The 144,179-nt window shown below is 38.8% G+C and overlaps 2 protein-coding genes across 15 annotated transcripts; both read right to left on the minus strand.

Moving 5' to 3' along the window:
* Positions 1 to 2,879: 2,879 nt before the first annotated feature.
* ARHGAP12 (Rho GTPase activating protein 12) lies at positions 2,880 to 79,958 on the minus strand. Of its 14 annotated transcripts, none has more exons than XM_064636875.1 (20): positions 79,844 to 79,925; positions 78,765 to 78,849; positions 73,163 to 73,911; positions 46,038 to 46,301; positions 40,590 to 40,730; positions 38,946 to 39,026; positions 30,404 to 30,529; positions 26,782 to 26,856; positions 24,175 to 24,236; positions 22,471 to 22,552; positions 20,342 to 20,464; positions 16,417 to 16,521; positions 15,960 to 16,058; positions 13,347 to 13,455; positions 12,238 to 12,354; positions 9,295 to 9,393; positions 7,170 to 7,247; positions 6,190 to 6,324; positions 5,817 to 5,919; positions 2,880 to 5,392 (listed from the first exon to the last, which is right to left on the minus strand). In XM_064636875.1, exons 3-20 carry the CDS (start codon positions 73,826 to 73,828, stop codon positions 5,218 to 5,220), a joined length of 2,640 nt encoding a protein of 879 aa, XP_064492945.1. In that variant the 5' UTR covers positions 73,829 to 73,911; positions 78,765 to 78,849; positions 79,844 to 79,925; the 3' UTR covers positions 2,880 to 5,217. The 14 variants fall into 14 exon arrangements, with proteins under 14 accessions (XP_064492945.1, XP_064492927.1, XP_064492937.1 ...); XM_064636857.1 differs by having other exon boundaries at positions 12,238 to 12,357; positions 79,844 to 79,924; XM_064636867.1 differs by having other exon boundaries at positions 12,238 to 12,357; positions 78,765 to 78,880; positions 79,844 to 79,907.
* Positions 79,959 to 107,287: 27,329 nt separating this feature from the next.
* On the minus strand, positions 107,288 to 142,049 carry KIF5B (kinesin family member 5B). Its single transcript, XM_064636966.1, has 26 exons — positions 141,711 to 142,049; positions 133,248 to 133,335; positions 131,631 to 131,704; positions 131,058 to 131,162; positions 130,599 to 130,647; positions 130,221 to 130,276; positions 130,012 to 130,099; positions 128,414 to 128,538; positions 126,806 to 126,910; positions 126,239 to 126,384; positions 124,303 to 124,451; positions 122,767 to 122,960; positions 122,077 to 122,145; positions 120,782 to 120,988; positions 119,304 to 119,447; positions 118,471 to 118,659; positions 117,486 to 117,603; positions 117,086 to 117,147; positions 116,865 to 116,974; positions 116,582 to 116,683; positions 115,217 to 115,277; positions 115,035 to 115,106; positions 114,761 to 114,865; positions 114,026 to 114,242; positions 112,187 to 112,316; positions 107,288 to 109,851 (listed from the first exon to the last, which is right to left on the minus strand). Exons 1-26 carry the CDS (start codon positions 141,834 to 141,836, stop codon positions 109,845 to 109,847), a joined length of 2,898 nt encoding a protein of 965 aa, XP_064493036.1. The 5' UTR covers positions 141,837 to 142,049; the 3' UTR covers positions 107,288 to 109,844.
* Between the last annotated feature and the right edge of the window lie 2,130 nt (positions 142,050 to 144,179).

Raw genomic sequence — 144,179 nt, forward strand, 5'->3', positions numbered from 1 at the left:
AGCAAAAGGAGAGATTAATAGGAAAAAAAGTCATCATTAAAACTTCAAAGAGAAAAACTAGAGCAGGACTAGTACATCAGCAAGAACAGCACTTCAGCTCTGAAACAGCTTTTTCATAACGGGAAATATGGTGGCATCCTTTATCCTACATAACACTTTAAAGGAGTGCAGAGGAGAGGCACTACCTTGTCTCAGTTTTTCTTCACAGAAGAAAGCTGTGAAGTTGAGCAGGTCACAGGTGTGCTTGTCAAGGCCAGCACCCACAAGAAGATGTACCCACTCAGTGCTGAGGGACAGAGTGTCCCTGCAGCAGGCAGGGACAGGTCAAGTGCTTGCAGACACAGCACTGCCCAGCCCGGGCTGATAGGAAAGATTTTCTTGGAGAAAGGTGATTTTCAGTTCTGTTTCTAGGTTAGGTACTCCTTTACTGGAACAAGTAACCAGTCAGGACACTCACATGCAGGAAGTGAACAAGCCACCACCAGCTCAGAAACACCCTCTTTGTAAAGGCAGTGAGCACTGGCACATCTGAGGCCATTAAACACATCGACAGTAGTTTGATTACAGCTGTTTGGCCACAGCACTTGATGAACCAGACAAGCTGACCGATGTTTAACAAGTATCTTCCAATGCATGACATAAGAAATGACAGCTTTTAATTATGGTATTTATTTCTTCAGAGGACAGCAGTTTCTTTCACATTATGAATTAACAAACTATTCTGAACAGATTTGCACTATATATGCAAATCTAAACTAGTTGTGAAGATAGTTTAGCTTGGAGCCTTATTTTTTTGCCCGTACTCTCACTTTTCAGCTTCATACATTTCTTTCTTCTGGTGTGCTGAGGCTGTAACAGTGCTTCTCATGATCTGGTGCCACAAGGGTTGGATCTCAGATAGGGCATTCAGTGTCACCAGAGTAACAGTCCCAAACTGAGAACAAGTTTATTTTTGTATTGTGAAGATGCTGGTTGAAGGAACATAGTTCTTGACTTCAGCACTCAGGTGCTTGTATCCAGTGAAGCTGGACACAAGCACACCCCTAAGGAGCTCACACATAGAAGCTACTCTGGAAAAGCCAGAGAAAGCTGCCATTTTGTAATGTTACTTAACTCCGTCTGTTTACAGAGCAAATTATCCTTAAAAAAATAAAGCCAGGCCTTCATCTGTATTGTAAGAAGTGCAAAAGAAGAAAAAGAAAAAAGAAAAAACAACCCTAACCCACACTCTTGGCAGCCTGGCTCTCTCCCAGGTCTCTGGTCAGGATTCCTGCAGTTCTGAGTGCCTGTTTCTTTGCTATCTTGCTTGTCTGTCACACCTGCTTTGTCTGGTTGCCTTCAGCATTTTGCATTTACTTATTCCCACACTAAGGATCTCTCTCCCCTTCCCCAGCCAACTTTATTTTAGTGCAATAAGCTGCAAGATGAGGTACCAAGAGAAATAAAACTGACACTATTCCTGCTTGTTCCACTTCGCAGTTCTGAGTTAGATGTATTCAACACATATATCTTTTATTTTTTCAAAGTAGCAGCCAAGTACCTTACCAAACTGAATCCATTTGGGGAAGTTGTAGGAAACTAATATTAGAGCTGCCATTTAATTCTCAAGGCAATAAAAAGGACTGAGAGGCCAAGTTGCCTCTGAATGTCTTTCATGTTGGTTTGTTACACAGTGTGAGCTTGTTTTACAAGTGCTCTGTTTACAAGAATGCTGGGGGAGCTGGAGGGGGGGTGTGGGGATGTTCATTTAAGTCCCACATTCACATAGGGCTACTTTTGTAAAGGCCTGATCCAGTCCTACCAGCTGCTTGCCCACAAAACTTCGCAATTGTGGAAGCTAATTAAGATTCTTCAGAGGAGCTCTCCTCTCCCAGCGGCTGCAGTGGCCTCATCAGACATGCTGTCCCTCCCCCTGGGCCCGGCAGAATGCCCTACTGTGCTTGTTCTACGTTATGGCTTATGAATTAACCAATTGATTCTGAAAATATCATTACTTTAGGGCTAAATAAAGTTCTTCCCTTAAAGGGGAAAAAGCCTGGGCTCTCCATAGGAATAAACTGATACTGTATTACCTACAAACTCCCTTCCCTCTGAGGCTGCCAGTTGAGGATTCACTTGCCAGGATACAATGGGTTCAGTACAAAGGGAATTTATCATGGATTTCTGTGAGGATGGGGAGGAAAGCCAGGGCCCAGGCAGTAAGCGTGACCTATCCAGTTGCATGTAAATAAAGCTTCCTGCAAGCAACTCCGATTCAAAAAAAATTAGTTTACATGAATTGACTCTGTATATTTGCCTTGTCTTTTTTGTGTCCACTTCTCTCTCCAGCTTCAAAGTAAAGAGACCCATAACTGGTATAGATCAAGCATATCTGCAAGTTGCTGGGTACTAATGCTGTGTAGCTGAACTACAGAGCTGAACACAGCTCCAGTGCTGGAGCAAACTCAGCTGGTAGCTATATACGATGTTGGCCCTCCACTATCTTTGAGTGCTTATGGCCTCAAAAATGTATATTCAAGCCTTAAAGTGGTTTTAAGCCAAAACCAATTCTGATTTAGAGCCTAAACTGAGGAATATATAAAATTAACTATGTTTCATCTAATACAAATAGCTGTGTCTGTGCAAACCCCTGGTTTTGAATATTTAAAAGAATGCTAACTGCAGGAACAAGACAAGAACTTTCAAGAAGTAAAAAACTCCAATGCGGTGACATACACAGTTTTAAATTGGTCACAACAAATGTACCATCAGATTGGACTTCATCCTCCTCCTCCCGAATGTTTCAAGTGTTTACCTACACCTCTTTCAATTAAAAAGAATACCCTCCCATCCCCAAACTAAAAATTAGAATATTAAGAACACTGCATAAAACCATACTATATATTCGTAATAACAAAATGCTTTATTTGGGGGGAAAACAAGGAAAAGTGTGACATCCTCATTATCAAATTGCTTTAAAAAGGCATTCTTCCTTTGAAAAAGGTAACACTCGTACAGAAAACGTGACCGGTGAACAAGCCCTCTCATTTAGCAGTGGGAATTCTTCCTTATTTTACAGCCAAAGTAAGGATCTGAACAACATACAGCCACAGATTTCAACTTTGCTGGTATTTTCCAGTAGCTTGGGACATGGCAGCCACTCAGCACTGCTCCGGTGTGACGACACACCGTGGAGATGGGGCTTTCACAGCTCTCACACAGGTCGCTTTGCAACAAACCACAAGACTTCACCATTACCACAAGAAGACACTGAGAAAGCCACAGGGTAACTAATCTTCTCGTTTATCTCCAAAAACTTTTCATGCAAGCCCTATGCTCATGAAATTCTCGTACCATTCATCTGATTACGCCTCAGTGCGTCACCACACATCCCCTCTGCTGTAAGCCAGGACTGTGTGTGGAAGGTACACAGCAGATCAAAGGCTACTGACATACAACCACTTCCTCAACGCAACTGCTTTCTGTACAGTAGGTTCCACGTTAGGATGTGTTTTAAAGACTGTAAATTTATATCCATAAATTACTTCTGCCCTCTCTGAACCTTATGTTAGCATTTCAGTTGTTAAAGAAAGGGACTGGGAAGTTCCTAAAATTGTCAGGTTATAGAGCAGGCATTCATCTTTTAGTTCAGTGTGACACTGAACTAAATACATGACACCCACGGTATCCACCCATGCTAAGGGGTAAGATACATTGGTCTTGTTTAAAGGGGGTTCATGTTGTCTGAAGTGTGAATGGCAAACTCTAAAAGAACTATTGGTTTTCTTTATTCAGGTTAGACATAACAAATATGTCAGATACAGCAGTTAGTCTAGAAAAATACATTTAAAAAAATCTTCAGCAGACCATGCTCCCTGTAACAAAATCTTTCAAAACCAATTTTACAAATTATTCTACATTAATGTAAAAAGAAAATCTTAAATTTAGCATCATGGATTCCACCAAATATCTATCTATCTATCAAAACATGACTTTCACTATTTGTAGGTGTTAGAATTCATAATACATTTTTCTAATGTATCCTGTACATATTAAATAACCTAAAAGGCTCCTCTTGTAGTGCATTAACCATTTAGCAAGCACACTCAGTATTTCTCCAGTACCATTTGCATTACAGTTATTTGCCTGCAAATGTAATTAACATCTAAAAGTGCACACAGTTAGATCCCCTCCCTCCCCATAACCTGTTTCCCTGCTGAAACCCAGACATCCACTGGAAACATTATGCTACTGTAGCTAATCTACCCATGATTAGAAATGTGTGACTAAAGTATTCTTAAACTATACAGGGACTGAATTATATACAAGAATCAAAAGGACAGCTCATATTTACATCAAGAATGAACTTCCACTACCACAGCATTATACCATGAACTCAATACAGTGTTACAGTCGGTGTTTACTTAGGACTTCAGATTTAGATCAGTATAACACAAAACTTAGCTCAAGAAATACCCTGAAAAAAAGAACATGTTTATTAAATATTACTTCTGTTTTGCCATAAGCTATATCCATTGCTGGATATTCTTACAAGTTCAGTGTTTGAAATAGTGTAATAGTGTGCTGCTCTATGAAGCAGCTAAGAACTTGTAGAAAGGTTGCTGGGAAAAAAAGGAAACAAAGAGAAGCGGAAAAAAACCAACAGAAAAAGGGGGGAAAAGGAAAAAAAAAAAAGAAGGAAACGGGGCAGCAGATACCAAGTGAAGCACTAGATTTGAATAACTAAACCAAACTGTTAACACAAGTCCAAGACAGGCACCACATGCAGAAACCCCTTGGAAAAGTGTCATAGAGATATGAGTAGGTTGTAATACACAAGCTTAAGGTGTTTCTTCACTGAATTTTTCCATACTATTTGGCAGGACTTTTCCCTACCAAGTGGAAGAATTTTGAGATTAAATTCCAGATTATCCAGTTTGAGATTAATGGCTTTACTCTCCAAGAACTCCAGTGTATGAACCTATATTACATTTTTCCAATGCTACTTGAAAAAGGCAAACTATAAACTTTTCAATTCACTTTTTACATTGAACTTCTCAAAGAAATCCAAAGTGTTGTCTTTAATTTGCATTAAAGTGGTCAAACATTTCTCCTGTTTCTTCCCCCCCCAAAAGTGCAAAAAATGAGTTGCTGCTTGGTCCACAAACATAAAATAATTCCTTCTGATGGAGTACTGCTGCCAACTCATCACTTCCAGCTTCTACTTCAAGAAAAACGTCAGCGTCCAAAGATGGAATTCAATTCCAGTAGAATTAACTCTACAATCTGATTCTGGTATACTGTGTGGACTGCTATGTTACCAGTCTCTTTCTCTGGTTTTAATAAGGTTGGACCAAAAACTATTGCTATACTTTGATAGGTCATTCGGTTCTTTTCTCCATTTTCTACAACTCTGAAAGAGAAAAAAATACACAAAAAGAGACTTATCAGTGTTAATAGGATGACAGAAAAAGACACAATCCAAAGCCAAAGACTAGTCATAGTATTTTGTAACAAGTAGTCTTGTTACTAGGACATGCAGCTGCTGTAATTTCCCTCTCTACAAAAGTTTTGTTTTGAAATGTTATTCCTGGTCCTCTCACAATCCCTCAAACATAAGGGCTTGGCAGTAAACATCACAACTATGAAGCACACTGTCTAAGGTCTATTTGGTGCTCTGGAAGCTCACATAAAAACAGACTGACATATTGCTCATAACAAGTCCAATACAGGAAATAAAAATGCAGTGGAAACAGCCATCTAGTACTTTCAATCAGATTATTTAGCTTTAAGAGAGGGTCAGCAATAAGAAGTCTTTCCTTCTATCTCTTACTTACCTCTTCAGGTGTCTAAAGAGTACCTGCATAGTGTCCTGATTTGGTTTTGGCAACTGTTTGATTAAATCTTTAACAGCAGGGACACGCTGCCTTGGCTCTTGCTCTGCAAAAGGATGAGGTATACAAACAAAAATTCAGTATTTTTGTTTAAAACTTTGGCATAAAATTTAACAGGCTGGGAATAAAAGCCATGGTTTGCAGTGGCAATGTGAGATAGGACACTGCCACCTCCCGACCGGCCCCTGCATTGCAGACAGGCAATTCCACGGTAGTTACCGCCGTTTATAATCAAAACATTTATTTTATGTCCAAAATAATTAAAACAATTGAGCAGAACTCGTATAAACACCACATCCACATTTTTCAGACTTACTAATTGCATTGACAAAGTCATTGAAGTGATTGTAAGTGAACAGCGGCTCTGGCAATTCTCTGAAAAACATCTTTAAAGCTCCTGTGATGACATGAATATCTTCCCATTTACTGTCATTCAAGTCCAGTTTCTCATCTGAGAGAGAAAAATGAATAATTAGTGCTAATAATTTAACTATAAAAGCTTTTTTTTTTGTTTTAAATAAACTTAACTATTCTTTTGTACCTATTGCTTTTAAAGCAGTGAAGACTTGCTCCACTTCAGCCCCTTTTGTAACCCATTCTGGGATATAGAGCTGTGGCAGCATAAAAAGGGATACAAAACCTCAATCGCTACAGGCAGAGATGGCTAAACTCTGCCTACTGCACTACATGCAGCTCCCCTACACTGAGGGCATTTTCCAGAAGGGAACAGGAGTTGCTGACATAACACAAATTTTTTTCTTGTCAATTAGGAAATGAGAGGTCAGACTGTGGATGGGCTACTGTCCCCTTCCTAGTTGCATCGAACAAAACACTATGATTTTGCCAGATGAAAGGGTTTTCTACACAGAGCATGGTGAAGAGGAGTTAAGCCCCTCCACACTAAAAGGCAGTAGCAAATCTCACTAAAAACACCCCCATTAACTTACGATTTTAATGCTAGTGGAAGGTTAACATGCTTGCTGTTTTTCCATAAGGTATGGAGTTATTTTGTCTGAAATAATCCCCTCTCCTCAAATTCTATTACCACCTTTCTTTAGAATTCTGTTCTAGTTATGCCTCTATGCTCCACATGAGACGAAGCCTCCAGGCTATTGGGTTTTTCAAGTGGTGTATATTACATACTCAGTTCTACAATTTTGAAGTAACTTTACTTTGAAGATGGCAGTAATTTCTCATGATATACTAAAGTTACAGAGAAAATTTTTTCCTGAGCTTTCTATGAATTTCAACCATCTGAAAATATATGCAATTGTAATGTAGTTGGAAGAAGCTTACCATGGTTGACTGCAAATCTTAGCTTCTGTATCACTGCAAGATTGCCACTAACTCTGTATAAGCCATCAATATCTAATCCTGAAACAAAGAGATAAATCCATTTTAATACCTCACACATATTTGAATTCTGAAATCATTAGGCTGCTTCTTTATAGGTCTACTCAGTAAAATTAAAAACAAAAGAAACCCACCTTGTAACAAAGGGGGGGGAAAAGTTAAACTAGTTTTTTTTGATGGGCAGGGTTTATAAGAAGAGGTTTAATTTGCTGACAGAGGTTTGGTAGGGCCAAGTTCAAAGTGGTCTCTAGAACTTCCTATGCACGCAGAAATGAGGCAACAGCTCCAAGTTTCCCCAGTGAGACTCATTATGTCTTGTTTAAGATGCTCTTGGTGGGTGGGCAGGGAATACACGGGAGTCCAACATGCAAGAACCAAGTATTTTGTGGAAACAATGTTCAATTTTTTTACGTATGGTTAAGAAATCCAATCAAATCATGCATAGAGAGCATCTCAAAGTTGTCAAGTGACCAGGTTTGCATAGAGAAGGAATGCTGTGCATGCACAGAGCTACCCAACAGCCTACAACACTAAAATGGGTAGCCCTTGCCTTAAAGGATTGCACACTCAACCGGAAAAGAAGAAAACTGTGTCTCTGTGGTTGTTACTGCAGTTACTCAGCAGTGATTAGGAGGTAAGGAATTTATTTAAAGAGTCACTTGAATGCAGCATGTGAGTCAGTGCCACTGAGCAGGTGAGTGTTGCCAGAATACCTGCAAGTCCCTGTAGCTCCTCACGGAGTTGTCTGATGCAACAGAGTACAGTTACCAGCACCATCTGACATATCCCTTTTCCCCATAATCCACTAGTCATTCCTTTACAGAAAGAACTGATTTGAAGTGTATTGGCAGTAGGAAGAAGAGTTGGAGAAGTGGGGGGAAAAAGCTGTTCATTTCTGTCAGCTTCCCCTCAGGTATTTAAAAAAGGAAAACTTCACTATCTTCACTGCAGTCCTGTCTTTAAAATAAAAAAGAAATAAAAAAAAAGGAACAAAGCAGAATAACCTCCTTCTTACAACCTGCAGATCACAGGTGGAATAAAACCTGCTGTCACAGGCAAGGTGGCAGTTTGTCAAACTGCAGTAAGGCAATGGAAGCAGTTATTTTTCCCCTCCCAGGCCATAAGATAACAGCATTGAGAAAGAGGTCTACAGGCTGCAACAAAATCCTAAATGAAGTTTCCATGAAGATGCCTTAGAATTCACATGTATTCCCCCTGTAACACTTACCCTGATTCTCAAGAGAACGTTCTCAGATTAACGGACTGGAATATATCTGAATGATGATTATGGAGATGCCATAATCCCCTCTCAGTCATCTTTTCCAAGAGATAGGGCAATGACAACAGCAAGAAACAAGCAAGAAAACCAGCAGAGACTACAGCCATGTCAGGAGTCACAACCAACATATTTTCAACAAAGACTGAAGGTGTCCTTTACAGCAGACAACCCAGAATGTCACATGTAGCTTTCAAAGTTTTCTCAGTTATTAGGTAGGAGACACTTATTTGCAATGAAAGCAAAGAAAAATTGAGTCAATGTGTGGGCACTGATAATCTCCAGAATTGCATAAAATTTAGCAGTCGGTGTAACTGTCTGAAGGGCATCAAACTGATAGACTCATCTTCTGGCAGTCAATGTGTATACAGAGCAGGAACACGACCTCTTCCGAGAAGTTTGTTTCAAGGAAGTTTTAACAGAAGTGATTGTTAGCATGCTTAAACCTTCAAAAAATGAATGGTTGCATTTTGTTTCTCTCTTTTAATCTGAGAAGATTACTGTTTCTTGTAATCCCTCTTTCCTTAGAGCCTTGCTGCCAGGAGGCTGCTCTGCCTTCTCATCAGCTTGAAATACCGAAGCAGACCAGCTGCTCAGATATAAGATTTCTTCCCCTCTTCCCATTTTGGATTCCACCTATGTCCCCATTCTTGAAAACGCAATGCTAACTACAGATACAAGTTTCAGATTATTTTCCCCAAATAACTCTACAGCATTTTTAGATTAAAACATTCCAAATTAGGTAAGAGTGGTGAGCAAGAGAGATTTGAAAACAAAAAACTTCAACCATACCATGTTCCTCAACATGCTCAATGCACAGCTTCACGAACTTTGGCACCGTGCCGTTTTCTCTTTGACACAAGCTGGTGAGATTTGAACCAAAAACTTGATCTGGAACCAAGTAAAGAGACTGATTTACGGTGGAACAGGGATCAAGTGACAGAACTAGTTCAGGTTAAAACAAACCTCTACAAAGGGCAAAGACTACTGGATACAATTGTCACGGTATTGGAGTGGAAATAGGAAAGTTTTGAAAAGAGTTTGCAGCAGTTCCCAGCGAGAAAAAGCTCCCAGTAAGAAAGAGTGTCAGCAGTTACACAAATGTGAACCCCTGAATAAGGAACTTTTGCTACTGAAATCATTTTAACCCATCAGGTGGTACTTGTAAGAGTCATACAGTTAATAATATAATGAGAAATGCAATGGATTCAAACGTGTCCTGTTACACTCCATTCCTGTTCTGACTTCGAAATATATTTAGTGTAATCTTTGTTAAAAATGTGAACAGAGATAATAAGCTTTAACTAGAGTGAAAGCTTTAGGTATTCCTTGGGGAAAAACCCTGTAAAATTTCTTTCACTGAACCTACTATTTAACACAGCAATATGTATCAATTTAATGTACAGTCTTCTAACACTTTTAAGTTCTGATATAGATTTGTAAAAAAACCTTAACAGAGCTCTGAATGGATACAAATGTGACCATGCATAGGCAACCTCTCTGCAAGGTCAGAATCTAAATATAGATATTTATGGTCAAAGATAAATTTGAGTCTTGTTTTCAAAACTACAGAATCCAGGGGGAGTGTTTTCTATCATAAACTGGAGCAAAATGAAAATCAGCTTGGGCAGAGAAGAGAATCTTGAAACGTCTCTCTGAATTTCAGCAATGTTGATTCCTCTTATTTCAATTATGTTATCACCAAACCCTTTAACAGACCCATTTCTATGGCTTTCATCAAAGATGACCAAATAATAGACGGCCTCCTCTGTTCAGATGCATGAGACAGAGAAGCAAAGCTCACACTCTTAAAGGGAAGAAGGTTTTTGTTTGGTTGGTTTTTTAACCTGTTAAATAAGGTATGTAAGTGGTCATCTTCCAGAATGAAGCATATCTTACTTCAGAGCTTCTGCAGAGACTGCTCTTGCATTTACATCATGCATAGTATCTACTTCATTTCCATTTTTCATGTTTAGTAATTTAAGTAGATTCATTAACAACTCTTGCATCTTGACAACTGCTTTGGGAAATCCAAACAGCACACCAAACCAACTATACAGTATGAAAATGGGCATTTAATGATATTATTAGCATACACATATAAGGCTAAACCACCTGGAGCCCTGCTGTAGCTACTCATGCAGCCAGCTGTATAAGCAGAATCAGTAGCAAAGGACTGAAAAAGTGCACACAGTAGAAAGCCAGGTTAGCATGCAGCTGTGGCAGGTAAAGCAGCGCAGATTAGGTAGCAGAAGAAAATAGTAGCATGTAACAACGTAATTTGCTACAATTGCCTTTGCCTTTATTAATTTCAACATACACAGGAATAATATTTTTCTTCTTATCTCAAAAGTAACTTCTGTACTTTGGCTTTTCCATGTGACAAAAAACTTTAGCACAGTTACTTCTCCACTTAGTGCATGCTGTTTCAAGTGGATTTTTCTTTCTAGAACTTTTCACTATTTTTTCTGCTCATACTGGGTTTGCCAAGCTTTCCATTTACTAAGCTTGTTCTGTAGCAGCCACAAAAGTACATTGGTCTTTTAAATAAAGACTTCTGTATTCTTCATTCATACAGCAAATGTAAAACTGTACAGTGCAGATACAACTTTTAAAATTTACACCATGCTTTTAAATAAAAACAAACTCTTAATTCCTTAATGTCTTTATTAAAAATCCAATCATTAGCATGCACATGTACAAATTAAACTTGGCTTAGTGTTTACTGTTGCTAATGTCAAAAGTTATGTCACTGAGCCATGACAAGAATACTAAGCTGTAAAGCAGAGTAAAATGTCGAAGTCTGGGAATAATGCCTCCTTATCCCAAACAAAATTTCCATCATTTACAGTTATATTATATTTGCAGATACACAAATATATCAAACACCACATGCAACAGAAGCACACCTGTTAAAGTATGTAGTTAGGCAAATTACAGTAGGATTTGGTCTGGTATTTGCCTACCCATATGCTATTTTGACCCTAGTAGAGCACCATCTACAAGTCCTGCTAAAGCATACAAATAAATAAATAAATGAAGTTTTACAGTGAGTACCAAGTCAATAATTTACACAAACAAATCAACTTAAACCTGTGCAAATACTGTTCTCTGAAAGTTTCTACAAGCGTGACAAAAGGAAATCAATTCTTTCATAACTTTCACTCAAGAGTATCTGTAAGATCCATTGTTTGTGAAACAAAACAATGTATACATTCAAAAAAAGTTATGGGAAAAATGTTTTAAGTTAGGATTCCTTTAACCTTGTCCTGGTTTGCCTAAATATCTCATTTCTTATGAGATGGCACAATTGTCTGGTTCCACACAGACTAAAACAATCTTGTGAAACAGGTGAGCACATGCACCAGCTTTGTACCCAGAGGGCTTTTCTTTCCCTTATATGCACAGCTCAGAAGAGTGAAATGCAGTGCTTCTTAGCTAGAGAGTCCAAGTCCAAATGGGCTCCTAGGCCCTCAGTTTTCACTGCAGTTTTGCCAGCAGTGAGCTGAAGGAGAGCTCATTGCTCATAAACCCCTGTGCAGTTTAATGGCTCGTAGCAGCGCTCAAGAAGTACAACAGTCAATCACCAGTTCCACTATACATCCAAGACTTTTGTTAAACAAACTATACACATGTATTTTACTCTGGAACTAGACCATTTTAACCCCCATTTTACACATGAACTACAAAACTCAGCTTTCCAAATTATTTCCTCTGTTAAAAAGGTTCATTTACCCTTAATGTAGCCTTTTTCACGGACGGCTTGTAACGTAGGGCGCCGTGTCAGAAACTTCTTGAGCTTCGTTTTGGTCTTTTTCTGATCTGTGGAATCTATATTGCTAGGTGCTTTCACTGCTGAAAAGAGAAACACATTTAGCATTACTAGCCACAGAACCAACACTGCATTTATCAGCCAAGAAACCAACATTACAAAAAAAAAAAAAAAAAAAGAATTAAGCTCCAAGATACGTAAAAAAGCTATTCAAATTTGCAATGCATCCACAATTTTTACCTTAACTTTTTGGAACTCCTTGTAAATAGCATCCAGTTTTCAAACCACTAAGACAACCCTGTCACAAAAAACCTGCAAAGCCAACTAAATGGTAGCTTACATAAGGAATCGATGTGGAATTTTAAAAATACAGCTATGTTTGCAAACCTGTCTTGTGTCTCACTAGGATTAGCTATTTTTGAAAGAAATAAATATTTTCTTGAAAATTACATATAAGACCCGGAAAAAAAAACAGTCTGCCTGATTAATTTTTCTGTGCACAGGAAATTAATTTCTGCATTTTAAAGAAATTTAGCTCCAAAATTCTGAAGTTGTAATTAAAAATGTTTAGTTTCTCTAAATCAGCCAATACATCATTACTAACTTAGTGAAACTGCAGTTTAAGCTAACAGTGCAAATATTTATAGATGCTGTGCCCCAGATAAAAATCAAGTAAAACTATTATAATCAGTAGATCAACAAAAGAATTCTTATTCAAAACTATTTATAAAAGTCAGATAAAACAAACACCTAATTACTTCTGTGCATTTGACACCACCTCAAAAATAATTCATTTCACCGCTACTTATTTTACCATTTTTAATGTGTTATACAGTAGAAGATAAAGACATTTCACACTTTTTAAAAAAAATTTGATCAATAAAACATGGAAGAAAATTTACCAAATGGCATTAGGATGCAGAATGAACTACATAAAAATCTGTTTCCAAACTTGAGTAGTTTCATTTTTATCTGCCCTTTTGAATTCTTCCCTATTTACATGTAATAATGAAGATGCAGAAAATGAAAACTGGCATTGCTAGAAAAAATGAATGGAAAAATTTCAACTCACAACGAAGTTTCTTAGAGTCTTTATTCTCCTTCTCTTTCTCTTTGTCTTGTTTTTCCACCCCAGGAGAATCTGGTACCTCATCTTCTAATGGTTCATCAGGCTCTATTACCTATTAGATTTAAGATACACAGTGATCAGTTTGCCAGTTCACAGAATATACATTAACACACAGGTTTCCTGTAGACAATTTCCTCCCATAATGATATTCAGTTGGTTCTTTCCTGAACTCTAGGTGTTAAATGTCTCTTCAGAGATGATACCATTTCTGGCAGAGTGAATTACTTCGAGAAACACTGTTTCATCATAAGACTCAATAAAGAAAGTTTTGCTGGACACTGAACAAAGTACAACCAGCCCTTCACGATAACACTTCATTACATCAACCAATAAACAATAGAAATTATTTTTGGTTAGGTTTATTTTCCAAATCCAATAGACAAACATCAGCTATTTAATGGTTTGCTATAAAAATGCCTGACTGATAAGAGTTGAACACTTCTAGAGCACTTACCTAATTTCTTATCTCTGTAACTAAAATTTTCTTTATAGAAATTAGGGCTACCAATTGGAAAATTTCACTACCATCAAAACATACACTGAATTCACTCTGAAAAACTAAATGTACCCCTGCCTAAAATTCTTGTCCTGTGTTACTGCTATCTCAGCATATTGTCATTCAACACTGTCAAGTGAAATATAGATCACATTGAAGTGTGGAGGTGGGTAATCTGTACATCTGCAGCCTCATACCTATGCTATGTGCATGACTGCACATCAGGAGATGGGAAAAGAAACTTCCTCGGGTTTTAGGACAACATATTCCCTTTCAAAACCACATTTTTTCTTACTTCACTTCTACTGAAGTGAACTAGACTGCCTACACAGTTACCAAAATCTGACCATAGAGTGCCTTCTGTTACAAGGAAGGACCTTTTAAAAATAAGACAGTTGTATACTCCAGAGCATTCAGTGAGTAGCAGCATGACTTCACTAAGTTGCATTTTAACTCAAAGGGTAGGTGTTGGCTTTAAACACCTTCATTTCTTGTTCCTTTTTGAAAACTTTGGATAGCCTTATTACACAAAGACCAATTTATTCAACTGCCCAATTCATGTCCCCAAGGATCCTCCGCCATTCCTCATGAGGCCTCAAAGCTCTTTAGGATTCGCACATTTTAAACCTAGTAACTGCTCTGGGGAAAAAAAAAATCACCTGGAATCTAATTTGTATTATGTAACAAATCTAATCTAATAACTTGGAAATTTCTGTATTCAAAAAAGAACTGTCACATCCTTTGTAGGCAGCTATTCCTCTTGCACAGCATATTGCCACAACAGCAAAGGAGCAAAGAGAACAATCTCATCTGCCCCTTCTTTTGAGGAAGATCTCATCACACTAGGAACTAGTGCTTTGATCATGGGAAAAATATTCACAGCTACTATTACCATAAGCTTTCCAAAATTAAAAGCTGGCTTTAGATCTGATGGATATTTGTACCCAAAGCTTCAGTGCCCCAAGTTATCAGGTAGTCTGATGTACTTTAACTCATGCCTTGTTATCTTGGGTCTCTTGGCTACCAGCTCCCAGCAGTAATAATACATCACCATTTCTTCCAGAGTGCTGATAAACTCTTCTTATTTCACTATCACTTCCTCAACCTAACATGCAGTATCTCACTCACATCTCAGCATATCTCAGCCTTTTCATCTGCATTCGCATTTAAGCAGGAAAGAAGTGGCCTCAGTGGTGTTACACAGGCCAGAAGGAAGGTTGTCGCTGAGTCACTGCCTTGCCTGGCTATTAAGGGGTCATGACATTTTCATACCACGAGAAAGCAGATTAGAAGTCTAAACCATGAGCTCTCGGAAAGAAACTGAACTACTCATATTAGCCTGCTGTGTTTTGGTGGAAAACAGCAATATGTGAAAAACATCAGAGTCAAGAGAAATGAAGGCCACTGAGTGGCATTGAAAGGAACATAAAATGGAGATAATGGGTAGCAGCCAATCTGTAACTATTAAAAAATGAGAATACATATGAAGTAAAACTTGGTATGAGAGGAATTTTTTCCCAAAATCTCCTCCAACTCCTTCTGAATTAAAAAAATGTTCTTCTTGTTTGGCAATATCTAGATCAAATGCTCAAGCATTTTCTGATATTTAAGTAGTTAGCACTATGCTGTCAGACAGGAAGAGATAATACAGTATTTTGCCAGGGCTTTTAATTTGCACTTTAGTGCAGCCTTACTAAGTGAACAGCACTATCAAATGAGGACAAATGTGTCACGAAGCATTCCCTCAGCCATCCTCCTCCCTGCTTCATTCCCTCTCTGTCAGAACCTTTCAGGTCACTGAGACAGACAAGTATTTGGCCACAAAAGCAAGTTCATTTCTGAGATGGAGGTCAGCCCACGCTTTCTCTTTCTTAATCCAGTGGACCATCGTTCCTCCTCTGCCACTATTAATTATATTTCACTTGTCACCATATCCTCAAACTCCTGCTCACTCTCAAGAAGATCAGTAAATGAAGATGTACATGGAGAAGTTGTTACATCAATCAGTTTACTAAATAATATTACCTTGAAAATAGAGCCTTCATGACTCAAATACATACCTGATTATTGATGGTATAGTTAAGAACCTTATACCATTCATTAATAAAGCTGTCATTATCAGATTGAATTAAGAGCTCAGTTCCTTGGCGGGTTTTTAGCTTTAAAGAAATAAAAACAGATACCATTAGACTTAATAAACACACTACAATTCAAAAGTGAAATTATCCAAATCAAATTAAACTTCTCACTGGCATAACTTAGATAATACATAGCCACTCAAGAACACTTACCAGTCAAAAAAGTAAATAACAATCTGTTTAAAATTGAAAAGCATATCCCATATAGAAATATTTAAAATGGACGTTTCTTGCAGGTACTAAAGTTACCATATACATTTAAGTTGGTAGAAATGGATAAAAAAACATCTTTTTTGAGGTTTTGATTTTAATTTAGGAAAAACCTCTTACATCAATAATTGAAGTGCATAGATTTCTTCATTTAAATGAAATAATTCACCTCAATAACATTCTTTTTGCTGGATTTGTCCTTTGAGGCCCAGTCAATCAACGCCCCTTTGAGATCCACTGTAAATTCTGGTTTAGACTGATTGACACCAAACTTCTGGAAAAAAACAGGAACAATGATGTCAAACTTAAAAACAAAGAAATTCCTTACAGGTACACAATCTGGCAATCCCCTAAATACAACATTGTTATTTACAGTCTATACAACTTAACCCAAATACAGTACTTTGCCACAAATCCACAGGCATAATACCAGGAAAACAAAAAACCTTACACTGAACACCCTGTAAGCATATCTATTACAAGCTGCTCAAATTAAAGCCTTCAAAATTCCATAACTAAGTGTTGATCAGATTCCAGCAGAGTTTTTTTGCCTATCAGAAATGGTAGAAGTCCAAACAGCGTTTGATTGTAGCTTGATTTTAATCAAGATAGTCACAAGCTTTAAACAAAACTAGCTAATAAGTAACTGAACAAAAAAACCCCAAACATTGTCACTTAATCAGCGGTTGTATATCAAACCAAAAATCAAACCAGACAGTGGGTTTGCTAGACAGAAATCACATCCCTCCACACTGAAAGAGCACTATCAGTTTTTACATTTATCTATACATTTTTATTTATTATTTTTTAAAAACATTTACGCCCCAGTGCTTTTATATTTTTCTGTAGTGCTTCCATTGCAATACTGGGGCATATCTTACCAAGTAAACAGAACTCACTGTCTAGCTACTAAACTAGCAAATAACCAAATAAACAGCAAATAACCAAAGCAATGAACAAAAAAAACCCTGAAACATTTAACCCACAAGTAACCCTTCAAAGAATTTGGAAGCAAACATCAGGGAGCTATTTTTACCTACTACTTTTACATCTATGTTAGCTATCTAAATTTTTTAAAATAAAGTACTTTCACTAGGATTTCAACATACACCACATAGCTTTGAAATCCAATTCCTGAAGGAAATCAATTCAGTGGCCCATATGAACAAAAAGCTTTAATTGTGAGTAAAATAAGGAACAGGAAAAGCTGTAAGTCACTGAGTTATAGCACAGAAATTTAATGTTGTAGTTCCAGGGAAAGCTTGTAGCATCTGCTCCATCAGAAAGGCTCTTTTCTATTCCTTTAAGAAGTCTTTGATGTGTGAATGCTGCTCCTGTGACAGCTCTGGGGGACCTAAGCCCCAGGACAAGCTCCTTGTTGCAAACACAAGCTTCCAGCCTGTACAAGAACAGCCATATCCAAGGGGAGAAAAAAATGGTTCAGAAAACAGGACTAATCTGCTGCTTCTGATTAAATTCCCAGCATGGATGTTAATTAATGCTAATTGTGTTTTAGAAAGGCTGTTTACCACTGAAAAATCTCCCTGCCTTGAGTCCTAAGGGCAATGAAGTGTTGAATGGTAAGTAGCATCTTAACTTCTTTATTTTACCCCTGAAATATCAGAGAAGGGGAGTATTTCTAATTTACCCAATGCCAATTAGCACTTGGGAAAAAAAACTCCACCACTTTTCCCTTTCTAACTTAAATCTCAGATACCTCATCTAAGAACATTTCTTGTTAATTATAGTAGAGCTTTTGAGAGAGGCCCAGCTCAGCAGCGGAGTCCACAGGAACAATCTCTGGGCCACTATGGCTCTTGCAGCAGCTGCCTGTTCAAGAGAATGTCACATAACTGCTGCACACACAACAAAAGCGTCCCAGACGCACTTCCTGGCAGCCTAGATCAATATTGCTGCGTGTTGGAAAAAAATTCAAATCAATTTATAGAGTTTGGCACTGGAGAGAGCAGGAAGCTGGTGCCAAAGTCCACTGTGGGACTGTGGGTGGGGAGGGTTTGCGTGTGATTAGTTAAAAACACGACCCAGATGACGCTGAGCAGCACAGGAGAGGAGGAGAGGACCTGCTGCAGGTGAAGTGAACAAACAACAACAACAAAAATACGAGTCACTGCTACTCTGACCAAAAGGAAAGCCCTCCAATACTTAGCTTGCTGAACTCCACAACTGAGAGATCACAGCACTACCTCCAACACCTTTACACTCCACCCATCATTTTGGCCTGGCTCCAGCATTTCAGAGAAGCACAGAAGAAAGCAAAAACTAGAAGCTAAAAAGGAGGAAAAAAGAAGAAGTCTCCCCCCACTTCTTCACTCAAATGGTGGCCAAATTGCTGGGTGAGATCCAAGGATAGGTAAACCCATGCAAATAATTCAGCCTCACTGCAAAGCTCTTCTGATATACCAATATATTACATAATTATTCACAAACTTAACTTTTCTATTCCAGGACATTTTAAATTTACCATGCAGGCTCTCCTATGAGCTTTACTGTCAAGGCTCTTTTCTGTTTGTGAGTCTATGAAGATGAGATGCCAGCAGCTATTTCCCTCCTTGAAAGCTTCAAGGAGCAAGTCCTGAACAGGGCTGCTCAGACACTCTGCTTACAAAGGTCAGCTACAGGCAATTGAACCCTCCTGAAGCAAGTAGATTCTGCTGACAGAAGTAAAAAAAAAAAGCCTTTCCCTTTGCAACTGCTGCCACACAGACATTAAGTCTGCTTTCTCAAAACAGAGTGTACTACCCAGTCAGCACCAGTCAGGATAAATTCAGTTCTTACTGAGCAGACACCTTATCCTTACCGGATTTCTCTTCTGAGCTGTCTAGAAAGTTTGGAAAGGGCAGCAGTGTGCAGCAGAAAGAGGGAGAAGTCTACACGTGGTGCTGCCAGCTGTCTTAGATATGAAGCTGTCCCTACAGTCACTTCTGACAGCTTTTTTTAAAAAGAAAAAAACAGTCACAGGATGTGCTTATGCTGAGATATCTTTTATTTTTCAGAAAGAATAGGGTGTTTTCTTTGCTTTGCATATAGTAGATGCTGTGCAGCTTAAGGACAGATGCATACTGACATCAATAAATAGGATAATTTCTCTATCCTCATTCAGGATTTTCTCTAAGTCCTGAATGCCTGCACGGGACAAGCCACACAGTCTGTACTGTGACATACTGCAGCATTCTTTGGAAACAGAACTGGATGTTATTTATGCAAAGACCTTGGATGTGCAAATGACACCTGGCTTTCTTGTAATTCTGTTTCTAATTAGAGCTGGGTGGAATGTTTTAATTCCAAGTCCTGCTCACCCAAGGATGCACTGCAGAAAGAAAGCTGAGGAGACAGACACTCCTTTGTGGCTGGTAAGGGAGCTTCAGAACTTACTTTTCACACTAGTATTAATATATAAATTCCTCCCCATTCACCTTGAGCAACAAGCTACCATATTAGCTACCAACATTTTATGAGTTTCTGATAAGCAGCGCTTCTGTGCTTGGCATCTAGACTTCAAAACATAACTACAGATGCTTAAATTATATATAAAAACAGCCCTACAAAATTTACATCAGCTTTCTATATGTGGAATATAGCAAAAATGTCTCTGTGTTCTTTTTCTTTCATCTCTTTATGCATAACATTTACATTTTTGGATATTCCAATTATAGCTAAAATTATCAAACAACAGTTACATCATTGTATCAAAGTTATCATAGGTACCATACAAAGATTCTAAATTAGTTGTGTTAGAAAGAATCAGACATAAAATATCTGTTAAAAAACTAACCATATCATGCTACTTATTAGTCAAGGCACTAGTGGTTCAAATAGTAGGCAAATTTGGGATTATAATTCTGGCACCAATGAACCAGATACACTTTCTGCTTTGTTCCAGCAGAACAATTACAGGATTATTGCAATACACTTGTGTTAATTTTCACCTTGGATGACTTTCAAAAACAGCAAACAAGATATGTGAGGTGTTATATGAAGTGTCAAAACTAAATCTTGGAAAAATTCAAGTTTACTTTCAGGATTAGTGGCAAATAGCCTTACAGCGACACGAGGCATGCAACAAGAACACATACAGTGATAGCTGAAACTTGGGCAGAGTTTACATAGGTGACAGCAGGTCGACGACTGAGAGCATTTTTCCAAGAAGAAAGCAGCGAGAGCAAGAGCTCAGGAATTGAGCCCACTTGGCAAAATGACTTGATGAGAAAAAGGAAGAAAAGTGATGAAGTCACAAAACAATGCACAAAAAAAGAAGATATGGTTATATCAATCACTAGACGAATGCTAAATAAATGTTCTGCTTGTAAGATGAATAAGAAATGTAATTCTTTATGTCAAACTGTTAGACTTGACGTCACCTTATTAAAATATGCACACAGAACCAAGTTTGAGAGGGGAGGTGGAATTTTTAATACCCTAAAAAAATTTCCTACAGAGAGCAAAAAGAGTGTGTGCTGAATACTTAATTATTTACAAAGCCAACTGTGAGTATGCAGATACACAACACTCAGTCCTTGAAAGAGTTCCTCGCTTAATATTTCCAGCTTCACTTTATTGTTTATACTGTTGATACTCATTTTGCTGACCCTACTCTAATACTTCATAGTACACATAACTGACAGAGTCTCACAAAAATATTGTGTCTATGGTATTTTTGCACCACTCAAATCATCAAAAGAATTTATGCCTTTTTATTTTTCCCACCAAATGACTACACTTGGATGGTGTAATACAACTTACACTGGTGCCCCTAAGCCATGCAACTCTGCTTATTGGTTATCTTTTATGGATAATTCATTTGGGCACACATCACCCATAACATTGCCATACCTTCATGAACACTTTGGCATTGTGTGTTTAATGACAATAACACATAGCTGAAAAAAAGGTTTTTTGATCTACAGCTACATTTGGATGAAGACTATTAGTAGCTGTAATCAAGACTCTGGAACTTGACTAGTTATTCAGGCAAAATGTTTTACTTTCTAAACAAGCATATTTACACCTCTAAAACTAAAATACTTTTTGGATCCTTAGCTATAAAAGTAAATTGCAGAAGTCACCAAAATCCACTTCCTACCATAAAGCATAATTTACCTTCTCACATGATTTTCATCTTTACGTTTTTTCCTTCCTTTCTTTTCCCTCTGCTTGACCATCTTGGCCAACTTTACCCTTTCTATTCTCTTCTACTCCAAATTTCATTTATCCATCCTCACTCAATTTTTTCAACCACCCTTTCTGCAGAAGGGGAAAAAGAATATGTTTACAGCTCTGAAATGGACTCAATGCTATAGAAAAGAATTGTCAATTCCAATTCACTACCCAAAATGAAGAGCAGAAGAAAGTGAGCCAAGTAGAAAAATCAGTAAAGAACAGCAAGACAGCATTATCTGTAACAGGCAATTTTGCTGGAATTCATATGATAATACACCAAAATAACCAACACTGAATCTGGCCTGTCTTTAGTTACTGCAGGAGATCCACAAGACCTTCAAAATTAGGTAAGTAAGGCATAGATAAAAAGCCATTTCTATACCTATTATTGTAGGAAAGTAGCTGGATAAATATAGCCAATTTAATTATTGTGCTATTACCCTAGAGGTGACATAAAAAACTGAATAATCATCATCTTCAATGTGATGTTTCTCTTTAGGTCTTCATCAGACAACAAAATAGAAACAAGTATTTGCCATGCTCTAAGCAGATCTAAACCAAGATATGGAATTCAGCAAGACAAGGACTAAATTATAAGACAACAATATGACATTGCTCACATAGGCCAACACAAGAAGCCAAGTGTCAGACTATTTTATTACATGTGTCACATTCAAAATTACTTGGAGTTTATGAAAGATATCCAAGAAGGGTAAAAAAACCAAACTGTTCAGACAAACACATCAATAAGGAACACAAAAATATCTGTTCTGGAGCAAAAACTTCAAGCCTACAGGGCACCTGAAGACCTCTTTATCAGTTTCTTACTTGTCAAATATAGACACAGAAGTACAACTGTTTTCCTTCTTACGGTACATCATAATTGTTACATTAAACTATTTTCTTGCCAACTTACACGCCCTTATTTTTTCTAAATTAGGTGTATATATATTGGTATCTAGGCCATACAAATAAGAGAGCTTTAATTTATTGTGCTTTACATGACTAACACTTCAGTGAGGGTGGGGGTTGTTCCTGAGCTTACCCAGCCAGTTCCACTTCCTTGGGTTTTAGTGAACAGCAGTGACGACCCTTGTAACACTGCCCATGATGACATCCAATTCTTTCTGTAAATAATTGTAAACAAACAAAATAAATTGACTTTGAAAGTAGATATTTAAACTGCCCATCATTGTTGCCCAGTTGACCTGTATGTTAATATACTTAAGCGCATATACAGTCATTAGTGGCATCAGTTAAGTCTTAATTACTATCATATTTGTAGAAGGGAATGTATGTTAACAGTCCCAGCCTGACCATCAAAGTCTAAATCAAACAAAGCTAATTAGTAGTGGAAGCAGTTCACCAGGAGAAACACCATGCAATTATAATTTCAAAGGGGCTAATCTGGACCGCTCAGCCTAATGTGTACTTAACAGATCATGCTAAAGTACTGCACAATTCTGAAATTCATTGATCACATCTCAAATGCAAGTGTCCCATATTTATGTAATAAGCTCATTTACACTGGTAACAAAATACTTGCTGAAAATCTAAAAAAAATTAAGGAAATGAAGAACAAATGAGTTGTTTCAGTTGTCTATTTGATTTTATGCCTGAGGATCTGTCCTCCTAAGGTCATTTAAAAAAAAAAAAAAAAGAAAGTCTTGACAAGCCCTGAATATCTATCCCCATTACCCAAACATAAATTATGACTCAGCAGCTCTCAAAGTGACAGGGTGGACATGTTGCATTTTTCTGTACAGCAGCAGTAATCCAGACCAGTGACTCCAACAGATGCAACAGAAATGGTGACAGTATATTGCACCAGTAGCAGCTTACATAAGCCACTGTCCACTCAGTCCTGCTGAGCTCTTAGGAGGATCTCTGCACAACCAAACTGGAGGTCAGATGTGCTGTTCAACTCCACTGGACTAGGTCAGGGTGGCTCTAGAATATCAGCTGGGTGTTGATTATTTAATCCTCAGGAAAAGCATCCTTCATGTACCAGAAGTCTCAGAAACACTGAACTAGAGGTAACACAATATTAGATCTAAAAGGTTAAATTAAAAAAAAAAAGGCAAAAAAGGCAAAAAGTAAACCTAAATTAAATCTGAGGATGTGCCACACTTATGCAGTATTTTTCATTGACTCTGCAAAACACCAGAAATGTATGTTAGCCAGCACTATCTGATTACACATTATGATTTCTAGTGCAAATGCCTGCCTGGGAGGCAGAGAAAGGAAGTTGGAAATGAGGTCACTCATCACCTACAGGGAGACTGATGTCAGGTGTTACACTGCTTCAAACCCTTCACGTGCAGAGTGAAGGAAGAATTAAGGAGCACATAGCATGTACACTTCTTGGAAATTACAGGACATGGAGTGAAACTCTGAAAGCTCCTCTTACACCAATTCTATCCAAGGAACAAGACAGTCTGTAGCCTATACAGATTTTCTCTTAAATCAGTCGATCAATCTCATTTTAAAAAGCTCCTCAATACACCTTCATGAATTCCCTGCCTTGTGTGAAGTCCTGGCATACATGAGCCTCTGGCTCTCTGAAGACCATTTTCTTTAGCTCACTGGGAGAAACACATGGGATAAGATTAACACTGTGTCCTCCAGGAAAGCCTCTAAGGCAAATTCAGATAAAAAGTAAAAAGCTGCAAATCCCAGCATGCTGTTTTAACATAAAAGACTTTACACAAACCTTAAGCACCTGCACTTCTAGAAGTCCAAGACTTACCGAACTTTCTTCCCATTTTCTGTAATTTTTGTCACATTTAATAAACCATACTTTTCTTGGCCCTGTAAGATAAGAGTAAGATATAAGAAATATAAAAGAAAATCTGATTCTATTAACATCACATCACCAAATTCAATCCCCCAAATAATCAATTGCTGGCAAGGAGCCATCTTTACCCATGCAATAACTTCAAGAAACTGTCTTTAAGCATATTTAAATATGCAGAGATGAGCAAAATCAAAATTCCTCTGGGGAAGTACTCATTACCATTCAGAGGGTAAAAAGCTTTCCTTCATCAAGACCTAGGTTATTTGGACAAGCCAAACTAAATAATTTGTAATAGAAAACAGTAGAAATTATGAACGTAAATTTATAATTATTTGTGTAATAGCACATTAGTGTTTTTGTCCTTTACTAAAAAAGGCTGACAAACAGCCTAAATTCTTCAAGTAATATTAACACAATTTCATATTTTAAATAAAACATGGTTGAAGTGCATGAAAATACTAACATATTCATGTTAAAAATAGATGAGAGAAACATTTCTTTGATTTTTTTTTCCTATCCCCAAGGAAAATATTAGAATTTTAAACAACTTAGTTATGTCTTGTTGATGAAAACCATCTATATTAGTATGCCTACTAAAAAATTTGGAGATCAGTCAGTGACGGGTGGAAAAAGAACACTGCTGAACAAGAAGGGTGTTTGCAGGTTTCAAATAGATGGAGTGAGTATTTCTAGTTTCTGTGCAAAAATAATAATATAATGGAACATTTGAAAAAGCATTCTAGGATAAAAAGTAAACCCATTAATTTATACCATCATCTCAAGATGAGTTATCACTATCATTTTCTCCTGTTATCCCAGTCAATGGTGCTAAAAGAATATTACATTATTTTTTTAATCAATTCCTTTTCAGTAACAGCTTCTAACTTCGTTTATGAACTAAGCTATTAGTTGAAAAAATCAACTACTGAAAGTATCCAAATTAGTTTTATCCTTAAAAAAATTACTTCAATTCTAGATAAAATGAACACAAGATAAATCTTCTTCAGCATTCTCCTCTACATCTCAAATTTAAGTGGACCCTGACTGCAGAATACTATATTGAAGAACCTTTTTTTGCTGGAATACCATGACAACACTCTTACCAGAGACACGGATCTGTTTTTCATGAACTTTAAAAATTTTACCTACATGTTTCAGACCCAGCACATTAAATACAGAAAGGACATGTTAAAGGACAAAGGTGTTTAGCTGGTGGATCAGATGTTATTTCAGTCCAATGGTAACTATTACTCTTACTCAATTAATATCTTCATTGGCCTTTGGCTTTAATAAGCAGAACAGCCTTTCACCATCTTTTGCAGTGACTGAGCAACCTGTACTTTCCGAAATAAATTATGGTTTTAATAAATTACTCATGATGGGACCAGTGGGGACGCTCCACAGAAGAGCTATTCAGAAAAACTATCATAATGCCCTACTTAGCAGCAACACTAGGGGGTACTAACGGGAAAATTAATGTAATCAGGAAAAAGAAGTGGAAAGCAAGTTAAGGATGAAAATACTCAAAAAATTACCAGCTTTCTTTGGAATATTTAAATCCCAGGTGATAGTTAAAGAAAATATGGGGGTTTTTTTTCTATTATCTAGAGTAGTAGTGAGCCTTTCTGAAAAACACAAGTTTAGAAATGCAAGGTCTGAGCCATATTTAAAGAAATTGGATGACATGCAGCAATAGTTCCTTTTGTGTAAGGCTATCAACTATGCTTGCTCAATAAACAATGTTTATTTTATTGTGAAAAACTGTTTGAAGAGTTCTAAGAATGGATTATCATGAATAAGCCAGAGAACCATTCCCCTGCATGCACAGTAAGAATGAAACTAGAGAAGTTGTGCCTTTAATGCCCTGAGGTTCCTACTAAAGGGCTGGTAAAATTAATCAAGTTACTTATTTCAATACTGCTGTAGTACAGTTCCAAAATAAAAAGGATAAAACCTTCATTTTTTTTAATTATTGCCTGCTGTTAAAAAAGGAATCACATTTAAAATATAAACTGATATTAAAAAATCCGTTAAACATTCATAACGGGTTTGACAGGCTCAGGTTTTTCACCCACTAATTATTTTACTAAATGAAAAGGACAGAGTTTATTTATGCCAGGTCCTCTGTCTCTTTAAGGAGACTGAATCAAGTCAAAATTAGAGATATCAAATACTACAAACTATTACTGACTACTGACAGTGAGGGATACTGTGAAGAGGGGGAATCTGTTTCTGTTTTTACCTCTCAAGATGTTAGATGAGAAGAGGTGACTGTTGGAGAAAGTAAACCAAGTTCTACATAATTAGACATAACCTTATTCCATGGTGAATTTCTAATTCAATCTCGTATTACTATATTGCACTTAAACCAAAGAAATTCACATTTTTTCCTGAAAGTAGAGTTGGATGTAAAGCATTCCTTTTAAAATGTAAAGCCTTCAAATTGTTTTATCCCATTATTTTTCCCAACAACAAGAAGGCTTACCCTCAAATCTCTAGTCATGAATAGCCCAGTTTCTACAACATCTACTTATCTATTTAAACACTTTGCATACTGACTGTGGCTTGATGCTTTGGTGAAGAAGGAGAGGACTCATTTTCAGGAAGGCTGGTCTTAGAAGCAGTTGATGATTCCTATAAAATTCAAATAGTCAATATAAGTTATTATTTTTCTTACAATTATTTTCTTTTTTTTTAACCCTAAAGATACTTTCTCCCTCTCTTTTTACATATTCATACATTAGGAAAAAAAGTACTTCTTTTCATCACTCATGACATTCTGAGATAGCAATATTCTAAACTTGCTAACTAAACAATGTCCTTACAAGATTTACAGACAACACTCAAATTGGGTTAATTAATACATAACCATTTGAAAGAAAATGTTAATACATGCTGTATCAGCTTAAAGCAAAGCCTTCATCCTTATTAAGGGGCAGATCTTTTGTATGACACTGCTCTCAAATTATGAAGCATATTTACTTATTACAGGGTATCACATACTAAATACTAATATTTTAAAGAACAAAGTATGTCTGTGTGATTAGTAAATATAAGATTAGTATAATAAATCATTATATGTGTAGAAAAACATATACCAATTCTATTAATTTTTGTGAGTCATGATCATTAATTTCCTTATAATCAAACACTAAAAATCTCTAGAGGTCTGGGTTTTTGTTTTAAACTAAATGTTAACTACTTATAAAAATAAAGTATTAAATCTCTGAAAACTAGAAAAATTGTCCATCTGGAGCAAAAAAAACAAAGGCATGTGCACTTCCTCTGAAGTAATGATTGCTTTGAACAAATATGCTGCTTGAAAATCTGTTAAAGAATTTCAAATGGAAGAAAAACATCACTTTCTCTGCCACTATTAACACATTTTCCCCACTCCCTCTTTTTAACTCCCTTGATAACTCTCCCGAATTCAGTTTGCTTTTGCAGCACTACATAACACTCTGCAAACCTGTGCTTTAAAATTCACTTGTAAATCTACCTACAGAAGTGGCCCACTAGTTTTCAGTAGCATAATAACAGAGAGCTTTAGCACAGCCTAAAAGGTTCCATATTTTCAGATGTCTGCAAAGACAAAAAAATTGTTCAGTTTAAGAAAAGCAACACTGTCCCTCCCAGGAAGATATTTTTTCCTCTGCTTATGAAATTTTCTAGCTGATGGGTATACACAGATATGTGCCACAGCCAATAAACTGTTAATAAGTATGTTTGGTATCATCAAATTCTCATGAGCCATAGCAACCCATACTTTCACTCTGACACATTTCAAGTACTCTTTTGAATGGCCTATTTTCATACGACTGAGTTGTGTTGTTTTTCCAGGAAAACAAAATAAGTAAAAAGAAGATAGCTTCCCTAGGAGTCAGCTAAAAAGCAAACTTGCAGTTCATGTGCCTACCCAGACAAATACCAGTTGTTTTCCTTCCTATTTCATTCTGGATGTGGGATAGCTTTCACACAGTAAGCAACTCTGGAACAAGAAACCCAGTATTTATGGTAACAAACCACATACTAATTTAAAGCAAATATACTAACAGTGTGCCCGCTAGTGGTAATAAAACAGGTACATTAATGCACTAAAAATTATTTGTCTTTCCACAAAACAGTTTCATGTTCCACGACGTATGTTTAACTTTCTCAAAGCATTAATGTTGTGCTTTATATGAACTATAAGTCTCCTTACCATTAAAAAATACATTCTGCCTACATGCTTTGAAGCTGTTAAAGGAATGTAAGCCTACTGCCTTAGGCTTTACAAGTAAGGCTGACGTATACAATTTCTTTTGGTTATTAAACTTAGGATTTATACACATTCATCTTTGCTTCACTGTGTTCAAGTTCTTTATACCTGAACACTGCAACTTGAAGAAATGTAAACAGCTCCACTTATTCAATGTGTTACAAAAGCTTCTTCATTCAGTGCACCACTACATGAAGGTCTTTTCAAAACAGAAGTAAATCTTATGCCAAGAATTAAAAAGTTTTACTTTAAAAGCAAAGCCAAAACTTTAAGCTACCTCCAAAAAATTGTTCATACCTGTGAGGCATAAACTGCACATGAAGCTAGAAGTGTCTACTCAGTTTTGATTTATCAGGGCTCCATCTAGGCTGTCTCTCATGCAATGCCACAACACACACTGAGTACAGAAGGATGTGTAAGGCAGAGGAAGAGGAGGAGGAGGGGAAAGGAGCAGTAGCGGGATCTCAGAATCGCTCAACCTAAACTAATGTGTACAGGTGCAAACTCCCCAGCCAACCATGGTCCACTGCCTCCTAAACACCACATAGGATATATTCTAAACTGACAACTCAAAAGCTCAAGATCAAATCAAATAAATCCTATTCTGAAGACCTAAGTTAACTCCTGAAAAGGAAGTCCATGAAAATGTACTGGAAACAACAAGCCAAGCAAGTAAAGTTCTGAGTAGCAGATCCCTTTTCATTACAACTACTGTGTTTTGTCCATTTAAATTTGCTTTTGACATCTGCGATTACACAAGCCCACTCACAGGCTTTTCCTTACACTCCCAAATCTACATTCATTTCATTTTTTCTTGTATCTTTAGGAAAATGGAGTTTACAATGCCATTTCCTGGTATCTCATTCTGAGTAGTCTGTACTAATATTTCAGCATCACAAAGTATTTAATTTTCCATGAATCTTGGGACAGACTGCAGTGAAGTAAGGAAACCAGCAACTCACCACCCTACACCACCCATTTCAGTTCCTCTCTCCTCAGCTCACATCAACTCTGCCTGTGGGTGAGGAGAATGTCCCAGCACAAGCAGAAATGGCTGGGACAAAAGTCAAAGTGAAGAGAGACAGGCAGAGGGAGAAACAAGGGAGAGAGAGGCCCCATCTCCTTGTTGGCCTAAGCAGAATCTGTTACTGTGCAGCCCAAAACAGACTATCTAAAAGGGGCAGAAAACAGCTTTTGTTTTTACTGACCCACAGCTCTTTTCAGACTAAACACCAGCTCAGCTCTGGACAGGATCAAAGCCAAGCATTTCAGCACTTTCAGTACCATCGTCTGCCCTTCAATAACAACGTTAAAACTCTGCAATAACCACACATAGCTTTTCCTCTTTCCTCGAGATATTACAGTGGCACTCAATGGAACCATCATTAAAAAGATAAATACACTATATAACACTGCTATTTAAATCTTTATGTCATAGTTTTTACTTTAGCAAATGCAACTTTTATTTCAATTCTATGTATGTTTCAATTATTCATCTGCAATCTTTCAAGTGTATTTCTACTTGGTGTTTCCTACAATTAAAACATTCAGGCTTGAAATATCACTATACCTTACAGAAGAACCTTGCCCACTTCCATAATTCTCAAATACAAACCCTAATTACAATTCATAGCTTAAACTGAATTGGGAAATTCCCAGTCATAAGTAAAATCGCTGTACGTGCCAACCCCTGAACTAACACTAGTTAAAATACTTCAAGGACAACAAGAAAAGAGCTACTATTCACAAAGTAACAGCAGTAAAGTTATTGAACAGCCCTTGGTTTTGCTGAACGTTGTACACGATACAAGAAAACATACAAATGACATTTCAGGAATTCATGCTTATTCATTTCTGTTACATTAAATACTTCACACATCAGAAACAGCTGGTATTTCAGCATGCTGTTGAGCTTGCTCCTACCTTGTCGTTGGTGTCCAGCACAATTGTGCTGTGCCTCCATTTTGTTAAAACTATTGGTTCCTGTAGCCTCCTGTCCAGACTCCTACTCTTTATTATATCTCTCTGCTGCTGTGGCGAAGCATTATACTAAAGAAGAGAAAAATAAAAGTGTAAGTAGAATCTGATTCATGCAAACAAGACTTGGACATACCACTCGTGCCTAAACAGTGCAAACTTTCAGATTCCTACTGTCACCAAGGATGTGAAAACAGCCTTGGTTTTATATTTTGCATTTGGTCTTCAGAACTCTCCGTTCTCCTTTAGTCCTCTTTGAAGCAGTAACTAAGACTGGCCTGTTGGGATAGCTCTCCATTGGCAGAGAGATATTCGATTTCTTGTGCAAGAGCTTACTGCTGATTTTGCAACCCAACAGGATACTGAGAACTACCAAGAAATCACATTAAATACAAGATTTAATCATTCATTCAGTGCAATATCATTCATATTGCAGTGACAGTACTATAGCACCTGTCCAGTTCATGCGTAAGAAAAAGAAAACCCTATTATCCTGCAGTATGGTACTTAAATTCTTAAAATTGCCTGGGTATAACCCTCTTTAACCCAAAGATTTGGGATCTCTAGGAGAGAAAACTTAAGGGTGAGGACTTGCTTTTTCAGAATAAACACACCAAAGTACTTATAAAAGAATTTTCTGGTGTGGAACATACACACAACGTACAAATCTACACATTCCATAAGCATAGAAAATAAATATTTAGCAGGAAATAATGTTAAGACTTATTAGACCTGTAACAGCCAAGGACAGACTGTATTCACCATAACATAGGTTTTCTAGTAACTCATGCAAAGATATAGAGACTGAGAAAATGTGAAGGTCATCAGAAGAGCACAGCGTTTAATTAGATCTCAGAACTGTAGCATACTTATCATTACTAGTGTTGACATTTTACATCATAACAATCAATACATTATAAAAAGTTCTAAAAATATTTTAAACAAAGTTTAATACTGAAAATGCAAACAAGAAAAGACAACATCAGCATATGGGGTTTTTAAGTCATTAAAAAAATCTCATTCTTTCTAGTCATTATCAAACTAAAATCTACACACAGAAAGAAATTTAAGGCAGCATTTTTGGAGTCCTGTAAAGCACTAGAATCCACGAGGTAAGAAGTAACACGGAAAAGTCAAATGTCCCTTTTATCTGAGAAGGCTAAAGCAATAATCTTTGCAAGCACACCGAGTTCTATGATTTTGCTACTGATTCCTACTGTAAGCTCAGAGCCTCAGGTCTTCAGACAGAATAACCTATACCTCCATATAACAACAAAGCATGTCAAGGTTTAACCTAAACAGCATAAATGCTAAATCTAAGCTAAATTGCATAATAGTTATATTTATTGCCCAAATAAAGAACCAGCATTACTACTGCCATGGTAGTCACGATGCTTGAGTTAGCTTTGTATTTCACTATGAAGAGAGCTAATGCTCCAATAAGTCAACACATGCTTAAAAGCTAAATAACTCTAATGTTTCATTAAATTATTTCAATAGGCATAAGAGAGAAAAATACTCCCTGGTGAATGGATCTTGCAGTACTGAGAATAAAAGTTGGTAGCTCATGTACAACAAATGTATCGCCTGTCACTGCAGAAATTCACTTCCGAGCCTGCACTGCCTTTGTACTGGGTTCAGCACATTTACACTCACATGGCAACATGCTTCCTTACAATAGTGAGGTTTCAAGCAACTCTCTATTAGTCTCCTTGTTAAATCAAAAGCTGAACCATCATTCATGCTGCAAGGGCCCTAATACTGGCTTACTTTCTTGTTATGGAAATACCCACTCTGCAGATGCTCCCACACCCCAAACTGCAGCAGCAAGCTGAGCAATCTACAACAAAATTGCCCATCAGTACTACAACTAAAATCTAAACAATTTTCAGTGAAACTATGTCTAAGTCACAAATGACTGCAACAAACATTATTCCCTGCAGCAGCTCTAACCTATTTAAGTAGGCAATTCAAACACATTTCTTGCTGTGAAACAGAACTTCTTATTTCAGAAATAGATTTACACTTTAGTGACACTGGTGTACATTATTTATGGAAAGTCTCAGTGCACTTTCCATTTGAGTAACCTGAGGAACTGAAGTTTAAACAAAGATGTATTTTAAAGTAATGTATCTTGAATTTAAGTCTATGGTAAGATATGGGCACATACCCTAACATATGTTCAGATATGTGCCCATATCTCAACATAGACTTAAATTATGTTAGGATATGGGCACAAGCCTAATTACAGGTCTTTTATATTTAAAAGGTGCCTTTGATACTATCACAAGACATCAGGAGTTAACTTATCTAACAGACAACACCATCTTGAAGGAGAAAGGACTTGTAATACGAAATTCAAGTTCTATTAAACATATTTAACAAGAAAGCAAAGCAACAGTATATGGAGCTCATCAACAAAGCTCTGCTAAAAACTCTGGAACACTGAGCTATATGCATCTTAGCAGCTTAAATAATTTGCATTGGTGATACAAACAGTGTTAGTAAACTGACAAGTCTTTAAAGTGAACATTTGACATTTTTGCCCCATTTTCTCACAATAGGGACTTCAAGTAAACATTTTTTGCTCAGATCTTTATGCAGGGTTTGTTTTTCATTTGTTTGTTTTATTCATTATAAATAGTAAAACTGGCAAGGTTGTGGGGGGAAGTGATGTGGAAATAAAAACCTTATATATTTCTGGGTCAAGACAAGCCTCCACTTTTAAATTACATGAACTGATCTGTGATCTCCAAGGAGAATCAGAGTGAGATTCAGACACTGCTCCAGACTCCACATTGTCCAACAGAACTCTCCATCCTCTAGACCAGGCAGAGTCCACTGGCTAGAGGGAAGCAGCCAGAGCCAGTAGCCTCACCAGGTTGGATGACACCACCCTTCTACTCTTTGGTCTGCTCTGACTCAATCTTAGTTCAAAAAGCTCTTGCAGAACAGTTTCAGCTCTGATTCACTTACTGACCCTCTACAGGACACCCACCTGCAGAGGAACTGCTGTCTCTCCCACATGCATTCTACAAAATTTACCACTGTTTACCAGCAAAAATAAGCAACTAGGTTGGGCTTGCCTCCCCTCGCACGAAATCTTGTTTTTGCATAACCCTAAGAAGGCTTTCTAGGCCTAAGTCTTGGGGTAATCTTTAGACCAGGCAAGGGCTCTACACTGCAATAAAACTGACCCATCCAAGACTACACATTGACTGGCAGGATAATCTCTGCTACAGCCATGTGCCTTAATAGCATCTTCTTAGGGTGCAATGTTATTCTCCAAATTCTAAAGCATTTTTTTAATGTGGCACACAACTCCAAATATACACACTTATGCTCCTTGAAAATCCTCCACAAACTCAAATTTGTCACATCACACGAACCCATCATAACCTCAGTTTGTTCCCCATTTCATTGGGAGCATCTCCTATCATGAAGTGAGCACATGAGCAATTTATTCATTCTCTGAATGTACACACCAAGTAAAACAGACATCTTCTTGTAACAGCTCTTGGTGTAGGTTAAGGACATCAGTGGTACAAATTTAGGTCACACAGTATTCTTTTCATTGCAGAATTTGTTCAATACCTTCACTGTCTATGTAAAGGCTTTCTTTGCCCTGGTATAAAATTTACTAACCCTCTCAACTGGCTGAGTGATTTATATTTAATTTTAACCTGATACATGGCATGGCTCAAGGCTCTGTCCCAGCCTAATTGTGGCTGAAATAAACGTAACACCTCCAAGTTATTTGTAGCAGTTGTCCCCATTCTTACAGAGATGACACAGATATGTCAGCTTTAAGAAAGAAAAATTATTCTTCTTGGTTTGTGTTGACGAATTCTCAGTCAGATGAAAGGAACTGGGTGAGTGAAGGGAGAAAAGACTGGGAAGCAATGGGTACTGAAAGTCAGTAAAGACCTGAAGTCAAGTATTTTACCTTCATGCAGTGATCAAAACAGCAGCATTTAAAAAATTATTGTGCTACCCTAGTACCCTTTAGCACCTCATATGTTATTGGCAGTTGTCCCAATACACTGTCTGAAATAGAATATTCTTTTTTTCAAAAAAATTAAATGTTGCCTCAGAACAAAACTTTCTAGTGCTACTACTGTCATTGGCTTTGAACAAACTTTTTTTGTGTTGTTATAAACACCTACATTACAGCTTATGCTTTTCTTATCAACTAAATCAGTAACTTTTTTTTTTACCTACATAAGTAAATAAATACTTCTATCTTTTTAAGGACTTCATTCCCTTTCCTTCTCTAGGGAAAGTGATTCCTCATTCTACGCCATAGGATGCCTGAGTGGTAGCACTTGGAGGCATCAGCTGCACTTGAAGGAACAGAACCCACACAGAATGAAGAGACCCCTGGGACAAGCAGCTCTAGCTCTAACATACAAGTGACTGCAAGACACCTCTGGATAACCTGCTTTGTTTGCTTTGCTCTCTTGGATGCCCATTGCTTCACCTTTTAATCCTCAGGATCACCAAGACTGCTCATCTTTGATGAGCAGCTCTAAGTCAGCACTGATTGCCACATGTCCTGCTGCTTGCCTAAGCAAAAGCTGGGGGCACTTTCCCCTCCTCCCTCATCTTATCTGGGAAGAGGGAAGGCAGGTGGGAACCACCAAACACCAGGACAAATGAGGAAGACCAGACCAGGCTTTGTGAGTACAAATATACATATTAAAGAGAAAGGAAAAAGGTGGGGAAAAAAAATCTGTCTTCTCATCGCAGGTTTGTTGTGCCACTTGTGTCATCAAAAACAATTTAGATCCTTGGACCAGCTAGATTGTCTCAACTTCCACCAAGCAGTCCAAAATTTTAGGACAAGAATGTGAAGCTGATTCAGTATTGCCAATGATACTGTCTAGTACACCGACTTGCAGTAGATACAACTGCCAACACACACAGTTTGTAACCTCAAAAGAAGCAGCACAGCTCAGAAGACAAATTTACCAGAAGACAACCAAGCCCTCTTTACACGTTCACATCTTTATTTCCTTTCACCATATGATTTCGTGATATCTTCCTGACATGACCTGCATCATGTTTTACTGTCATTTTTTCAGCTAGCATGCTCTGTCTGACAGCATTCGGGTCTCCAACAGGAAAATCATTCCCTGAGTACCAGAACTGAGACCCCTGAGCTCATACCCCATGTTGACAGTGCACAGAGTGAATTAACAGAGTGTTGGTCCATTAAGACTGCTAAAAATTAAGCTCTTCCACCTATTGCTTCCTCTGTGGATACAGCAAGGGGAGCTAATGCTGCAGGCACTTGTGAGAAGAAAACATGCAATTGCAATGTCACAGTCTGTAAATATCAACACCAAAACTATGAGTTCACTCCAGAGGATTATAGTATACATTTATTTTCTTTCAAAGGCTACTTTTGGATCAGAAAGCTCACTTGGAGGAGGGCAGGTATCGGCTTAGGAACGCATTTTAAAAATCAGAGAGATCTTTGATCTCTACTTTTTATTAGGTTGTCCTCTCTAACTCCCCTTTGAGTTATTTTTCATTATTTATTACATAGCTTTCCTCACTTTTTTTGTCATTTTGATAGATTAACTTTTTTAAAAACTTTAGAAATTAGAGTGTTCTCACTCCTGAGATCAATTTAATTACCCCCACCCTTAATACAGATTTCTCATTTGCTAAAGTCATAAAACTCATATTAGAAAACTAGGTTTCTGGAATAGGGCTGTAGCCCTTCTCAGCATGATTTAGGTATTGTTCATTCACTACACAGGAAATAAAAATATTTTATCATAGTGATCTGCACAGGAATGAACTTTTATTAGTTGGTTTGTTGTTTTTTTTTGCTGTTTGGCTGTTTTGGGTTTTTCTAATAGCTGGCAAAAACCAACAGAATGCTGCATAGCAGAAAACTCAAAGTCTTTTGCAAGACGTAGTAGAGACTATGGTTAAAATATTATTACCCATTTTAAAGATTAATTCACTATGTTCTTCTCTTCCACTACAGAAAGCTGGGTCACACTCATCATGAGCCTTAATAGACTTTGCAGCAGTTGTCAAAGCTACTCCATCTGAAACATCGTTTTCAGCCAGAGGCATTCAGCTATTCCTAGATGTTATTTAAATTCACATGACTGGAGGGCTTTCTGTGAGACTGTCTAAAGTAATTTGTTTTGTAACTGCCCTCCCTTCCCAACATATACCCTCATAATTTTTAACACACGTACAAGAATACTGTGTTATTCCCGAGCATGTGCACATTTACAGTTAATGCTATTACCACGAAGATTTTTAATGTCACAGTATTAGCTCAGCTAGTGTGCTATTTCCAGAAACCTCTGAACCATTTTTAGTTCTAAAGAAGTTCAGATTATTAAGAACCATCTAACAAAAGGATTATCTTCTTTTTCTGGTTTAACAGCACTACATGACCTGCTATTCCATCACTTTATTTCACAAGTTTTGGAAGGCAATATTTGAGCTAAATACACTGGGATCTAAAACGGACCAAGAGTAGGGTTTTTTTCCTAGTAACTTACTTTTCATTTAAGCAAGTGTTATAACACCAAAGTGTTTCTATGGTTTTCTTTCATTACTCATGAGAGTTTTCAGTATAGATTATTTTTCTTCAAAGCAGTTTTGTGGTCTGCATTGTCTTTCCAATTCATTTGTTCTAAGTACGTTTAGAGCCAGCTTCAGCAAGATCTTTGAGACTAATCTTCAATCACACTTACTTACAGGAATAACATCTCCAAATATATAACTATATAAACTAGCCAAAATCTTTTGTTGAAATATTTAATCTATTCCACAGCATTTAAAGTTAAAATCTAAGGATTTCTGGAAATACATAAGCTCTTGGACCATGAATCCAAGAGTCAACTGCTCATTTTCTTCTGTTAACCTTACATTTGCTGCCAGCCAAGATTTACTAGTTTCAAGAAGGAATTAAAAAGTACATTCTGCCCACATGAATAATAAGAAATAATTTTCAAGGAAAATTTGTAACAGTAATATGTGATGACTTTCATACAAACAAGAATTAAAGCATATCAGATCACTAATTCCAAAACAAAGGCTATGTTTCATTCTGGAGGTGGCTGTTAATACAACAGAACTCAGATTTTTTTAGAATCACTAAAATAGCATGCACTAATAAATACTAGAATAAATCCTAATAAGACAGGTAACAGTACTAGATTATCTTTGTGACTTATTCTAGTTGGATTAAAGGCAATTTGCTATTCAGCTCAAATCCAAACTCAATCCATTTTAATGAAAACCAGTTTCTTCCAAGTCAAAACATTCTGCATTACAGAAGTCATAGAAAGAAGTACCCAAGACATTTTTCCCCAAAATTAACTTCATTTATATATACTGAACCAATAATTGCTTCTGGTGATGAAACCCAGTCTATCAGATTTTCAGACATCTAATAAATCTGATAATAAAGCAATAGCTACATAGCTTTTAAAACCAATAGGTACAAATTATATTGTTACATTTATGCATGTTACAAAATTTAAGTTATCTAACGTCAGACTAACATAGGAGAATTCCCAAACCCAACTCAACTCTTCAGTGACTCAGATACAAATTCTTCCACTAACATAACAAAACAGCTTAGTATTTAACGTCACTCATAAACTTTAATGTAAATATTTTCTCACAAATATTATGAAAGCACTATCTATTAAGGTTGCTCCTTTAAAAGTGAAAGTGACTTAGGACACTGATTTTTGTACTGATGAAACAATAATGGAGAAACATGCTCTTTCATACACTTATGCACACAAGTCCGTGTGAAACACAATTTTTTTACTGGCCACACCTTACTATGTAGGATTGAACAAGCATCCTAATAGGAGAAAAGATGTATACAACAATATCATTATGACAAATGCCTTATAGTTTTTCAAAGTGAAAGTGAGAATAAAATAGTATTAGGTACACCTTCAGACTACCAAGTGTCCCTAGATCTGTCACTTCCCTACAAATTTCTATTTTCATTACAAAATTAATAAATACCAGAACACAATCTTGGGAAACTGTGTCATCCTCAAAGATACCACAGAACTCTGCTGAAACTTTTGTTTTTCAACAGTTGTCTTACAAGAATTTAGAAGGCTACTAAAAATAGACCAGTTTTTCAGGGACAGTTTTCAGCAAAAAAAATTTCTTTTTTCCTATAAAGGTTTCCTTATCACAGCAAAATCACAGATATTATTCTGCAGCCTTGCATGAAAAGCTCAGTTCAGCAGAGATACAAGATCTCCTTTGACATCTGAATAATTACATACATCCATTTTTCATGTTCTCGAGTATATTTTTTTCCTCTTCACCATCAAAAATTACACAAAAATGCAATAAACAACAAAGTGCAATATTTAAGTCCTCCTGTGGCAAATAAGTCCCATTAAAGGCCCCATAGAACATGTATTCAGGAGGAGGGGAAAGCCCCAAGTTGTTAAAGTTTCTTTTTTAGGTCACTCACCTTAGGTAACTCCCATTCCGATCGAGAACCATCAGCACTGTAGTAGTATGGTCTACCTTGTTCATCTGCATGTTTTATCCACTGCAGAAAGAAATGTGATGATACAAAATGTAATCAGAGTGACAGTTGAAACAAAATCTCTGAGACCTGAGATTTAAAGTTAATTTTTAATAAAGTGCCATCCACTTCAGCAGTGTCTAATGCACAATCTACATTAATTAACCAAGGTTAGACTGCAATGAGAACAACATCCTGAATTGGGTTCATTAACATCTTTTCTTTCTGTAACTCCTCAGAAAACAGTCCTGCAATATCATACAAGAGGCTGTGATAAATAGATATTCTTTTAAGATGGCATATATCATTCTCATCACCATTACGTTCTCAATTTAAGGAGGCACAATCTTTCCATCACATCCATGTCAGAATCTTATACATAAAATTACAAGAAGCTCAGCCAGCAACTGCTGATAATTTAAGAGATATATGCATTTGTTGAACAACTTTTAAAAAACATTAATGGGAACATGAGATGCAGTTCCTTGATAAAACACGAAGACAATATCATTCCTGTAACCTCTACAAGCAACTCCTACAATCAAAGAGGTAAACCCATGACAACTGGGACTGGTCATGCAGAAAGGAAAGAATTGTGATGAGCAAAAATCTACAAGAATATTGCAGAAAAATACGCACAGAAACACTCACAGCAAGGCTCTTGGCTCAAGCAAGTTTCACAAAATCATCTTCCAATAAAATGTGATAAGAAACACTGTTCTCTATCAATCCCAGTGCAATTTAAAAAAATGTCAGCATATTTGCTAAAACAGAGGTATGCTCTCTACAGATGTTTATCAGAAACAGATTAAACAGGATAAAATTCCAAAACTGAGATAAAACTCAATTATTTAAAAACTTCTTGCAAATAAAACTTGCATACTTCAACTGGAGAAGAGGTGGTGCTATAATACGATTAAAAAGGACAGTTTCAGTGAATACTTTTGAAGTTTAAAAAAACAAAATGCAACTTTAGTCAACAATTAGAAAAATGGACTGCTTTGCAAATATAGGCAACTACTGTTCGTTATCCTATGTGGGAGAACTTCTTATGACATGCCCAGAATAACAGTAAGTTGTCTGTAGTAATTAGACAATAAGAATAGAGCACAAATCTGCTGACAAGGCTGTAGTTTAATTACAAAGTTTGTCTAAATCTGAAAGCAGTATCGAAAATATCTGATAAAGGAAATCATGAAACTGATAAAGTTGTATTATATTATATTCAGTTCAAAACCATCCTGACTGGAAGGTCTATGTAGACAAGAGCAGCTCTGAAAGGACAGCAAGAAGTTCATTCCTGAAGTACAACCAGGAGGATGGGGGAGGGTGGAAATTACAACTATACATAATATGTTCATTTAATAACATCTAATATGCAACTGGAAATAAGAAAACTTTTTAGATAACAAAGAACATACATACAAAAAAAAGTCAGTTCAGTTGCTAAAGTTTCATGCATATTTAAGAAAACAAAAGGAGATACTCCTGAGGAATGCTTTTCACTTTTGGAAATGCAGATTTCATTTCTAGAAGTGAATTAGTGGAAAAGATTTAGAACACGTGATGAGAAGAAAGAAAAAGTACCTTTTCATTAGTATAGTCATTGGTATATAGGGTTTGACCATGTTCATCCAACTCTTCTGACCAACCCTTTGGAGGAGAACCATACTGACTATCTGACTGGCTGTAACAAGAACTGTGGTCGTTTTCTTCTGATGAAAGATGCTACAAGTAGTCAGAAACATATAAGGCAGTTTTGAGAATGAAAGTGCTTTAAAATCTGAAAGATCAAAGATTATTTGACTAGAAAGAGAATAGTAATGAATTCAGGGAGTTCACATTTTATATCTTACATCAGAGAATGAGATGCATTTTCACAGTACAGACAATTCAAAGTATATTCAGAACAACTGGTTTATACTGATCCATCTTTTTTTTTATTACCAAGTTTCATCTACTCAAATTTAAACTCCAGGGTTTTTTGCTTATCTAAATCTTATTCCTACAAATTAACGTTACTGAATGATGAAGAGAGTTAGCTTTAGTAACCTGCATTGCCTCAAAAAACCTGGGATACCTGCTAACTTGGTTTTCTGGCAACATCTCAACTTTCATACCTAAATCCTTTCTTGTTTCTCAAATACATTTGGAAACACAATTATCATTAAGGACAACTTGAAACTCCAGTTGCACCTTTTTATGCCCCCACACTTCACAGTACTTGAGCCATTCATCCTAAAATACCAGGAATTTCCACTGTCCTTTTTTCAACTCTTACACACGTGACAAAGAGCAATGCAAAAGCAAGGCTTTCTACCAGACATAGCTAGTTGAGATGCAAAATTATTCTCTGAAGATAGAAGTGAATTATAATGTGTGGAACAAGTTTGACGTGCGTAATACAGAAAAAAGATTTTGCACAGACGTCAAATAATTTCTGTTCCCTGTAAACCTTGTTCGTCTCCTTGCTAATGTATCGTAGTCTTAGTTTAAGCATCCATTCCGTGCATCAAAAAAAAAATCTCCTTGTTTTCATCTCCCATAATATCTCTATGCCATGGTCTCCTGAGGAATTCAATGTAGATTGCCTTTCACAGTGTCTTGGATCCTCAGCTAGCAGGAGGCATTAACACTTCAGAGGGAACATCCTGCTACTCAGAAACTACAGCAGTAAAATACTGACTACTGTTCAGTAACACTAGCATAAGAGTTTTGAGAAAAACTGTAAGGAGAGGACTGCAGGAGAACAACAGGATTTCAGTTTTAAATAGGAAAAAACCTCTCCTAAAAACTTAAATCTTACAAAAAAATATTCAGTTATCAGAAACGGTTTTTAAAAGTCAGTGGGTTTAGAGACTACATGTTTAGTGACATTTCCAAATGATTACTACACAGGTTTTTGGTGTTACTTTTCTGAGTACCTTACCACTTGTGTGACAAACTCCCTCCACTGACACCAGCCAGCTTAACAAGCACAGCAAAACCCACAGGACATTTTCAGATCATTAATAAAGGAACATGAAAAAAATTTAAGTGTCCTCCACAGTTTACAGAATGTGAGCATGTAAACTATGGATTTACCAACGCTACCTCTCTTGCACGGGGGATAATGAGAAATTCTGATGCGCCAACTTCTAACCACTATGGGGAGTCTTCAGTCCCATTTTTATACTTGCAGAATTAAGACTGAGGAGTTGCTGATATTGGCCCCACTTGAACTACTGTTTTATAAGATAACTATATTGCATACATGGGCAGGATGAGCTCGCTAGCCTTCTGGCAGTCATCCTAGGAGAAGGACGACTCTAATTCCAAACCCAGGCAGATGGAGCTCACTTAGCCCTGTAAGGCCATCCATCTAAGAGAAGGTCACTCTAATTAAACCTATGTCCTAAGGATCTCGCTACCACCATCCAAGCTCGCTTGGCCCTGGCAGATGAACCTTAGGGTTAAAGGGTGGGTCCAGTTCCGCGCATGCTGCGTCTCACCTAAAAAATCCACTGCGCAGGCTCAAAGGTGAATGAATGATATTGTATACATGTATTTTGTTTACCTTGTTTTAATGGTTAAATATTAATTGCATTGCCATATGGTCAAACTAGTAGACTTTGGACATTTTTATTATTACTATCATTGTAATGATATATTGCATTTGTATTTGCCCCTTCCAAGCAACTCCTGATACTGAAGAAACACCCTACACATGTAAAACTAAACAGAAGACCTAAAAATGAAAATTCTCCTAGAAAAATAACTGCTGTTCAGTAAGAATGACTGTTAATGTGTCTATCTGTAAGGCATCCATATATCGATATTTAGATGCTTCAAGGTTTAACTCATGTCCTGTACCTTTGCAGATCTAAAGTTCAACAGAATTCCTGAGCTGTTACAAAGCTTGCCAAGCCAAGGCATTCCTTGTCACTCAGCTAGCAGGAACAACTGCTAGAGCTGCATGGACAGGGGTTAGAGAATGCTGGCCAAACCACATTCAACAGCTTTCAATTTCACTTTCAACACTTTTTCTGTATTAACTGCCTGTATGCTTTTTAAGTATGATCCATGCTTTTTTCCCCAGTCCCATCCCCAATTATACTACATCACACTTAAATAAAGCCATCTTAAGCAGACAATTGCCCAACCTTTCACCTTGTAAGAAACTTGCTGTGACACTAAAGGGAATTACTGAAATGGTCCCTTACATTATCACTTTTTTGCTTTTTTTCCATTTACTTGGAAAATTCTTGGAGGCGGAGACCAGTTCATCACCATGCATTTAATAGGAACAATTACTGTCTCTCTTCTATCACTTAACTAGTCTAATTTTTAAAGTCACTACTACTTCTAAAAGTGAAAATAATAGAGAACACTAACTAAAGAAGCTAGCATCCCTATATTACCATTTGTTTGTTTTGGAAAAAAAAAACAGGGAATGAAATTGCACCTTGGTCATATGTTTTAAATGTAGTTTTGAATTTAAATGAAATTCCTTTGCTTTTCTACAGCTTGTTGGGTAATTTATTGACGTCTGCTTCATGCTATGGCCTCCTAGCTGGGTATTAGAGGTTTGCCCTTCTCTGATATGGTGACATTCTCATTCCTTTTACAGTCCAACTTAATTAAATCACTTCACTTGACAAATTTCTCCTAGTTACTGTTAAGCACTCCTTCCTCAAATACCTTAGGAAATCACTACCTCTAATACATTTTATCTGCAATTCCAAAATCTATACACTTTCCTAGAGGCCCTGTCGATAGGACTTCATTGCTTTCCCACACCCCTGCCATATAACATATAACAACCATACAACTGTCATAAGCTACAACTGTTTGTGCCATGTCTGTTACCAACTTCTTTGACAAATTAGGTGCAATTCTGTCCCTTCTTAATTAGCCAATAAAATTCAATTTCCTAACCATAAAGTTCTAAGACTGACTATAAACTATTTCATGTTCTAACATATTACACATATATTAGAATATGTGATCATTCAAAGTTCTCATTTTTACATCACCTTGACATTTTGCTACCTAATGTGATACAAGCTCCTCTGAGGACAAACCAGTAAAGATACAACTAGGATTTTACCTTCCTGCATGTGCTCTTTTATCACTAAATGAGCATAACTCAGACTAGTGCAAAAAAACAACTTAACTTTATTATAATAAATTAAATCTAGTTTTACTGATTATTAGGACATATTTACTCTAATTCTTCACAATCAGACAAAATTTGGGATGCCCTATATTTTACTGTAGCTTAGGCTTGGATCTCAACCTTTACTCTATTTTTTAAGCACTTTTGACTAAATCTTAAGTTTTGGTCAAAAACAAAAAGGAATACAAACAGGGGAGTGTGATGTACAATCTCAAATGCAGAACAGAAAAGGCAAGCGGGGGGAAGGGAGATCAAAACAAAACAAAACAAAACAAAACAAAAACCAAAACAGCTTCAAAATCAACACATGACTGCTGGTAAGTGGATTGAGATGACTTTGTAACATGTATCTCCCTAGACTCAAACTTTGATAATCCATTCAAGACACAAATTACTTAAGGAGCTTATGCTACTGGAAATACAAATTAGTGTCTAGTTAAAAATCAAAACATGTATTATCATCCACTGGTCTCACAAAGACTGAAAACTTGATAGATATAACGGTCTGAAGGCCAATCTGTGATACCTCAAGCATCACAAATAAACAGAAGAATTGAGCTGAAAGATGTTATGGGCAATAAAAAAAAATAAACAAAATCAAGCATTCTGAAGATGCAACCATGTGATGAAGTCATGGTACAGAGGTATGAGGAAGAATCAAAGGAATCACTTGCAGATGGGAAGCGAGAAAGAATTCTTACAAGACCTTCCATGAAAAGAAGGAAGAATGACGGCAATGAGAAAACCAGTTACATTTACTACAAGGAGAATTACTACTCAAAAAAGTAATCATCTTATCCAGACTAAAATCAGAATCTTATCCAGCAAAAGGACAGTCAGTGATAAATTAATAGACCATCACCAGAGATATCAAAGGGAAAGGCACCAACATTTCACCTGTTTACCTGTTGCTGCAATTAGCCTGTGGCAAGAGAATTTGGCTATTTAAATGCTTGAGGATGTCGTGGCTACTATGAAGACCATCGCCAAAGGCAATGAAAGGTTTCCTTTTTCTCTTTCTCTCCTGTTTCTGTTACTACTGTTCCAGGGGTAGACTTCTACGACAGGCTTCCAGCAATCAAAAACTTTTGATCAGTTCACAATTGGGAGATACATATATATATAAACTATATATGCTATATATAGTTTATATAAATATATTTTTCCAGGAAAAAATCCACCTAAACTATATATATTTGAAAAGGGTATATAAAAATGAAGTGTGTAGAAGATTTCTTGAGAAGTATTTGCTTTTCCTTTCAATCAGGAAACTGGTTAACCTAAGTACTGTTTGAACACAAGACCACTATTTTAAGCATATTTAAATAGTAATATACATCTCACAACTATTCCTTTGCTTAATCTGAACCACTGCAGTTCAGATAAACAGACATCACTGTCTGGCTTTCCCTACCAAGTGGCTGCACAGAATAAATTGACACCTCAAATATTATCCCAAATTATCTTTTAACACAAATAACTTCACAGTAAGCTTCAACTCTCTTTTAAGCAAGGTTGGCAGCAAAGCTTTCCCAAAAGCAAAATGTTTATGTAAGGAAAAGAAATCCATTGATATATCTAAAAAAGATGTTTATGGCCTGAAGATAATCTAGTCAAAACCTGCAATACCTGCTGAGGAGCTGTTTTTACAGGCATTTTTACAACTTAGTAGTCTTGTACACAGTTCATGTACACATTCTTGTACACAAAAGTAACTGAAGAGTGAAACTGTTGACTACTTCATACCAAGACACATAACAAAAAAGAGAAACTAAGACACTCCTTGACACCTTGAAACTCAGAGATACCAAATTCCACAACAAAAGAGCATTCATATGCATTACAATCTCAATGCTTGTGATCTCAGAAGGAACTACCTCATGATCTGCATGGCTCTGGGAATCCCCTTTATTAATGCTTGCATCTCGGGCCCACCGCGGAGGTTTCCAGGTTCGCTCCTGTGATCCTCTGTTGTAGTAATAACAGCGTCCTGTCGTATCTTTATGGGTTTCCCATTCCCCATTTATTTGGACCGGAGCACTTGTAGGAAGTGGTGGAAGTGCAGACTGAGATATTTTCAGTTCTTGTAAATTAGCATAAACTGGTGAATCAGGCCTCCCTTGGCTTGGTGGAGTAGTTGGCTATTGAGAGAAGAAATGTACTGTTAAAGAGCAAATGAATTTTTGAATGCTCCCTTACAAATCAGAATACAGCAGCAAAACAAACCAACAAACTCCTCTTTTTGTTGTTAAGTACAAAAGCACAAAGAACAGCCACAAGATGCTGGGGTGGGAGAACATTAGATTGTTAATTCTAAGGTAGATATCACAAGCTCTCTTTACTTAATGCTGAACCAATTTCTCAGCATTTTTCCAGATGACAGCTGATAATTATGTCTTAAAGTGGATTTGAAATACACTGGAGTCATCATCAAAAAATTGTATGCTTGCCTTGCTGGAAAACTTCAGCTTTACAGTTCAAGTATTGCTTAGAAACTGTAAGTAACGTGATCTTGTTCAAAAAAACCAAAAACGTAGCATTTCTCAGTTGCCACTTGCTAGGCAAAGATTGTTCCTCAACCTTTCCTCCTCACTGCTAATAAAATGATGATGAATGTAAAGCAGCACTTTTATTTTCTCAGCACGATCTAAACAGGAAGCTCAGCTGGAAAGATGAGCACAATGTTGTGACTAAGAAACTCTGAAAAACACCTGGACAGTTTACCTGTATGCCTTTCCAAACAGATGCTTATTTAAAAATATTTTAGGCAACACTACCAAATGTTTTGATTACTGCTCTCTTCTTGTAGAAATTAAGTGGATGTTCTTACCTACCTGATATACATGCACAAAAGAAGAACAACAAATACCTACATTGACAATTTCTCATTAATAAATAATTTTATAACATAACAGCCAGCAGAAATCATGGTTAGAAGTCCACAGCACTTTCTGAAACCATGAGTACTTTTAAATAAGCCACTAAGGTGCTTAGGAGAGAAATAAAGTTTCAGATGTTCAAATTTTAAAGTATAATACAAACATGCAATTCAGAATTCAAGAGCATGTGTTTTCACAAGAGCTGTGACTATAAAATCATGAAAGCAGATAATTATTAAACCAAATTGAAGAGTTTCTTGGTAATGCAATAGCGTCTCCGTACTTTGGGGCACATTATTTAGGCACTCTAAAGGAAGAAACTATATAATTCATACCATCCCCTTGGTTTGAATTGAGAAGCTTTGCTGTAGGCAAGTCCTTGTGCCTCTTGTTGCTATTGCATTATAAAAGATCTTTTATAAAGTACTTTTAAACATTAAAATCATAAGATGCTAATCTAGGCCACATCTAATCATAAATTATCAGGGTTTGCTCAGGCAAGACAGCTTATCATACCACACAATCAGATATAAACTGATTGCACCACAGCTAGAACCAAATATGGGCAATATCCACAATCAAAGGGGGAAACAGCTAGAGAGGAACTTAATGAGATTATAACGGGCATGGACTTGTTTTGCATGCCTTTAAAAGAGAAAACACAGCTTACTAGATATAGCAAGTACAGTACATTTAAGGCAAACCACAAGTGCTAAAAAAAAAAAAAAAATGCAGCACTGGCAAAATCAGAGACCCAAAACTAATTAGTACCCTCCTCTACCTAATTCAAAGGAAAAATCTGTTAAAAAACTTGATGAACAGTAAAAGACTATTTTACTATCCAGGTCACACATGCCTGCCTTTTTTTTTTTTTTTTTTTTTTTTTTATGTGAGGCGGGTAGAATGGCTGCCTTTGGTAGAGTTGATCTTGAGAGCACTGACAGCATAAAGAGCACTACTATGAACAAAGCATCATCCTTCAGGGACGATCCTCGATTTCCCAGGATGCTGGGGCAGAAACCTAGATGTCTCCTCATGCAAGACTGCAGTTCCTGCTTTGGTTTCCCAATAGCCTGCAGAGCTGCATTTCCCGTGTAAATCATCCTGCCACACAACCACAGGGCTTGTCATTGAAATGACACCACACACCTGCACCACAGAGCACATAAACCTTCCGCTGCTTCCCCTGTTTCAAGGAAGTGGCACCTCTAAGCACCCTGGCTGCTGCAGTGGGAGGCTGGTGGCTTGCACAACTCTCACCTCCTCCTGAAATTCCTCTTCCACACAAGACAATAAGAAGGCTTTCTGTCTGGACCGCACTTGCCAGTTGCTTTTTTTGTTTTAATTAGATGCCATCGTTAAAAGAACAGTTCTGTGTATTAATAAAAGTGTTTTCTATATAGGCTGTGACACAGAATGCTTGGTATAGTTTTAGGAACGTTTTCTCAAGTAGCACATAGGAACACAAGCAGCACAACTCCAGATGAAACTGCAGGACGTGGATGTGCTAAGCCAATACTGGGAGCTCACAGCCAGTGTACTGCCACACGACTCCAGCAGCATACTAGTGATGTTTAAAACAGTAACATGATACGAAAGTGTAATGAGGGATTTTCTTCTGAATGCTTAGTGCTTCCAAACTCAATGTACCAACTTCTGATTTTCAAGGAAAAGCCATAATTTTTGTCCTAAGCAACAAGACAATCCAGCCAATCCTCCAGCTACTTTCATTCCCTATTGTTCTCTCTTCTGACAGACTTTTAAGGGAGAATTGCAAGATTTTTGAAAGGCCCTTGGAAGTCATTGCTTTCAGCAAAGAATTTAAAAAAAAAAAAAAAAAGCAAAAGCACCAATCTGAAAACAACACATAGCTTAAGTACATTTTGAGAGATACAACTTTATCAGGAACTATTTTAAATAACCACGTAGCACACAACAATACTTCCTCATACGTCAAGCCATGTGATGAGATTTGTTGTTGTGTCTACAATTACGCTCAGTTCAACAGCACCCAACCTTATCAAGGCCAATTTTGTCAAGAATTTCCTATTTATTGATAAGAAAAATAGCTTTTAGAAAGTTCAAAGTTTTCTGAAATTAACTTTAGTGTACTTCCTACGCCAGTGTTGGCAGGAAGGTCAATCTCCCCCTCGCCCCCACCTCCCCACATTGGGAAGGGAGTCCTGGAGGGGCAGGACCCAGTAGATGTCCCTGTAGAGCTCCAGGGCCCTGCATCACCTCCCCCTTTCCTTTTGGATGACCATTTTTTGAGTTCAAGACTGTGTTCTGCAAAAACATTTAATAGTTCCAAGCCAAAAAGTGGATTAATTTAACTGTATTCCTTTCATTTACCTAAACCATTACTCACTGCCAATATATAAATCCAAACAGACAAAGCATTACCTAGATCAAAATAGTTTCTGACCACTTCCATGGCTGTTTTCCCAAAACCAGACATACGCAGTTAAGGGAAACTTAAATATATGCTAAACACTAAGCAAGACTTCCAGCTAGAACTTCACCCCCCCGAGGTTCTTTTTTGCACTAACAAACTCTGAATGCTCATAAACATGGAATTAAATCTGCCAAAAGAGATTCTTTGTCTTCTCACTATCAGAATCTCAAGAACACGTCCTTCAACGTGCCCATGCACGCACACACAAAATGACTTATACTCCAAACATTTCAACATTCATTTGCTATTTGGTATGGATTTCAGACTTTTTCATGTTGCTTTCTTCTGCTAAGAACAGTGAAGCACTCTTGCTAGAAAAGCGATAAAGAAAAATTAGAAAACAGAAATACTTCATGACACTACAACATGAATGAAAATTGTACACCCCATTAAGCAATCTGGCAACTTCAAGAACATAAGGACCTCTCCCAGAGCTCAGCAATGCTCTGTATTATTATACTATAGAAATCTGCCACATTTAACTTCAGTCTCTCAGAAAAGTCTGCTAGCACTAAATCCTTGCAAATGGATAAGTAAAAGAGTTTCATGCAAGCAGGACAAAGTTTCTGGGATCAACACACAGCATTCTTCAAACAGAGACTGCACACAGAGCATTTTCAGAACACAGATTTTCTACTGGCACAGTAGGAAGCAGATATGTGCCTTTAAATAAAACAACCTGTTAATCATTCATGAATGAACAGTCAACATTTTCAACAAAGGCCACAGATATGCTATCAGGCCTCTGAAAACCTGAGCTCAGTGCAATGAAAAGCAAACCTTCTTCAAAACATACTTTTTGTTACCAAAATGCTTATCAGCTTCACAGAGGTTACCTTAAATTTTAATGTTACCTTATACAAATGGCTTTTTTCAGATGGCAGTATTCATTTAAGCATTCAAAATTAAAGTAAACTAAAAAAAAAAAAAAAAAAAAAAGTTCAGTGTACTTAAGCAGGGTAAGTCTTCAGTTCTGAGAGAAAAAGAGAAGTATAGATGCCTTCCCTAACCAGCACCTGAAAATGCTTTTGGCTTATTTAAAGGCAAATCTCAATACTCTTTATGAAGTTACAAGTAACAGATTGTCCATACTCATTCGAAAGAAGAGCATTATACTGAAGGAGAGCAAGGGAATACTGTCTCTTCGCAGCAGCAAGCTGAAGAAAGGAGAACAGGCACATCCCTCAGCATCCCGAGCCAGGGAATGAAGCATCCGAGTTCCCTCAACAACTGAGCTTCTTGCCAAGGAATTGCCGCTGTCCTTTTACGAAGCCCTGGGACTTCAATACCAGCTTTATTCAACAGAAGTGATACAAAAGAAATCTCAAAAACTCTACAATTTCATTTTCACAAAGTGACATCTTCAACTGGAATAATTAGCTCATCTTCTCCTTCCTTTTCTGCCCTTGGCTTATGTTTTTACAAACATGTTCTGGACTCTATTTTCTTTCTAACAGATACAGGCATATTTAACATTTATTGTAATAGCCAAAAAACCATGAGGAAGATTTTTCAGCAAGTCCTCTACTGCCTCAGAAGTGACAGCAGCAAGCTAATTTAACAAGTCAAATTGAAATGGGAACCCAAACAATTTTTTATGCACTAACCTTCTCCAACTTTAGCTGGATAACTCACTCTGTAAGTCTAAGGAACACATAAAACAATGACAGTAAATATAAGCCCGTTAATAGTTGATTATAAATTTCAAATAAGCTCTAGTAATGCAAATGTTATTTAACAGCATTGAAATTCTTGTGGTGCACAGTTGATTTGCCATTATAAAGTGGTAAGCAAAAATATGACATTATAAAACAATACAGAACTAAAATCATCCCATACAAGTAATTCAAATATAACTGCCTAATAACGGCCATTCAACAGTTAAATTTTCTAAGTGTTCCATTTAAAAGTCTATCTAAGCAGATAGACTCCAAGTAATTTTTTTTAATGGTTAGCCAGTAAATTTCCGTCAGCCTGGAAACAATTAAGCATCTGATTCACCTTCGCTAATTTTATCTTTCAGTAAATTTTGCATTTTGCTTGCACTGAATTATAGACTGAGATATTACTCCCTTCTATTACTGGAAATAGCTGCATACAATTAATTTTATATATACCTCTATTAATATTTTGGTTTATGAAACCAGATTATGAAACAAAAAGTCTTAGTACATAGGGCATGAGAGTCTGCCAGAATGTGCTTGTGTTATTTCAGCCATTTCAGTTCCCTTCTGTTTTAGCTCTCTCATAAGACACACACACCAAAAAAAAAAAAAAAAAAAACAAAACCAACAAATCTTTTTCTAGTGCTACTGTAAGGCTTTATCAATATCTAAATGCATAGCAAAAAGTCTCTCAAACTAAATACATTCCCTTCCCTCAGTAGCCCAAAAGAAGTGGGTTATTTTCATACTAGTCAAGACAATGATTTATTTAATTGTACTATAAAATCCTGCAGCACAAAAAGCCAAGAGGTGGCTGCTTCTGGCACATTTACAAGCACTTGGGAACAGAAATGGAAACTGGCTGCAGCAGCAGGAGGGCTCTCTGGTACCACACAGCCTGCCACAGGAGGAAGCACTTGGCTGAGCCTCAGAGTACCAGGGACCACTCCCAGGTCATTCATTGTAAGTGACCGATCAAACAAAGTTGATGGAAAACCTTTTTTCCTGCATGCTGTGCAGATTTCCCATTCACATTTCTGCAGTTGTTCACTGCATGAGCAAACTATTACATAGGAACTTAGGAAATTTATAGCAATAAAAGAAAGTATATTGAAGGATTGCAACAGTGATGTCAAATATTTTAAAAAACGGAAATAAGACCTCACAATGGGATCCTTTGTAAAACATGCACAAAGATGACAGTGTTTACCCTACTTGTACTTTGCCACTTGCACAATCTAGCTTCTCCCTTCCATGAAAAAGCTTTTGTCCAAGGATATAGACAAAGCTGCTTTTCCTATAGTAGAAAATTTCAATACCATATGAAACACTTTACGTCATACATGCTTACACAGCAAGCTTACCCTGATTTGGAAAGAGTGGCCAAATTTAACAATGTTGAAAAGTCAGACAGCAAACTTCCTTCCCTCCTTTTTCACCCTGTCCACTTCACCAGACAAAACACTGATACTTTCAACACACATAATGTAGTATCTGAAATCTAATTCAGAAATTTAGTCAGCATCTTGAATCTGGATGTGCCATGCAGAAGGAGATTTACACATTTAGTTTTCCTCCACTTTCATGGAAGTTCATTTCAAGTTGGTTCTCTAATAAGGATGTTTCAACAACACCAGCAGAAACAACAAGTTTATTCTGCATTTTAGTTCAACTGCTGACAATTCATCAGCTCTGTGAAACCTGTAGTACATGTTTGAGTGCAGATTTGTGAAGAATAAAGCTGTTGGGAATCATTTGTGATGTCTCTCAAGGATAATTTGCTATAAAAACTAAGACAGCACACTAAGAAAACATAAGAAAAGCCTAGCTTGCTTTCTCCATTGGGAAGTTGTCCTGTAATATGCCAATAGATACTGCTTTTCAGACAGGAAGTATCACAAGAGCACAGCATGCTCTTCAGTTGTTCTAGAACTGTTACAGCAGAATAATCTCTTAAAGTTTCAGAAGTAGTGGGGAGCCCTCGCTTATCAAGCCATTTACAGTTTTAACTGCTTTAATGTACATCTCATTTGCCTCAGAGATGTCAAAGTATTTTTAAAGACAGATTACTAACATCTTCATGGAATACTTCTATGTTGTCTCCATGTAGGACCACAGCATATCTAAAACGTTAGCTCCTACAAAATATTACTGTGGGAAGGGAGTGTAGAATGCTGTTATTTGAACTCATAATAGCTTAAAGGTTGTGGAAAAGTTTCCATTATAGTCACTTCAAACTGAATAGCAATTTTTTCTACACTTTACATTTTCAAAAGTACAGATCTCATAGCCTTTAAGTGTACTTTTGAGGGTCCAGTGCTTACACAAAGCAGTGTAAAGCCAGGAGCCCATGAAAAGTACAGATGGGAAAGTAAACATCACCTCTGATAAAATTCCCAGGTTACTCAAAAGTTACTTAAGTTGTACTACTGAGCAAGCTCAAAACCCTAAAAAGACAGCTTGAGAACCACTTGAGAAACAGAATGAAGCCTAACTACTACCATGTAGGTTGTTCAGTAGAAGAAAAATTGTAATATTCTACTATTTGAAAGAGAAGGAAAAAGCCAGAGTCATAAAGAATTTTAAAACTATATATGTGTATATTAATGGCTCACTTTCACAATATATAGTTGAAGGTTTTTTTCAAAAATAGAGAAAATAACAATTTTCAATAGACCGTTCTAAAACAGAGCAGTCATCAAATCTGTGCTCCGTTAGAAAGGGTATTTAATTCCAAATACTTGACAAGAAAATGCAGAACTCCCACACAATTTACAGCTGCTGTCCTTTTACTCTGCTGTAAAAGCAAATTTCACTTGTGTAAAACTCTGCTTCACTAAATGTTGCTTGTGGCAGCAAATTCTGCAAGCATTTGTTATGTTAGTATTCTTTTGTTAGGTGTTAGAATAATTTCAAAATATCTCCTTGAGCTTATGAACTGCAGTGCTTAGAAGTTTTTAATAACATATGCAGCTGCAGAACACCACCGGTATTCAAACAGTGCAAGCAATGCTAAAGTATGAGCAAACTTACTGGGATACTGGAAATACATAATGGAATTAAGGTGGCAAATCCCAGGGAAGAACAGTTAACTGGTGTGGGAAGCAACTGTGGTACAGTATCAAACCAGATACTGGAATGGTATCTGTTGGTTTGCCTTACTAATATATCAAAAGTAATATATTCTGTCGTGTAACTGGTAGACTCCATCCTTTCTTAAACACCCAGTCACTTTCTACCTCGCTGCCCCCTCTACATCTGCCTCTCCGAGCATTCCCTGAGTTATTACTTGCAACTACCATTCACAAGGTACCACACTACTCATGCACCCCAAATCTCCATCGGGTAATTTCCTTGATTAGAATGTCCCCCTCGGGAATAAACTCCAGAAAATAGCCAGTGTAGCTGTAACTATTCATGTTAACTTCTGTAAATATTACATTAAAAATCTGAGAAACAAGTTTCGACACTGCCCAATTTAGAAACAGAGAAAAACACCTGAAGAGTATGTTCTAGGGATCCTGACTGGCTATACAACTTCAAAATATATGATTTGAAGAATTACATTTTATATGCTGTCATGCTAACTCCAGACCTTTACAAACCAAAAATCAAATTACACACCCAAAGTCAAAAAAAAATATGATAAAACCTGTTCATCAAGTAATGTATTCATACTCTAATATAAAACAAACTTGAGTTAAGGAAATAAGAATCTCAGGATGTTCTTAAGTCTGTACAAACAAAGTCCATGTTTTTAATTTCAGGTAAATTTATCACAGCTATCCTTTTTAACACATCAGAATACCTACTATTAAAAAAACAAAATAAAAAACTTTTTTTCTCCTTTTCCTTTTGGAAAAACTGGTTTGCTCATCTTAGTAGAAAGGGAAGCCAAGAGAACAGTAACTTGCCATTTTAAATGAGTTAGTTACCCCAACTACCCATGCACACAAGCAAAGAATTTCTTTTGTGCAGAAAGGCAGAAGCCACACTGACACACCAGACCAGAAGCTCAGCAAATGCTTTTGCTAATTCAGTTCATGTCACCAGATTAATAAAGCACATAGTTCAATGGACTCAGGCAACAACTCCAGGTTTAGTAAACAAGAGAAACCACAAATTTTATCTATTTCAGAAAATAAAAGGTTATTGACATGTTTTTAATGTCTAGCTAAGCTGGTCTACTGGCCACCGGCCATCAGAAGGAGCAGCCCCATCTCTCTTGCCCTCTGCCCCTGTGATGCCAATGTGACCCTACAGCAAACTGTCGGAAGAAAGGGAAGAAAGGGAAATGGCAATATATTAACCCCACTGAGACTTTAAAAACAAAACAAACAAAACCCCCACAAACAACCGAAAAACCCCATATTTAGACTCCTTAGGTATTTGTAGGTCACTGCAAGGTCAGTCAGTGACACCTTTTAAGTGTCTGACTGACTAAGGTGACAGGAGAACACGGGACCTTCTCTTTCAGAACGTCTTTGTCAGCTCTTAAGGAGATTTAGGTGCATAAATAAATTCCAAAGGTGGCTGAGAGAAGGAATTATCTTCAAGTATCTAAAACAGAATCAGTTATAGAAACAATAATAAGTAAATAATTGTCTATTTCTCCCAGGGACAGTGCAAAAAAGGCTAAATTGAAAAAAAAAATACTAAGATACAGAGCAAACAAGGAATTAAACTTTGCAACAGCCTGATCAGGAAAACAGGGAACTTTCCTTGAAAGTTTAAGTGCAGTTTAGTCCACACCTTTCAACAGCACTTTTGGCATTCTTGCTCCTGTCTCTATGCAGTAAGAAAGAACCACAATGGGTTGTTCTCTATTTTTCTTACTCTCACAATGTCACACATTTGTCTCCTTAATCCTGAAAGGCAGCACATTCACATTTGAATTTAGAAACAAATGGAGAAGCTATTAAAAGTGTATAGTAAGAAGCTGATTTGTTGTACAAGTATGCACAACAGAAAGGTTGGGTTTAAATCCTTGGTTTTTCTCATGAAAAATTAACAGTCTGTAAGAACGAGCAATATGGTACCATAGCGACTGGAGCATTAAAGAACATACCTGAAGCAAAAGAGGCCTCATGCAACCCAAGTAACTCATGCAGAGAATAACAAAGATTCTTAAGATGAACAAGGACAGCTCTTCCTGTCACCTCAGAGTACTGAACACAGCAGTAGGATGAAAGAAGAGAGAAAGATAATTTTGCTTACTAGCTTAAGTCCCCCACTTGGAATGAAAATTTTGAACTCTGTTAGCATTTTGAGAAAAACTATTTCAACACAAAATTTAACACATGCAACACTTTACATATGCACTAAAAAATAAAACGTTTTCCTCACAGCCACACAAACCCTTTCTTCCAACCACAAGAAAAAGGGTACCATACATGGCTGACACACCACCAATGGCTGATTAAACCTGATGATAAGCATTATTCATTATTACTATTTCAGGAAACACACAAACCAAGGTAACTGCAAAATAAGCCCATCTAGGGAATTCAGCTGTGGCACAGACTAGAGTGAGAGTGCTTACCAGTGAGGCACTCACCAATTCTGGCAATGCTGAAGAGCTTCCACCAGTCTGCATGGACAAGCAAAGAAAACTGCCCATCAGTCTGCATCTAGTATATAACCTTACAGAACTAGAAGGAAAAGGGATACTTTTGCCATAGTGTCATCAAATGAGATAGAATGGAAAACATATGGAGGCAAAGGACTACATGCTGCACTGCTACGTCTGTTAATTTTTATTTTCAAGAAAAATAGGAACAGTGCATTACTCAAGAGTGCTTATTGTCACTTCTTGAAAAAATTAAAAAAATATTACTGACATTAATTTTAGTAGAAAAATCTGGGTTAGGAATGGTGGGAATATCTTAACTCAATTTAAGCAAGAAAAGATGCTATATTCTCCTCTCCTCTGCAAACCACCAGGGTATATCAACACTCAAAATAAGTTACAACCCAGAAGTGTTATAAAAACATACCAGTAAGGGAAGGGGCGATTTTTTCTCCCCTCCCCTCACGCACCTTTCCCAAAAAGAAAAAATCTGAGGACAATTTTCTTTAACCTGTAGCAAAACTGACATGGATAAAGCAAGAAATTTCCACCAGGTCCACTCATTCTTCCAATTTCAGACATCCCCACAAATCTGAGGGATGAAATTTGGAAAATCAAGCTTCTCAGATTTCAGAAAAAATAAGGACATGCCACCATTCTCAATCACATTGACCCTCTAGTGGCTCCTGTCCTGTTCATTGAGGTGGTTAACCCCCAAAAAATCAGTAATATGCAAAACAAAGAAAATATACACAATGCTATACTTTGTGGGATTAATACATATGTTTTTTATAATAATACATACATTTTTTTCAGAGCAAGAAAGTTCAACAGTGGACAAATCCACTTCTGTCTTCAGAGATGATCACAAAGGCAGTAAAATCACCTCTATACTAAGAAGCTTTCCAGCACAGAAATTAAGTCACCCAAAGCAATATCCTGAAATGTGTCAGACAAGTAGAAATGCTTGTGCTTTGACTGTGAATTATCACTTCACAGCCCTCAGAATCAGAGCTAGTAACTTAATTTCCAGGTACAATTTGCAAAAATAACCCCAAACTGTTATGAGCTGGCAAACCACACATTTAATGAAGAGCAGTTTTACTGGCACCTGTGGCCATTTCTCCCTGGTTCACTTATACAGCTGCAGCACCGACAGGAAATTTTCAAGTCACTTGTCTTCCTTGAGAAGTTGCAAATAAGCAAATGATGAAACAAGTTGCATTTTGTAATACAAAATAGGGGTCTTGCAAACTAAGTGAACTGGGCTTTGGGGCTTTTGCATAACTTCTTTGCACTTCTGAGTAACTGCAGTGCAATCTAAAATTCAATATTTACCTATTCAGAAGCAGTTAGTTGTAACTTTTGGAGTTCAAATATAATTTCTATGTGGCCATTAGGATAAAAAAAATTCTGTGGATTGTATGCTACAGTAACTGAGAAAGAACCACAAAATAGCATCAATGCATACTACATACAGCATGTCTATTATATCTTCAATAAAAGAATTTGGGAAGGGACTAAGGCAGGGTGTCACATGGTCTAGAAACTTAGGTAAAAAAAAGGAGGGGGGGGAAGGAGAAGTGGTGTGTGCCACAGATTCAAAGAATAATAATAGATGGGCTCCTCAACAATTCCCCCAAAAGCTCAGCACAGCCATCCACCCTCAAAAGCCAAAACTAGATCTGAGTATCTGTTCCTTCAACAGTCTTTCTTAAACATAACAGTTACAGGTTTCACACAGAAAATTACTGCATTATGTCCACTGGTATGTGTTACAAAACAGGTGTCAGAACACGTTCCAATGGCCCCTTATGTCCTGCATGGACGACTAAACAATTCAAAGGCTTGGAACTATCTATTCAACATATAACGCTGTGTTTGATGTAGAAGCCAACTGTGCAAGTAACAGGGGACACAGACACACAAAAAAAGCCTTACTCCAGCTTTCTGTGTGGATTTCATTCCTTCAGACAAGTATCAACAACTACTGTAATTAAATGTTTAACAGAAATCCCCCTGCTTGTTTGCAGGTCCTGAGGATAAAAGACCTCTTATGAAGAGCTCAAACAAAGAGGTACAGCCTGCCAGAAAAGAGGAGGTGGTGTGTGTGGGGAGGGAGTCAAGTATTTTGATATTTGAAATAGACTCTGTCTCCAAAGGTCTGCTGTCACAGTTAGATCAATCCAGACAAGGTCTGCTAAAGATGCACTGATCATAAAGATCATATCTTTATGTCTTCCCAGAGATGGCACCGTAGTCAAGCTAGAGCCATTCTGACTATGAGCAGCAGTGCTGGATTAAGACAGTAAAAACTCCTCTTGAATTCTGGCTCCAGGAACGAGATAAGACTCTCAGATGTAAGAGAGAAATGAGTGAGAGCAGCTGTAAGCAAACCAGACCCTGCAATAAAAATAGGAAACTGAGATCTCTGTCACATCCCTGCTCACCATGCAGACTGTCTGTGCAGACTGCCCAGTACTAAGCTGGGAAACAGGAAAACAGTGACCCTTCCCACTTTTCCCATGATTATAAAGACAAATTCACAACTTACTAAAAGCAAAATAAACTGACGAATTGTCTTTCTGCCACACAACACCATTTTTCACTGCTGACAACTAAAACTGAAAATCATCCCAAGCCCCAGATATCAAAGATCCATTCTGATTTATCAGTAAATGAAGAAGTTATTAAACTGCCATTAAAAAAAAAATACTGCCCCTAAAACAAAAGGCAGAGAGGCAAAAGAAAAAGTCAGGTTTGGATACCTGACACCAGTCCTCTCTGAAACTTACTCCTGATGATCCCAGCAAAAGAGGCCACAGTAGCATACACACCACACACATCCCCTGCGCACTGTGTACTCCAGATTACAAAGCACATTCTAAAATATCAGGGGTGAAAGGTAATCTAAATTTAAAAACCTCAAACAAATAAGTTCTGTGACATTTTTTCAACTGAAGCAAGCCTTATAGAGTCTTCTGACAAATGTAAAACTTTTGACAAAATTTAGAGAGTACATTTAAATGAACTAATTATACAGATGCTTTTGTTGTCAGGAATCTAATTTATATAAAACGTTAGAATTTAAAATTATGTCAAAAGTTTTCATGTAAGAAGACCTGCATTAGGAAAGACACAAGTTATCAGCACTTAGTACACAGGAATGCATTTATGGTACTCGTTATACAGCATGAGGGAGTTCAGAAAATGCTGTCAAACTTCATTAAGAGGAATGTTATGCTACTCAAAATTACTAAAACATTCCAGGCTTTTTTGACTGTCCCATGCAATAAAGCAGACCTATTAGCAGTACATTATAGCTGAGATAGCAAGAATTTGCTAATAGTTTCATGCTGATTAAGCAACAGGCAGTCAGCGGTGCCCTGTGCTCGCCACTGCAAGTGCGGCCCTCCCCCACGCTGCTGAATTATAATTCTGTGCTCAGCATTCAGCGGATCAGCTGGAGCCACCAGCCTTTAGAGAACATTCTCATTGAAACTACAAGTATAATAAAGTTTGGCAGCACTATCTGCCAAGCTATTGGAAAAAAAAATGCTTTTAAGGACATGTATGTTTTAAAAATCTCTACCCTAGAGCATACAGTAAAGTTGAGCACATGAAGCTGTTCTTGAAAGCTGACAGAAAGCAGCTGTTCATCTGCAGAAAACACAGGTTGAATGGAAGCTGAAATTTCTGGGGATCTCCAAGAGAAACACACACTAGGGCAAAGGGCATGTTATTTTTCTACAATGGTCATCAGTAAATGACACACCTTTAGATATCTGTTGTATTGTTTGATGATTTAGCTAAAACAGAGTATCACAAACAAGTGACATTTAAAGCATTTCTATTTCAGGAAAAACAATTAATTTGCCATGAATAGAACAACCAGAAAAACAAATGTATTTAAAATTACTGTATACAAGAATATTTTGTCATTGACTTCTACGCTGTTTTCTAGCAACATTTCCTTTGAGCTCCTCTCAAAAGGTGTATTATAGCAACTGCAGACATTGTAGGAGCTCCAGGTTCCAGGTCCCATGAGGGCCTGTAGAGTAACAGTGCTGAAAGCTGATCAGTGCACTGCCCAGAGAGCTTTCTACAGCACAGCTGTCAATTCATAGAGCTTATTCTTCCTGTTGACTGTTAAGATTTTGCTGTTCACTCACATCTAGTACAACAGTTATATTAAAAACATAAAGCTTATTGGGAAAATTTCAATACCTGAATAGGCTTTAGGCTAAGATTACTCCAAATGCTTTTGTCTTCACAAGAGCAGCAATTGAGTAGAGAGGGTGATTAGCTGTATCTTCTAAATAACACTTATTGGAAGTGTTATAGCCGTGCTTTTTAGATTGCCATTGAAATAGGGGATTAGAGGACAGGCAAGCAATCTGGCACAGCAACAGTGCAGCAGTGGTAACAAACCTACAATGAAGCCTCAAGCTTCAAGATGAGCCTTGCAGCCATCAATCCCCCCAGAGGAACACAGCGAGATGTTAAACAGCTAAGCTCCACTAAGAACACCTACTTCACATTTTAAAATATGGATTCATCCCTTCTGAGCAGAAGCTGAAGTTTTATGCCACCTTTTGCCATGGCAGCACAGAGCTTTTGGCCGTACTAGCTGGCATACCATGACAAAATGCATCTAGTAGCAGCAAGAAGTTACAAATATCAATTAAAAAAAAAGTCACTTGTCACAAAGTATGCCCTTAATGAGATTCTTAGCATAATATGCTCTTATGAGAAGATTCCCCCAACAAATTATTTGGACCAAGAAGCTGATTGATGGTTTTGGCAGCTTGCTTTCATAACCTTCTTTCTCCACATAAATCTTTGCTCAAGAAACAGTGAAGATTACAGATGATAAAAAAAGACATTTTCACACACAATTCATCATTTTTAACATACATAAACATAATTTCAGTTAACAAGTAATCTTTTTAATTGTTAAATTAAAATTAGATGTCATGTCCCACTTATTCATTTAGCTCATTATTAAAATAGATATCTAAAATTTCATTATTTTAAAATCAAAACTCATTTTCACCTGGCAGCTTTCAAACAACAGTCAACACATTAAACCTTCCTGTCTTTACAAACCACCAGTCCCTGTACTAGATTATCCTTTATTAAATCTGCATTCAGATCCAGTATCCTCTCACATGTTTACTGTGTAACACTGAATATAATTAGTGGGTTCCGTGACAGACAGCAAGATTTTGTACAAGGTGCAAGACAGTCACTGTATAACAACTTAGAGAAGAGATTACAATTTCATTTTCAAAGGAGTCTTTGGTATTTTAGGACACTGCATTTCTTTTGACATCCTCACTGTCTCCCAGTACATTGGAATGGGACATTCACCGGCCTCCCTGAAGCAATCAAACCTTAAGGCAAAAAGCAATAGATGGAAAACATGCCTGACATTAAAATGAATGTACTTGTTGTTTTTCCAATACTTCACATGTGTTTTGTGTTGAAAACTCCTCTGACCAGGAAAAAAAATTACTTCTGATTTTGGCACTTATGGAAATGCAGTTCACAGCTCCACTGGACAAATATTTAAAAATTAAATTCCCTTTACAAGTTGGGCTTTTAACAGGCTCTTTACGTATTGTCACCTCCAGTACACATACCTACATCAGCTGTTTAGTTTGCATGTTGAAGTTTCTAAATAAACCATAAAAATTCCACATATATTAGCATCTATCACTTATACTGGAGGGAAGAGAGATATAAAGAATTAAGACAAAATGTCACAAGTAATTCTAAATTCACAAGACATTGTCTCCACAATATATATGCTCCAGCACACAAGCAAAACTTTCAAGTTTTGTTAGGGCTGCTTGAACCACCTCAAGCTCATGTATTTTAATGACTTAGGACAAAGAAGATCTACTATTACATCATGCATAACATTTTTGTCTGTTAATGAAGGATAAAGTAGAAAGCCAAGTCTCATGCCAGAGAAGACATACAGAGAACACTAAATCAAGACTTCAGTTTAAAATTATACCTTAAAAAACATAATACAGTGAACAAAGTAAGTGTCAGCAGTTGGCATATTTATATACATCATATTTATATATTTATATAAGAGGTGCTTCAAATTTTGAGCAAAGCAGGAATATTTTCCTTAGTAGCTGTTTAAGACCACGCAAAGAAAAGCCTGTACATAATTATGCCATGGTGCTTCTAAGATATTTTTTAATTTTCAGCTTTTAACTGAGCTAAAATAGGCTACAATAACTCTACTTCTAACACTAGGATCCTGTTTTACAAAAGTATATCAAATAGTAGGATGAATATTTTTAGAAATACATCCAACCTACTGTGCATAACTTCAAGAATTTAGAGATATCTGAAGATCACTTCTGAGGGTTTTTTTTAAATGTTGAAGGCAAGTAAGTACACAGTTGTACATTTGAAGACATCTCATAACCCCAGAAATACTCAGCCATAGGCTATTCGTACTGCTTGCAGCAGAACTAAGCAAGCAATAAAATTGTTATGGGAATCTCAACCAGGTTTCATCTCTTTTTCCCCCCCTACAACTAAAAAAAGTATTTGTTCTTTGACTGTATTTCTCAGTCTGTTTCTCTCTACTTGCAGACAGTTTGTTGGCACTCAGTTTCAGGGCAGAAAGCATGAAACACTCAGCCATGCATTTCTCCACTTTTTCTTCCCCTTTATTTTCCTTACACTAGTAAGAATGTCTTTCATTTTTAAGAACAGCTATTTCTGCAATTCAGTATCCAAAGCAAATAAGTATCCCTCTGTCACTTTATTTCATGTTTCAACATTAAAAAAGATGTTAAAACAAAGTAAGACTGCAACTACCACTTTACCTCAATGAAATTAGACATTAAACCAGCAATTTTTGTTTCAGATGACAGTTAAGAAGACACAAAAAGACTTAGTATTTGTGAAATTTTATTTACTTTACAGTTTGAGGCTGTACTCAAGCCCAGATCCAGCCATACCAAGGACAACACAGAGGCCTGGCTTGGCACTCAAATCGCTGTTTAAGTTAAATACTTTGAGAAGCAAAGCAGCAGTTTCTGGACAGAGAGTAAGAAGCCACGGTGAGAAGATGATGTGAGAGCAGGATAAGCATATAGAATTCCTGAGACCACCTCTACGCACAGAATTTAAATGCAGCTCTTCACACTAAAAACTTTCCTCAGAAAATCAACTGCAAAGAAAGAATTTGTCAGTGTAGTATCATCTTACCCCACAGCGTTCTCTTCAGTTTTAATAAAGAGCATACCAAAGACCTGCAGCAGCTAGAAAGCACTGTCTTACAGCCCCCACAAATGCTGTACAGGGTATCATCACACCTTAAGTTTGGACACAATCTGCTGAGGCTTTACATAAGAAGAAAATAATAAAAGAGTTTAGAGCTAGATCTTTACCTCAGCACTTGGGATTTGGGGTTTTCTGTTTTTCCATAAGAGAACCAAAGGAAAAAAAAAAAAACAAACCAAAACCCCAAGCCCAAGCACATGTAGTTTTTATATATATAATTAACTGAAAAGTAAACAAAAATTAAAACTTACACCTTGGTGCATCACAACCCACAACCTGCTATAGGAACAAGTGCTCTCAACCTTGGGAAACAGAGACAGGTGTCTCTGAGATTGAAGTACGAAAAAATAACAGGAAAAAGTATCTGAAGTTTTACTTCCCTCATCCTGTATGTTGTGTCTTCTTAGGCAGTCACATGACCTTCAGGTTGGCAAAGGCAAGAGGAAGGAAAGCAAGTGGAGCTGAAGGCTGTAGCTTGTTACTGAGAAGGCTGCACTGGGCGATGGTTTAGGAGCTGCCACGGGCACAAGCGCGAGCAGATGAGCTCAGCGAGTGAATGAGAGATGAGCAAAGGGTCGGGAGGACAATGCTGTGTGACCACTGGGCCATGGGCAGGGCCACACTGCCTCTTCTGAAGCGCTCAGTATTCAGCTCCCTGCCTAAAGCAAGGCAGCCACAGAGCCTGGCTGTGAAAAGCTCGCCTGGGAGGAGGCGATGCCGTCCTCTGGCAAAGCCCCGGGGCGTGAGCAGGAAGGAGTAACACACTACATGCAGTATGGAAAGTACAGAGCCTCAGGGTAGCGCGAAAATGCCACTGAAAGTTAGAGTGCAGCACCTGGGAGGGATGATAAGAACAAAGTCACAGCCAGGACAAATGGACTTACTTGGAGAACAGAAAAGAGTACTGATGAGTACATCTCATGGGGTTTTCATGAAGGAGCTTAAAGTTGGTAGCCACACTGTATGATGTGCATCTCAAGATCAAAGTGCTATCAAGAAACAGAACAACAACCCCTGATTTTTTTTGTATCTCATATATATAATTGTATGTAGAGAATATATGTATATACATATATACACATGCACATATATAGTTCCCTATGTCTAAAGCACAATGCAGCTATGCATGACATATTATGACGTGACATGTTAACATCTATTAGCTTTTTCAATTGGATGTAGATAACCAAGAATTGATATGGATAGTGCCAAGCATGTTGATAGATCATCAGTGGCAAGGGGAAAGCACCTTTATTCAATTTCAACAGGAAAAGCAGTCAAATCAAAGTTGCTCAAGAACCTCATATTTAGTGTTACAACACTTTAAGGCAGGATAAAACTTCTTCTAAATACTTAAAAGATAAACAATGGCTAAGTGCAATACTATAGAGTTTCTGTTGTAGCATGAATAATTTCCAGACAATATCCTGGCAATCTTTCAAGGCCTCTGGAAAAGAAAAGCGTATACAATACTCCTGGATATGTTGAACAAGCAGTTGAGTGTGTAGAAAGTTTGTTAACTGTATTTTTGGTTTTATCAGACACAACATTTTATTACAGTATGTCTTTACAGAAGCATATTTGTTGCATGTGTGTCCCATCACATCAACGACACTAAAAAGTCAGTCCATCAGATTTGCTGACTTTGCACCAGACTATGACTGCTCAAGTTGCAATAAAGGGCAATGGACATGCTCATCACAACATCACATAGGCCAGCACCACCATCTCACTGCTGTACTGAAGTAAATATTTGTATTTACTTCAGGTGGTGACTAGAGCAGCAAAGTGACTCAACTGAACAATAATCCACAAAAAGCAAAAGATGGCAACTGTGTACACTAGACATGTCCAGAAATCATAAACAAAACTCTGCTCTTCAGCACTGTGCTTAAACAAAACACAGGGAAGTTGCTTAATTTAACTAGATAATCTGAAGATCATCCAGAAGCCCTAGGTAAACCATTAAAAAAGGGAACAATTAGAACTATGTTAATTAAATTCAAAATGTAATATATAATTTCAGATTCAAAACAGGAGTCAGTAAGTTTCTAATCATGATTTTGATTACAAACAGAAGTTGAAGACAGATAATGTAACATCAAAACCCAACATAAGCAATAACCTTAACTCAGACAGCTCTTCAACTTCTAGCTTTCATTTACAAAACTTTTATCAGACAGAGAACTAGAATGAATTAAAATATAGACTCTGAACACCTATGCCAGTCTTCACAGCATCATTGTACACAAGCTCCAAATCTCTGTCAAAAGAATTTACAAAGACAAGACAAGCAGATAAAAAAGTTGAAAGGAAAAAATACCAAAATTAAGGTTGCTTTAGTTCTCAACAATCTCTCAGCCATGTCAGCAACAATAAGCACATTAACAACTTAAAAATCAGGAGTCCTCTGTATGCAGCACTAAATGTGTACTGACTATCACAGAAGGTTTTTATGAAGCCTTCACAGAACTATTCCATGTCTCTGCTCCTACTTTTCACCCCTTCTACACTATTTTCAGCACTATTATCTCCTTTTCAAGATGAGAGAAGCTGGCAACTGCATGCTATTTAGAATTCAGAAATACCATTGAATTAGCATGCTGCATTTCTGGTTTGCTCCATTTCCTACTACAGACATTCTCCATGCTTATTTGATTGCTTCTCTGCACTAACCTAGCACTTTCATAAAAGAATCTACTACAATAGAACTAAAATCCACTAGAAATCTACTGTCTTTCCCAAGAACTAGCTCAGAAGTCACATTAAGATAGGCTAAATTCAAAATTGATACATGTAAACTAACAGTATGTTGTCATCTAACTGTCATCACTAACAGTTACTCACCATCGCAAAAGTGATCTGAAAATCTTCAGTTCATACTATCCTAAAAGACTGCTTTGGCCAAAAGTACTTTTCTTATCATTAGAACAAACTCCACATAAAGACAAAACCCATTTCTCTCAATCATTTTTAAATCAAACATACCTGGCAGGGCACGTCAGAGAAATATCAGCTGTTTGGATACTAGATATGCATAGATTTTACTTTCTTTTTTTTTAAGCACTAATGTCTATTATTCCAGAGAACTGTCTAAAAAAAAGGAAAAAAGAGTTCTGTATTTTGTTCTACCGAGTCATACGTTCCCCACCGTTTTGTCACGCTGCTGTGAAACAAACGACACTTTCTTTAGGATTCTACAGAATAACAGCACATTTGTTCCATAGGCAAGCACTGCAATATTAAACAACTGCCTAGATCACAACTAGGTAAAGACATACCAAATGCAGTTGTTCATATCCAGAGTTATGTGCGAGAGCAAGATATGATCAAATATTCTCAAACAGCCTCAAACAGAGTTTTATCTACTACAAAGTCTTTTCTATGTCTGGAGGTTCCCAACTTAAAATGACAGAAGCACTGCCAAGGGAGAACAAGCAAGTCCCCAGTATCTCCAGCTGCTTTCAATTTAGAAAGCAGCAAGACAAAACACCCATTCCTTTTCCTAGGGCCACTTTTCTGTTTAAGCGTTTACTCCACCACCTGTAAAGATTCTGTCCTCACCCTGCTGAGGCTGGCACTTTGCACTAATTCAAAAGAAAAGGCAGGTGGGACAGCAGGCACCAAGACTCATATTGCACACTCAAAATTACACTTTCCTAGATAAAAAGAGAAAAATCAATTTTATTCCTTAGGCAGTGCAGCTTGAGCTTCATTTGAGCTGGTAAGTAATTCTAGCAGGATGAAAGGGAGAAGTTTATTCATGTAAGTTGAAGTCTTGGAAGTTCCACTTTATCGTTTTCTGCATGAAATTAAGGTAAATAGGGGTGAAAAGTCAAAAGACTGCATTGGCACTTGCAGAATTTTAATCGTGCTCTAGATGTTTGTTTCAATTCTAAAAGCTCAACACGAAACTGCATGTAACAAGTAGATCTGTACCTTACTCAGCTGAGCATTCAAACACCAGCATTAGAACAACTAAAACCAACCTGTCTCACAGTTCACAATTTTTTGACAACTGCCTGACACAGGTAATACTTGTGTTTGTTGGGCTTTTTTAAAAGAAGGTCAATCTGATTTGCAGCAGGGATGTTCAGAGGGGTATATGGGATACGGGCTGTAGGCAGTGTTCGTGGGACACAGTGGCTTCTCATTTTAGGGCATCTAAATTCAGAATTACTCACTCAGACTGAGAGGGACAACTATCTGCTATCTGACTTACATATTAAAAATACTGAGACCAAGCTGATCACAAACAGCACCACTGTAAAGTGAAACTATCCAGACCTGTTGACAGTAGGTAGGAAAAAAAAAAAACCAAACAACAACAAAGACACACAAAGCCAGCCAGGAAAAGTATTCCTTAATGTCATCTGCATAGAACCTTTGAGTTACTGATGTAACTTAGCAAACATTTCAAGCTGTTTACAAAGTTCTGGCTGAAGTTACTGTAATTACAAAAAAAAAATTAAATTAATGTTTTATAAAACTCAAACTATAAAGCTTTTAGTTCCTCGTCATTGAAAGTTATTCTTCACCTCATTATAATAGTCTTATTTCAGCATTTAGCACCATTAGAATAACAAATACTGATTTTAGGGAGTTAAGAGATTAAAGGATGGTACTTAAAGCATAATTCAAAATATTACATTATACATGACACCATGAATCTGCAAATATGCTCAGTTTTATTAAGAAAAAAGTTCTTGTATGCTTCCTTGATGCTGTCAAATTATTTATCCCTTGAACAAGTGAATGAAGAAAAAAAAAGCATGAAATTTCCTATCATTGAAGCAAACTAATTCTGGGCCTCACAAAACAGTGATAGCCATTTATTTTAGAGGTTTAATATTTGACCAGCAAGGCAGTCTAACACTAATCATTTGCCACCAGTCCTTAAACTAAGTGACAAAGCCAAGAATGCCAATATCTCCAGAAGATCTGCTCTGACACTACAGAAACACAAAATATTTTGTTTTCTTGACTAAAAAGTTATAGCAATCCCACAGAAACTGCAAAGGTAAGACAGGAAGAGCCCTTTAAGATCTTTACTATTCAGAATTAATCAAAGCAAAACAGTCATCCTAGTGATAATCCCCTTTAGTGCTTCACAGTTTATGCAATAGTCAATTACTAAAGAGGATGAAAGACAGAACAATCTTTGCAAATAGGTCACTGTCTATATTTATAATGATTAAAACCAGCCTGCTACTAAAAGTAACTTTTAATAAGCATAAAAAGTACCATTAAGACCAGGCATGTATTTACTCTTAAATATATACTATGTCTCCTGTGACAGAAGAGGAGGTAGCACTGATCAGACAGAAAGTTATTTCCCATAGGTCATGCATTAGCATTGCTGAAAGTAGACTTTAATTTCTTTCTGTAACAACTTTATTACAAAGTATTATCCTCAAAGATAACACCTAAATATCCTGGACATGATCTCTGAACTTACCCAGCTCTCTCCCTGTCTGCACACCTTCTCTCTCAAAACTTATTATTAGATTTTACCTGCAAACTCTGCCCAAGGCTGATTTCAAGACCACTTTAAATGTCTTCTACTTTTGCTTCATCTTTTCCTGCCTGTTTAGGCATGCATGAATATGTAATTTTTTTTTCTTCAGAACAATTACTGAGGTCTCTCCTTCTACTGCATATTGCTGAGACTTCCCATCTGCTTCTTTCAAGTACTATCCATATCTGCTAAAGAATTCCTCTTTCAAAATTTTCTTTTCCCTCACATTCCCAGCATCTCTGAGTATTTTTGACCTTCCTAGGGGATCAGCACATCACACCTGACAACAGTTTCCTAAAATTTTATTCAATTGCATGGATTCTCACACCTTCAAGTGGCACCATCATGTCAGTGATTCTTACACCCAGCTGTGCATTCGCTCCTGAACCATTTCATTCAGTTCCAATTCTACCAGCAGTTACTGTCTCCACCAGAGATTTAAATCTGGTTAAATTGAAACTTGTTTCCTGTCAAGCCCTACTTCCTCTAATTACCTGCAGCCTTCCTAGTCCATAAACTAACATGACTCTTACAATGCCTTATGCACCACAGTTGCACCCAATAGTGGGAATTTCTTTGCATAAAACGTGAAGAATGTTCATTTCCCAGTCCTGAGGTTTCTCTTAACCAGAACCTGTGCCACATCTCCATTAGCAAATACTTCTGCTCACACTGCCACCTCTCTATCCTTTATTTCATATATCTCATCTGCTAAAAAAAAAAAAAAAAAAAAAAAAACTTTCTTTTATGCAGTACTTTGGAGGCTCTGGATTTTCCAGGATTTCCACAGCCAGCATGCCCATGAGCTCAAGACTGTACAGTTGCAGAACCTGCACTTCATTACTGCAAAGGAGAAGGAGGATCATCTTCTGGGAATAATGTAATCACCTCTTAGAAGAATCTCATAACAGAAGCATTCCTCTGAAAACACACCGAAGGTTGGGCTAAAGCTGAATACTATCACCTCAATACCCCCCAAAACATTACCCACACAAAGGTATTATTAGTAAGGTCATTCTAGCTTCTAATCTTACAAATTTAAGAGAAAACACCTGTAGCTTAAGAGTTTATTATAATGCAGACTGCATAAAACTGAACTCTACAGCAGGCAGGGGAGGGAGAAGCACAGTCAAGTCTTGTGAAGTGAAATCCTGTTTATGCGTGAAAGCCGGGAACTTGATGTTCTCACTACAGACTAAGAGCAATAAAAACAGCTTTCTGAGCCATTAATTTCTGCACAGCTGATTTCTACTAAACAATGCTCATTATTGAAAGAATTCTAAAAAACCGCCAGGCTGTTCCAGTGAGAAGCCTGGCACTCCGAATATTTAGACTGAGCTAACGGTGACATCAGTGCTACCACTGCTTTAATCCCCACGGCTACTAAATGTCAAACATTTTCATTGTATTTAAAGAGCTTGTGATTACGCACAATGAGATTAAGTTACAAAATAAGACGAACTGCAAGGCACAGCGAGCACCCACGCTCTCCTTGCCCTAGACTGCGATAATGGCAAGTTCTTCAGCAACATCAGTCAGAAACTGCCACAAGTTTTCCACAGCCCAAATCCGGCATTTCTAGCATTTATTTTTAAGCACTGTGAAAACTCCCCTCTTCAGACCTTCCATAACCCAGTGAAGTCTACAGTATGTGCATTGCTGCCCTGTTTAAATCCAAACTTATAAATTGGTTGTAGCGTTGAGTACAGTGGGGCAGGGTGGGAGAGGGGAGAAAGGTGAAAAGATTAAGTGTCACTGCACCAACAGGCACAAAGTCCAGTGAAAACTGAGCAGCAGGCCATATATTTATTATTCACAAAAGACAGCCATGTAATATTAATTCCATCTACTTTAGAGAAGGAAATGCATCAAATTATATCAACACAGAAGAAGGAAGTGTCCTAACATGCAATATAAATTTTAATGTGGTAAACTATTTAAAGTAGGATACACTTTCTAAGCATTCCTTAATATTCTCATAATCTGTTTGGCAATCGATTACTATGGCAGTCAACAGGCCAACACATGCTTCTAAAATAAATATCTAATTATCATTTTATCGTTCCAACTGGCTCATATCAACTACACTGAGCTAGGACAGTGCTGTAAAGAAAGTGCAAGAAAGCTCATTGGTATACAATTGGTATATTCATTGCATACAAAAGACATTATTGAAGAAAAGAAATTAAATTCAGCAATCCTATTTATTCCTTATCTGGGGGCAGGGGAGTGAAGTTAAAATAAAATTATCATGAAATATACAAATATTAGAGGCATATTGTCCCATAACTAGAGAAACTCTGAATTTCAAGAATGAGGCCAAGATATTGAAAAACCAATGATTCTGAGTATTTCAATAAATATATACATATGAGCTCATACAGTTCAAGACTACATAAATCACCTAATAAATCTTCTATCTTTAAGATCTTCCTACACTGACTCATTCCTAAGCAGATTTGTCTTCATTGTGTCTTATCAGCAAAGTACTGATTCACAGCTCTCAATGATTTTCAATTTCTAAAGTTAGCATCAAGTTTGACTTGAGATCCTCTGGTACTCTGAATACATGCTGCCAAGTGGAATTTAACCAAATCAGTTTTACCCAAGCAACAACAGTTTCAACGACAGTTCCACACTACAGAGTAAGAAAGTTCAAGACCAGGGAGCGTTTAAAAGAACTTAAAATAATTTAACATCTCCCTACAGAAAGATGGGGGAGGCAGATGTGAGGTGGGGGAATTATCTACATACACACACACATAAATAATTATGTGTATGTAAACATACATCACTGGTTTAAGAACAAACCTGGATTACAACACACTAATTAACTTGGTTACCAGTACCAGAAGTGACCTGATTAAGTCAGTTCTAATCTTTTGGTGGGGGTGGGGTAGGCCTGTTAAAAAAACAATAAAGACTGAGAGAAACTGCTTTACTAAGGACAAAGGCCATCAATGCTCAGTTTTAGCCTGAAGTAGGAGTACACCATTCCTGAGATTCTTCCATACTAATTAACAAACTCACATGTTTTGAGTTTTAATCTAGAGTAAAGTTGTGAGAAGCGGAATTGGCAGGGCTGACTCATTAAAAAAGTCTACAAATAAAATAATCAAGCCAGAAATTAAACTCCATGAAAATCTTAAGTGTACCATTTTAAAACTATTAAACCCACTCATAAATTAATTTACAGCTCTTATGCTATCTATACACACTTAGGAAGAATTAACAGTAACTAGCACTGTTATTTCAACAAGCCAAGTAGTGAGGAGTTACAGCAGTAGGCTCCCTTGCTCTGAAAGAAAATATAACCCAAATTCAGTGTCATATCAAAAAAATCTTAATAAAGAAAGAACAATAGCATTTCTGTAACTTTCAATCACAGTATAATGTAAATGGAATTCCCAAAGCACAGTAATTCTGCAAGGACTAGAGCTATACTCATCAACTGTTCAGATTCCAATAACAAGTTCGTGCTGAGAGAAGACATTTTTACTTCATCTGAATTTATTAGCAATAAATCTCAAAACAGTAGCAAGCAATTACGGCAATAATGAGAGAAAACAAATCACATACAGGGGCCATTTTTCAGCTTACCTGTGCTTGTTCCGTGGAGCTACTACTGAGTTCATCTCCAGACTCTGAATCTTGGTGAATTTTTTCTGAGCCTTCTCCTGCTGAATCACAAGATTGTTCATGCAAAAAGCTGGTCTTCTCTATTTCCAAGAACTCTGGGCATGGGAAATGACCCATGGAGATGGTTCTAAACTGATTGGAAACCTTGGGAGATTGCAACTCATTGTTAAGTTTTCCATTGTTTTGGGTAAGGTCCAGACTCAAACCAAGAGTTTGACCAGGGGTATTGTTCGGTCCCAGATTTTGATTGGCATCTCGAACTAAGCAAGACACTTGAACTGGAGATTTTCCAAAACTAGAAAGCTCTGGTGACTTATTCACATTTTCTGTCGATCTCTGTAATCCATGTGTCAACTTCAAAGTGTTATTTGGCAGCATGCTTGCCTGCTTAACAGGTGGCATCAGTGCTTTTCGGGGTATTTCCTTCACGTACTGTGCTGGCACATAAAAGGGTTTGGAATTTTCGTCTCTTTTGACCTGCCACCAATCATCATTAGTTTTTTTCACTAAGATGTATTTCTCCCCTTGCTTAATCACAATTTTCTTGTCCTTGGCCTCGTACTCATAGTCGTACTCCACTTGAATGTACAATTGTCCTGGAAGGATCTTTCCACCCTTATCAGCCATTTCTGTTTGAAAAGATTTCACCTTTTCAGGCAAAAGGTAAGCAACATTCTGTTCCAGTATTATTTTCCCGTTAATAATCAGAGCTGTAAGACAAAAAGCGTAGATGCAATAAAGTGATTGTTTAACAGAACTACAGGAGAAAATAATTTCAAAAACAATCCTGCCTATGTCAACCTTAGACTAATTAATTGATGGAAAAGTGCAGTATTTTCAGATATCTCTCCTGGTGATGAAACAGAAAAATCAGTAGAACAGCAGCCACCGATTTAACTCTCCTACTCACACAAGTCTCCTGCTATCAACTGGCTTGTTATTTCTTTTACTAAATAAGGTTGATTGATCACCAGAGGTTTGGTGGGAGGACTGGTCTGAGTCAATCTCTTGCTCACACACAGGCTTAATTTCTTCACGAAACTGTGTTACTACACTGATTTTAATCAAAATAGTCAAAAGAAGACTATTATTCCCTTATTTTGATTCCTCTTTCAGTCCAGGACTTCCTTCAGAGTGCTCAGCATTCCTTACAGAATCCCTTCAATCTTCCTGCAATGCTACACCCCAGTCACTAGGTTCAGAATGTACTGGCAATCCCTGACCCACATGTGTTGCAGGCCCCAGAGAGCCTGGAGCAGGAGACGACCGGGGGCTGTATGACCAACGCTGCCTAAGGCTGAGGTCACATTGCCTTTTAAACAAGTGGTATAATCACTTTTTCTTATTCATTTATCTAAATTGCTACTACAACTGCAACACCCAGAATCATGGTAGTATGAGATAAAAGTATTCAACATTTCCCAAATACTTTGGTTTCATTGGTTTAAATTCTGTATATTAAGTTTGCTCTTAAGAGAGCTTTTTGTGATATTTAACTCATAGAAAACCTGATCTAACCAAATATTTAAGGGTTAAAACTGAAAATGCAAACAAAAACCTCGACAGTAATAAAAAAGGACTAAAAACCAAAACTAAAATGGATAATAAAGGAAAGGACAATAATACATGAAAATTTTTTAAAGTACTTTCAGCACCTTATAATCCAGACAACTGCATCCACACCCATGAATTACAAGTTCTCTCTATTTAATCATGTAGCATTAATGTCAGAATTCATGAGTGGATAAGCATCAGTCTTGCCAACTTACACTGAACAAAACATAGTAAATTAACATGAAAGATGTGATTTTTAATCTTGAAAAACAACGCATGAAAGTAAACGGAAAGACCTCCAGCATTCACATAGAACATAGGAAAATTCAAGTAAAATGCTGCCACATTTTATCTTATAAAGATTAACAAACACATCTTTTCATTTTTAAATCCATGTTTAATGAATAAAAAAAGTTATGTAGAAACTTGTAGCTCTGCAAGTTAAGACTTTATGATGAGATTTGTAGCATTTACCCTGCCACAGAGGGGAACTAATGCAATTCTATGCAGGCACACACATGCAGAGTGAACTCAGTTCCTAAACAGTACTACAGACAGAAATAACAAAAAAGAACTTCTGGGGAGAGCTAAAGCAGAAACCACTGAGAGTTCTTCAATTTTCTTTTGCCACTTCTGTTATTTGATCTGAGCCTTGAAAAAAATACATTTGCCACATAACTTAGGAGAAAAAGTAGAAGGTAAAAAGCTAAAGTATGATGCCAAGACAGAAGTGCCCATCTTTAATCTGTCTTTTTCTCTCTTGCATCCATCATCTTTTACTTCCAGAAAGCATTTCCTACAGGTAACTAGAAAGCGACCACCATTTACAGGACTCTAAATGGAATCACAAAGCCAGATTTACAATTTTATCGAGGACTTGGCAGGAGGAATGATGGTACCACATTCAACAAAGCTGACAATAGGAACACAAAGCAGTAGAAAAGAACGCCAGGATTCTGGTGTTTACTCTCTACCATAAAATGGTACGTTGACATTCATATTATTACAGTCTATTTGCAGCCTCGGTACAAAACAACTTGCTTACCTGCTGCTCTACATAAATAGATATTTTTAAGTGCAGCTCTGCAGTTGTTTAGCAACAATAGCAGGAGGTAAACATGAACAAATTGCAGCCATTCCCACTCTGTTCCTAGTTTTGGAAGCTCTGCCATGCAAGTGTTATTTTTTTCTTGTTACTAAACCAGACTTCTTGCAACACTTCTTCAAAGTTGTTACCAACACCCTTCATGGCTTCCAGGTCATATGCCAGAAAAATGCAAGTCTTACCGACTTGCAGTCTACCTCAAAGCTCTGCTACCTCAAAAGTTGAAATATAGAGAAACAGTGAATGGGTCCTTGCCCTTTCTCTCACACAGAAACCAAAAACAGAACATAAGCCTCCAATTTCCCACAGGGCTAACAAGTGTTTAAAAGCTTGAATTTTTCATTTCTCTTCTGCCAGTTCCAAATGACTATTTATTGAGAATGCATGCTTAAAATTTTTTCAAGACAGAGAGATTCAACAAGTTGCATTTTATGTTTAAAAAAAACACAAAATTTTAAGAAATACTAGTTAAATAAAACAGAACCGCTACAAAAATAGTTCTATCCACTTCTGAAGTCAGTTTTGCAGTCTCATCCCTTTCCAAAACAACAACAAAAAAAGAAACAACAAAAATAAACAGCAGAAATTTTGTTCTTTCATCCAAGCTACAAAATTATCAAGTCAATAGCAAACATTTGGTAATGTTGAACATACGATCAAAAAGAGACAGGCTCTGTTCTGTGTTTGGCCAGAACACCAAAGCAGTTATACAAAGAGATCACATCATCAGGATCAAGAAAGGCTGTCATTCTCCTCCACAACACAGAAGAAAGAGATACCTATGGTACAGGTGGGAAATTAACCCTGTAGGTCTGCAAACAAATACCATGGCCTTGATTTAATTCAAATGCATTAATTTTTATTTTGCTTGAATTTTTTTAATGCAGCTGTTGTGTCATGTACTCTATGTGCAGCACAGAGGATGGCTAATTGTAATGTCCTTTCATGAAGCTGTCTCAGAGAACACAGACTGAAGAGCCACGGAAGCCTTGATCAGACCTCCCCTATGAGGGGTTCACAATGAAGCAGGTGTGAATGCACAATATTGACATTTGGAGTACTGACTTCATTGTGTTACTAATCAACAACTGAAGTGATATGGCTGGTCAGACCTTGTAACCTCACTGCATTTGTTTTCCTTTACAATTACCTGTAACGCTGATGGCACCCAATTTAGTAAAGAAGGTTGAAGAACCCTAATTAGAGGACAATAAGTATGAAAAATCATTTACTGTAAGCTTTAATACCTCAAATACAGTCTCAATATCTGATTAAGAGATTAATAATAACAAATGGTCTCACTAGCAATGAAGACCTAAGAAAACTTATTCATGAACACCAAAAAACAGACTCAGGCCTCACTTTTCTTCTAGTGAGGAAAAACCCAATCGCTACAGGGTAGCTAAGGTGGGCCACATCCCCATGTGGAAACATGAACCACGTCTTTCATGGAGCATTCACGCTGTCCCGCGGGAGAGGACACGGGTGATGACACGCACGGCCCCGGGTGCAGCAGCCCGGCCACGTTCGGGAAGCGATAGGCGAGCAGGTCTTTCACTCGAGGCAGAGATCCCTTCGGACTCCGACTGCCGATGGAACTGTTCCCACGTCTTACTCAGCTAAGGCTGAGTAAGGCTGGCAACCCTCGGTGTTCGAGAGGTCAGCTCCTCCCTCTCCCCCAGCACTCCGCCCGCGGGCGCCGCCGCGCCCCTGCCCTGGGCGGCACAGCCCGATCAGCTCCGCTCCTCCCGGGATGGCACAGCCCGATCAGCTCCGCTCCTCCCGGGATGGCACAGCCCGATCAGCTCCGCTCCTCCCGGGATGGCACAGCCCGATCAGCTCCGCTCCTCCCGGGATGGCACAGCCCGCTCCGCACTCAGGGCCCGGGGGCAGCTCTCCCCACAGGCAGGTGCACGCGTAGCACCAGGGATTCTGCATGCAAACATTTGCCTCTAGCTAGATTTCGTGTGTCCCCACAAAACGACACTGTGTTTATCTAGACCCGATGTGACAGCTTCAGCCACCCTCAGACAGGTAGGGTTCAGAGAGCTGTAGGGCTGCTCTGAGATGAGTCTTTCCTAGGGCAACCCAAGCCCTGCAGCAGCACCCTGACCTCCCTACAGCGTCCAGTCTGAACTGCAGAATGATGCTCACTCAATTACCTTGAAACACAAGACCGTGTTTCAAGACCATTTACGTAAGACACAGTCTTGTAAGTATGATCATATATGACATATATACAGTAGGCTCATATATCATATTAGATATGATCACTCCTAACTTCAGCATTATCCTAGAACTCAAGACTCCCCACCATCCTCAAAAAAATCAGGATTTAAGCAATAGGTATTTCATACCTCTCTCTTGAGATTATCAGGCACAGAGTATTTTCTTCTGATCTTCCAGAACCAGGTAACTGACTTGAGAAATACTAAAAAATACTTTGTGATATTTCTTTTATTTTCCTCAGGGGAAAAAAAACCCTTACTCACTGTGGCTATGGAATTGTTACTTACTTTATAATACAAGAAGATAAGTTGTTAAAAATGCCACTATTAACTCATTGCCTTAAGTTTCTTTGTGTGACCTTGTTCACAGTGTCCTATAAAGCAGCAGCAGTTGACTTGTGTAATCTTTTTCCATTTTCAGCATCAAACTTCACCCACTGCTGAAATGAACCCTTCCACAGTGCTGATACAGAAATAAACTCAATTACAGAGGCTAAATTAAGATAAATTCTTAACAGTTCAGGCCAGATGAGATACCCTGGCTACAGCTCAATAGATTCCATGGTTCTGCCTCTCCCTGGGCAGTTTTCCTAAGGGTTCAGGCTGTACTCTGCACCGCCACTGCCTGGGAGACTGGTCCTACAATAACCTTGTCAGAATCCAACCCTATTCATACCTTTCTTCCCAAGGGGCACCACTCCTTGTCGAGCACACCTGACTCCTCAGCCAGTATTTTCATGCAGACCAGCCTTCACCGATGCCTGTAAGAACCACCACCCGCAAAGTGTTCATCTAGAGCATGCAAAAGTTGTATAAAAATAGATGCAAACATGCAAATGGAAACAACGTATATAACCAAAACACAGACAACTTGCAAGCTTTATGAAAACAAGCTTAGCCCTTCACTGTTTTCTCAGAGATTACTAACATCAAGCAGTACCTGGGAGTAAACTACCTTCCGGGAGCTCACACGTCCCTAAACACTAACGGCATAATAAGTAAGCATTTAATAATTCCTCGTGACTCAGATATTGAACAAGCGATGCATTTCAAACAACTGTCAGGACAACTTTCCAGCCGGGCTGCAGCACCCCGCACCTCCACGAGCTCCCTCCCGGCCCCGCTGGCTCCTCGGTGTGGGCTTTTGTTAAATTGTTGACTCCGAGGGCCGGCCACAAATAGCGCGGCACACCCGCACCGACCCGCCCGAGGTGCCGCGCTCAAGTTCACACAAGGGCGCCAGACCCCCCCGGCCCGGCGGGGGCGCCCGGGAAGGGCCGCGGGGCCGCCGCTGCCTCCCTTTGTCTCCCGCAGGTGAGCGAGCGCCGCCCGCACACGGCGGCTCGGGCGGCCCTGCCCGGCTGCCCCCCGGCACGGCGGGCCCGCCGACACTGCCCAGGTGCGGAGCTGCCTCCCGGCGCCGCCCGCGGAGCGGAGCCGCTGCCGCCGCCGGGGGCACTGCGGGGCGGCGCCGCCCGGACCCCTCGCGGGGCGCCGGGCGCGGGGGGCGCTCCCGCCGTCGCCCCGGGACTGGCCGAGAGGGCGGCACCGCAGCGGGGGGCGGCACCGCGCCGGGGGCGCCGCGGCCGCCCTGCGCCGGCCCGGGCGCGGAGGTGCCACCGCGGGGCCACCCAGCCCTCCCCGATCGTCCCGCCGGCGGCCCCACGCTCCTCCCCGCTCCCCATCTCCCCGCTCCCCATCTCCGCGCTCTCCTCCTCCCCGCGCCGGGCCGAGCGGCGCGGCACCACCGCTCACCTGCCGCCCCGGGCCCCGCTCCGCCTGCGGTCCCTCCGGTTCCCGCTCCGCTCCCGCCGCAGCCCCGCCGAGTGTCGGCTCCGGGCACGGCGGCGTCACCGCTCCGCGTCACGTGCCGGGGCGGGGCCGCGCGGGGGTGTGGCCTCGGGGGGTGTGGCGGGGGCGGGGCCCCGGACCCCGAAATTGGGGATCGCGCTGGGCATTCCGTCCGTCCCGCCGTCCGTCCTACTACACCCCCCTAAACCGACCCAATGCGGCCGCTGCAGTGATACCATCATCTAATAATTCACGCGGTGGTGTGAAACATCTCGGCCTTTCTGTCCCCAGTAAGAACAGCAGACGGAAAACAAAAACTGCACCCCTTCCTCGCTGCAAGTAAGGGTCGATCTGAGTGTTAAATAATGGATAACTGAAGAAATTATATTTTTTGAGTAATAAAATAAATAATAAAATAAATAATTAGTCCTTGTCTGTTACACCTTGTCAGTTACAACTTACTTGTTGTCTCTTACTGTTAAAAGTATTCACACATTGTATGGGAATATTTAGGTGGCCTTCACAGCATTTTGAAATTATGAGTAATCTTATCTTTCTCCTTTAAAAAATGGTGTCTAGTTCTCTTGGTTGCAAAGATAACCTTGAAAGCATGAACTGACTGTAACCGATACAGCAGTATCTGAATGAATCTGCAAACATCCTGAAACAATGGCATGGATACTGTAAACTGTCTGCACTCCATTAATCTAATGAAGGCTAATGCTGGCCTGACTTTTTCTTTGATTATTTTAACACACGGAAGAAGGAAGGAGACAGCAAAATCGTCAGAAGGTGGAAAGAACAGGTTTGCTGACGGAAGGAAAGGCAATGGCAAGAAACCAGATGAATTCCAGCAAGAGACAGAGAGAAACAGACTCTTATTGAGGAAAAGATAAAAAATAACATCAATAGGTGTAATTGAACATGTGGACTTATTTTCATATTGAACCCCAATTCATACTGAATTTGCACTATCGATATTTTCTTGATGTCTCATAGCAGGTGTTATATGACAAACATGTAAGACAAGTAGTAAACACTGCACATACCTTATAGTTTTGCTTCTGTGTATCTTAGCCTGAATACTTTTGAGAATGTCTCCTTGACACACCAAGAATCATTTGACTCTGGGCTGTCTGTTTACAAAAAAAATTATTAAAATTCTGTTGATGTTGTGAGGCTGATACCACTGTCACACCTACTCCTTCAGCAGTTATTCACAGTCTTCAAGAACAAACTGGAGACCAGCATTTCTATTGTAAGGGAAATAACATCTTGTATATGGATGTTTATTTATCATTAAAAGGCAAAAGGAACATGTAAAAGGACAGTAGTTTTGTATTCATACTCACACTTTTGTAAATTACATATACATGAAAAAGATATAGAGTAATTCAGGGTAGGGTGTTTGGCTGGATGTTTTTGTCTAGTAGGATTCTATCTGTATGTCCAGTTTTGCGGTAAAGAATAATATACTTGGGACATTTGATTATTTCTGAGCAAGCTGACTGCATTTTACCTACTGACATGCCTCAGGTATATATAAAAGCATCTCAAAAATCAGTCATAGTAACCACACTGTAATTATCCTTCCTTACTGCCAAGGCTTTACTAGAGTGCTGCAGGATATGGCATTAGTGATTCAGTCTGAGGCACTCTTCCCTCTGAGTCAATGTTGAACCAATGGTCCCACACAATATCAACATGCATAATAGAGCCAAAGGTGCCAGAAGATATGTAATTTTGAGTCCCTGCCCAAGTGCAGTCATGAAAGATTCCACATTACACATGAACTGTCCAGTCCGGGTTCCAATTTTAGCATCTGTTATGTTTTCTGCCTTTGAAGGATTTCTCCATCATTTCACTGCAGTAGAAGGAGCTGGAGTTCACAACCTCTACTCACTGTGACTTTTTTCTCTTGGAGATGCAGGAGTGCTGTCATACTGACACCTCAGATGGGACTATATGTATATGTTAATTGGAAACATCCAGTACATGTATTGACCCCACAAATCTCAGATTGAAACATTGTCACCTGTAATTGCTCTGTGTAGCATATGCAAGCTATGGTAGAAATTACAGTTCATGTATCTGTTGTATTCTGAATGTTCTGTATAATAACTTCCACACAGTGACATCAATCTCTGTATTTATAAACAGATTCCTTACAAAAAGTCAGAGTTTGAACTGTGCCTGTCTGTTCTGTTAGGCCAGACTTTCAAAACCTCTGTCCAAATTTAATTATGTTTGCCAAAAGGAGTTGTCCTAAAGGCAGGTGAGGTCCCACGCATTCTGTTAAAGCAGTCAGCCATACAAAGGTGAAGAAGCCACATAAGAAAGTGACATTGTAAATGCTGCAATTCTGGAGGGAAAGTTGATACTTACAATCTATCATAAAACACAAATCCATAGAAAACAATCTTCATAGTTCTGAAAATCCGGTCTTGGAAAAATCCATTTCTGGTGTTTGAATTAGACATAGAAATGTTACTTTCTTTCATTAGATTCAAAGTTCTGAGGTACCAGGGTCATATGGCTAAAAAGATGAGCTACTAATTTTGAAGGGCAAATTCCCATTTTACTTTTTTTCTGTTCTTTTTCTTCTGATTCTGTTTCAAATCTCTGCAAGTTCAGCTGTCCATTATTTTATGCCTCAGTTCAGTAATTCTAGATGTGTGTCATGTTTTAATTAATTTGAAACGCATATCTGAGAGTGCCTGTTGCTATCCTATTACTCATAGTGCCAGGACTGATGTTAGGTAACCAGCAGAAATGTGCTGCTTAAAACGTGATCAGTATTAAACCCGGGTTGTTTATTCATTGTTTGCCACCCCTCCTCACCAAACAGACTAATCTCATTATGAACTATGTTGATTCTTTCTTTCGGAAGTGACCGAGAAAGCAAATACAAGAAGCTTTGTCACATCTAAAAGGCAGATACTGCAAATATCCACCTTGTTCATTTGATATTTCCCTGGGTTTTCATTCCCTTTTAGAGACTTTTTCTCTATTTGATCCTATAATCTCAGCAGTGATATGCACTAGAGAAACCATTCTGAATTTAGACAAATGCACTTAATTCAGCAAACAGTTCTGATATAAATAGAAAATATTTTTATTTTACTTCTAATACTGTTTAAAAATTTATTTTATTAAATGGCTCAATTTGCCTGATATAAAGCACATTACCTGTGGCATCTCCTGTCTACTCTGCTCCTACTCTCGGGTTTTTTTACGGCTTCCAGCCTCTCACCTCTATCTAAAAATACTTTTACCACCTACACATAGACATACAATCAATCCCTCCTTTCTGTTCTTTCTCAGTACTACAAAAGCACTTTTTCACAAAGTGCAGATGCTGTGGGCTTTTTGCATGAACTTGACAATTTACTCTCCATCTCCTGACTCAACTAACAGATGAGCCATTTTTATTTATATAACTGTGCATTATATGGAAAGTCAATTGACAAGGGAACAACTAAAGTAAAGAACATAGAAAAAGGAACCCAGATTCCTCTGAAGTTCGGCAAAGAACTTCTTTCACCATGACACTACAAAGGAATGTTCTCTGCCTTAAGGAGGAACTTTTATCCACAGTTCAGAGAAAATTACTTGTTTTACTGTGAAAAATCAGCAAGGAATTTGTAAAATTTTTCCATTTTGCCAGCAGATTATTTTTGCAAATCGTATTAACCAGAGTGGACAGTGTCCAACACATGTTTTTTTACTTTGCTCTGTTCATTAGCCACATGGCTTTTATGGTGTTCAGCATTTACATCTCTCTCACATCATCCAGTGGAAGCCGTGACAAAAATTCAAACATGCCTATTGTTTGTATTAGCAGTCTCAGTTTGCAAGTAAAGGACAGTTTTTTACAACTATCTGATTGTCAGCATTACTAAAGAACAAAGCGGGGTTTGTTTTGGTAAAACTGATCCTTTAATTCTACTCTTGCCAGGACCTGGCTCACTGTTTACCTGTGAAGTTAAACTGTTTATGTCTCCTTGAGCATGGTGTTCCAAACTATATCACTTCTATGTTGAGCACAAAAATATACCTCTGAGTCACAGCACAGAATTAAAAGTGGAGAACAGTAGTGGATAACTTCCTGACAGAATAGCTAAAGCTGACAGTGGCTGAAGTGGGACATTTTCTTTGTGCTACCTTGACTTGAGACCTTTGCCTAAGCTAAATCTTAGTCAGCTCTGCACAGTCAGTTGTGTCTTGGTTTCATCATGATCTGAGCTACCAGGCAAAACATACAAAAGGCACAATTAATCCATTAAATAATGACATCTCTTTCCTGGCATAAACTTATAATGAAAAATGCTGATATTCAAAAAAGCATTATCTAAATGTCCATTTATACCTTAAAAATTAAGGAGAGTCCTGCATCAGTGTCTTTCATTTCTAAATACATTATTTTTTGTCCAGTGGAAAGGAAGGAAATATGTCTATGAACCACTGATAAGCAGAATAAAGATGTTACATAGCTGTGCAAAAAAAAAATTTAACAAAACCTTGCGTGTTAAGTGCAAGGGCCCAGCATGACTTGGTAAACAACCCGCTTGCTGATGGGTGCTCTGAAACTGGAAGCTCCAACTCATATTGCAAGTTTCTAGACCCATGCAACCCCAGAGGCTTCTCAATGTCCAGTGAAGTTCCCAGTGGGCAGTTAAAGTGAAGTTACGTGAGGTTGTTTGGTTAATACTGAATATTTTTTATGAGGAACGGCAAAAATTGATAGACTGGGTGGGGTTCACCTCAGCTTAACAGGCATAGCAAAGAGTCAGGGGAGAGGTTCATCCTGCCCAAGGTTTTTTGAGTGTCTGTTAGTGTGTATCTGCATCAAAGATAGGTGTCTAAGCTCCCTTGGAGCTCAGTGGAGTTCTATTTGTTACAGTAAAAGGAGTCTGGAGAGTAATTCATCTCGTTTTAAAGTAGGCTCCCATTTCTGGTCAGAGCAATTGCACTCTAGAATCTGTTCAGGTACTTAAACAGTGGAAATCACTATCTCTGGAATTGGTAAATGTCAGAAGTTTTCATGTTCAGAAAGAATTAGACAAATTCATGGGGAAAAAAAAGAGTGACTTAGATTTTAATTTTCAGCTGCCCGAAATTAATTTAATCCTACCTATCACCAGAAAAAAATAGACTCTCATGTTATATTTCAGTTTTTCTCTGAAACCTTTTCTTATATAGGCATGCTATTTTCTCTGAAATGGTATTGCTTGGTCATCATGGTGTTGGTCTTGAAGAAAACTGAGCTAGAGAGCAATCCTGGTGGAAGAGGTTTCACTTTAGGGATCCCAGTGGTTCAGAAAAATATTTCATCTGATAACTGTGATAATCAACTTGGTAAACATTCTCACAGATGACAGTCTAAGACTGCAGCCGTGCTGGTAAACAAACTGGGCCACCCACCATGTTAAACTGTTATCATGCTCCCTGACATGTTTTTGGCACATGGTTTTGGCCAAACCAAATAAATTCATGTTCAAGCAGCTTGAGAATTAGCATACGCCAGAGACTGTTCCCATTAGGCTTTTTGGATATGTCCACCCTGGTTTTGAGGATGGAAGAGTGTAGCTGACAGATGCTACCAGTTCACTATGGCCAGAGGACAGTCTTAGCCAGTTCTATTTACTAGTGCAGACACAGCTTTAGTGTCCAGGGCTGTCTATGTGACTGGGTAACCTGTTCCTGCACAAAGTACTGTATGTGCAGGGTGGCTCTCCTATCTGAGCTGTGAATAGACCTGAGTTGGAAATTAGGAGGTGCCTTCTACCTATAATAGAAATAATAACTAGGGTAGCCAGTGGTAGCAAGGGTAAAAAATACTCTTTTTATCATTCAGCATGGAAGAGACCCTTTTTTTTAACTCCTTGTCAACAGTAGAGTGTAGATTTTGAATGGCTTCAGAGAGAATACTAGAATCAGAAAAAAACTTATTTCAAGATGCTGTTAGATACATTTAGACAAAATATGTGATTTGGTTGCTATGTCCAATAAAGAAGGAAGTGAAGGTCCCTGAATTCTCTAAGGCTATGCCTAAACCAATGAGTTAAACAGGCCTGAGCATCTCTCAGACAGGGAGGCCAACCAGCCCAGTCATAGAGCTCTTCCTCTTCAAAATCAGGTGTTCACATCTAAACTACTTATTGGGAAAGGTCCCATCACAGGACATGTGTGGGAGACAGCAAGCTGGTCCCTGACCAAAGCCATGGGGAGGACTGCTCAAACAATTTCACAGTATAGATGAGCAAGTTCCAGTGCCTGTCACCATGTTTAATTGACTAGTACAGATGTCACCTTTTGTTCTTCCTTCTCCGGTTCCTCTGTTCCATTATAGCCCCTGCACCAACTCTTCTCTATTTAATTCTGCTTCATGAAGGGAAAAAAACCCAATCCTCGTATCCCAATAGCTACTGCAGAAAGAGTCAGGTAGAAGGTCATGACACTTCCATGACAAGCTGTATTCCTAGCTTTCATTTCTGTGTTTTGCTTCTGACAAAAAAAGTTATTTCAAGTTCCTGAGTGGGCTGGTATGAAGGAAACTATGTGCTGGCTCAGAGTTCTTAGTAATTTCAGTATATTGTAGCCATTCCCAAGGAGTCACTGGAGTTCAGAGCCCAAACCCTTTCCAATCATGTCACTCCTTCTTCAAATAGAGATATCCTCAAGAATCCAAGTCCACATTTTGTCTTATGTTTGCTTTCCTGCAAGGTTCTCTACTGGTTTTCCTTGCTCTTTCTGTTTGGCCAATTGTTTTCCACTGAAAATCAAAAAGAAACCCTTATAAAGTATTTCATTGCTTGAAGGCTGGCGTAGCAATAATGCCATAGGTGACACAGTCAATGCTGCTGTTCTGCTGTCTCACCTACTTCTAGGGAGAAATGAGTCATTCCAGCTTTTCACTAGAAAGACAACCATGGGAGAAAGTGATAAAAAGGGATTGGATGGGTCTTTGTTGTTTGCATGTGGTTTTTAAGTAGTAAAATAGAAGATTGATTAGAAAGATTGTTTTTTTTTTTTATTTTGTCTGGACCAGCATAGGTTTGCCCCCCAAACTGACATGAAGGATCCCCTGGAACGTTTCTGGTAGATCATAGGTTGACCTTACAGTTGCTCTGTGATAAAGAAAGGGAGAAATCAAAGACTGTGTTAGCTGTGACATTGTTTTGCACCTCTTTGCCATAGTTGTTGTCTACTGCCTTTTCCACCATTCACTGAGTTGGCACTCCCTAAAGTGTTCATGGAAACATCCTACCCTTATCAAAGTCATTAAGCCAATCCCCAAACTCTTTTTATTTTCACCAAAATCCTTGATTCATGTAATCACAGACTTCATTTGAAAAGTCAGGTTTCAACTTAATAGATGCTAAATTTTTAGAGGCTTATAGCTCTTTTGAAGGCCATAAAATAAAAACCTGTGCAGTATATGGGCATTTTAGCCAGTTCTAATTAGCTCAGTCCCTAATTAGAAAGTCTAGAAGCCTTGTGTATACTAGGTCATGACATTACCAGTACATAATATATTCGCTCCATCCGCTGTTTTACATAACTGAGGTCATGATCTCTTCCTGCAGAGTGGGAAGAAATATGATGCAGCACCTGTCCGCCCCAATGACAGAGTGATGCTGTGTAGGATGTTGGTTTCGGTCAGGATGAAACTATGTCCTGGAAGGGAGGGGCCCCAGAGCAGTTGCAAACAGCTGAGCCAAGATAAAAACTGTTAACACCAAGGCAGATTCCCGAGGAAGTAGTGGCAGAGCTGTAAGTATCTATTAAACTACTGATAAAAGAGTCCCTAGAAGGTGCTTCCAATTATGAAATAATAGCTCCTACCTTAGGGATGAATAAACTCCAAAGCCAAATGAGAGATGTTCACTGGCTCAGAGTTTTGTTAGCATTATGTTTGCAATTAATGAAAAGGGAGGGAGAGTTCTTAGGCTTCCTACTGAGACAAAAAAAGCAAGGGAGGGCGGGGGGTGGAAAAGCAAAATTAAAAACAGGCCCCAACTTGGGTCAAAACAAATTTAGATGTGATAGTTTTTATAGCAAAACAAAGACCTTGTAGTTTAGTTCAAATTAAGCAGAAACTGGGTTTAAAATCATGTTTATAATCTCTTCCAGATTAGCATTCTAACCATAAAAGTCACTCTAAATGGGCCACTTTCAGTTCCTCTGACTGCCACAGTTTTGGTGTGTGGAAAATATATAAGCAGTTACAACAAAGGGTGTGAATACCTCTCAGCCTGGAGCACTCCTTGAGGATGGAAGATATTTGAAGCTCAGTCCCTCTGCAGTGAAGATTTAATTATTAATGCTAAGTGGAACAGCAGCAACAGGATTGCAGGCACCCCAGAATACTTAATGGTGTGGCGATTAGCGGTGAAGGACTGAGAAAGCGGCGGTAGAGGGGGCTTAAATCCCTTCAAGCAGACACCGAACCTTCATTTTTCATGCCAAGTGTGAATGTTCAAAGAGAGGCACCTCCCTCCCCCCAGCTCTGTGATGGGAATGCAGTGACATCCCTTTTCCTTTGCTCTCCCTAGGCAGCATCGTTCAAATGAATTCAGATCAAATCTGAATCTTTTTGAATGAATGAGGCCATATTTGTTGTGATTTTACTATTGAATGGCAAATACATAATCCGTTTCCACTCCTGTTTAATGGACATTGTTTTGTGCTATAATAACCTCAAGTTATCCTTAAAAGTTCTGACTCTTGGTCAGAAAATAAAGGGCGAGACAGTTACTTTTGAGCAGGTCTCTCAAAGTGCAGTTTTCTGTGCCAGTCCATCCGGCAGTAAATGATGTGCTGGTGCTCACCTCCCTGCATCATCTTAATAGAATAGTAACATAAACACAGAGCTGGTAATCTGGACCACATACTCCATGCATGCCACAAATTGAGTATCTTGTTAGGTGCTGGATGCACAGTAATTCAAGAACAAGCATGAAACAGGTTGTTGTGGAGGCTGAGAAGCTGTCATGCCAGCAGAAGTTCAAATAAATCTGCTGATACAGTAGTGGGGAAATAATAAACAGTCACTAATATTTAACAGTTACAGGTCTTCACCTATTGCTCTTGTAATCACATACCCACCCAAAACAATTGTCTTCCTCAGCCTTTGCATTTTCTTCTTGAAAGAGGGCAAGGGAGACGTGAAATTTGAAGAGTTGTCTTCTCTTGTAAGAGTAGTTCTGTATTTTTCTGCATGTTTCACAAGTGGGCATTACCCATTATTCCCATTTTATTACACCTTTTTTTTTTAAAGACATCGAAAACATTCATCTTTGGAAGAGACCAGTACAAGGACATCCTTTAAGAACAAAATATATCATCATGGCAAGGACAAATCAGATCAAAAGATTCTAAGTGAACTTTTTCATAAAAAGAAAAGAAAAAAGAAGGGAACTTTCGATGATACCGAAATGTTACAAAGCAGAAATTGAGAAAGGTTTTCACACAAACTAGAACATGGAACTTATTGCCAAAGTCTTTCACTGAGGCCAGGAGTGCAGCAAGATGAGAAAACAAAAGGCATTTTTCACAGGTAGCTGTGAGCAGTCACAAATGCTCAGGTTTTACAGCAGACACCAGCCTTTTGTTCCTCCCCACAGTGAATAGGAAACCAGGGCATGTTGTCTCATTTGTTATTTCTCCAGAAGAGCTTGAATTTTTTTAACATTCAGAGACAGGATATTGGCACAAACAGAGCCCTGAGCTGAGACTATGGGCTTATATTTATGTGACTTTCTGTAAAAAAAAATAAGAATTTTGAAGTGTTTAATCTTGACAAATGCAGGGTGTAAGTTGTCACATAAAATCATCACTTTCAGATACAAACATGCTCAATTCCCTAGGAAACATCCTTTATAGACTCCAGGTTAGTCAACCAGTGTTGTTCTCTCCTGTTTCCTTGTTTATTTTGCAGAAACACAAGAAAGTTAAACAGGTGTGACAAAAGCCAATCCCACATAAATTCTATGGTTTGCAAAATGAGCAGGATGAATCACAAGGTAGAAATTCCTCCAGGAAGCTGTGATATAGCCATTGACAAGATGCTATCAGAATTTTGTCCCAGTCTTTTTAAAGGTGCATACACTACGCTCACCACTTTGTGCCTACAGTCATTTTTAGGTCATGCTTCAGTCACGCCTTGGTATCCCATGTGTGACCAGCCACATCACCTGACAGATGGCAGGATGGTAGCTGGGTCACCTCTGAGCCCTAAGGCCAAAACAGGTGAATAAAAACACATTTCTACTGCTGGAAAACTTAAAAAAGAAACAAAAGGAATGTGCAACCCGTCCCTCTTCTTTATTTAAAATCCCCCCCCGAGCAATTATAGATGAATTATGCACTCTTCCCCTCTCCTGTGTATGTACTTTCTTGCTGGCTAGATCTTAGTAATCTATTATTCATTGGCTTGCTCTCTCTTCCCTGCTTTTCCCCTCTCCCCACACCGTAGGGATTTGGCAGGGCTGCTGGGAGGGCTCCTGCCCCGACTCTGTGCAGGCCCCCCCTCCTCCTACTGACCCATTATGGGTTATTGCCATCTGCTGGAAAAGCAGGGGGGACTGCCAGGGAAACTCATCCAGGAAGTAAGGTCAGGCCCCTTAAATTCGGTGCAGGATGTTGTGCTCACTGCAGTACAAGTGGCATCTTTGGGAGTGTTGGGGGACCAAGCTGCCCCTGGGGCTCTGGGGGAACCCCAAGCAACAGGATTATTCCTCAAAACTGGGCTGTCAGGCAGGTTGGTAGGCTTGCTTTAAACACAGATCTTTTCAGGCCATTTTGTTAGACATACAAGAAGTCTTCTTTCTCCCAAGGGTGAATTGATCTCAAGCACAAGTGAGAAGACTCACGTTTAAAATTCCCCTAAGAAAGCAGGTACTTTAGGCAGTAAAATCTTCAACATCTTGCAAAAACAAAAAAACCCACTCTGGAAATAGAGATGCATTCCGATTTCAGGAGCTCTTGAAACTTTCTTTAGCCTATGACAAAACACCTAATGGTCCTGCTAGGCCAAGCATGGGGGGAAAATATACTGTATTCTGTAGGATTTCAGACAGATGACTGTCAATACACACTTTTAAAACAAGCTTTTATGATTTCATATCATGTGTCCTTATGTCGAAGTTTAATTGCTGTCATTGTAAAAAGAAAATTAATTAATCTCTTAATGGGAGATGAAATTACAGCTCCAATTTACTGTGTTACCTTTTATTCCTGACTGTACATTGTAGTAATTTAATATCCCCCAGACAGGTGCTTTTATAGAAGCATACAGATTACTTTTATAGTTCTAAATCTTCTTTTACTTCTTTATTTGCAACTTTAAGTGCCTTTTTAATTATCTTGTCAGGCAGCAAAAAGGCTAAGTGAAGTACTCCAGAGGGTAATAATCTTGGCCAAGGAAAATACAATGTAGAGGAGAGACAATTACATTTACTAGGCAAGCCTATGGTATGTCACAAAGATTCAGTTCATATGCTGGATAAAATTGCAAAACAATACAAAATAATATCTTAAAAGGTTTAAGAATCCAAGCATTTGCTCTGGAATAATTTCTGATTAAAATCAATGTTTAATCTTCATTTTAGTGTCCTGAATATTTGGCTTGATGTGAGTATTGGGAAGTTTAACACATTTACTAGATGACAGATAGTGTTCAGATTAACTTCCTAGGCTGAGGAAATCTGACAGCCATTTGTCTCCAGACAAATCTGACAAGTCTGACAAGATGATGTGCTGATGACTCTCTATTTTCTGTAAATTCTGCAATTTTTCATTCTGTGATTGCACAGCAAGAGAAAGACAACTGACCTTGTTAAAATCAATGCTCCCAAAAGTAAAAGAGTCTTTGATTTGGTTAAAATCTTCTTGTGAAGGCTGTTGAAATTTTACTATACATTGATTTTTGAACATCAGAAAGAAAACCAAAAAATGGATCCGCAGAGGCTTGAAGAACCTTCTCACACTGGGCTTTTGTCACATGTATCTCACACCCAGATTTATTCATGTTAATTGACCAGAGAATGAAGTTATTATTTTATTATCCACCTCCTGTGCTGGTGAATATAATGAGGGAAATTAAGTACTCGGAGTTGTTCACATTTGCAATCTACACTGCCATGAGTAGCTGGTAGTAAATACAACATAGCAAAAAGGTGGCTCCAGTGCTGAAGAATTAATACTATATAAAATTAAAAAAAAAAGTGGTAGAGAGAAGAAGATGCTGTGAGAACTGGACAGCCTTGATGCTGCAACCACAGAGCATGACGAACCCATGGCAAAGTGCTCAGAGCTGCAGGGGGCCACTACAGTTCTCCACTTCCCTCTTCTCCTCAGGGAATCTACATCTCTGGGCACCACAAAAAATACTGCTGTTGGATGGCAGCATTGGTCTTATTGCTTGTTTTGGGGGATGCTTCCCTGGAGTGTTTTATTGAATTTTAACAAGAACTAATCAACTAGTGTACCAAAAGCACACCAAGCCTATCCTGCTACTGGTTCATTTAGAGGTATAGTTTAATTATTTTTTTTTTTTTGAGTTACTGATTTTAGAAATGCTTTAGAGTAGGAGACAAGGAAATGTGATCCATGTAGCTGATTCTCACAGTTTTATTTGTGTTCATTTGATTTAGGATCTGGCTTGGCTGATGCAGACCACTGCGACACCGGGGCTGTGCACAGGCTGGTTTCTCTCTCTCTCTCTCTCTCCTTGACTACCAGACCACAGGGTGCCTTCCTTGGCCCCCTTACTGTGTAAGAGGGTGGTTCTGTCCTCCCACGTGATGCCCAGGGCTAGAGAGGTGACAGGTGCACTTGAAGCCTCTTCCCAAAACCCTGGGGGGCATCCCAACAGAACCCTGCCTAGAAGCCAGAGCAGAAGCAGGGGGCCTTCAACCCCACTGCCTCGTGGTGCCAACACCTGGAAGGTGGTCAAAGAAAGATTTGGCTGAGGGGGTGCTGGGGACACCAGAGGAGGCTCAGCTGGGACCAGTTTCCGTGCAGGGAAGGGGAAGCAGTAGACAGAGCTGGTGGTCACCTCCCATCAGGAGTTTCTCCACCTCTGCCCAGGAGGCCATACAAGGTTCCATTCATTCCTCAACATGCAAGCCTTAGCAGCAGCAGGACACAGGTTAAAGGCAGTCAGAACTTTTTTTAACAGGTTTCCAGTTCAAAATCTGGAAGGTTTTATATAGCAGGGTAGAGATTTTTCTGTCAACTCTAATCCCAGCCAATGCCACGCCATAATCTCCTAATTATACTGTGCAGTAGGATCAGTCTGTCTAATCCCTAATTATATCTTTGCTTGGAAAATATTTTGTCTCACTTCTGTCTCTCCCGCACTGTCTCCACCTGCCCAAAGGATCCTCAGAGCTGCCAATAATAATTAACTGCTGAGGTAGATCTCAGCAGTTAATTAGAAGGAAATTGCAAATTCTCCCCCGAAAGAAATTCAGTTATCCAAAAACTGTAAAATTTTGACCCAAATAGTTATTTGTAGGGAAAAATAACAAACAAACAAAACCATGATTAATTGTTGGTGACAATTTTCCCCAGTACAGAGCGAGGATTTTGCAGGATGCTCTTGGCCTCACTCCCTTGGAGGCTCTTTCAGTTTGCACCACTGAAAAACCCTCACCCGCAGGCATCAGAGACTCACATCCACTCCAAAGGAAACCTCACCCATTAGGGACCATTTAGCCGAGGAATAACGATTACCCGGCTATTCAGGAGAGCATCCCTGAACAAGACATTATTTATTGGTCAATTGGACACAGCAGCAACGTTTTGGGTCAGCATGACATCCTGGCAGAGCCTTGTCATTCACCCAGTGCAGTGGGGGCACAGCTGCTTTCTGAGGGAGGATTTGTCAGCGTGGTGCTGGCTGGCATCTTGAATGTGTAGGAAGAAATCTGTGTATGGAGTCTCTTTTTTCTTTTTTTTTTTTCTTTTTTTTTTTAAATAAATACAAGGAAAGAAAGTGTTTTAGGTCAGACAGGATAGGTTTTGTGGACAAGGCTTTTTTTAGCTAAAAGAAACACCTGCAAATTTTATGTACTGCTCACTCTGATAATTACCTCTTTGTTTCTTTTAGTAACATTTTGGTTCAGCTGTTGAACTGAAAAAAATCAGTAATTTTCTCAAACCAGTTCATAATGCTGGGATGGGGCTGCCTCCCTGTTCAGAATAATAATGTCAGTCTGGTTAGTACAGGCATCGGTTTAGTGACCTGTGGAAAGGCTGCAGCAAAAATAATATTTAATTCTTCTTGAGTCCTGTATGGCTTCCACAAAATTAAGGAAATCAGTGGTCTGTGGATCCAGCCCTACCACTGTAGCAGCTGGTAGAAGCTGCTCAATAATATTTCATCAGGATTCAGAGATTTAATTACAATTACTATGTGAAAAAGGTACAGAGTTAGATTAATCTCACATTATTGAAAGTGTGAACCATAAATATTGTAAAAGGACCATTAAGGGGTGGAAGGCTAAAACAGATGATCCAGCAGCACCAGCAGGGCTTCAGGACAGGTTTGAAAGCAGCATTTAGTTCAAAATGCTTTAGGAAAAACAGTAACAGGCCATGAGGATTTTGGGGTATAGAAGAGGGAGACATTTGATGCAAAAGCAAGTTTTCTTTCTAGAAAATCAAGAAGAAAGAATTGGAGAGATGGTAATGGGGACTCTGGGGAGATCAGTAATCCCCTCCGCCTCCTCCCTCTGGCAGGCACAGGACATGCTGTGCTGTCTGCACCAGCACTGAGCTCCCTTTTTTATTAAATGCCTTAGCATATTATAAGCAATGTGACTTTAAATTTCAGCCTCAGTGGGGACATCATTTCTTTGTCCCCCCTTTGTTCAGTAGGGCAGCTGGTCCATCCTTTACCTGTATTCAGAGATGACCATGAAAATGCCCCAACATTCACCATGACTGAGAAAACCCCAATACTGTGAAATATTAGGTTGAATCCCCAGATTAAACGTGTCTGGCAGTGCCTCTGTGATGTCAGAAGCCTTCAATAGGACCAGAGGACAAACACGATGGCATCAGCCCAGGATGTCTTTTGCAACAGCAGATGTTATTGGTAGGCAGCTCCTGAGATTAGTCATTGCAAAGGTGTCTCAGACCTTGGACAGGTATTTTGGATGTGTAGGACATCCAGCATTGGAGGTAGGATACACATGGACAAGCTGCATACCCTGGAGTTTTCAGTGACAGCATTGTTGAACAGGCACAGCTCAGTTTTGTTCACACATCTCTGATGGCATGCACAAGTCTGAGAGCTGTTCCCCAAACCAGTAGGTGGCAGGTAAAGGCTGCTGGCACTTGTAAAACTGGCATGTTTAGAGCAAGAAAACATGGTTTTGTGAAGCTTTTAATCTTTGAGTCCCTCCAGCACATCAGAGCACAGAACCTGGGGGTTCTCCATGCTCCCTATTCATAGGACAGGTGACAAGTCTCCTCCCAGGTCCTGTCAGGGAGAGACACCATCAGTGTGGTGTGTGCAATTCATGTAACCTGGTGGTGACTGTGGTGGAGAGAAGTGCTGCTCAGGTGCTGCCATCATTGTGCCCCTGCTCTTTGATGGAACCATGGGCTGCCTGTGGCACGACCACTCCCCACACTCTGTGGAAGGGAAGAAGCTCGTGCGGGAGGGACAGAGCTCTTGGAGTTTGCATAGGAGGAGACTTTAGGCAAAGAAAGGTGAGCAGGAGGACTTCAATATTCACTGACTGTTTTTTGCAAGGAGAGAGCTGGCTTCTCACTTGGGCTCAGGCTTATTTTATTACCCAGAAATGTGCTCCAGGACAGAGGAACTGCCATTTCTTCAGAGGTGGGGTTGCAATAGGGTTACTGTGAGGTGCAAGCAGCCTCTCTGCTGGATGCTGCACAAAGGATTGATACTGCCTAGACAATTTGTACAAGTTGAGTAGGATTTTTGACACAGCAATGGCCTTAAAACTCAGGAATTTATAATTGCCATCACAACCGTCTCATTGCATGACTGATGCTCAGTATGTGACACAGCATTAATTATGCATTTTAAATCAGAAGCTGCAACTAATTACTATTGTCCTGATGAGTGTTTCTATACTTCATCCTGTTCACACACACAGTGTTGGTAGGAACATATTTTGCTCTACCCAAGCCAGTCATTCAAGAAGTATAAAACTGCAATGAATCTTAGGCTAGTAGTGCCAGCAAAAGGTTGAGGACCAGCTGGAGGTACATTCCCAAGTCATGGTGTGAGGGTGAAATTCATGCACTCTTCCATCAAGTGGAAAGAGTGGATTTTGACTCCCTGGCTTGTTGACCTCAGACCTTTTCTGGCATCACACCCAACTCAGAGGTTTATCAGGTGAAATACGACTGTAAATAATACTTTTCCAAACAAGCTAATTTCATAACTTTTAAAGCGGAGCAGCAGCAGAGGCTCCTTCCAGGAAGCAGTGTGGCAGCTGGCACACACCCACGCCTGCCAAGGGGCAGCTCAGTGCCAGCCGGGTGCCTCAGGGCTGGCAGCACACACCACTGAGTCACTGCTCCTTGGGGTAGCACTGCCGTGGCTCCTCCCTGCTAAACACCTCCCTCACGCTGCCTCCTGCACCTCTGAAGGTACTGAATCATCCAGCAATTACAGGTGATGGCTCCAGCACAAGTGACACTCTGGACACTGTCACAAACAGCCAGAGCTGCTCAAAAAGTGCCTGCAAAGCAAGCACAGTATCCCCAAGCACCTGTGTTGAGTCTGGTACAAGCCTGTTTTGTGGCAGAAATGGCAATGTGTGCCACGGCCTTGCTACCCAAGACCCAAACTTCCCGTTTAGTCTAAACATGCCCACAGCTGTCCCTGGTATCCATCAACATCCTGGTTCCGGTTCATGCCATGGCTGCTGCTCACAGCCACCAAGGACGTGAGTCACCAGGGAGCGGGTGAGCAGGCTGGCTTCCTTCAGAGCACAGTGCCCTTTCCTGATGTTTGGGGATTGGTTTTGGTTTTGGTTTTGGTTTTTCCCTTTTAATATACCCTTTCCTTTGGGAAAAAGCCTGCTGTCCTTTGCAAGGTAAGATAGGGAGGGCCAGGACAGAGCTCAGCTAGAATAGCTGAATCCCACAGGCAGAGGCAAGATGTCATGTACACCTGCTTCAGAGCAGTTTAAGAGGCACACTAGGAGTGAGGAACTTTAGTCTGAACACAGCCCTACCACCCCAGCCCTTCCATCAGCATCTTAGTTATTAACATTAATTATTTAATGCTTAATTAATAACATATATGCTACCTCTACTGCTAATATACTGTCAGACTCAAAAAATCATTCTGTACCCCCATGTGTGATCTTTATACAGAAAAGAAGTCTGACCTCTGTGAAGTGTTTCATAAACCAAGAACAATAAAAATGGTTTTCCCATGGGAGCTGTTTTCTCTATCTGAAGCAAGACTTTCCCAATATTTATATGTCGGCTTTTCATTTAAAAAAAAAATTTAAAATGTTCAGCAGTAAGAGTCAGAGAAAACAAACTGTACAGAGTCTCCAACACGTGACAGTCTGGGGTAATCTCACTGACAGTATTGCACACGCATTAGCACACACATCAAATGAAAATAATATTTCAGAGAGGAACATATTCCACGTCACTCCCCCACAAGAATATTTCAGAGGGTAGGAGAGACATGCAGCTGTTTGGAAAGTATTAGTCTCTGCAGAGTGAGTCAATATTTAGTGACATATCTTTTTCCAAGTGAATCGGAGTACAGAACAAGATCTTTACTGATGCTCTGGGGATGCTTGTGCAGAAAGAGAGGTGGTAGCAAGAAGCTTCCTACCACCCTCCTGGTGCAGAAGTGGCAGCAGCTGGTACCTGACAGCGAGGTGCCCCCTCAGTGGAGCAGCCACTGCCTTGCTGCTGCCAGCACTTCTGGTGTGACCACAGCATTAGAAAGACACACTGCATTTCCAGGGTGCTGTGTGCTACTTGGTGAATGTTCACTCTGCTCCGTGGAGTCGGCAGCAAGGAGCCCACCATGCAGGATTGTTGCCAACTCAGACTCTGCTGTGGAAGCGGACATATAAATAGTAGCAGGCCCAATCTGCACCAAGCTGTTTAATGCAGTTAATGCCCTGCTGGGGCAGAGTAGCTGCTCCCTTCCTGCCGTGTGGAGGGATGCTCATTCTCAGCTGCTCTGCTCCCTGGAGTGGGAGGAACTCCAGCCACGGCCTCCCCAGGCACTGATGGGGCTGCTGCTGACTTCAGGCTGTGTGGGTTGGGGCTGCATGAACAGTGAGAACAGCCCTGCCTCGCCCCACACTCACGGCACAAACTGAGTGAGGTCATTTCAACCAGAGAGCATCCACAAGGATGTCTCGGTATTGAAGGATCAGCAGAACATAACTGCCTTGAGGAATAAGAAATCCAAACATACATATACATGCATGTATTTACACACATCTTTGTGTACATACATATACATACGTATACATCTGTGTGTATATATATATATATGCACCTGAATAAATACTGTAACCTTTTTGTAGTGCTATGAGTAGCCTGAGGTATTTGGTGTATTAAACAGTAGTCAGCTTCTATCTGACTTTAATGAGTGTTTGTTAATGCCTGTGCATTAAGTGAATGCTGAGTCAAATACAAATGATCGTATCAGTAACATATACAGAAAACAAATCTAACTCCTCAGCTAAATGCACGGCCCTGCTCTCCTTCTCTGTCTGGCATTTAGAGGTTCCAAGCCTAGAAAACAGTTCTGCTACAATCATTACACACTACTAGCTACAAACACAGACCAGAGCTACGGAGATGATTTAGGCTGCAATAGTGCCCTGTGATATTTAAATTTTTTAATAGCATTCATAACATCCCAACTACATGGGGAATGCAGAAGAAGTAGATTCCTACCCACAACATGAAAAGCCAGCACAGGGAGTGCAGCATGCCCTGGGCAGATATTGGAATAGCTGCTGAGGAGGGCAGAGCCCAGCACTGCTTCCCATGAGGGCTGAAACACTTTGCAGATATTCTTTATAAGCTCATCTTCAAAAAAAAAATAAAAAAATAGAAAGAGAGGGGAGGTTTTTGAGCTCTTTGAAGGTATATGGGAAGCGGGAGTAGGGAATCCTCTGTGTAGACCCATACATGAGTCATTACTTTCTGTTTTGGTTCATTTAGGTGCTGGGTTCAGGTTTCATTGCTGTTACTTTCACCAACTGGTTTAGTAGTTTTTTGTGGTTAAACTAGTCAGCCAAGATGTGGGAACCCCCGGTCCAGCCCCTTCCTCCTCCCAGAGATGTTGCAAGCCCTTGTTGCCCTCTCAGCTCCACTGCTGCAAGTTCTCCCTTTTGGTACAGAATCCGTAAATATTTCTTGGGTCAAGTCAGCATGAGTCTCTGGCCTAGAGGTCACCACTCATCAGCAGAGGTTGAAAAGCCCTTTCCCATCCTCACTCCTATAAGTATTGAATACCAAATACTGAAACATGTCCTGCAGCACATTCCCTGCCACCAGGACCTAATCTGAGCGTGAGAGGGATCAGCACCTCCCCTCTCCCTGGCTGTGGTATCCTGGGAGGTGACAGACATGTAGGGACTTTGATGTCTGCAAGTGTAGAAAAGCAGGAGATAATAGAACTAGATCCTTACAGGGTGAGGGCAGGTTGCTGTGATACACCTAAACGTTGGGTTATTATGTTGTCTGAGGCTCCTCTTAGATGCGAGTGGGTGGTGTGTAACTCACACAGCTATAAGGATACAACAGGAATTAAAATAAAAGTTGGCCTCATTAATCTTTTCTAAAATATCTGAGGTCTGTACGAGTTCAAAACTTCCAGTGGACGCTCAATTTTCTGTTGATGACCCTGTCAATGATGCTGCCCTCTGCTAGCAGCAGCACCAGGCAAACTTCCATCTCTGCTCTGTTAGAGGGCCTCACGCTAATACAATAAAACATTTGCTTAAGGTGAAAGACTTTTCCTGGGATAGCGTTAGGGACACGTGAAGGCAGGGGGAAAATTCAGTTGAGGAAAGAGAAGCTCTATACACCTTTATGTCTTTCCAGTGTAACACAACACTCACTTTCCTGAAGAAGTCCCCTTGACTTTCCCCAACCACATGGGCCATTTGTCTTTGAAATTCTCTCCAGGCACATTGGTTTTACCTGCTCTTAAGGTGTACCTTTACTCTTCTGTTTTTTCTCTTGCCATATAAAATTTCAAACCCTTCACAGTGATGCACTTGACCTACTGAACTGGAAGCAAAACCTCAGGGAGCCCATAGTTAACCATGTGGCAAATTGGTCCTTCCCACTGGCCTCACCTCCCCAAATTTCTAACTGCTAAAGCAGTGGGAGACCTGCCCTGGCAGGGAGTTGCACTTCAACCAGCAGAAACCGATAACGGCAGAAGTATTTTGCTGTGTCAAATCCCTGCCAGCACCGTAGCTGCATATTTTCCCGATGGTTATCTCCTTTCCCAGGGTGCTCTGTGGGTGCAGCTCAGGGGAAACGTGTCTCACCAAGTCAGCGCCAACCCGCGCCAGCTTTAATTCAGCAGCATCTCTTCCAGCATCGCTTCCAGCAACCAGCCCTGGGTATCACCCACAGCACAACAGAAACACAGCTCTGCCGTGGTCCAGGATGGGGTGGTGTGTCTTTTCTCTCCCCTCCACCATGCCTTGTGTTCCTGCTTTCTCTCAGACTCCAGAGGAACAATCCTCGCCTTGTTCCCGCTCAGTGACCTGGTGCTGGGATTAACACGCATGAGCGGCTGCATCATCTGCACAGGGAAAGAATGCCGGGGCTGCATCCGGGTGTAAGTGGCCACTTAGACCTGTCCTCAGCCAGCTGCTGGGGTGGATGGAGATTTAACACAGCCCAGGAAAGATGATTAAAAAAAAAAAATTCAAACCCAACCCACCCTGGTTTTTGAGAGGGTGATCTATGTAGTTTCCGGGCTGGAAAGGGCATATGCAGGGAAAGCCTCGTGTTGAATTGCTGGTGGGGCTGCAGGGAGAAGGACTGCACAGAAGTGGGGGTCACAGAGGTGGTATTTGGAGCAGCAGAACCCCCAGATGATGACTTGCCAGTCAGCTGCATGGTTGATTTTAATAATAGTAATAATAATATTATTATTAATATTAATGTTGGCCCTTTGTAGAGTGCTGCCAAGAACCTCAGTTCTGCCTGAGGCTGTGTGGCCCAGGGAGACCTCCCACACTAGGAGTGGGACTTGAGGAATGCAATCACCAACTGGGGGAACACATTAAGGACACCAAAGTGTTTTGCTCTGCCCACCAACCACAGAACTGATGGGAACAGTTTCCAGCCCCTACCTGGGCAGCAGTTGGGGCCCCCAGGGAAGGAAACTGCCCTTCGCCCTCTGCAATTTTCTCAGGACTGGGCTGACTAGCACTTCCAAAGGGCTATTTTTTTTTTTTTAGTTTCTGAAAAGATGATGTCAAAGTTTGAATGTCTAGAAATTTTTTAGAAATACTGTTTATCTTCGTATGTAGTTTCTTGCAGACTTGTTCGAGTCAGCCAGCCAGAGCTGGATCTGACTTTCTGCTCTGGCTGGAGGCTGAGGGTGGTTCTCCACTTGCCTTGCTGGAAAGCCCTAAGGGAAAGCAAGGGAGGTAACAGCACCCACCCACTGCTTCATTTGGCTGTCCCAGCACCATCATTTTCAAATGTAAGCAGGATGCTGCTATTAGGCAGGATGAAGAAACATGGCTATGAATGCTCTCAGAGCCAAACACCGGAGCTGGAAGCAGAGGGAAGAGCCATCCCACAACACAGGCCAGGTTACCTGAATGTCCCCTAGTTCAGAGGAGGCCTGTGCCTGAGTAGACACACCTGAGAAAATTTCTGATAAGTACAACTTGGTGGTGCCAGCCCCACAGGGGTCTTTAGGCATCAGAGTACACTTATAGAGAGTTACCATTTCAGTCTATATAATTTTGTCTTAACCCTCAGGCACATTTTGGGAGCACCTCTTCCCCCTGGGAGCAGGAGTGAGCCCTGCTGCTGTGAGCAGTGTTTGAGACCTCTGCCTGTCCAGGCAGCAGAGGGAGGGCTGCAAATATGTGCTCCATGGTGCTGCTCCTCCAGGGTCTGTGCCCCCAGCCACCTGTGATCCCTGCAAGCCAGCAGGATGGGAGCAATGGACAACCACCAAAAAGGACTCCTGAGACACCATGTGCATCCATGCTATTTGCTTTCAAGAGCTTCCACAGCAGATGTAGTTGTCAAATGATTTTGTTGCTATCCATTATTCACTGTATCAAATTAGAAATCTCAGAATTGGTTACAGAAAAAGGAGTTATTAGCTGTCTAGTAATTTACATGATCTGCTCCCCCTTACTCTACTTTTCATGGAGTTATGTTGACATTTGAAAAAAAAGTTCTGTTGCTATAGCTACCAAAAATGAGCTTCCAGCCATGAGATTATCATCAATAAAACATGCCAGATGTGTCTCCAAGAGCTTTCATTAATAAAAAAACAAGTGTGATGAGAATCTTCAGACTAATTCTAGGGGACATGAATGAAATGCTTTTAAATAACTAATCTGATGAAAAGTAAAAAGCAACTAGCACCCGTAAGATTTTATCCCAAGCACTAACTGAAGCATTGCTCTCCGTGAGAACACATGCAGCAAAACAGCCTTTTCAGAAACACACAGCCCAGAAAGCTGAGCACAAGTGAAAGGGGAACCCTGTGTTTTACCAGGCTGACGCTGGTCCTTTCCCTCCTGCAGAACTGCTGATGTGCAGAACAAAACCCTGGGGCACATTGTAATAGTGAAGGCTGAATTTCCTGTCCTTGCAAAATCTCTTCTTCTTTGCAAGTTGTCTCAAAAAACTCAGCATCTTGTTCCCTCTGGAGCGTCTTCCCATATGTATTACAACTTCAAAAGAAAGATGCATCCACTGCTGGCCCTAATGAAGGCCCACCAGCTATGCATCAGCAGGGGGGGACAAAGGGAGCAGAGGAGAAGCTGAGAGAGGAGCCTCAGACACAGGTCTTGCCCGAGGGCCAGCAGGTCCCTTCCCAGCAGTATAGCAGGGTGCTGGGGGGCTCTGTTCATCCTTCAGGCCTCACCAGCCCTTGGAGTCTCTCTGTGGTGGGTATCTGCTCTTGTTTGCTACAGCTCTTTCATGCAATATTTTCCAAACATCTCTGGGTCACCTTGCCTTGTCCTAGGTTGCCTAACTCTGACCGAGAACATGACAAAGCCAAACTCCACCATTCTTGAGGCTGATAGCCCAATTTCTACCAGCTTTATCAGAAAAGCATATGAACCAAGGATCTGCTTCTTCATCTCCACTTGTGCTTACACTCCCACAGTCAGGTGTGCATACAGTTCTCCTCCCCTGACAACTCCTGTGCAGGTTCCAGTTGGATGAAGAATAGAAGGAAATTTTTTATTAAAATTGCTTATTTTTATGCATCTTGGCACCTTTTTTTGTGTGTTTTTATTTTTTTTTAATGCATTTTCTCTCATTTCCCAGTCCATAGCTCATTTTCACCAGCATGTGACCAGGTTAATAAACTCACTCCAAGCTATGTGGATGCTCTGAGTCCAATTTGAACACTGCATCTCTGATTAGCCTGTAACAGGCAAAGTACTTGTTTGCCGTCGTATTGTCACTGAATTATCCTGCCCTGGAACTGGATGCCAGTGTTTGTCACCATGGGAATGAAACATTAATTTAATGCTATCTGCATTTATTACAGAGCAAGCCCATTGTACAGGCTGCCAAGGGAAACTGACAGTCCTCTACAATAATGACTGTGGGGGAAAAATATCCATTTCTCATCAGGAATGACTCTTCCCACCTCTCACGTGCTGCTCAAGTGTCTGTGGATCAGTGAAGACAAGTCAGCTGGAAATGAGAGAAAAATACAAAAATGTCTCAAGCTTCACCTACGAGTTGATTTGATAATGATTCACCCACTGCACAGGTCTGACTTTCTCCATCTTATACCATTATTTTGCAGTTCAAATAAGGAAATAAATTTTTGTGAAATTTCAAAGTATTTTCTTGAGCAAAAGAGAAAAAAAGGTTAAAATAAAGAGTGGGAAATGCCTAGGAGAATATTCTGGTACCTGTTCTGAAACATAACACGCAGCTTTTCTCAGTATTTTAATGTCGGGATGCAATCCTATGCAGCTCGGCGGGAAGGAGCTGCATCGCCAGCTGTGGGAACACGTGTCTCTTGGCGTGGCAGCGGGACACGGGAACATAGGCAGGGGGGCAGCGGTGCCCGGGAGCCCCGGGCTGGTGACAGCGGGCGATCCGAGCGACCTTCGAGTTGCCGAACACCGGGAATCAATCGCGATCCCAAGGTATCCACAGGGGATCCCCCGCGCGCCCCCTGGCGCTGAACGGGCACCGGATCCCGAACTGATCCAGGGCCTGGCTGCCAAACCGGGATTCCAGACCAAAGGAAGAACAGAGACCCAATCCAAGGGAGGGAGCAGGGATCCCTGGATCGGCGGTTCCCAGCGCACGAGGCCCCCTCTTTCCCCGTGCTCTCTCGTGGCCGTGAGGTCTCGGGTCGATACAGCGCCCACAGCAGGAGCTGCCATGAGCCAGGTTAGTGCTGGCTGTCACTCACCAGCTGGAACTTTAACCCCAGATGGGAATTCCGTTTTTACCGCCCTGAGCAGTGAGATGACAAGTGTGGCTCATGCTTCATCACATCCTTGTGGGCTCACTGACACAACGGTGCTTTACTGGGCAGCGAGGATGAGCTCAGCCATGGCAGGGGAAGAACTCATCATTTGTTATTGTAAGCTGAACCTCAGATCTAGAAAGTGTCACACACTAAACTCGAAACTTTTATTACTCCACCACAGCCTGGCCTGTGTTCCTTCCACTCGAGACTCGTGGCTCAGCTCATCTCCTGTTGCATGGCCCTGAGCACACGGCCTCATGTTCCAGAGGAAAGCAGACCTGGAGGAGCAGCAATATCAATTTCTTCCAGGAAAAGCAGGCAGCTTGTCCCTTTCCCCAGCACTCAAGCCCAGGTCCCCAGGGGGGCAGAGGGGAGCCCTCCAGGCTGAAGGGGCAGAGGGTGGCAGCGGCAGAACCAGGACTCCCTTCTTAGCGCGTGTGAGCAGAGGGAGCTGTGCTGCCTCTGCAGGACAACCCACCAGGATGAGGGAACCCGACAGGGCACAGCCCCCAGTGCACGTGTGAGAGGACACCCTCTCCCAAAGGAGCTTCCCTCTTCCATCAGCAGCAGGAAGGGGGGGGTCACCCTGCTGCAGCCCCCTCTGCAAACCAGGCCCTGGACACCACAGTCACAAGGCAGCCGGCACAACCACTCGCAGTGGTTGAAACGAGCTTTCCTGGGCAGCAGATTGAGTTCTGTCATGGTTTCTGCTGAAGGGTATTTCCTACAGTAACATCGTTTAAACAATCATTTACACCCTCTCAGGAGAAGATCAGCACGAAATACTCTGCCAACACCCACTTCCTTATAGGATGCTGGGGGATCATGTAAAACATCTGTCTCGACAGCACAAAACCCCCTGGCTGATGAGAATTGGACCTGTTGATGAAGGAGATAAGCAGACAGGATAACACCGACATTTACACTTTGCTGAGCTAATTTACTTCTAACCTTTTAATTTCCTGACAAAAGCCACATCAAGAATCCACTAAAACAGCAAGTGGTTTCACAAGTATCTTCAATATGGTGTTATCAGCCGTGAAGTGTATTTGTCTCCAACTGCAGGAGACAATTTAGTTGACTTACAGGACAGTTCTCAGGCATTTGTTCCTCGCAATAGAAGCCGTGGAAACAGCTCCTTAACACACGCCTGGGGGCACCTCTGAGTCATTTCCACGCCTAGTTTTGTGGATTTAGGAACGCAGAGAATGTGGATTATGCTGCTCTCCCACTGCTGTTACTTCCTGCAGGTACAGAACAACACTTGCCTTGGTACTGTAGGAGAAGCCATTCGATGGATTGAGCTCTGTTCCACAACAGGGAGTGCGCTACTGAAACGCTCCTGAAACACCCCTATCTTTCCACTTTAAAGTCATCAGCCTCTTACTTCCTTTTCAAATTTAAATAGGTTCTTTTCTTTTGTACTGTATTTTCCTTCATGTAATTTTTCCTCTGCCCATTATACTGGACAGCTGAGCTGAATGATACCCTCTGCACCTTCGGCTTTCACAATGGAACATTAAAAGGAGGCAGCAGCTCAAATTACCCTCCCTGCCCAGTCCCACGTCATTCCCCCCAGCAAGGAGTGCTTAAAGATAAAACGATGACCAGTCCTGTAGGGGACTCAAAAAGATTCATCAGCTCGAAACTCCCCGGGCAAAAATTCTGACATACCCATCAGTCTTCAGTAATCATCTTCCAGATGTGATTTCTGTGTTATTTAGTGAGGTTCTATTACGTACTTAATATGGACTTAAGTGACAGTTTTGCACATAGCACATGTTAAACAGTGATGCATTTTGACGCTTCCTGAATTGGTGTTACAAGGTCTTGGTGCATTCAACAGTGAAGCAGCTCAGGCCAGCCAATGGAACAAACTTGTTCTGTCAATGAATTCCGTATCAGTTTTGTCGGTGCAGGTAACCACACCTTTTCCCTGTCAAGAGATGTAATATTTTTTCTTAATTTCAGAGGTAATTTTGGATCATACATTGCTCCCCAGAAACTTCAACGTGAAAGGAGATTTACTTTCCTTTTGATCATCCCTTAGTCATTGTCTGCAATTAAAAACATCTCAGTTGGTCATCTCCTAGCAGATACAAATCCACTCAAAAGTCAGCACTGCACTGCTGTGACTGAGCCATCTTCCGTTAACAGGATATACCAGTTGATATTAAAAAAAAAAAACAACAAAAACTTCACCCCCCCCCAAAAAAAAAAAAAAAAAAACCACAACAAAAAACCCCCACCCAAACCAACCACAAACCAAAACATCCACAACAAAGAGAAGCCATTAAAAAAATGAACTACATAGCAAGTGTATCTTTGGGAAAATCAAAGTAATCCCAGACTAGAGGGGTGCAAAGTCTGATAGACCATGGCTGTAACTGATGTCTAACACTTCCATAAGCATCAATCGGGGTTTTTTTTCTGTTCTTTCGTTTGGTTTGGGATTTTTTGGCTTGTGTGTCTTTTCCTATTATGAACAGTCTTCTGATGACTAAGATTTAAATATTGATATTTGTGTGGGGGAAAGCTTACTTGTATTAACTAACACAGATATGAGGTTAAGAGACATCAAGTGATCACAATTTACAAAGACAAAAGTGGTCATGAAACCTATGAAGTGAAAAGTATTATATGGAGACAATGTAAAAAACAGGTGTAGAGATAATAAATAGAATAAATGCACAAAGAAGTTCAAAGATTTTTCTTCTCTTTATTTAAACACAAATACATTTACAGCATGCAGGTAAGTTAAAACTATATGGCGTCTTCCCCAAACCAATTGTTTTAATGCATCTTACGTGTACTGAAGTTAAATCATATTCCACAGGTAGACTTGTCCTCATGTCAAATTTAGAGTTACACACAGTAGTGAGTCAGCATTTAAGTTATGTAAATAATTTAGTTGTTCACCAGAAATAAATATTATTTCACCAAGTTCCTATCCTAAACCATCTTTTAAAAATATGATCTAGAGGAACATAAAAATAAGAACCATTCAAAGACTGCAAGTTGAAATAGCAGTGTTGAACATTCCCCATATAGACTGAATATTTTAATTTACAAAATACAGTAACTGTTCTGTCTGGCTGACCCATGACAGCCAAACCAGAAAGCAAAGAAAGTTGTGTGTTTGTTTCTTTAATTTTTTTACATTTTAAGAGGCAGTTCTTGGTAAACGTCATAAAAGGTTTCAAATAAAAAAAAAAAAAGTTTAAATATAAAAAGGTGATGTACACTGAGCTACACACTAGTTACTATTTAATCTAATTTTTTAAACACAGCAATTTTCAGCACCAAAACCCATGACAATTACCTACAGGAATGAAACCCCCACTCACAGGCATGAGAAAAAAATCCTGCTTCATTTCAGTGCGTTGTTTTGTTTTTATGATTGCACATTGACAAATGAAGGTCTGAAAACCTGTAGTTAACATTGAGAAAAATAATGGACAGTGCTGTTTCCATTATGAGAAATTTAATTCAAAATAGTTTGCTGTTCCTTTAGTTTTCTTTGCTCAGTATGCTGTCTTCAATCGTGCTCTAAAACAACTGTAAGTTTGGAGTGTTTGGCAGCCCTAATGAACAAAACTGTCTTAAAAGCTGAAAACTCCAAAACAGTGAGATTTCCAACTGATACACTCAACTTTTAAAAATCAAACTATTAAAAATTCAGACTACTGTAGAAATAGAAAAAAGTGGTTTAAGGTCTAAAATTTGACTATAATCCATCAAAATATAAATATTTTGCCTATTTAAAATATAAAAGTTGAAAGTGATTTGCTGTCTGAACAGTCACAGAGTTTCTACTGTTTCCACAATAACCGATGAATACCCAGCAAAAAAAATTCAAGCCAGAACAAAAAGTGGTACCAACCAGGTCAGGAAAGCTCACCAAATTCTTCCAGTAACATTAAGTTCCTTCTCTCTCAAAGACCTGGTAGCCAGTTTCTATACAGAAGAAGGCTGTTCTAAAAATTATAGTGGCTAAACCCTATGAATAAGTTAAGCAAATTACACTATAAAATTTTAAACCCTGGATTCAGCTCAGTGGGAGTACTGGAGCTCAAAACAAAACAAAAAAACCCATGTTTCATTTTGTTAGCCACTTTACAGGACTTTATTGCAAAGAGAAGAAAAATATTCAACAACTACTACTTTGGACATTTCATATACCTACTTACAAATGGATTACAAATACAATTCAGGGTAGCACTTTATTTTATTATTATTTTAAACACGTGTCTCTGGGATATCCAGATACACCAATTTTAAAAAGTTGTGTCCTCTATTAACGTATCTGAATTCGTTAGCCTGTTGCTGAAAAAGGTTTTTCTAACTGAAAATTAAAATTTTAGCCAAAAATTCCAGTACTGTATGTAGTGGAATATAAAGTTACATTTTAGATTGCGCCCGTTTCGCTATTACAAACAGCGAAAGTGAACCATCACAGATACAGACAAATGGACAGACAGGCTCATCATAATGAAGCAGAATGTTTTCACTCCACCAGACTGTACTGTGTGCAGAATCAGGAACAGGACAGATGGGATAATCCATTGCCAGAGTCTTTTTTGTAAACTTAGGTTTACTCTTATTACTGTACAATATTTAATCCTAAGTCACCCGATAACCGGGCATTTAATGAGATAACAGTTATACAGCCGTGTTCATATTGAACTCTTGAGATCTGTGGTGTAGCGATCGCAGTGCCTCGTGGCAGTTGTCGTAAGCACTTCAGTATTCTTACACTGTACAAATAGATTTAGTTCCAATGCTCTATGTAGCATTCCAAAAGAAAACTGTGATGTAGAGTGCCGCCCTAGTTCAGTGGGACATGTAGTGTTATGTGAAGTGATAAAAATGAAAGTATACTTAAACACTGTTGCACATTCCCTAAGACAATAAGATGTACACAAATTAAGCTAGAAAATTGGAACTAAGATTTTCTCAACATACATTCAGCTTGGCACAGTGCAGACTAAATTTAAGACATGAAAGACAAACTGTGTAATAAGCAGAGCTACACTTTAAGTAACATGTCATTTTTCAAGACGCCAAAATTGCACTCTAGTTTGTTTTTTTTGGGAATCAGTTAGCAGAATTTGTAGAAGGGGGAAGAGCTGTACAGGCCAGGTATAATTTATACATTTTCAGAAAATAATCCTACAGTCCCCAAATGGAGAGATTATTGTCATGGAATGACTCCCTCTACACAATATCGGATACTTCTCACGCCGCATTTACTTTTCAGCAACTGTAAATGAGAAAAATCACAGTGTTAAGCCAAAAATGCCAAGTGACTTATATTTACAGTAGACCATATCACTATTTACATAGATTTAAGAGCCCAGTTCTTAGACTACTCAGATAAGTGCTAATAAAACACTTACTTTAAAATAAGGAATCTCTCAACACAAAGCATTTACAGCACGACAAACCGAGTGTGCAATCTTGATGGCATTAATGGAGTAAACATTACAGAGAGAAACCACTCATAACCCAGCTCCATTTTCCATGACTGTTGCTGCTTTTTCAGGCTAGTGACAACTGCATGGATATCACCCACCAGTTATTGCAAAGTTTTGATTTTGCTATTTTGGAAAGATGGAATGGGAATTAAGACATCATTCGGCATTAATTATTTTAATTTACCATCTCTGTATTTCTTTAATGTGTCCAGAATAATTCGTTAAATAGTGGTCTCCAAAAGTTAAACAGTATGTTGTGTTCCAACTCTACCCAAAGTTCTTCTCTAATCAGAAGTTCATGTGCTTATAATCTGTATTAAACCTCAAAAAAAGTAGCCATTACTACAGAGAAAAATAATCCTGGCCACCAGAGTATTCTCAAGCTCAGAACAAGTTTATATTTAATAGTAAACTAAGTTCAAAAAGTTTTGTTCCTTTGCTTCCATAAGAGACAGGTTCCTTTAAGAATAAGATAGGAAATTAGAAATGAATTACAAATCTCCTGTCTTTAAGTGCTAAACTCTACTCGCCCCTACCACAATAGGGGACATGATGACATCAGCAGAATTACAGGAAAGCTTTGCAACTGATTATGTGAGCATATTACATGGGAATGTTTTGGTTTGTTTGTTAAAAACATGTTCTAGACAAGCCTTAGCCATTTTGCATTCCTTCATGATTTACCTACACATAGTCCAAAAGTCAAAGTGCCAAGTCTCATATTTATATTCTCCAGGAGCAACAGTGAAAGCTCTTGTTCATAGCAAGATGCAAATTCCTATTTTAACCATTTATCGCTGATTATATCTGGTCTTCTAAAGCTTGAACTATGAGACTAAATAGGTTTTTTCAGTTTGCATTCTAGGTAACATCAGAGCATGTGCAAACTCATGGTAATAAGGACAACTAAAATAAATTGGGTCAATCATACCTTTAAATGTCTCTACATTGGACAGTTGAGCTAGACTGCCTTTGTAGTCAAAGTAGCTATCTAAAGATTACTCTCAACGTGTTAATGATCAAGAGTCAATGATCCAGAGTCCATGAACTGCCAGCTCCTTGGTCATTCAAGGTGTTATTCAAAGTTAAAGTACCCATCACTTCAACCTCATACTTATTAAGAGACATTACTGAACAGAACCAGGTACCCTGACTAGTACTACAGCCTAATTTTCTCTAAATTGGAGAGAAAGCTTTGGAAAGTCAATCAGCTAATAAAAAGAAACTAATAGAAACAAGTTTAACGTAAGCTGTTCTGGAGCCTTTCAGAATAGGAGCACCCAGGATTCGAGCACCCCACAATCATTTTAGGTGTACTTTCAAACTGAAGATGCCGATAACCTTAACTAAGGGAATGTCTAGAAGACATTTATAGACACATTCAAAAGGGAAGATGACAATGAAGAGTAAAGCATTACTGTTAGCTGAGCAACAGACCAACTATGGAGCAGACATTAACTAAAAACATGTGATTCTGTAAAGCAACTTCAGCATATCAAGTACCACACTGCGTAATTACGTTGGAGATTAGAGATCTGCACATTAATAAGTGATACTTTGGAGATTAATAAGTGCATATATTAATTTCAATTACTGTAACTGCATTTTAGCTAGGCTAACATTTTAAGTTTACTGGATGAAGACATGAGTTCTTCTGTTATATAATTCCTAATCACTGACACATGAAGCAGTAAGAAAATCAAATAAATAACATATAAGAATAGGGTAATTTTTACTTCATCACTGAATGTTTTCCTGAAGAAACCATATTTAGAAAGATAATAGCAAGCCAAAAGAATTTATATGTCCACTCCTTTCCCTAACAATAGGTATTGGCTGTGACTGATAACTATCTCCAACTGATTGTTTTCACATTTAGTTCTATTCCAGCAGAACAACCCCAGAACTACCACTTTACAACAAACACCAGTTTTATAAGAAAAGCATCAGCATCCTTCATCAGATGGACATGTATACTGTTCCACTAACTATAAAATTCTATAAAAAAAGAGAAGTTAATCTGACTATCCAAGTGACTTTATGCCACAAAATGAACTGCAATAAACCTAGTACAAAGTAGTTTGATCACACATTTAAAAAAATCCTACAAGACAAACTTACACTTTGTCTTGCCGTCCCCCTCCACGCAGTACAACTGGCTGGCTGTTCTGAGTGAACGCACCTCCACCACGAATTGCACTTGGATGAGTTGGAGAAGCTGCTGGATGCTGGCCAGGACGGATAGGCTTAGCTGCATGGAAAGAAACATGGCTTACAAATATGTACATCACAATTGTACCTTGGATTATTCAAATTTACTGATTTTTTTTTTTTACATTATCCACACAAATTGCACAAAGTGCAATTGAATGCACTTTGAATATGAAAACAACTTTAGGGGATGGTATTCTGAGAACCTAACAGATTAGTGTCAACTGCAACAAGCCCTGGAAAATAGAAAAGGTTTTGCTTTTGTTGATCCTACTAGAATTAAAGCTCGCAAAGCTTCTGATAAAAATTCATATGAATTATCTGCTCCATCTAATGTATTACCCTGTGAAAGTTCTGTTTTTTGGCAATAAGAACTCAAATAAGACACAATGCTAGAGGGTCTCACAAGGGTCATGCTCCTGAAAGGAATCATTATACACCTGGCTGTACTTCCCACAGCTGTTTGATTGGTAAGTCAGTAGCTACTCTGCTCTGCAAGTGGTTCTGCATACCAATTACTCCACAGATAACACTGTTTTGTCAACCTACCACCACATAAAAATAAAATTTGCTCTATAACTGAAGTGAAAACGCAGCAGTTTTGACAGGTCATTCACAAACTGCATACACTTAATAAACTGTATTTTCAATCAGTTTTGCACTTAGCTCTTGACAGAACATGCACAATGGTATAACTTTACAAAGTTCTGTAATATTAAACAGAAGTATTTAAAGTTTCAGCAGACAAGAGGGGATATAAAGCACCTGCAGGTAGCAGCTGCATCAGATGATCTACAGTACATGACTAGTTCATCTAGACATTTATCCAAAAGAGGCTGTGTACCTCTGGTAAGCTCACTAGAGAATTCTGTTTCTTTTCTTGGAGACCACTCGAGAGAAAGGTAAGACAGAAAAGCACCTGTCTGCAAGCTGCCACTTCGTGTGACCAAGAAAAAAAATTATAACTATTTTGCAACAGCTCTTTGCAGACCTACAGAATACAAGCAAAATTTAATTGCAACACTCATTTCAGTTGTATTAGCATTTAAGAGAAGTGTATTGACTACTGAAGTCCTTCAGTTTTACAATTAAAATGTAATATGCACAGTTAAGTCCTCCACAGGTCACACACTCTCTTGCTCCTCAGCATCTGACAGTGTAGTGGCAGGTGGAGGACCCAGGGAATATGACTGTCTTGCCACCACCTTGCTACCCCTTTCTGTTTCTCCAGTATTTGTCCCTAGAGAGGGTGGTAGAGTACTGTACATTTTGGAACAAAGAACTGAAAAGGTAATTAGGGATCTTAGGATGTTGTAGGTTTCCATCTGCCCCTCTCCTCCACAAGATCAAGACAATTTTGTTGTTGTTTCTACAGGTTAATCTTTCTCCTTGTCTTGAAATACCTCCTTAGTCTTAGAAATTAGATCATTCCAATTCCATTCCAACAGATTAAGACTCACATTCAGTGTATTGTTTTGTTCTAGGAAATGCAACACACATTCAGGCTAGAATTCTAGGTTGGTAAGCCTTTCCCAGAGCCATTTCAAATAAATAAAAAGCCAAACAACCACACTGCATGACTTACACACACTTATGGTCTATTAACTGAACTGTAACTCATGGTAGAAAATACATCACGTTCACACAGGCAGTTCCAATGAGGGCTGAAAGATCCACATATGCACAGAGGTTAAAAAAAAAAAAAAGGGGACAGATGAAGCTTTGGGGGGCAAGGGATTCTTTACTAACCAATTTGCGCAGAATGTCCTCTTCTGGCCATGTTCTTGGATCTCACAGCTTCCTTTATACGATCCACTTCTTGCTGATACCGCTTGCGATCACGAGAAGCGTTCTCTTTGGCTTCCTTCAGTGCAGACTCCAAAGCTTTAACTCTTTCAGCTGTAGCTCTAAGTCGCTTCTCCAGTTTAGGAAGTTCACAGCGAAGATCAGCATTATCACGTACCAGCTACAAAACCAGAATTGATTGTTTTCTTGGCACCTCCCTCTCTTCATAAGGAGAGCTAACTAAATACCCTCCCACCCCTAAACAGGCAAAGCAGTAGGACTACTGTATTAACTTTGCTTAAGTTTTTAGTAAATCTATACTTCAGTGACAATAAGACTGTTATTTGAAAAAATCAGCTACTGTGGAAGAACCTGCTACCCAACATAGGTACTTCTACATCCTTCTTCCATAAGAGACAGGCAAGAATCCCAGAGACTGATATACTGTGAAAAAAGTGCTAACTTGGATCTTCTTCAATTTAAATGCAGCTATTTTGTTACATATGTACTTAAAATAGCTAATTAATTTACATTATAAAACAATAGACTAAATTTTTCCTACATCAAGAGAGACACTAAAGATATAGAAGTATTTAACCATAAAATAGTTACTTTATGACCAACTGCTAGTTACTTCTATAAAAATGAACCTTGAGGAGTTTGTTTTTAATTAGAACTTGAAAATGAGTCTCACTGTACCTGCTTGTGAACCTTTGTAAGCTGTTCAAGATTATTCTCAAGGAAGGAAATCTTCTGTTTTTGTGCAGCACTGCCTCCTGTATCATCTGAGTCAATCTCAGCACTCTGCAGTAACATGGGGAGGGAGAAAGGAGGCTGAGTATAAATCTGAACTTGCATTTTAGAATTGAGCCAGAAAATTACACTGCATAAACATCAATTCCTAATTTAGCTCTAAACTGAAAGTTATGCAGCGTTCTCAGAAACAACGAGTTTCAGTACAGCACCACATTACCTTTTTCACTCTAGTAGCCAGATCTTGAACAAACAGCTTCCGAAGATTGTGAAGAGTCTGAAGTTCTTTTGCCTACAGTTAAGGATAAGAAGTTAACAAAACAACCCGAACAAACTCTGAAAGAAAAAAAAAAAAAAGCCAAGTATTGATATTTGCTTTGGAATTTATTCTGAGTATCTTACCACAGTCTCTTCCAAACCCTTTAAATCTTGTCGTGCTTGTTCCCGTCTGTCCTGCATGACCCTGAAAGACAATAAAGTCATCCTAAACATCCCAGCAAAACTGGAAATTTTCATGTTTTAGGAGACTAGGGTAATAAACACTGCCTGGTACAAACAACATATTTCAGCTGAAGTCTTAAATTAAAGATGTAACCAATGGATGGTATCATGCTCAGAAATCCATATGGGATGGATTGGGAGTGCAAGAGTTGCAAGAGGAAAAGAGGGAAGTACTTTTAATATTGAAGAAATACAAACAAGTACATTCAGATGCATAAAAGTTTCTATAATAACAAAAGACAAGACTCTCAGAGTCAGAGTGAATATTTGGACAGATTTTATCCTAAAAATGTTCTTAGCTCTGACCAGCAGAGATGGTAAGTATCATGTGACAGATAAGGATTTTTAATTTGTTTTGTTTTAACTCTCAGCATGCTTGCCAAAGCCAGCATCATAAACAACAATCTCAGTGTAAAGGTATATAACCTAGTGATTATCACTGTACAGAGCTGCTGTCTTCCCATGCAACATGAAAGCATTTTCTACACAAGTAAAAATGTTCTCTCTCAGAACTGTAAGACACTGCAGTTACTAAGATGACAGAATACAGGAAAGAAATGTGGATTTCTCATTTTATGACTCAAGGTTGGAATAGAAACACCAGGGACTGCACAAAAATGAAGTGTTTCTATTAAGTAGCCAAAAAGCTTCTTTTCCTCTTAAAATATCTCCTCACTCAGCCAGTTTCACTGCTAGCTCACTGTTAAATGAATAAACATCTGAAGTAATAAAATATTCTAAACAATATCTCAGCATCCTATCCATTTTCGAGACCTCTCTGGAAAAGTAGTTGCAGGCATCTTATATAACTCTAAATTAAAAAAAAAAAATCTGCATTGTTTCTGGTCTGTCATTTGCCATGCAATTAATAAATGAAGCATGCAACTGTTTCATTTTAAGAATAAGCCAGTTAGAACCACCGAACTACTTAAACTGCACAAGAAACAAAAAAAGAATAAAGGAACTGTTACAAGCCTCTTCCAGTCTTGGATCATACAACACTTATCTGCAAATTGAAAAGTTAATAACTCCAATCCTTAGCATATTAACAGAAAATAGTTGTGGCCTTCATATCTTTTATAATGTTACTTCCAATTTTAAATATTCAGGCAATGCAAAGGTTTTAAAAAAGTTAAGTTCAAGAAGGCCCTAGAATCCCTCTCTTTAATAGGCATCCTATACAGCGAGAGCCATTTCAGCATATCAGGTCACTAGTTCATAGAATAAGCGTTGCCACACACATTTGTTTTATGCATTATCACTTACGTAAGTTCATGCAGTTTTCTACTTTTTTCCTGATCAGTTGCTTTCAACTTCTCATGCTCAACTCTAAGACGTTCCTGTTCAAGCATCATCTTCTGGTTTTGGCTGAACACAGAAAGTAAATATTCTATCAGATGAAACTGTCAGACAACACATTCAGTAACAACACAAGACAGAAAGACATTGCTGGAGGAAACCCTTGCCACTTCCTTCACACTGTATTTTGCTTCTGTACTCACACAGTCCAGAAGCATTTGGCACTACTAAAATGATGGCAATCACTTACTCTTGAAGTTCAGTGATAAGCTTCTCCTTTGCATCAACTTCATCTCTTAGGCTACTGATTTGTTTCTGATGTGTCTCACGATGGCTCTGAATTTGCTGCTCCACAGCTTGCTATTAGAAAAAAACAGAATGTATTAAATGCTTTGAATTGCCACCAGACTTCACTTTGTGGGGATTTGGGTTGGTTTGTTTTTTTTAGTTTAGACAATGAATTTAACTTACCTTGACTTCATTTGCAGTCTGAACTTTATTTAAGTGCTCTTTCTCCATCTCATGGACCTTTTCTAGTAGGGATAGAGAAAACACATTTCAGCCAGGTAACTAGGCAATCCTATGGTGATGGAGTTAATTTCCCCTTCCCTTGGCAAGACCTTAAAATTTGGAAAAAGACCCCCTCCCACCACAAAGTTCAATTAAATCAGTAACATCTTCAGTTTAATCCTCTCCATAGCAGTTCTTTCAAACAACAAACATGTTTTTGCATTGATTAACTCCCCATGTTTAGTAGGAAAAAGCCTTTCTATAGCTCTACCCTTCAATCTAAACAAAGCAAATCCCTATTTATCACTACATACTTAAAATGGTGAGAGTGGTGGGTGGGGTGTAGGGAAGCAAGTCCTACCCTGTGCTCGGAGTTGAACTAATTCTTCATTAAGGGAATCCACAGATTCTTCCAGCTGCCTCTTCTTCTGTTCCACGTTCTGAAGATATTCAGTCAAGGACTTGATCTTGGCTTCGTGCTTGTGGGATGAAAAGATTCATTTACTTTGGAACCAGGTATCATGGAATTACATCTGCATAAATGGTTCATACTTCTTTTTAAACAAGAAGTAACCTCATCTCAAAACAAAAATAGTACCAACTAAAAATTCTAAGAAGAATATGACTACTCAAGTAGATCTGCAACGTAGCCTATAAAATAACATCTTTATTCTGGATTGGAAAGCAATATATTTTTGGCTGGGAGAAGAGATGTTTTGAATGTTAAATACTATTAGAGGTCCACTGTATTTAAAAGATTGCACTGAAATCTGCATCTCCTGATTTAAAAAAAGATGATCATCCATATGTAAAACATAATATAGGAATGTCAAACTGCATATGTGGATCACAATTTTCAGAAGTGTTAGGGGTCACATTACTGATCTTTTCTAATAATCACAATAAAATGGCCTTGCTTGCATTAGAAGTAAATTTAACCTGCTACACAAGCCTCCTGTAATTTTACTGTGCTATTATTACCTTTCCCACTTCCAACTGGAAGCATTAGCAGGCAAAGTGCTCACTAGCCACTGCTTCTGTAAGACTTGTATTTGTAAAGGATGTGGTGATGAAGAAAACAGGGACTCTAGTATTTAATACAAGTGCTGCAAAAGCATTATCAGGCTACAGATAGACTGCAGAAATTCTGACATCCTGTCACGCTCAGAACTACTCAGAAGCATCCAAACTGAAGAGTACTAGGAAAAAGCTGAATCTTATGGTTGTTCACTCACAATGTGCTTTGTTAGGAGTCAAAAAGAAACTGCAACTTTTTTTCCCCTAATAGGTTAATGAATTTAATTTTTAAAGAACATTTAGGAAGTATACTGCAGAGGAACATTTACCTGTGAGATCCGGAGCTGGCAGGCAGCCAACTCCTTTTCGTTTTCTTCCATTTTCTTATTGCTTTCAGCTTGTGTGCCTTCTAACTGTTTGCATCGTTTTACCATTGTTTTTACTTCTGATTTCATTTTGCTAATGTACAGTCTTGCAACTGTGAATTCTTCATCTATCATGCCAGTTCCCTCAGGCTGCTGAAAAGTGCGAAATGGTACATTTAGAATGCTCAGATAACAAAACCAAACTAAAGGTGCACTGGAGCAACTTAATGCCCAGAACACATCCCCCACCTCAACAGATAATCACAGCTCTTAAAAAAAACCCTCACCCTTAACATTGTGGTGTTTAAGTTTTCTGACAGATTATTTAGAAGTTTGTACTAAGGTAATGAGTTGCCTGAAGAGCGAAATACAGTTCACTATTGATTTCTAATACTGCTTACATTCTGGCCCTGCAGTGATCCTCTGGATTTCTCTTTTATTTCATTTCCTCATTCCATTTTCTATGTAAGTATCATCCTGATTGTCACTGTAGGTCAGTATTACATTTCTAAGACAATGCTGTTGATTAAGACCACTTCATACAGCAGTTTCATAACAGGAAAACACTGCTTCAGAAAAAAAATCATGCCTGCTCTTCCTTGGCTTTGCATAATCAAATTCTGTCTGGGACCCAATTAAGTCCCAGTATAAGGAATGGATAAGCTTATGCCCAAATTACTAATATACGTAAGACTTCCTATGGTGGTAATTTTTACCACACTAAGAAAATGACCCCACTTATCCACAATGCATGTGTTTAATACATTGCATTTAAGACAGCACTGATAAATCCTTACCTTGACATCATTGTTTCCTACTGCAATTCCTATCTCTGCAAGATCTTTCAGTAAGGAGGCCATCATTTCTGTTGCTCGTTTCTTCTGATGGTTGGTCATTTCTTTAAGTTTCTGAAGCTCTGCATCTATACTGGCTAAAGTGACCTACAGTAAAAAAAGTTACCCTTTAATAAACAAAACACACTCTTGCTTTTGGAACTAGTTTCACACTATTTACAGAGTGACAGCATTTCTTCTGAAAGAACTAAAAAGTACTGCGGACAGAGACCTTTAGCTCACAAAATATAATCTTCCAACTCTGCAATAAAATTAGTGTCCACATTGTTAGACAGCATTCAGAGTTATATACAATTAAATATTGCAGAGAATTGTGTTCACAGAAAAAAGGTACATGGACAGCAAGTCCAACACTTTTCACCACATTTTGGTAAAGGAAAACAATTTATTTGCCTGCAGAGCTCTTAACTCTTTCCTATTTGCAAAGCAAAAAACTGCATCCACTAGAGTTCATACACAACACAATCTAGAGCAGTTTTTCAGTAAGTCTGAGATGCAAACAAAAAACCTAAACACACACTTCAGTATCATACATACACAGAGCAAGCCTACTCCACCAAATTTTAAATGCTGCTCATAAGACGACCAAAGATTCTCTGACTTTTAGCCAACCTTCAGGTAATGAAGTTACCAACACAGATTACTCAGCTCAGAACACTTAGAAATTTAAAGAGAAGTTTCGTGATCTTGTGAACTTCAACCTTAGAGTCAGTTTTCTATCAAGCCAAATCTTACTAACTGAAAATTGAAAGACACATTCACTAGAAGACCCAGACACACTCAAATTTCATCTTCAAGAACAGAGAAGAATGGGAGTTGTGCCACCACATACTGTCTGCAATGCTAGCAAACATGCTGAGTCTTTCCAGTACTTAGAATTTTAGGATAGTAAGGGAGTATTAACTGTTTAAAACTGACTGAAGTCTGCCAACTAACTATCAGTCAGTTCAGAAACTTTGCAGGTATGTAAGGAGGTGTATGGTATTAACCCTGTGGGCTGATGCTGCATCTGTATTTTAACCAGGGCTATCCTCTGGAATATGTCCTCAGTGTTCTTAACTACTCCTTTCAGAAAGTAAACAAAACTGCTTATTTTTGAAGGTATAAAGGTAAATTATTTCACATGCCATAAATACAGCAGGCAAATACACATTCCTTTCCAGAAAAGTTGCAGCGTGCTCACTGCAACTTCGAGATTGGAAGAAGCAGATTTTTAAGTCAGGATTACCCCAACTGCACCAGGAAGACAAAAAAAAACTGAATCAGATCACCAGCATGTCATCGAAGTGTTAACTTTTGACATCTAGGATATTTCTGAACACTCTTTGGGTAGTAAAACACCACAGACACTAAAAAAACAAGAGCTAACAAGGTCAAGTCACATTGAAGACTGTCAGTAATTTCTTATCCCAATTTCATACCGATTTTTGATTGAGTTCATCACTAAGCAGTTCATATTCCTTTGCCTTGTCTTCTACTTCCTGAGACTTCTGATCATAATTGACAGCTAATTCTTCAAGGGCTTGTAACACCTCTTTCACTTCCTCTTTAGAGGCATCATTTTCAGCCTGAAGGCGATTCAACTCTGCTTGTAGGTTGTCTTGGTCCCGTCTGGTTGATGCTAGAAGCTGAAACGTTAACAGAGATTTAATAAAATTGCAAAAACAAATAATCATGAACAAAATTCCATGTATAACTTGAATTTTATTACTGCCTTTAGCTACTACAATAGCTGACATCTACATTTTTAACGTACTGCATCATGCAATAAGGATGCCAAGGAAAGATACAGTGAGAATGAATAATTAAATTTACCGTCTATATTCACAGTTCTTTAGCTTTTACAGTATCTTCAAAATGGAAGTGATTACAAATCAAGACACATAGGGACAGCAACTGGAAATGCACATGGAATATAGCAAGTTCTCAGAAAAGCCACTGAACGCTACTCATGAAATTGTCAGCAGGCTAGGGACTAAACTTCCAGTATTTTAATACCATTAGCTGCTGAAGAACAACTAGTCAAAGCATACAGCTGCTAAAGAATCCAATTTATTTATTTAAATAAGATTAAACAGTAGCTTCAACTTCCTGAGTTGTCAACCCACTTCCTTCCTACCACGTACACAAGGATCACTATTTTTTAAATCTTTGTGCTGTTGAGAAATATTTTTTCTAATATCTTGGCTAAATGAAATTAACATTTTCATTATTAATAAGCATCTGTCCCCATTTAATTAAGTTACATCTCTGGCAACATGTGCATACAAATTGTTTTGAGTATTCTAGAAAGTATGGTCTGAAATAAACAGATATTTCCTTTTTCATTTCCCTCCTCTCCCTTCTCTCTCTGTACAGCAACTGACCAAAAGTAAACCTTACAACAGATTTCTTAGAGTAAATCAAGTTACCTTCAGTTTTGACAAACTGCTGACTTTACATGGGGAAAACAACTGCTGCTGTCTTTGCATAAAATACTTCAATTCTTTCAATCTTCATGGATACTTAAGATTCAAGCAAACTGGTTTAAGCTTAGCGATTAGCACAGTGTAAGTGGGAGGAATGAGTAGGCAGAGCATTTAGATAAGGCATAAAAGAGAACTACTGTGCAGAAGTTAAGCTGCCATTCTCCCTGGTCACTGTGACCCATTCAGAACACCTCCAGTTTCTTTAAAGAAAAGACAAACAGAAATAAAGATGCAAGAGCAAAACGTACCTCTTCCTGATCCAACATCTGTGTCTTCAGTTTTTCTACTAGTTGGCTCTGCTGATTAATTTCTTCATCCTGCAGTTGAAATAAGACTGTGTTCATTAAATTGACAAATACCACTCAGAAAAAATAACCTAAGAGACATCAGATGTTCGGCATCTAACTTTTCCCTATTCTGAGACAATTACACAACTGAAAGCAATTGAAGTAAAAAAAAAAATCCTTTTTATTTCACTGCCTGATCCAGTAGGCTCTTAACCTGGCATGTACATGTAATACACCATGCTTCAAAGACAAAAGTCTTATACCTGGTGCTTTTGCAACTCTTCTTCAAGTTGTTCTAACTTTCAAGAAACAATTAAGATTTAATTAAAAGATTTTTTCTCTTTGAATATATTACTGCTTAAATTTGATATTATATTCAAATAAAATAGGCATAACACTCAAAGAAAAAATTGCTGTCTTCAAATTACTCTTTATCCCACTTTCTCATTATTTTCCAACTAAGAAACGATACTCACTTAGTACCAGATAAGGTAACTTTGATTTCTCTTAATCAGAATTAAGAGTAGGCACTCTCAGCAAATACTTAAACAAGCTGAACTAACAAATGAATACTGGCAAATTAAATATTACACAATAATATGGTTCAAGATATAATTTCACAAGGTCTTAAATTAAATAAGAATACCATACCTTGTCATCCAGTTGTTTATATAGTTTGGCAATTTCTTCCTCACATTTCCTTCTCTCAGCATCAGTGAAATTGCCAGTTACTCCAATTGTGGTAGCTGGTTTATCATTAATAACAGTAATATCCTTGTCCACTGCAAAAGCTTCCAAGTTGGCCTTCTCCTTGTCAAACTGTTCATCAACTGGCACAGTCTCCCCTTAAAGAATACACTTAGTTTTAGTACAGTCAGCCATAAAGTGTCTTCTACAAAGTTAGCCTTGAGAAGTATTACATATTTCCTACTAACAGTATTGCTCCACAGTTAATAAGCAATTGACTTCATGGGATTACTTGGCAAAAACAAACAAACAAAAAAAAAAAACCACCAGACCTAGACCATCCAAACTATTTCCCGCTTACCACAAAACATTATATTTCACCCAGTTACTCTGCTATGAGCTACATCAAACCTTATCTTCCAGAAAGTCACCTAAGTTGCCCAGAAGACAGAAAATCCTTTCTTTCCCTTGGTAGTCTGTTCTGCTAGGTAGCCATATTTACTTTTAAACTGCTTTGCTTCTTTAAAATACTTTTTCAGTTACCGTTTTATCTTTTATGTCCATAAAGTTTTTTCTGATGAGAACACTAACTTCACATAGAAAAAAATATCACATGCTAATCAAGGCACTTCTTTAAACTAAATTCCTTAGTACTTTGTTCAAAACATTTTATGCAGTCCTTGGAAGGCACAGGCTCTTTCCAACACTCCAGTATCTCGTGTCAATATTCTGAAAGAACTGTACTTAACATTTCAGGTGTGGTCTCATACTATCTCTATGAAAGAATAAAAAAACCACCTCAAAAACAAAAAAAAAACCCCACATCCTACTAAACTTATTTCAGTGAACCCATTTTTTTCAGATTTATATTAAGATGTGGTGCAGTTGTCTACGAGATTGCAAAATCATCTTCTATAGCTGCCAAACTCCAGAATACACCTGTAATTATGACCTATGTTACTCTTTTCCTGAATTTATGGCTTCATTATTAACTTGCATTTTGCAGAAACTTCAATTGATAAGAAGTTAATTATTCAGGAAGAATGAACAGGCATATATCCTGCACTGTCAGCAGTTTTGGGTGGTTTTTTTGCCTATTAACATGTTTGAGTTTTAAATGAGGGTAAGATCCTGTGATATTGATTTGAATTAGAAAACCAAATCAGAGGAAACATTTAACTCAGTTTCTGCACTTACAATTAAAAGCAGTTTTTTCTCTCCCAAAATAAGAATTTTACAATGTAACTCTAGCTCTACTAGTAAACCAAGTATTGAACAATCTAACATGAATACACTTTCAGACCTTTTTGCCATTACGAGATTACTGGAAGTTGTTTCAGTTGCAATAAAGTGAAAAGCATGAAGTTCAAAAGTCAACTTAATATCCTAGATTTAATATTCTTAATACTGTCTTGCATAGTGCCCCTAGCTATTTTTGGTATCCTTAGGACCTGTTGTCTTGACCAAAGTTTGCATAATAAAAATCTAATTGTTTCTCACCATTCCGCCACCTGTTGAGTTCGTTCTCCAGCCACTGGATGGTGTTACGCAGGGTCTTGTTTTTCTCCTTTTCCTTCTCGTACTTTTTCTTCCACTGTTCTGCTGTGAGCTCCACGTTGACACAAACTGTGTTCTTAATGGTCTTCGCTCTACACAGAAAAGGCAAAAACCTCTGAAACTTCATTTTTAAAGAGAGGAATCAAAGGTTATTAAATAAAATTTCCACGGATCACTGGTGAAAGTGTAAACATTCCCACCTCTTCCAAAAGTTTATTTCTACTCCCCGTCAAGTTACTATTCTTTCAATTCAATTGATACAACTGTTAATGGACAGAGCAACACAACAAACTTTGAGAAGGCTGAAAAATCTCAAGCTGATTGAGTTGGAAAAATTCAGCTGCATACCTTCACCTGAAAGAATTCAGGTCAGGATAGTTGTGCACAACTTTGAACAAAGGACAGTATTCACATCTAGCTGTACAACGGAGAGCATAATACTTCTAGGGTGCAAAACAATTGGCCTACCTAACAAACAGCTCATTTCAACCAAAAAAATCCAGTTACTAGATCTCCACTAACCAAAAAGGTGTTACAGGCCAATTAGATCATTTCAGATGGGATTATCTACACTCAGTCAGTTGAACCCCATCCAATTAGCCAATTAGTTTTGGAGACAAAACTACAGGCACAAATAACATATCCATGAAGTTAATGTCTGGTTTTCACTTTAGTGCCCTACATCACTTATATCCATAGTTTTCCTGTATAGTCTCCTGCTACCAAACACCCCACCCCATGAGATCAGAACAGGAAAAAAGCTTAATGGCAGTCAAACATTTCTCCAGCCCCACAGTACAATCCCTTTAAGTATCTTTCTGCAAAGTCTTAGTGCAAAAGACACATGATATTTTTACTGTGTCATGTGATAGTTACATAGCCTTCAGTTACTACAGCTGAGGGTTTCAGCATAAATTTGAACAACCCTAGAAGGTTGAATCACTTTACTGGAGTAACTATGGTGGTTGAGACAGAAGTGTACTCTGTTAACTCCTGAAGAAGTCAAGAGCACAAGGCAGTGAAACTACACAGCTGCAGTCGGAAGACACTTTCTAGCAGCTCATTCAATAAATACTAAAGGGAAAAGACTTCCTAACTTCTAAAAGAAGACCAAAAACCTTCACTGCTGCAGAATGCAGTGATTACTCCACACTCACCAACTATTCATATTCTGCCAGATTTCTAAGAAGTTCTGAATTCATCTAGTCTACTTTCCAAAACACAAAGCTTATCAGAGAAAACCATACAAAACTATCTTTTTGAACTAGAGTGGAAGAGGTACACTAACATCAAAGATCAGATGGACTAGCAAAACACTGACTGCTTTTGTAATGTGCTCCAGAAAATGCAGTGATTCAATCAAGTGGTCAGAAACTGGAGTATAACAAGGTAGCATTAACAGTAGAATGACAAAGAGCTACCTAACAGAATACCAAATGTGAAATGGGTACTTAAAAATTCAGTTACAAATGACACAGGAATTTACAAGTATTAACTCAAATGTTACTGGAATGCTAGATGAGGACAGGTTCCCCTGGCAAATAAAAGATTCAACTTAACAGGAGTGAACTCCTTCCTCCCTCTTCCACTTTAGGGGGCAAAAAAAAAAAGGTACTTATTACCCTCCAAAATTATACATTAAACCACATTTTGAACCAAACTATATGCTGTCCTCCTGGAAATGCAGTCTTGAGGATCCTGCCCAATTTAAGGATTTTTATATAATATGAGATAAGGTAGATCACAACACTTAGCCATAAATACAACAAAAAATTACAGAAAGAAAGTAAAAATTCTAATTAATTTGGTTGAGGAATCTTAATGGAGTAACTTGCTTCTTTCTCATTCTGCATTTATTTCTAATAAGTCATTTACTCACCTTTGGCCAAATAGAAGAGTAGATTTAGTCTCAGATTCATTGTAAGAAGATGGAGAACAGCAAATAACAATAGTGGTTCTGCAATTACCCCCTAGTGAATCTTGAAGGATTCTGGTCATTTTGCTATCACGATATGGAACATATGTCTACCAAGAAAATGGTTAAATGATCAGTCATGGTTTCTCAGACACATTTAATTTGTTGAAATATGAGTTATGCTTTTGCTAGGTGTAACTTCATCAGACATCAAATCCTCCTTTAATTCATAAATAGTAGGACTGAAGATGCACAGGATGACAAAATTGTGCTTCTATGTTTGGCAACTTTTAGAGCCCAGGAAGACTTTCAGTATGATGTTTGGATCCCTCAGCATTAAATGTAACTTATTAATCTTCACTGTCAACACAGTACAAGACCAATGGCCATCTCCAATGCACTGATGCAACTGGAGTAGTTTAAAAGATTCCAGGCATATCACAGAGATTGGTAAGAATTTCTGTGTAATATCATATTCAAAGACGCAAACCTTTAACCTTCAAGTATAAAAGTACAAAAGAGGACACTTACACTGCTTTCAGCCAGTGCCGAGATGACATTTCCAAGAGCAGACAAAGACTTGTTGATGTTCTTGGCCTCATCCAGCACAGCACCTTCTGCTCCAGTTTTACTAACCTATACAATATTTCAGTACATTATTAAATGCATCTTCAAAAAACATCTTTTGTGTTTAAGATAAAAGTGGAAAAATTACTTGAGCTTTAAGTCAGTCTCCCTGACTTAAAGAGATGCTCATAAGCATTAGAATAAGCAAACTCTTTCTCATACTCTTTCCCTGATTCATTATCAATTTCTCATTCAAAAGTCAGTGTTTGAAGATGTTCTTGATATTTTACACTGAAGTGAATTTTCTCCTTGCAAAGGAGGCCTCTTTATAGAAGATAAACCTACAGTTAAAAACTCCTGTCAAATGAACAACTTCAAAAGTAGTTTGAAGTTTGTCAAAAAGACTGAATTCCTTAAAAGTAAAACAACATTACGAGGTTACCCTTAAAACCAAACCACCACTATATCCCCCAAAAAAGCAAACCATAAAAAACAAACTACAAACCCCAAACCACATACCACCACTACCCCTGGAAAACATAACAGAGTCTTCATTAGCAGAAATTTATGAGAATAGATTTCAGAGGTTGAATCTGACCTACATGAGTGATCTAGGAACTTAAGCAGATACCACAAGAAATGTGAAAAAAAATCTAACCTGACACTATTCTATTTACCTTAGCTCTTCTGCCTCAAGGCCATAATTTGACTAACAGTTCTATAACCTCCCCTTTACTATTTTCACCAGGCTGTGATCATGACTACAACTAAACAATTCTATTTCCCTGTGTTTAAACCAACTCAAGACATGACATTGGCAACTTCATGTATTTCAAAAAGACTGGGGAAACACACAAAAGTAAAGTTTGAAATAAACAGTGAAAGGAACTACAGAGAAAAGAGACCTGCAACCCAGCCCTTAAAAGGCAAAAAAGACTATAATTAAAGAAGAACATTTCAGAATAAAGACAGGATCAGAGACAACAATAAGGTCATAGAACAGTGATGTAAGGAAAGACAACAGCCAGCAGAAACAAATGAAAAAAACTGAAGACAAAGACAGGGATAAACCCAGAAGCAAAGATGAAAAGAATGTCAAAAATCCAACTCTTGAAAGGTTAATTACAGTACATACTTCTTTCCTTGCTTTAAGCCACTCACATAGGAAAGTAAGCCGTCATTTTAACCAATGTTAATCAGAATTTCAAGTTAAGAAACTTGGTATCTCTATATGAGAAAATTCAGATATTCCACACCTATAGAACTCTTTATTCCAGTACCTGACTAACCCACACACCTGTAGACCTTTTTTGTGCTCTCAGATACCAAAATTCAACTCTACCCTATTTCCCCACCCTAGTCCATATTTACAAACTCTCACTGCAGAAATGCAGATCAGCTTAAAGTGTTAGTATCTAACAGCCAACTCAGCCTAGGACTCAGAAACCACATTTTAAAGTCAAAATTAACACCTCAGAGATGACAATCGAATAATCAGTATTACACTAATGTAAAATACTTGATTGAAAAGAAAAAAAGCTTTTCAGAGTAGAAAAAGAAACTTATAATTACCTTCTCACTACCTGCCAAGTCCACAAGGTAAAGTTTTCCACTTAGTTTCTGTTCTGTTTGAGTATTCTCTTGTTTTACATTAATAAGAAAAATACTATGGCTTCGGGAGCTGTGTTCATTCATATCTATAATTCAAAATATACACACTGTCAAAAAGATTTGCACAACCAAACTCACTTAAAACAGCACCTTCCCACAGTGCAGTGAGAGAGAAAAAGCTAATGCAACTGTATAGTGTAATCCCTCAATGACAATAGAACTAGAGGTAGCAAAACCAACAGCATCATCTAATTAAGTAACAAAATATCCAGTTTCCCTTGAGCTTCTATTAATACCCCACAAGCTCACCGATCAGGTTTGCTGGCCCGTCAGCTATGGAGTTCACACTTCTGATTTACTTTATTAGAACTGAAAGCATATTTAGGTTTTGATATCAGAATGCTTTTCACAGACTTCCAGTGTATCACATTTTATCCTTTTGTGATAATTTGAACTAGATGGCCATAACCTTTCAGCCCTTTCTTGTACTGCCCCCTCTGCCATGAAACATGCAGACCAAACAAGACTTGTTGAATTCAAAAAATTATTTTAATTCAGTAACAAAATTTAAGCAGACTGCAATCTGAATGAGAATGTCTGTCTACTACTTCTTTTAACTATAAATCCCTCACACACCTAGAAGGACTGGCTTACTGATGCCACAGAAGCAGCTCAACACAGAATAATACCCTTCTATCCAAATTTCTGCTACTTCTCCTTTACTTAGTGTGGTCCCCACCTTACTACCTAGGATGAGCAACGAGTGGACGTGCAAGACTGAATCATTCCTTAAAAGGAACATCATATTTCTAATTTTGATCTTTAACCAAAGAAATGAGAAGGAAAACTTTTTTTTCTTAATGACTCTATATTCTTTTTCTGAATAAAGAACTAGACACAGGAAGACTGTAAAACTCACTCTCAATTTGGCTCTCAGACATTTCTGGCAGTCACCTCGGTTGCGAAGGACTCAAGTATTATTTTGCACACACCTCATCTTTCCTTGTCTTTTGTCAACCCCTCTGTCAGTTCCTAATCCTGTACTGGTGGGAATTTGGAGACCCGTGACAGGGCTCCTTGTAACTCAGTTGCATACTACTGCCAAAAATCTTGGGACATTGGGATGCTGCTTAAGTTTGCAGCACATCTGAATATACATTCTGACCAGCTGCTCTTGGAATATGTGACAGAATGGTCAAACTGTCAGTGAGCCACAGTGCCTCACTTACAGATTTCCAGGTTAATTGAAATAGATTCCCCAAACTGGGATTTTGCACTGTTACTAAAGCAGAACTACATGTTTTTCTCCAGTGATTCAGAGCTCCTCACTGACCACTTACTTTCTCCTTTCAATCCAAGTCTAAGCAATCATCTAACAAAAAATTAATTGAAATACTTGTTTTGGAAAGACACGTTGAAACTGCTTATGCCAGACCCTTTCAGAAACCTGAACTGTTTAGCTAACTACTTTTCTCTTCCATACTTCCATACTATTTTTGTACTTCCACATCAGAAGCAACTCAATAAAGCACTAAAAGGAAACAAAAGATAATACTTACTTGTAACTGCTACATGTCGATTTGATTTTCCTTCATCTATAGTATCCATAACTTCTTCTGGACTACATACAAAACGCTCTGTGCAACCCTTTGGGAAACAAAAGGAGGGGGGGGAAAGAGGGGTTGTAAAATAACATCACACCAACAATTCAAAAGTAAATGATGTACACTAGGAGTGCAAGATGGAGACATATCAGACTGATGCTCACCTTTACATAGGGAACTCTATTTTTGTCCTCATGAACAGAAAGATTGGTCTTCGAAACTGGAAGAGAAAAAGTTGCAACGCTAAAGCACATATGATTTAACTGCAAAATGAATGAATGCACTGTGTACAATGCATGGACGAGTCATAAATGTTACCTCTCAGCAACACTTCATAAAAACTTAATATACAAGAAACCACCACTACTGCAGTTTTAGTAATATTATAAGGATAAGCTCCATGCTTTCGTGTTTTGATGTACCCTTACCATGTATAGGCTATTAGCATAACACATACTTAAGTATCATAAGGGTTTGGTTTTTTTTAATAGCTCTCTCCAAAACAATTTACTTTCTATGTTCAATACAAATAAAAGGCTTACCATCCAAAAGGTCCCTTATTTTATCCAAGTATATTTCAAAATATGACACCTAGAAGTAGGAAGAGGAAAAAGAGATACATCACCAGAAAGCAAAAATGCTTTGCTTTTTGATCACAAGGATCCAGTACGATTAGTATGACCTCCCACATAACACCACATCCAGCTCAAGTTCTTACAGCTGAACTAAATACACCTTAAAGAAAAAAACACATTTGATCAAAAGCTTCAAACACTATCAGCACTGCCACAGGTTATCAGGACAGCTACCATCAATGTTCAATGGAAACAAAATTAAACTGTTAACATAATTCTTCTCTAAGGAGAATCAGTTACTTCAGAAACAACTCAGGTTATCATGTTTCCAAATTACAGGCATTTGAAACAGATACAGAATATCCATTTACCCACAGATTACCTTCCAGTTTTAATACAGAGTAAATAAGTAAAAATGAAGTTTACCTTAATATGAAACTCAAGATTCTCATCCATGGAGTAAATATAATTAAAAATATCTTGCACTATTCTTGGAATAATGCCCATTCCATCTGGGTCGTGAAGCTTCCCCTTATTAGAAAAAGATACAATAAAATTAAATATTCATACTGAATGCAACATTACAAACAGTACACAAAGGCAAGGCAACTGGTTCCAGTTAACACATTAAAGTGCTGGTGGATATGATACACTTATTCTGTCTACAAAGGACAGTCTTGACCATCCATTTAGCCCCAGCATTTGCCAGAAGTGTAAAGAACAGCCTCAGAACACTGCCAAACTACTACAAGTGAAAATATGTTACTAACATCATTCTTGCATTTCTCATCCTGCTACTGAGGGCTGAAAAAAATACACTAGTAGCCATTCTCAGTCCTAAAAACAATAACAGGGTATAAAAATGTTGTAATGGAAAGGGAAAGAAAATTAAAATTGCGAGAAGAAAACAAGCAGACATCTTATTTCTAGAAAGGTAAGACTTTGCAATGCAGAGATGTGACAGAGACATTAAGAGAAAATTGTTTTAGTATTTCTTACTTCCATAGTGTGTGTCTTTCCAGATGATGTCTGCCCATAAGCAAAGATTGTTCCATTGTATCCCTCGAGTACATCTAAAGGGAAGGAGTATTTTCATTAGCATTCATTTCCTTCTTCTAAAGATAAGTCAAATTAAATAGAGTGCAAGCAGGCAGTTCCTAAAACGTCCAGCAAGTTAAATCACTCAATGTTTGGGAACCCTGTGCTAGAGTTAGGGGGAAGAAGCGTGTTTCTCCCTACCCCTTTTAATGAATTATGTCATCATCAACTGTCTTAGAAGTTTCCTGTATTAGAAGCACCTGTTTCTTCAACCAGAAAAATCAGGAATTCACAGTCAGGGACAAAAAGGAAATTGATACAATTGCCAGGCTAAACAGATAGTCTTTGATATCTTGGAAGAAGAAACCATGAGAATGCCATCATATTTTCAACCCTCAGGAAAGTTTAATTGTCCAGTTGTGATGAAAATGAGCTATGCCCTAAGTGTCAAGCATCTTATTCTTAGGCTTCTCTTCCAAATAATGAATGAACCCAGCCCACCGGGCTGGTGGGTTTGCTTGTTCATGAGGCAGTTACTGTAGAATCACATCTTGCAGGCAAACTTTTATTTTCCAAAACCAGGTATAAAATACTCCCAATGGGGAGGTCTTTGCCATTCCATCAGACTGTAAATCGATTTGTCCCCCCACCAGAGTTCATTTGCCACTTGATGTAGCACGGCCTAGAAATGCCACATGGAAATCAGAGTTTTACAATGAGAAAAGGGGCAGCATTAAAATTCTTAGTTCAATTCCAGTTTTTAAAGAACAGACTTTTTATCTAATCCTGATTACCAATAACTCATTTAAGGGTTCAATACTTGTAGCAGCATGGCTTTTCCACAGCAATCCGTGATTCTAATGATCAAACCCCCCCTACATTTACCACATATTCTTCTGTCACTAGCAGTTGATATTTCAGGTGTTTCTGACAAGACTTTGTAAAGCCATTTTGAAAGTTGTGTCAATGATTATTGATGTCATCAGGAAATGAATCAATTTTATTTGCAAGAAACTAGCTAGCTACTTACTAGAGGAACTTACTGTGGTGTATCCTTCTTTGTGATAAGTCTTGATTTTTCAAACATACTAGGCCAATTCTGACAATTCAGTTTTGGAGAAACTGTACACCCTGACATGCACAGCAAAAACTCATATTTCACAAGTTTCATTTCCACTTATACTCCTGCAAACAATCTTATGTAGGATGTTTTTCACCAATAAATTTTTTTTGGGATAGATGGACAACACACCTCAAACCTATTAATAAGCGTTATCTTGATTAATTTCAGACAAATTGTTTTAAACAATTATCGCACAGAACTGTAAAAAAAAAAAACCCAACCCAAAACATAGCAGGTAAACATTATCAAGTGTTGCAATCGACTGAAATGGTAGGTTAAGTATTGACAGGATTTATTAGCTCAACTACAGGATAATTTCATACTGCTATAATCCATGTTGGCACTTATTAAACACACAGAAGATAAAAGGCAGCAATAGAAGTATCAGTTTTCAACACTGAAACCCACACAAATATGAGACATTTTCTTATGGTAAAGCTGCTCTTCCACCTCACCTTTGACAATCTTTTTAGCACAGTCATTGTATACTTGTTCCTGTGATGTGTTTGACTGGAATACACGGTCAAATATATATGGCTTGGACTGCAAAAAAAATAAAAAGAGATAGAAGAGTCATTAAAATGATGTAAGTGGAACTGGAAGGTGTTTGTTCATATAGTTTAGAAACATCCTATACTGTCTCAGCCCAATCTTCTATTTTAAGCACATGAAGACTGTAACAAGGAAATCAGCTTACACAGTGTTGCCTAAATCTTCATGCACTTGCTTACAAGTAAGGCCTTGAATTAAATACATTTGGTTTCAAAGTGTTACCTAAATAGTTCTCCAAAACTACTCTGCCACATGACCTCAAGATACTTGATTTACAAGGTTAGCCAATGCCTGGTCTGTACATCCAAGAACCCCTTATTCTCTTCTAGTCTGGTGGCAGGTTTATTATGGTAAACCCAAACTATTAAAAACAGCTTATACCCCATGACACAGAGCATCTATCTTGGTAATATTTGTTAAAAATCTCACACCAAAAAGAAACGTTTAGCACAAGAACTATTTTGCTATACACTACATCCTTAAAATAAAGCTCTCCAAACAGAAGAAAAGTCCATGTTGGAGGAAGGGAACCTTTCACAAAGACTCCTTTTGGAAAAGGCTATGTGGTCAGGAAGCTCCGACAGAATTTTGAGAGGAATGTTGGATATTGCTTTTTTTAAAAAAAAAAAAGAGATTTTCATAACAGTTCTAAGAAGATGACAGTCCATTAGGATATGAACTATCATGCTCTTAAAAAGACTACTATATCTTACAAAGTTCAAATTTTTGTAGCACTTTCAGAGCTTGACTTTGTAGGTAGACAAGCAGACGGGCAAAGTTTACAAAGGACCTAGGTCAGTTACCATTGTTAACTCCCTGCAACAGTGAAGCGTTCCATTTTGCCTAAATTTAATTCATTATCATCTTTCCCCAAGGATATTCTGGAACTGACTCTCTGGCAAAGGAACAAGTATAGTTTCCATCTTTCATCCGCCCACCACATTTCCCTTCCCCAGCCTGACCTTCCATTTGTCTTTAATAACGTCTAGCACCACACCAAAAAAAGCTTTTTTAAATTCAACACATATTTATCTGTGCAGAGGCCTTGAATTCAGATGGAGGAGCTCCCTCTTGGAAAATAACAATTAAGTGTTCACTGTATAAATAAGTTCAAGAAACCACAAAACTCGGTAGGCAGAAACTATCCCTAAGGTGCTGAAGTTTGTCAGAACACTTGTTTCACAGCAGGGAAAGCACAAAACTCGATTACTCATTTCAGCTTCAAATACATCTCAAATCTCTCTGTTCTACAGGTAGAATTGAGGCCATCACATACACCAGGAGACAAACAACTAAAATTTTCTAGTAACCCTGAGGTAAGAAAATGAAGACTTGAGAACACATTACACAAAAAGGAAGTCACTGTAGAAAGGATGACACCAGCTACACATTTTCTTTCTCATTAGAAGCTGTAGCTTCAAAAAACCTCCAATTTCACAGATATCAACCAGCTACATCACAAAACATTAATCAGATCTGTTTCATGCTCAAGTGGGCATATTTATATGCACTGAAATAATTCCATTTTGGAGCATCATATTTACCATTGCACACTGGAAAAATATAGTGAGAAAAGTGATAGTGTCCAATGTAACTATAAACAAGCCACACAGCATTAGAAATTTGTGTGTTTGTGCTTGTCAGATTTAAATCCTCCTTCAAATTATTGCTCCAGAAAGTATATAGATGAAAATTATTTCAATTACATTGATTTCAGAAGAATTAGGGAAAGTTCCTGGATACAATCTCTGACAGTCTATGGAGCAACTGTTAACAATACCCACTATTTCTCATAGATCCTAACATATCTGATCTTTGCTGTTGCCAGCAAAGCATGACAACAATGGGAATGGAAAAGTACATTAAAATGTAAACATTATTTTGCATAGTACGCGTTTGAATGTATAGACATCATTGTGTATTTATATATTACTATGGAATATTTCTGATGCCAAAGAGCAGGAAGAAGGAACTGTAGGCATAACCTGCACTAATCTGCAACCATCCTGCAATCTACAGGTATTTGCAGCAGGTTCTAAAAAAAGCTACCCTTCTCTACATTTTTAAACAACATTTAGAGGGGTTTGTTTTGCTTTTAATTCTTCTGCCAAGCAAAGGTTGACTGAATTGAACTATTCTTTTTCTGTGTTAAAGAAAAATGAGAGCAATCTGCAGACACAGAATACTTTTAGACTATCTACTCTCCAATTGCCACTAAAATGCTTTCATAAGAGAACAGAGTCCAATTACAGTATCTCATACAATCACAGTCTCTTTTGTTTTACAGAATGTTAATATAAACAATAGAACATATGATGAATGCCATGGACTAGTAAGTACAGGAAATCAAGCTGCAAGAACTTTGCTCAGGCAGTAATGCCTTTAATTGATCTAGTTTATTTATACAGTGAAAGCTGTTAGGCACATGGCAAACTCCCAGTTCCCTCAAGTTAACAACTGCTACAAAAATAGCCACAAAATTTAATAATTCTGGCCAAAAGCATCCTCACGAGGAGTACTGTTTTCACTTGTCACTTCTCCATCCCTTGCAGGTGGAAAGTGTATGTTTATGTGCCCTCAGTATTACAGGTTCCTAGATGAAGCCACAATACAACCTCAAAGCACTCAAAAATGCCATTACATATTTCCCTCCCAGGTCACAGTACTTTTATCACACCTATGAAAATCCATACTAGACACGTCTCTGTTCCATCATCACCGAATCAGTATCTAACCAAGTAGGTTTAGATAAGCAGGTTCCAGGGTGATTTTGTTCTAAGAATACAAATTACACTCACTCAGCATGATTTCACATCTTTGACATCTGCAATGCTATGTCTTATCACTTCTCTTTACAGTCCACTTTCTGCTGTAAACAAAGCCAAAACAGTATTACACAGATTACCATGCCCTAGAAAGCCTCCTCATTACCTTTAAGAGATTAATCAAGAAAGATTAAAGTGCCAGATATTTTTTCTATACCAGATGCCTTTTCTTCACCAAGCAGTAAACAATCAAATCTAATGATGACCTGAAGACACAAAAGGTCCAAGCAACATTACCACATGGAGTCCACAACAGGCACAGTAGCAGTGTCACTACCCTGGTATGAGGCTGCTTTGACATACTCCAGAATTTTTCAGCAGGTGTTGCTCAAATTCTATTACCCATTTAACACATATGACCTATAAGCAACATATAAAATACCAAGCAAACAAGCAGAGCTTCTGACTTCCTCTCTGCAAATAAGTTAGCTCCTTGTCTAGCATTTCTTCTGTCAATAGTCAACCACAAGACAACTTCAGCTCCTACAGCTGCCTGTACTGAAGGGGTGTGGTCTCACAGTAAAAACTTTGCAAGTGTTCTAACAGTCCTCAAAAAAGTACATTTGCCAACAGGATTTAGCAGGAGTTAAACTGAATCTTAATAAAGGGCTTATGCAGAAGTACACAGTTCCACAATTATCTTGAAGACTAGTTACCCATTACACTCATAAAAGGATGCTTAACCCACCTAAATTATACAAAATTTGAAGCATGCATGAGTTTCTTTGGAAAAGTTTTTAAGTCAATACCTTCAATGAGAACCATGGAAAATTCTGCAATCACAACTACACTGAAATCTTACCTCAAAAGTCAGAGAAATAAATACTTAAACTTATCTCCATAGAAGAAATTGTAAAAAACCTTCATATTGCTATTGCAACTTCCCATAAACTACAGAACTGGTTATTCCTAAGAATACCTGAGTTCACCTTAGCTTTAGATATTAATGCATAAAAAGTAAGTCAGCAGTGAAAATTTACTTGAAAAAAATCAGTAGCATATTTTTTTACCACAATATATCTGCAGCTCTTCACTGGTTTTTGCTGGAATGGACAGTTAACCCCATGTCATACCCACCCATGTCAGCTTATTCTCAGTGAAAGGCTGAAGTAGCACATAATGGGCCTACTTTCCCTTTAAGTTCTCTATCAAAGAATGTTCTCCCTGTCAGCGCAAAATATGTTAAAAGAATAATCCCACACGGAATAATTTCTGGAAAGTTTGATGCCAAATACCTGACTCAGTTCTTCCTGTTACTAAGCTAAGGTATTGCTGCTTTGACATACCTGAGTCTGACACAGCAAATGGGGGAAAAGGCACAGTTACAAATTAGTGTTTTATTTTTAGGATAAGGAAAGAGGATTTTCTTCTTGTCCTAGCTCCATGCACACAGAAGTGCATGGAAAGGAGGATTTTCTTCTTGTCCTAGCTCCATGCACACAAAAGTGCAGCTGATAAAGAAGAGTTAGTGGATCTCAACTCTCTTTGTCCTATTTTCCTTATTTCTGTGCAAATACTGCAACTCAAATATCAACTTTTACAGCAGTTATTTACTGTTACAGAATGACTAAAATGTGATTTTATTTAAAATATTGTGACTGGAAACTCAATTTCCAGCATCAATATAGGGAATAATTTTGGAACAAGAGTTTCAGCCAAACTTTGCCTTAGTAAAAAGTTTTTTCTAAAGAGAAAAGCAAGCACTTCTGGCATAAAAATGGTCATTGAATTTCAGAACAATGAAAAAAAAAAAACAAACCAAAAAACAAACAAGTATGAGTGAGGTGTTTCTAAGCAAGTGGCACAGCAGTCAGGGAGAAGAGGTTTCCCTTTACAGATTAATGTAACATAGAATATTTGCTTTCTGTTAAATCATCATACCAGTATCATCTGAAAAGCATCTTTGTTATTCACCACTTAACGGAATAAAGTTAGAAAAAAATTAGAGAATAACTCTGGAAGACCAGTATTATTTCAGCTACAGACTGCAATTTCTCCTTCATGATTAAGGTTGCACTGTAGACACGAAGAATTTTTATCTGTGTGTCTCTAACAAAACAGTGCTTTCCTTCATGTCAGCAAATAATAGTAACTAAAAAGCTGCTTTAAGAAGGCATCTTGCTTCTTGTATTTATACAGTCCAGCACAGCCTTCAGCAACACATAGTTTACGTTTCCCTTTTGAAAAATATGCTGCCAAAAGCTGCAGTAGTAGCAAGTGATCTTCATTACCTGCTTCTAACATAACTTAAACCTGGCCTTGCTCTCATTTATGATCCAACACTAGTTTTAAAGACCATGAAAAAGAAATCTAAATGTCTCAAGCTCTTTCCAGGATCACAGGGGTTACATTTTACATTAAAAAAAAAAAAAAAATCAGCACTCTAAACAAATATGAAAATACAGACAGGTAGCCACGATTCTTTCTTAAAAGTCATAGAAATAAGGAATATACTGTGATCACTACTAAACACATTTGGACAACAGAGGCATACTGCCCATTTTTGTGAATGCCCATAGCACCTCACCACTTCAGCCACTGGATAGTACTGGTTTTGGTTTAGACTTCAGTCAAAAATCCCTGAGTATTCAGTAGTCTACCTCTGGGGCAGTTTTAAGATGAGCAAGACTAGGTATAGATGTTTTTAAAGATTTATAGAGGTGCTATGCAAAACTATAAAGCTACTCAGTTGCAAGTAGTTTTATATTTGAAAAAATAAAGTACATAATCCTATATCAGATTGCTATTCCTCTCTGTTACATCTTACTCAAAAGCCTGAAACCCATGAGCAAATTGCTATCAATTTTTGTATACAGGTACATTTCTAATGTTTAACATCAAAGACTCATTATGAGTCACCCTACTATCTATTTTAACAAAATCCTTATATTTCATTAACAGGAAGAGACACCAGGAAAAAGTATTTAATAGACTTTTCCATTAATATGGAAAAAAGCCACCTTGAATTAATAATTTAGAAGTTCTTTACTGGTGAAAAAAGTTTCATCCTATGGAAAAACAATACTTTGTTTCAGAGTCTGCTCTTTAAAACAGACCAACACCATATGTCCCCTCTAGTTACAATTAAACAAGTATTTTATCTAACACAAATCAAAATGACTCACTTGTCCAGAAAGATAACAATGACACTAATTACATAGAAGCTAGGAATAGAAGGGAGGATAGCTAGCTCAGAGATGACAGAAAAGGAGGAGGGTTTGGTTATAGTCACTGATTTTCCTCCACACCCTCCTCCAGAGGAATCAAATCTGCAGTCTGGGATAAGCCCTGCTTCCGCTGCCTCCCAGTTTTCACCTCCCATCTACCATTACAGGCAACTCCCAAGTATTATTAAAGCAGCCTTCACTGTTCCAGACCCAGACAACACAGAAGGTGCAAGTCCTCCAGGAAGCTGAGGAAAGCAGCCATAAAAAAAACAGAAGTGACTTAATTACTGTTCAACAGGCAGCCAATAAGGGCAGAAATGAAACAGCTGAAGTAACCAAACAAAGCTTATCAGGGAACGTTTTTAGAAACTGTTTCATGAGGACTGTTTCTGTTACTATCCTCCCTTGGGCAATTCTGCAACACAGAAACACAAGCCTGGAGGGCTACAGGCTCAGGTTAGAAGGTCCCTAAATTTGTAAAAAGTTAGCTTGCTAAAAAAAAAAAACCCAAACCAAACAAACCCAAGTTAAAGTAACTGTCTCAACAGTTTTGGAGAATTAAGTCATGATTCTGAGAACACTGACCTTGTCCTATAACCACCACTATAAAAACAAAATCACAGATTATCAATACTTCATTAAGATTTTGTGAAACAGGACACAAATACTGTCACTGCTACCCAACCTAATAACTTCGGGGCATTTTTTCCCCTAAGTCAGACAGAGCACGTACTGGACCCAGGACCATTGGGGAATCTTTTGCTGTGATTTTTACCAATGCAGAAATCACCAAAGTAGAGCTGGCAACAATAAACATTAACCCTGAGCAGAAAGCCCCATGTGATCCCTCTGAAACACACCATCAGACTGTTCTACTCAGACATAGTACCACCTTGACACAATTTACATTTCAGATAACTTTAAAGTGTACTTAAAGAGTATTTTAAAAATATAAGCTTTTATTCATACTAGAACTAATGAAAGAAAATGTGGAAAATTTATTTTTTAAGTTAGAAAACATCAAGGTTTCTAAACTAAACCGTGGGTTTTAAACAGATTATGCAGTGTCACAATGAATGGGCATTCACTGATAGAATGAGATTATTTGTTCTAGTTAAATTTTCCATTTTCCAGGATTCGTTCCTTACTCTGAGTTTACCTGTACAACCTCAGGAAGAAGAGATATACTCCAAGATAGTAACTTGCCAGCTGAAATAAGCCCAAATTACCTCATTTCAAAAGCATGCTATCGTTCTTGTTGCTCCAGACTCAAGGAATTCCATATTTTATTGACAAATTCATCTGAATATTAACAGATTAAAGCACTAGTATTTACTAACTCATTAAAAAAAAAAAAGTATTTTATTAGATCACCTCCTGCAATTTCAGACAGTTTGCAAAAAAGTTATTACTGACAGCCTCAAAAAAAACCCAGAAAAAACACCAAAATTTGAAGACAGATAACTGGTATTTAAATTACTTTCAGCAGTGCAGAACCAGCACTGTCTTTCTCAAGAAAAAATATTTACATGAAAACAAAAAAGTTAACAAAAATAAAACAAGCATCAGGAGTAATGTGTGTTTATACAACACCAACCAAACGAGACAATAAACTACTGTACTTTATTTTTATATTCCAGTTCCACTTCGTAGCTAAAGATGACCCAGTGAACAAAAAGCAGAGGATTATCTTTTTCCCTGCAACATCCAGATTGTTTTATAATAGGTCTCGTACCTTGCAAGGAGACTTCAGTTAAAACACATTTACAACCCTGCAGTAAGGCAAATAGTCTGTTTATTCTGATTTAACAACAACAAGAAGTTGTTAGCTGACGGATACAGATCGCAAGCAGCAACGCGCTGGAGCCTGCACGGTTGTGCTGCATTTCTTCCCCAAAACTCTCCGCAGACCATTACCCGTCGGCAGCTCCCACGCGTGCATTGGGAGCGGGATTTAGCGGTCACATATCCCCGGACAGCCCGGCTGGCGGACTCACTGCGGGACCCGCCTTCACTCCGCACCTCGTCCCTCGGCGTCTCGCCGGAGCCTTTGTCAAAGGTCTCCCGACCCGCCCCCCCCTCCGTGTCCCGGCAGCCCCACGGCCCTCAGCCCGCGCCGCGCCTCGCCCGGCCGTGCCCACATCCCGACCAGCCCATCCCGCCCGCAGCTCTGCCTGCCTTCCTCCCCTTCCCCCACAGACCCCGAAAAGCCCGTCCCCCTTCCCGAGGCGTCTCCGCCCGGGGGCCCTCCCGCCCCGCACCGCGCCCATCCCCGCGGCGTCTGACCCCGCCGACCCCTGACACCCCCTCCCTCTCTCCCTCCTTCTCTCGCCCGCGGCGCCTCCCGCCGCTCCAGTCCGGGCCGGCCCCTCACCGCAATGACGACGGTATCCTCGCCCTGGAACTTGGCGATGTACTTGTCGCCGCGGGCCACTTCGGACTCGTTGAGGGGCCTGAAGCGACACATCACTTTGATGTTACACTCCGCCGGGTCCGCCATCTTAGGCCACCGCCGCCTCCGGGGCGCTCAGCTCCGCCGCCGCCCGCTGCTTGCAGCCGCACGCCGCGCCGGGGGGGTCTCGCAAACCGCCGTGGCCGGGAAGCCCGCGCCCGCCCCGGCAGGAGGGAAAAGGGAAGGGCTCCTTCCTGGCCGCCGCCGCCGCCTCCCGCGCTCACTTCCTCCCCAACATGGCCCCGGCCATGGCGGTGCGGCCGCGGTTCCCGCCCCGCCCCGCCGGGGGTGTGTGTCAAGGTGACGTCACCCTCCGCAGCGCCCGCCCCGCCTTGTGCGCAGGCGCGACGCTGCCCCCGGGCTGGCGGGGGCGCTGCCCACGGGGCCGCCGGGGGCGGGAGACAGGGGCGGGGCTCCCTCAGGCGGGCGGGGCTGCGGCGGCGCCGCCCGCGGCCTCTTTTTGTGTGCGGCTGCAGCTGGTTTCGTAGAACCGTGGAATTATAGCATTATAGAACCATAGAATTAGAGAATCACAGAATCGTAGAACCATCAAGGTTGGAAGAGACCTTTAAGATCGTCCAGTCCAGCCGTCCACCCACTAACCACTAACCACTGAACCGCATCACCCGGCGCCAGATCCAGACGCCTCTTAAACACCTCCAGGGATGGTGATTCCACCACTTCCCTGGGCAACCTGGCTCCGCACCGGTTCCCTCCACATAGAGCAGCCACAGAGAATTACTGAATCACAAAATCAACTAGGTTGGAAAAGACCTCTGAGATTACTGAGTCCAAGCTCCGACCAACCACACCGCCATGTCAACTATGTCACCATGTCATGGCAGGAAGCGCCATGTCTGGTCTTTGGAGAGATATTGCAACATGGCTCTGCCACCAGCAGAACTCTGAGCAGGGCAGTGCTGGGGAGAGCCAAGCTCTGTATGAGCGACAGAAAACCGAGAGGGTGAGTGTGAAGTAAAGGCTTCAAGTGGGCAGTTGAGATAGAAACCTATGATATTTGGAGATTTTTTTTGTTTTCGTTTCTTTTCCCAGCTCAGAAAAGGAAAAAAAACACATCTGTGAGGTGTTCAGAGACGTCAGGGAGCTGCCAGTGTTTGCTAAAGTTCCTGTGATCCTCATTGCCTGCATGTCTCTTGGAGCTGGAAGCCGGCGAGTGGGATCAGAGCACATGGCAGCCCACAGCTCTTGGTGTCATCCCCAGGGATGGAGTCTCTCACAACCTCTTCATCCCAATTTACAAAAACAAAGTCTGCACAGTGGTTTTTTCAGGCTTAGTTTATTACAAGTTTTACTAATTTATTACAGTGGATCTAATTTTAATCAGTCAAAACTTCCTGTGTCTAGACAAAAATCATCAGGTGAACCATTCTGATAGAGATTTCCAAGAGTCTCATGACTTTATAACTGTGCCTCTTACATCCAGGCATGAACTTTCAGATTGGAACAAAGTACAGACTCGCAGCTTGGCTAAAGTCAGTCAGTTTCCTAACAGAAATCATGACTTGTACTGGAAATTTTTCAAATAGCCTTGAAGTTAATTAAAAAAAAAATAGAAAAAAAATTGAGGAGCCTTTCTCTTAAATTAGTAAATTTTAGTAGGGCAGAATGACTCAAAATAGCAGTGTCCTTCCCTTAAAAGTCTTCTTTTTTTTCATTTAAAAAAGGGGGAAATATTATGAATTTTAACAACAACCATCTGTAATCAGGCATCCCCTATTTTCAAGACTTCTCGGTTCAGGGATTTCAATGCTGTGTTTTCACTTAGGATAGGTGTGCAAGGCAAACACAGCTTCAAAACTACTCCACATGACAAAAGAATTACCTAATGATCTAGTTTCATCTATAGGTTCTTTTCACACAGTAATACGAAAAATATTTCTATGCCTAGTTATTCTTATGAGGTAATCTAAGTCTTCTAAATTGAGGTCATGTTGTAACAAGTTTATTTTTCCGCTGTGATTAAAAATGCTGCAGGACTGTGCTGTCTTATGCAGGGCAGCAACAATTACACATCCCTACCTACCAGCAAATGTGGAAATAGTTGTCTGGAAAAGCCAAGATATAGGCTCAGTCTGTAGAAGGTGCAGTGCTGCTCCACAGCATCTAGCATATGAGGTATATATAGATATATATATATACAGTTCTGTTTGTCTGTGTTTTCAATAAAATGTTTTAAACATAATTGTGTCAGAAAGCCTATTTCTGTTGATTGCTATTTTAACATTTTGTTAAGGAAGAAACCTCATAATGACATGATTCTCAAGAAAACAGATGATTGGGCTTGCTTACCTTTTCAATTTTACATAGCAGACACAAAGACAAGGCAGACACATGCGTAGGAAATTACTCATTGTAACTATGTTGAAACAG

This window comes from Pseudopipra pipra, chromosome 1 (genome assembly GCF_036250125.1).
Source record: "Pseudopipra pipra isolate bDixPip1 chromosome 1, bDixPip1.hap1, whole genome shotgun sequence".
In the NCBI taxonomy this organism is placed as follows: domain Eukaryota; kingdom Metazoa; phylum Chordata; class Aves; order Passeriformes; family Pipridae; genus Pseudopipra; species Pseudopipra pipra.

What these genes read in the sequence shown, in the direction of transcription:
- ARHGAP12 (XM_064636938.1), bottom strand. Translation starts at nt 73,828, where the DNA reads ATGGCTGATAAGGGTGGAAAGATCCTTCCAGGACAATTGTACATTCAA. An exon ending in TGCTGGACACCAACGACAAG is followed by an intron (nt 26,857 to 30,403) that starts GTAGGAGCAAGC and finishes TGAATTTTATAG; the next exon opens with GAATCATCAACTGCTTCTAA. An exon ending in TGAAAAAGGCTACATTAAGG is followed by an intron (nt 9,394 to 12,237) that starts GTAAATGAACCT and finishes ACTTGGTTCCAG; the next exon opens with ATCAAGTTTTTGGTTCAAAT.
- KIF5B (XM_064636966.1), bottom strand. Translation starts at nt 141,836, where the DNA reads ATGGCGGACCCGGCGGAGTGTAACATCAAAGTGATGTGTCGCTTCAGG. An exon ending in ACTCAACAGGTGGCGGAATG is followed by an intron (nt 122,961 to 124,302) that starts GTGAGAAACAAT and finishes GTATTCTTTAAG; the next exon opens with GGGAGACTGTGCCAGTTGAT. An exon ending in GCCAGCTCCGGATCTCACAG is followed by an intron (nt 117,604 to 118,470) that starts GTAAATGTTCCT and finishes TCATCCCACAAG; the next exon opens with CACGAAGCCAAGATCAAGTC.